The sequence below is a fragment of the Epinephelus lanceolatus genome, chromosome 8 (assembly GCF_041903045.1).
Source record: "Epinephelus lanceolatus isolate andai-2023 chromosome 8, ASM4190304v1, whole genome shotgun sequence".
Taxonomy (NCBI): domain Eukaryota; kingdom Metazoa; phylum Chordata; class Actinopteri; order Perciformes; family Serranidae; genus Epinephelus; species Epinephelus lanceolatus.
The window spans coordinates 1,868,242-1,973,970 of record NC_135741.1 but is presented as its reverse complement, the minus strand read 5'-3'; the positions used below and the strand labels follow the sequence as shown (position 1 = coordinate 1,973,970).

Below are 105,729 nucleotides of genomic sequence, written 5' to 3'. Positions count from 1 at the left end.
TCCTTTGATATGTTTGAGCAGCACAGAGTCTGTGATCATATTAATGTGGTGTGTGTGTGTGTGTGTGTGTGAAGATCAAAGTGAGTTTACACATGAGGAGGTAAACACTGAACACCTGTCTGACATCTGAACAGGTGAACAGTCATGACTCAAAGTCACCAGCAGAGGTCACTATCGGATTGCTATACTCTGAGATCACACACACACACACACGCAGCAACATGTCCATGTGCATGTCTTAATTAGACACACCGACAGACAGACAGACAGACAGACAGGTCCTCAGTCCTCCTCTGACCGGAGGAGCAGCAGGAGGTGAACCCAAACTTTCCCCGGGAGCAGCAGCGGAGAGTTTGACCGGAGCAGACCGGCGGCCGTGAGGAGCTGAGCGGGTCCAGGAGTGAGCTCGGACCGGGAGGAGACGGGACTCCGCTCCGGTGAGTTTCACACACAACTGAACTGGTTTATATTCAGCTGCTGTTTGAAACCAGTGACTTCAAACTGGACTGATGTCACACGCTGATCCAAATTTTAATTGCTGATGTGACGTCACATTTAATAATAAAAAAAAAACATTCTGAGTAATTTAAACAAACTGATGAGTTTATTGATTATATCGATCCGATATTCACTGAGCTGGACTCTGTGTCAGTTTTGATTTATTACACATCAACAGGAAATCAATCCACAGCTGATTTTAGATTTAATATCAATCATTCGTACACATTTCCATCCTCTGTTGTGTCAGAGTTTAATTGATTATTGATTAACAGAAAATCAATTAACAGCTGATGTCTTAATCATCGATTGAGTTTTACATCACAGTAAACTGAAGACATTTAAAAACGTCACTTTGGACATTTTTTTATTCTAAAATATGTTTTACAAACCAAAACATTCATCGATCAATCTGCAGATCAGTCACTAATAAAACTGCTATATTTCTTATTTATTAGATCAATGAATAATAGATATATATTCATTTTTTAAATTTAATATATATGAAGAAGTAAATAAATACAGACAAAAACACAACAAATATTAAATATATGATAAATATATCTTTAATAAATATATATACATATTAATATTATATATTGATATTACTTATTATTTATCACAACGATTAATATAAATACATATTTATTGAAAATATAAAATATATATGAATAAATAAATAAACAAATACACACACAGAGAGAGACAATAAACATATATTTAATATATAATAAATCTATGTCTATATTTTAATATATATATTCAAAATACATATATAAGTATTAATGTTAAATATATTTTTATTACTTGTTATTTATTACATTACTATGACATTGTGCATGTTGTTGTTCTTTTACTGATTCTCCTCATGTTTCTATATTTTCTAGATTATTTTTCATGGTTTGTTCAGAAATAATAATTTAAAATTTAAAAAACACCTCTGATTCACTGTGACTTTACAGAGAGCGGCTGTGACAGAAAATAACAGCTACTTAGAGAAAATGTAACTTTTCAATAATCATTCAGCTCTTACTGATTTATCTTTCACAGTGTTTTATTACTATTATTATTATTATTGTTAGTATTAGTATTAGTATTATTATAACTAACATGCATTCATAAAAACAGTTGACACAGTCATAGAAGCAGAAGTCGACCAAACTGTGAATCATATTTCATTACTTTCCCACAAAATCCATGGACTCTTCTCTGATTCATCCTCCACCTCCTGTAAAACACTGTGTAAAACACACTGTGTATCTGCAGCACAGTTTTAATGGTAACGCTTTAAAAACCCTTAAAAAATTCAAGACAGAGTGACGGTAAATTCTGTGCACTTCTGCAGGACACATATTGAAATATATTAAAAATCCCAGCATATTTTCTTTTACAATAAATTGAATATTAATAATTCCAAACTGGAATCCCACCAAGGTGTCCTGTTTTTAGTTTCAGTTTGTAACATGAATCATATATAACGTAACTGAGATGTGACCCTGTCGTTCCTTCAGTGTAATAATGAGTATATGTGAAACACTGGGCAGCGTCTTCTGTGCTGAGCCTCAGTGTTCACCTGCTGTGTGGTTTTTACAGTGTGATGATGAGATTACAGTTTTCTCATTTGAACACATTTGTCCCTTCAGATGGTTTGTACGTTTTAAAAACCGTTCACACACAAACTGAACACAGGTTGCCGTCATTCTGTCTTCAAAGTGTCTCCAACAGTTTCAAAAACAGCGTGTCAGCATTTTAGAAACTGTGCTGCAGATCAGTGTTTTACAGGAGGTGGAGGATGAACGAGAGAAGAGTTCGTGGATATTGGAAAATGCATTTTGTGTATAAGTAATGAAACATGATTCACAGTTTGGTCGGCTTTAGTTTCACTGTCTGTATGAAAAGTTTAGTCCAATAAATGTTGGTAATGATGATTTTTTAAAAAAAACACACGATCACATTCACAAATGACTAGAAATAATTTTAAAGTCTGTCTGCCTTTGAATTCAGAACCTCCATCCAATAACTGCTTGTCCCATAGTTCTCTAATCTGAAATACTCTACAGGCTTTAAGTGTAATTCCACATTTACTGGTGAGGGCCAGAGCACCACGCCGTGCGAGGACCCTCTTGAAATTGAAGGACTTATTATTATCAATATTCCTAGAAATAAATCTCTCGTTTGAGGGTCTAGAGACGCTCAAAAATTCATGAAATTTTGCGCACTTATCAGAAGTGGTGGAAATTCTGATATTATATGGGTCTTGCACTCTGGTTTCAAAAAATGTCTCAGTAACGCCCCCTACAAACTTTCAACGATGCACCTTCTGCTGTATGTTTAATTTACTGTTGTTTTTATTTTCAGTTGCCATCAAACATCCATCAATCCTGAGGCCAATAAAGTCAAAAGTCAATAAAGAGAGCAGATAATTAGATCTGAAATTAAACAAAAGAAACTGTTTTCTGTATTTCTGTGTTTAATATATGAACATGACAAGTTTTAATTAACCCTTTTAATCCCAGTTTTTTTTTTCCCAGACATAAAACTGTCCAAATCATCTGTCATCTGACTCTTTTGACATAATCAGTTATTATTCTTTAAAATGTTCGTGGAACAGGTGAAAAAGTGTTTTATGATTGGTCACAATGATCGGTGGGATACTGCGTTGTATCTTCCATTTATTGACCGAATTAACGTAATCTCCTCCGCAGTCATCAAAATACTGATCTATCCCACCACAGTTATTAACACATTTGAAACTCTGTCACTGGCAGTTCCACAGCTTTACCACTTGAATGCTCTATCATAATCAGACTACTTTACATATCAAAAACCCTTCTACATACATATATCACCACTTTGTCAGTGGCCTTTTATGTTAATATATGACGTGCTGCATTCTGTGTCTGCTGTTGACATTCCAGGACGCACTACCAACACCAGGACATCAACAAAACCATGTGGTTAGCTTTACAATAAAACATCTTGGTTTGGCATTCAGGAAGGAAACACTCAGCTCCTGGGTGAAAGTCCAGGGTTTGTTGGACCCATCCACCACTCCTGCCCTCCTTATATGGACTTTCCTGCTCCTTAAGCGGGAGCGGTTGTTAGCATTTATACTTGTGCGGTGGTGTGTCTGTGTCACTCTGCAGTTACACCTCCAAAACACTAGTTGGCAGCTGTGAAGTGCTGTAACGTTTAGTTGATTCAAAACACATGTTAAACACACATTAAACACACATCAAACACACATTAAACACACGTTAAACACACGTTAAACACACGTTAAACACATTAAACACACATCAAACACACATTAAACACACATCAAACACACATCAAACACACATTAAACACACGTTAAACACACATTAAACACACATCAAACACGTTAAACACACGTTAAACACACATTAAACACACGTTAAACACACATTAAACACACATCAAACACACATTAAACACACGTTAAACACACGTTAAACACACGTTAAACACATTAAACACACATCAAACACACATTAAACACACATCAAACACACATTAAACACATGTTAAACACACATTAAACACACGTTAAACACACATTAAACACACATCAAACACACATTAAACACACGTTAAACACACGTTAAACACACGTTAAACACATTAAACACACATCAAACACACATTAAACACACATCAAACACACATCAAACACACATTAAACACACGTTAAACACACATTAAACACACATCAAACACGTTAAACACACGTTAAACACACATTAAACACACATCAAACACACATTAAACACACATCAAACACACATTAAACACACATTAAACACACGTTAAACACACATTAAACACACGTTAAACACACGTTAAACACACATTAAACACACATCAAACACACATTAAACACACATTAAACACATGTTAAACACACGTTAAACACACGTTAAACACATTAAACACACATCAAACACACATTAAACACACATCAAACACACATCAAACACACATTAAACACACGTTAAACACACATTAAACACACATCAAACACGTTAAACACACGTTAAACACACATTAAACACACATCAAACACACATTAAACACACATCAAACACACATTAAACACACATTAAACACACGTTAAACACACATTAAACACACGTTAATCACACATTAAACACACATTAAACACACGTTAAACACACATTAAACACACATCAAACACACATTAAACACACATTAAACACACATCAAACACACATTAAACACACGTTAAACACACAAACACACGTTAAACACACATCAAACACACATCAAACACACGTTAAACACACATTAAACACACGTTAAACACACATCAAACACACATCAAACACACGTTAAACACACATCAAACACATGTTAAACACACATTAAACACACATTAAACACACATTGAATACACATCATACGCACATTAAACACACATCAAACACACATTAAACGCACATCAAATGCACATTAAACACACATTAAACACACATCAAACACACATTAAACGCACATCAAACGCACATTAAACACACATTAAACACACATCAAACACACATCAAACGCACATTAAACACACATTGAACACACATCAAACACACGTTAAACACATGTTAAACACACATTAAACACACATTGAATACACATCATACGCACATTAAACACACATCAAACACACATTAAACGCACATCAAACGCACATCAAACGCACATTAAACACACATTGAACACACATCAAACACACATGAAACACATATTAAACACACATCAAACGCACATCAAACACACATCAAACACGCATTAAACACACATTAAACACACATGAAACACACATTAAACACACATCAAACACACATCAAACACGCATTAAACACACATTAAACATGGCACAAATCAGCTTCACTATAACTCACAGCATTCACAGACGAACACTTGTCTTTATCTGGACACATTTTCCCCGCAAATACAACATGCTAATGTTATTAGCACAAGCCTATGGCATTTTACATTGTATAAATTAGCCTGGTGATGAGCAGAGATTTCCTCTGCTCATATGAAGCCAGGATAAATCACACACAAGACTTAAAATTATATTTTGTGGAGGCTTTATTGTCTTCGCAATTAATTGTTTCTTATATGTGAAATTAAAGTAAATACAAGCTTCGTTTCCACTGAGGGAAATGGTGTCAGCTTACAGAAATAGACAGGAGGTCTGTGAATGACGTGTAGTTACATTTCTGGGGAGGTGCACGTCAGGCTATGGCATCAATTCAAAGCAGAAGTATAAATACAGCCTTATGTATTGTGTAGCAAAGCTGAGTAATTGCACACGCACATATCAACATCAGACACCTTTAAGATAATGTGTACCAAAAATCTCTTTCCTGTCTTGAAGTTAACACTCTACTAACCTTTTGTTTGGCTTTGATCCTCGTCTCATGGTACAACCAGGAAGTAAACAGCTCTGGTCATGTGACAGTTTACACTAAACATGTGACACTACACATGTTTCATTAAGACTCTTTATTATTTCAATATTTGCTGGAAATGCATTAATGTATCATTCGGTAAAAAAAAATGAGCCTTTTAACTGATGGATGGATGGATGGATGGATGTCTCCCTCCTCAGGTGTAAGCAGCAGGATGCACAGTCTCCCCTGAACGTCACCTCAGTATGACATCATCAGGCCCCACATCCCCCCCCCTCCATCTCCACCACTGTCATCATCACATCTTCTTCTGGACTGGATGGGCACCTCATCAGTCCTCACTATGGTCCCGCCTCCTGCTGTCTCTCTGGCTCTGGATTGGTGGACAGGTGGTACAGGTGAGCGCCTCCCACCAGCACTTCCACCCCCACTCCATAAAGATACCTGGTGACATCACTCTGGGTGGGCTGTTCCCCATCCACGCCCGCGGCCCCCACGGTCTGCCCTGTGGAGAGCTGAAGAAGGAGAAGGGGATCCACCGTATGGAGGCCATGTTGTACGCTCTGGACCAGATCAACAGCGACCCTGACCTGCTGCCCAACATCACCCTGGGGGCCCGCATCCTCGACACCTGCTCCAGAGATACCTACGCTTTGGAGCAGTCGCTCACCTTCGTCCAGGCGCTGATCCAGAAAGACACGTCCGACATCCGCTGCTCCAACGGAGAGCCGCCCATCATCCGTAAACCAGAGAGGGTGGTGGGAGTGATCGGAGCGTCAGCCAGCTCCGTGTCCATCATGGTGGCCAACATCCTGCGACTGTTTGAGGTAAATGATATACATGTAACACACAGGTAATACACCTGATAACATACAACATGTAGTTAATACACCTGGTAATATACAGGTAATATACTTGGTAACATACAGGTGACATGCAGGTAATACACCTGGTAATATACCATATGTTCAGTCCATCGATCCATCTGATGTGTGGCGATATAAAAGGTTGGAGTGGAACAGAACATCCAGCAGGTTGAAGCTTCTGCTGTTTATTGTTTTCACAGCAGAGCTCAGGTTTCTGGTCTGATGTGGTCCCTGGAGGATGTGAACTCTTCAAACAGAACAATGTGTCATCATGTATGTTAGTTGTCTCTGTTTGTGCGGGATTAATGTCCTAAATTCAGCCTCTCAGGCAGAACTGGAGTCGGCCTCCGGCTGACAGTCTGAACCGGGGCAGAGGACAAAAGTGAACAGTGCAACATGTCAACATTTCCACATGCTGGTTGGTTAACAGAGAAGTATGGAGGGACAGACAGATGGACAGAGAGACAGGTGAACAGACAGACGGAGGGTGGATGAAGTAGTCTGGTTTGTGGATTAATGTTTTAAACAGACAGTTAGTGTCTGGATGACTGACCGTCTCTAATGACAGCCTTTAATGACTGCGTGTGTGTGTGTGTGTGTGTGTGTGTGTGTGTGCGCGTGTGCGTGCGTGTTTCAGCAGATTATTATAACTGAAACAGCAGAAACACTCGGCCACAGAGGTGCATCATGGGAATATTTTACCATTGTTATTATGGATCGTTCCTCTTTCCATCAGTTATTTTAGCGGATGCAGATATGGATCTGAGAGACGTTCCTGGTTCCTGGTGGTCTGAAATCTCAGCTGGAACAGAAACAGGTGTCTCTCGTTGGAAGCAGACCGAGTTTAGTCGAGCCAGTTTGATCAATATAGCCAAATATGATTTATTATAATTTTGCCTCAAAGATCTTTACGATCTGTGCCGGATACGACACCTCTGTCCTTTTCCGATGGTTCAAAATTCCTTCTTGCAGAACCTGCAGAGAACGGTGCTCCTATCAACAGCTCCATCTGGGGGATTTTTTAAAATGTAAATGTTCCATTCATGGGGCCGAGCAGCATCGTCTCATCTGCCTCCATCATGTGACAAGGACACCGTGGCCTTCAATGACACACAGGGTCAAAGGGCACCAGGGAAAGCATTAATCTGCGCTAATTTTTAATGCATTATTTTTAATTCATTCATTTTATCATTTGTTTATCCATCGCTTATCCTGTTTGGGGTTGCAGAAGGGGTGGAGCCTATCCCAGCTGACATTGGGCGAGAGGCGGGGTTCACCCTTGACATCACCAATTAACCTGCATGTCTTTGGACTGTGGGAGGAAACCAGAGCACTGTGAGGAAACCCACGCTGACACAGGGAGAACATGCAAACTAAGCACTAACTGCTACAACTGTGCCGCTATTATTTTCAGTTTGATTATTAATTGAAATTAACACGTCATTTTGACAGCATTAATAATAACAATAACTTTATTTATTTATATAGCACCTTTCAAAACACTGTTTCAAAGTGCTTCACCAATTATACAAAGTGATACATCTCCTCGTCTATTTAGGGTCTATTTAAAATGGGTCTCGCTGCAATTTGAAGGCATGAGCCTGCTTTAGTTTTTATGCAGGTAAAGAGTGAATTTCAATAGTCAACTTTTTTTAGTCAGTGAAGAATAAAAATGACATTACTGACATGATTGGTCAAAGGTAAATTGAAATCAAAAACCTCGTCTCCACCAAACCCTTTCAGTCCAGTCCCTGTGGAACCAGCAGTAACCCTTCAGACATGGTACCTAGACCCTCGGTGTGTTCAGACAGTCCTCTTAAATGTGGGCGGGGTTGTTGTCACTCACTGCTCCGTCCAGCACTCGCTGTATTTCCTCATCAGCGGTGACACAGATGGAAGTCTGCACCTGGTTTATCGTCCACAGAACGAGGCTGCACGCCCACATTTTCACAACAAAATAGAACAGGCTGCAGTGAGAGTCTCTCTCCATGGGATATTTAAAAATAGCAGCTTTGTGCATTTAGTCCTTCTCAGGCAAGCTCAGGGGTTTAGTGTTGCTGTAGCCCACAGGAAGTGAGGATTAGAATATTAATCTATTAATCTATTAATTAATCTATATTTTTAAAGTCATTACTAAAAGTGTGTGTCATATAAAAACTAAAGTGATGCTCAAAGTTGTCACAGTGAAATTTAAGGTGTGCTGATGGATTCACGTCATCAACTCATGCATTGAGTAACATTACAAGTTAACGTTCCACCTTAAAAGTTGCCGGCAGTCGGCCCAGTGAATGAAGTTATTTTTTTCTCTTTCATTTTATAGTTGTAGTTTACTGATGTATGAACAGAGGTTACATAAAACCAGAGTGAGCGTCCTCTACTGACCAATCAGACTGCAGGGTTTCTAGCTCCACCTTTTAGTACCAGATCTGTGTGCTAGGTACCCCAACAGAGGGGGGACCAAACATGGGGACGCTAAGGAACGCTTCTGTTGGGACCATCCACAACTTTACACTGTGGAAATGGAAACAGTGCGTTCCAAACCGAACTGAACCGTAACATACTGCTCGGCTCCTTAGAGAGTTGTCCACTAGCTCACCTAGTGGAGCAGACATCCCATGTACAAAGGCTGTGTCTTCGCCGCAGCAGCCGGGGGTTCAGTTCCAACCTGCGGCCCTTTGCTGCATGTCAACCCCCAGCCTGTTTGGGGAATCTTGGTTTTATAGACACAGAGGTGAGTGTCATTGGCATAACAATGGAAGTTGAGTTCTTGATTGAATATTAATCTGCCCAAAAGAAGCATGTAAATACAGATTAAAAGAGGACCTAGTGTAACCGAACTCAGTTATGCTTCGCTGTACCTGCTGGTAAGCAACCCTCGGAATCTGTGTCGTGTATTCAATAATGAGGAGGCTCGTCGTCCCTTTTACACCGCCCTTTATTCTCTGAACAGGAACAGGATATGTACTGGTCAGTCATGCCGTAGGCTCAACACAGGCACCTCACACACAGCACGCTACAAAAGAACAGCATGTTAATTTTAGCATAAAAGCTAGCTGTTTCACAAAGTGCATTAATTAACCCACTTGTAACTCATCCCAGTTACATTTCCATAACACACAGTGAATATATGTTCATATGGTGAACATACAGACACAATATTTGCACACAGTGCTATGATCAACAACTCACCTCAGGCACGTCTCTCATTAAGTGGCAATGTTGTAATGCCTGCAGTGGCATTTACCTGCTACCTCTGAGAGAGGGTGCCCTTGAGCCAATTACCCCGGTATGACCACATAACTACATATTGCATGTCTTACACATTATAGCAATAACAGGAAGTAGAATTACATGCAATAAAAACTCTGGTACACTAGGACAGGAGCTGCGGTGCCAAATTGCAAGACATAGGGACAGAGAGTGGTGACAGATAAATAACTCCAGTGGACAGTAGCAGGAGAGGAAATGTGTATTTTCATTTTTGTCCCTTACTGCGAATTTTTGCAACACATAGAATAAAAAAAATGCATCAGACTCAGTGTGCAAGGTTTGTGTGTGTTACAGTTTGTTTCACAATCGATAAAATGGACTCAGTGTGCAAAGGTCTTAAATATGGAGACAAGTTGTCACATGTTCAGTGTTTCATGAAGACACAGTGTCAACCTGTTCATATGAAAAGTGACAGAGACATATCTGAGGGGAGAAATTCAAACCCCGCCCACTTTCTCACCTCTACACACCCGACCAATCACAGTGTGAGTTGGCTGTGATGTCAGAAAGGTTTCTGACTTCAGCTTCATGTGTGTCTGTGAAAACGACAAACTGACCTGAACACAGAGATCGAGCTCCACTGAAGCGTCTGATGATGATGATGATGATGATGATGATGACTGTCATAACGAGGTCTGCTTTTAGGAGCTCGTTAATGTAAAGTCCTTCATTAATCTGCACACACACACACACACACACACACACACACACACTCAGTGTTTTGTGTTAATGTGATTGTTCTTTGACACACATTCAGCTGCTGTTACACAACACTAATCCTCTGTGTGTGTGTGTGTGTGTGTGTGTGTGTGCGTGTGCATGTGCGTGTGTAGCTCTGCTCTGTTTAAGTCCACCAGTGTTCCCAGTTTGACCAGAGGTATGCATGTGTTTAATCTGACCCTGAGTTTTGAGTGAAGGAGCAGAAAGATCTCAGTTCAGTTCAAAGTGAACTTTGTAGTGTGAAAGCAGTCACATGATTTATGACATCAGATCTGTGACTGTAACACCAGTTAAAGTCAGTTTTTATTAATAAAGCACCAAATCATAACAGAAGTTATCTCAAGACATTTTTTATTCAGAGCAGGTTCTACATCATCAAACTCTGATTCAACAGAGAGATGCACAGTAACGAAACTGTGAGGTGTGGGAGCACAAAAGCTCATGGGAGGAGGCAGAGTCAGTAACGTGCATTAATGAGACGTGACTGTATACAGATGGAGAGAGGAGCTCAGTGTATCACAGGAAGTCCTCGGGCAGACTAGCAGTGCTCCTTAAAGTAAAAGATGCTTCCTTGGTAGAGCAGGTTCTCCTACAGAGGCTTGGGAAGACTCTTTCCTAGCATTCGGTGAACACACATTGGAGCAGGCTGGCTGGTGAAGAGGACACCTTTAATTCCGGCAAATCATACAGGAAGAATTGTGGGTACTCTGTGCCCGCTGAGTACACATACATACACGCTTGATAATTCAGTAGAATCGTAGAATCGTTCCTCGGTAGAAGGATCCTTGACATTGGAACAGATTCGATGACAAAACCACCTTAAAATTCAGCCGTGTAAGGATCCTTCCTTGACTTTGAGAGGCATCGTAGGCCTACATCAGCCTAACTAGGGGCTGGTCCAAGGCAAGCCTGAGCCAGCCCTAAGTGTATGTGTCATGAACTGTTAGGAAAGTGAGCTCATGATCCCGAGAGAGCCCAAGAGAGTAGTTACAGATTCCGAATGATACCGTAGAAATGGAACCCAACCTGAGCCCAAGACAATAGTAACCAACCCTGATCCAAGCCAGAGACAGTAGTAACCAAACCCAACCCTGGCCCAAGGCTGAGGCAGTAGCTGGGGCATCGGTGGCTTAGTGGATAGAGCAGGCACCCCATGTACAAGGCCGCAGCGCCCCGGGTTCAACTCCAGCCTGTGGCCCTTTGCTGCATGTCATTACCTCTCTCTCTCTCCCCCCTTCACCCTTAACTGTCCTATCTATAAAGGCAAAAAAATGCCCAAAAAATATCTTTTAAAAAAAAAAAAAAACCCAAGACAGTAGTAACCAACTCTGACCTGAGCCAAAGACAGTAGTAACCAAACCCTACCCTAGCCTGAGCTTGAGAGAGTAGTAACCAACTCCAAGACCGAGCCTAAAAGAGTAGTGACCGAATCCGACTGATACAGTAGTAACCAAACTGGACCCGGGCCCAAGACGGTAGTAACTGAACCCAACCTAAGCCTGAAATCAAAAAGACTGAGACAGTAGTACCCAACCCCAACAAGAGCCCAAAACAGTAGCAACCCAACCCAACCCGAGTCTGAGAGAGTAGTAACCCAACCCAACCCAAGCCTGAGAGTAGTAACCGAAAAGGCGGATACAGTAATAACCACACCGGAGCCCGAACCCAAACCCAAGAGAATACTAACCAACCCTGACCGCTACAGTAGTAACCAACCCCAACTCGAGCCTGAGACAGTCGTAACCAAACTCAAGCCCGAGCCCAAGAGAGTAGCAACTGAACCTAAACTTAGCCTGAGAGATTAGTAACCAAACCCAAGCCCGAGCCAAGAGAGTAGCAACCGAACCTAAACTTAGCCTGAGACAGTAGTAACCAAACCCAAGCCCGAGCCCAAAACAAAAGTAACCAGACCTGACCCTAGCCTAAGCCTGAAAATGTAATAAACAAATCCAGCCAATACAGTAGTAACCAAATCGCATCCGAGCCCGAGAGAGTAGTTGCCAAACTCAATCTAGCCTGATGAAGGGAATGTAATGTTACTGAAACACTGAGTTTGTCCCTGTCACTTTGTTGTTACCATGGTTACAGCTAGCCAGTGTACCAAACCTAATTACACATGTGACACCTTGTAAATGACCATCAAAAGGTACACACACATTACACAAAGTCATCAGCAGTTATAAATAATACATTTTGAGTCTTACCTTTGGCATATGTCAAATTTTAATGTATGCTGTTAACTGAGCTGTTTACATAATCCAGCCATCGCCGTTTAGTTAACATTATGGTGGAGGAAGATGACAACAACCGTAGTGGGTGTCGTCAGTGCCATCCTCCTCTGTTCCATCAGTCTTTCAGAGACACTAAAGTTCTGTCCAAGTACACCAAGCTTCAGGTAACAATAGGAGATATTTTGTTTGACGTCCTCCATCATTAGCCAGATAACGTTAACTAAGATGAACATTTACCACCTGAAATAACCAGTGTGATAATAAATACTGATTATTGATTATTGGTCCGTGTGTTAGATCCCTCAGGTGAGCTATGCATCGACGGCTCCGGAGCTCAGCGATAATAACCGGTACGACTTCTTCTCTCGAGTGGTTCCTCCGGACTCGTACCAGGCTCAGGCCATGCTGGACATCGTCAAAGCTCTGGGCTGGAACTACGTCTCCACGCTGGCCTCTGAGGGAAACTACGGAGAGAGCGGAGTCGACGCCTTCATGCAGATCTCCAGAGAGGCTGGTACGTCAGGGTTCTACTTTCTGATTTTTTCTGTTTTGAAAAAAATAGGTGTTACCTCTCTGGAGTTCTAGAATGAACCACCAAACGTTGTTCAGGGCTTAGGGTAAATATTTAGCTTCTGCGGTATGACAACAGCAGCCCCTCTTATATTAACATGTATGAGTCGTGACAGTGTGTGATCATCAGAACCAGAAGGTTGTGGACAGTGTGCTCCCAAACTTGGACATGGTTTATGCTCATCATCTACACAAGTGCTCATTCACATGCTGCGTCATTTTTTGTGCCAAAGGGCGAGAAGGCAGGTTGAGCCTGGTGTTGCTAAGTGAACCTAACCTACTTACCAGAAACCCTCAGAGCTGATTATCTTCCAGACGTTGTTTTTTTAAGTAGGGCTGTCAGCATTAATGCTTTGTGTTGCAATTAATGTCCAAATAGTTTTTTCTTTTTAACCTCTCTAACTCCGCCAGGACGCCGGCGTCCGCGCTCCCCCCCTCCTCAGTTAAATGGTATCTCCCAGGCGCACTACAACATCAAACCATGTGATGTTTGGTATCACCAGATTCAGGAAGCTCTCGGCTTCCAGAATCTGGCATCGTTTTTCTTTTATTTCTTATGGGTTTTGCACCAGAGCAGCCTAAACACACAAAGTCCAAAATCGCGATGACAAGCCATGTCATGCCGTTTTTCGACGGGAAAAGTTAAAGGATTACTCACGATCTTATGTGGAGCAGCAAGTGGGGACTTAGCTGGTTTATAAAAGGTAAGAGTCTCACTCCTACCACTATTTTTGGCTGAGATATACCGTCTAGAAAGGGGGATCATAACTTTCACGTTTCATATGGCTTTATTTGGTGATATTTTCTGGTGTTTCTGTGTCATAAACAACATCAGCTATCATAATCACACCTGATTTCAATAAGGTACAATGTTTGAAGCTGGCTGAGTGTTGTTTGATCACTGATAGTACTGTTTTGAAGCAGAGTGACTGACTTGTCATTTGGAGCTCCGCCTGGATCTTTTCATGGTAAAAACACTGTAGAATGGTCATACTTCGAGCAGTCTTCTTCAAATTTGAAACAAGTGTTCATTGATAGTGTGCCTACAGCCCCACAGTGTCATTTACCTGCTCAGATGAAGCCACAGACAGTTATTCATCCTGAAACACGTTTTTTATTTTATCTTAGGCAAAATCTTCAATTTTTTACTGACTTCAGAGGCCCATTACTCTGTCTCTGTATCACCTAGAGTGTTTCTGACACTTTCACAAGAAACTTCAGGGAGTTTTCTTTCTGGCAAGACCTCATGCATGCATGTAGTCAGAGCGGTTTAATTTGGGTATGTCATCTTCGACGCACCCTTACTTTGTCTCTTTAATGCACCACTGCACTTTTGAATGGCTCCTTCTACTTAAAAAAAAAACCTCCCAGACAGTTCAGTTGCTTACTCAAAAGTAACCTGCACCTTGAGTCAAATGGAATTAAAATATCACCGAAGTACTTCAAGTTTGAGCTACACCTACGAGCTGAGCCAACAGGCGCAGCTAATCAGACTTATGTCAGCAGGAAATCGCATTGTCAAAGGCGGCACAGCACCATTTTGGAGTGAACAAAACGTCACAGACCTGTGGATGAAACTAAGTCCTATGTGTGATTCTTCCTAGAAAACTCTGCTAGCTGCTAGGCTAATTTATACAATGTAAAATAGCATAGGCTTGTGCTAATAATGCTAGCATGTTGTATTTGTGGGGAAAATGTGTCCAGATAAAGACAAGTGTTTGTCTGTGAATGCTGCGAGTTATAGTGAAGCTGATTTGTGTACTTGTGTTTGAAATTATCTCTGTTAAGCCATGTTTAATGTGTGTTTGTGTGTTTTGAATCAACTAAACTTTACAGCACTTCACAGAAACCCTGTCGCCGACTAGTGTTTTGAGGGTGTAACTGCAGAGTGACACAGACACAACACTGCACAAGTATATCATATATTAAGGGGACATCCTCAGGTTGGCATGTTGTGACCAGTTATATGTCGTACCGTTAGGGGGGAACAATAGTTTGACACATACAGGACCTTTATGAATCAGAGAAAGACAGTAAACTGGAACTCCTGAAAAGTGCAAATGCTGTCACATTAACCACAGATCACTGGACGTCAGTGAGTGACTTCAAAACGGTTCTGAAATGCAAAATATTGGAATTTTAAATATGCGATTAAAGATGCACTTTATCTCAATTTACTTCTGAAATTCAGCGATTAATCATGATTGAAAATAATAATCATTTGACAGCCCTAATTTTAAGTGTAAAGTAAAATATTGTCTGTGGGACAGATGTAAATCTTTCTAAAGCTCTGCACTAAAATGATCAACCTCTCAGACTGATCTTTACAGAACAAAGGCTGTGATTGGTTGCTCCTCATCACATGACATGCGGTGCATGTTGCTGTATTCCAAAAGTTGAACGTTGGTTTTCCTGGAAAATAGGGAGCTTGGGCGTCACATTTCAGTCTGTTTCATGTATTTATGTGAGGAAGGGTACAGTCTCCTCATCATGTTTTCAGCTCCTCATGTTCATCATCATTTATTCACTCAGTCTCTTTCTGCTTTTATCCACAAAGCTTCTGTCACACCTCCCACAGGAAACAGTTCATACACTGCGGCGCCCCAAAATGTAACCATGTCTGAAAATGTCATCATATTTACATTCAACCTCATTAAAAATGTAATAAAACCCAATAATGCTAGAACTCTACCAATAATAAAGTAAAATGTCCTCACTGATATCGTAATAACATTTTTACAGATGATGTAATACCTTTTGTAATAATGTAAAAAAGTATGCTTTTTTCTGGAAATGTAAAGTTTGGAAGTAAACAACATTTGTAATTCTGTCAGTGTCACGTCAGCCTCCTGAAAACATTCAGAACTGATGTAAAGTTTTAAAACGTCAACTCTAGGTTTTAGGTAGAATTTAAATTTACAACAGATGGCAGGTGGTGTGTTGTTATCAGGCAAATGTTCATTACACTTAAATCCCTTTCCACTCCCAGAGTGCATCTGAGATCAGACACCATCAAAAAATCACAACAGCTGGAAAAGATGGCGAACATTACACGGTCTCTCTCCCTCACGCTGACTCTGTCTGTCTCTCTGTGTACCTGTCTGTCTGTCTGTCTGTCTGTCTGTCTGTCTGTCAGGTGGGGTGTGTATTGCTCAGTCGGTAAAGATTCCTCGTGAGCCAACAGCCGGAGAATTTGACAAGATCATCAAACGTCTGATGGAGACGAGTAACGCCAGAGGAGTCATCATCTTCGCCAACGAGGATGACATCAAGTAAAATCACAAACAACATCAGTTCATATAAACAACAACAAAACAAACCGATCACGTTCACAAACTGTGGTCACATGACTCCACTCTGACCACTCCCCTGTCCTCCTGGTAGGCGTGTCCTCGAGGCGGCAAAGCGTGCTAATATGACCGGTCACTTCCTGTTTGTGGGGTCGGACAGCTGGGGAGCAAAGAGCTCACCAATCGCAGAGCTGGAGGACGTCGCCGAGGGCGCCGTGACCATTCTGCCCAAACGGGCTTCAATAGACGGTAAAAATAAAAACCATTACCATCACACTTACATAACAACATACAAAACATAACATGACGTAACATAACATGACATAACATGACATGACATGACAAGACATGGCATAACATACATAACATATATGACATGACATGACATAACACACAGCATACCATACAAAACATAACAACATACAAAACATATAACATAACATATGGGACATGACATGACATTAACATGGCATAACATACATAACATAACATACATGACATGACATAACCTGACATAAGATAACATAACGTACATAACAATATAACGTGATATAACATAGCATAACATCTGTCACATGACATGACATTAACATGGCATCACATACATGGCATACATGGCATGACATGACATAACCTGACATAAGATAACATAACATACATGACATGACATGACATAATATAACATGACATGACATAACAACCATAACATAGCATGCATAACTTAATATAAGTTACATAACATTTGTGTGTGTGTGTGTGTGTGTGTGTGTGTGTGTTGAACAGGCTTCGATCAGTACTTCATGTCTCGTTCCCTGGAGAACAACCGCAGGAACATCTGGTTCAATGAGTTCTGGGAGGACGACTTCAGGTGTAAACTGACCCGACCTGGGATCAAACTGGACCCTGACAAGAAGAAATGTACAGGTACACACAGCTGAGGGGGTGGGGCCTACCTGGTGGTGAAACACCTTTCAATCAACACAAACAGCCCCCCATGTCATGTGACCATGTGTCTGTCCCTACAGGCGAGGAGAGGATTGGCCGGGACTCATCCTACGAGCAGGAGGGGAAGGTTCAGTTTGTGATCGATGCAGTTTACGCCGTCGCTTATGCTCTACACAGCATGCACCTGGATCTGTGTCCCAGCAGCCCTGGAGTCTGCAGCAACATGGACCCTGTGGAGGGACGCCTGTTTCTCGACTACATCAGAGCTGTCAACTTCAACGGTAAGAACACACACTGAAAATATAAATCTCCATCAAAGCAACATTACAACATCAGATCTGCAGCACCTCACGTGGAAGACAGACTGGACCTCACCTGTGAGCATCTGGTAGCCAGAGTTACTGCAGAAGGTGGACTCATACCAACTAGATATAGTTGGACTTGGCTCTACACACAGAACCAGGTCTGGACTCTTTGCTGGAACTGCTGTATCCAGAGAACCAGATGGTTCTTTGTTCGAAGGGAAACATCTGACTGAGGCCTTAAATTCAATCCAGAGGACTATCTCTTGCACCTTAAGGAAGGCTGGGGACCTGCATTCACACAGTTGTGGTTACATGTTGTGAAAGCCCTTCAGAACCTGCTGGTGAACGCTGGCGGTGAAGGAGGCCATGAAGCTGATGAAGTCTTTTCAGGCTGATTGGCCCAGAGGACTCCTGAAGCAGCATTTGTAGGCCAGATGGATTGCAGCTTCTGTGGTTGCCAAAGTGATGTAGGAGTTCAGGGACAAGGACTTTTGTTGGTGTCAAGGTTTTAGTTGAAAGTCTTGGCTCCATCAGATGACTGGCTCCATCATTCCCCAGGCCATAGGGAGCAGGGAGGAGAACTGATGAATGGGGCTAACTGGGGAAATAGCTCTTTTAGGAACTCCTAAACCTGACTAAAGCATCCTCCATGGAAGGAGTAGATCTGGAAGTCTTGTGGAAAGCCTTACCTTTATCCCTGGCAGAGGATTCTGAATTAGTATGAGGCTCTGCGGTAACAAGGCACCAGGTTTGTATGAGATTCAGTATGAGATGTTGAAGGCTCTGGACACTGCGGATCTGTCTAGGTTGATTCTTCAAAGTCTCGTGGAGGTTCCCAGGTAGTCAAAATGACCTGGCCCAGCATCAGCCCAAACTCAGCATGCCAGATTAAATTAGCTGGGCCACATCCAGTTGCCCAACTCGGCTGAGACTTGGCATAAATGACACCCCAGAATCTGGCAAAATGGGCTGGCCCAATTCCAACGGCCGACACTGCCATTACTGGGCCGTTATCAGAAATGACCTGGCCCAGTATTGGCCTGAACCCAGCATGCCGGATGAAATTAGCTAGGCCACGTCGCGTTGTCCAACTCAGCTGACACTCGGCATGAATGACGCCCCAGAATTAGGCCAAATCCGCTGGCCAAACGCATGTGGTTACATTTGGCTAATGTACACATGTGGCTGAGTTTAGGTAACAAGAGGTGGTTGGGTTTAGGAAAAAAGAACAGGGTTTGGCTTTACAATCTTACAGGAAGTGAACACCAGCATCCTGGGTGAGAGTCCGGGGTTGTTGGACCCATTCACCACCCCTCCCCCCGTCCTACTTGGACTTTCACCCCCTTAACTCACATTGTTGGCCTGCCACATTTCCCCTGATGCCACTGGGTACCATTACACAATAACAGCGACCGGCGGGTATCATGCTGACATTAAAGTACGGCTTTTTTTTGTCAGTGTCTGACACTGGAAGTCACTGCCTATGTGCTGGTGCTTGACGAATTTGGAGTGAGACTAGGTTGGCTAGGTACCCCAACAGAGGGGTGATGAAAAATGGAGACTTTCTGTCGGTACATCCACAACTTTTCACAATGGAAATGGAAAAATAACCTTTCTAATGAATACTGAACTGAACTGGATTGCTCGGTGGAGACAAGGCTTGAGTGTCTAATCAGTGGTGTAGTTGACCTCCTGTTGTAGTTTGACATAGATGTGCTCCTTTACTCCTCTTTCAAACATCTGTCTTCTCTGTCTAACATGAGGACACTGAATATCCTGTCCATCAGATGGAGCTGACCTAAGGAGTTACTGGAGGACCGACTGACCTGATGACTGAGTCTTCAGTCACTTTGAAGTCCACCATGACAGAAAGAAACTGTTTTCAGAGCAGCACAACAAACTGCAGCAGCTTCATTCTGTGAGACATCAAATCCATATTTTATAAAGGTGAGAAGCTGCGGCAGCTGGAAGACTGAGAGGATTTCATCTCTAAGAGCCGGAGCTGCACGCCATGAAACCGGTCTGTCTCACTGCCTGTCTCCCTCTCCTCATGAATCTTCATTTTCTCTGTCATCTGAATATTTAATCTGTTCACCAGAAGTGTGTTCTCACTGAGGAGGTTGACGAGCTCCATGTTTGGTTCAAAGAGATCAGAAGATTAGACAGAAACCAGAACAGGGACACAGAGGCTGATACCTGCTGACCTCAGGTGACCCCTGAGGGAACCAATTTTAAGTTAATAAAATGCTGGTCAGATCATCTGAAGGCCCTGACACATCAAGCTCCGCAAGGTTGGCCCTTGTCTACCTCCATTGTCTTTTTTTTTGGTCAATTCAGCATGTTGAATCTGTGTCAGCAATGATGGAGCCAGTTGGTGAATAAAATCCTTCTGATTGTCAGTTCAGCTCAGCGCACAAGAAGAGAAACGTCAGTGAGTTGAGTAAACAAAGCGTTTAAGTCCAGAGGGAGTGAGACCAAAACAAACGTGTTCCATCAGGACAGATTATTTTTCTCTTTAACAGAAACATTTCCTGATGGTTTGTGTTATTGTTCACTGGCGCACGGTATATATGCTCTGATTGTGTTGTTAATGTACTAACTGGCTAACTAGCATCAAGACGCTCTTCCTGTTTCCCTTTTTGAATGATGTTTACAAACGACTGCCATCTGCTGCTGTGGAGAGTTATTCCCTCTCGGCAGGAGCAGAATGTACGTGCTGGTTGATCATCAGCTGTAGTCTCTGCAGTGTGCTCATGTGCATGTCACGCATTTGGTAGGTACCCAATTGCAGGATCAAAGGCAGATCAGACAGTTTGTAATGATCTTTAATATATCGCTTGTCAAACACAGAAGGAGCGGGCAGGTGAAACAACAGTGAGAGTCAGTGTCATGGCTCAGAACCTTCCAAGACACAGGTTAAGTCCAAAGTACTTGATGTGGCACGCCAAAGCAGAGCTGGTGAGTCAGTGGCATCGGCTGGATGCACACAAACAGCAAACAGTTCAAACGTGTGCAGTGGTACCGTGACGGAGAAGACGAGAGGTGATGTCAGGTGAGCAGAGCGTCTGATTCTAGATGAACACATGTGACTGAAGCCAACACACCTTTGAGGAGCCTGCTGTAGGTAGGTCAGAATTGGTGAGGAGTCGAGGAGCCAGCGGTGGCAATTAGTGGATGCTGCAGCGTGGACACAGAGGCAGAATGTGCAGCCACACAGTGAGGTATTCCACAGCACAGGAAATCACATGCAGCAGAACAGGTAAACTCATAATGTAGAGCTGACTGGTAGTCCCTCTACTCAGCCACAGGAAACGGATGAACACAAATCGGGAAGGCGGAAACAGAGCGCTTGGTCAGGGACATAAGGCTGAGTGGTTTACCAGGGAGCAGACGAAGCAAGAGAGCCGAGAGACAGGCGAGGTCGGCAACAAGGAAGCAGACCAGGAGCACATGCTTAAAAGTCTTGCATTGAATGACAAAGAACAATGAGAGTCTGTGAAGCTGGGGTCTTTATAGTGGCAGGAGGTAATGAGGCACAGGTGAGCAGACTTGGCTTGATGAGGTGGGTGTGGTCGACTAACAAGAGCAGAAGATGTGTGGACAGATGATTTGCTGGCAGGTAAGTGTGGAGGAGAGGCGAGGTGGAAGTTTACGTGGTGAGCTGAATAAATGGCATGTATGGCAGGTTAGAGGTGCGTGCTGTGACAATGCTACTCTGTGGCTGAGAAACAGTGACGTCAGCAGGGGGGCTTTCATCTCCACTAGTCCTCTGAGGTCAGTTTTCTGTGCCTGGGCCTTAAAGGGATAGTGCACCCAAAAATGAAAATTCAGCCATTATCTACTCACCCATATGCCGATGGAGGCTCAGGTGAAGTTTTAGAGTCCTCACATCCCTTGCGGAGATCGGCGGGGGGAGCGGCAAGCACACCTAATGGCTGACGGCGCCCCAGACTAACGTCCAAGAACACAAAATTGAAACCACAAAATATCTCCAACATGCTGATCCGTAGTGATCCAAGTGTCCTGACATAAAAAGTTGTGTGGAAAAACGTCATATGAACTCTGTTTTTAGCCTCACTGTAGCCTGTAGCTCTGACTGCCTCTCTGTGCTCCGCGCTCACGTGTGCGCGCTCAGGGTGATCGGTGATGCACGGTCTCTGAAGAGCAGCAGTCTCGTCAGTACTGATGTCCAGATTCTCAAGTGCAGGCATCGCCAATTCCCAGTCTGAGCAGCAAAGACTTTCCTCATCTGTTGGCAGTGCTTTGCATTTGAAACAACTACACCACCAGGTTTCCAGTGCTCGACTCCGGTATTCTGCAGCTGGCTGAGGGTTAGGCTCATGAGCTGTGGCGGCTGCTTCGTCCAGTAGCCTGAGTTCCGTCCGTATACTCAGGCTCAAACAAATATGGCTCAACAAAGAAATGCTGTTCCTCCTCAATTTCAAAGTCTTCAGACATGTTGGGCTGTCCTTTGCTAAAAGACCGTAGTGCAAATTATCTTTTAGCTCTCTCTTACTATTGTCTCCCCCTGTGGTGCACGTGTCACGTGATGTAAACACGGGTAAGCAAAGCTCATGCTTTCGCTGGTCTCGCGCAAGCGCGGTGCCCAGAGAGGCAGTCAGAGCTACAGGCTACAATGAGGCTAAAAACAGAGTTCAAATGAGGTTTTTCGAAACAGCTTTTTATGTCGGGGCTTCAGGACACTTGGATCACTACGGATGAGCAGTATGGAGATATTTTGTGGTTTCAATTTTGTGTTCTTGGACGTTAGTCTGGGGCGCCATCAGCCATTAGGTGTGCTAGCTGCTCCCCCCACCGATCTCCGCAAGGGATGTGAGGACTCTAAAACTTCACCTGAGCCTCCGTCGGCATATGGGCGAGTAGATAATGGCTGAATTTTCATTTCTGGGTGCACTATCCCTTTAACAGCATCTGATTCTGTAGCTGTAATAACAGACATTGTCACCCTACCTTAGTTTCAGGTTGATTGTCTCACTGAAGCCTCTCTGATTGTCCTCCGACTGTGTGGCTGCGAAAAGATTAGAAAATGAGCATTGGTACAAGTATTGATACACTTCTCTGAGTCTCAGTTATCACTTTGTGCTCAAAGCACTTAACATGTTTAAACTTTCTGACATCATACCCATGGGACTCAGTGATTGGTCAGCTGAGTGGAGGTCAGAAAGCAGGCAGGGTTTGAACTTCTGTCTTCAGCCTGTCAGCAGCATGTTGCTGGAACATCTCAACAACTGTTGATTGGATTGTTCACACAAAACTCTGTTTTTCAGTTGGTCTACTTGCTGTTGTGAAACAAAGGTAACTCACCCTTCACAAAATGTAGTGTAAAATAACATGACCCCCACCCTCCGCCCCCTGTCAGCAGCTTCTTCTTTATTCAGAGATAATACGTTAAAAATAAGTTAATGCACTTTACATGTTCCCTCTGAGGACTCACTGTCTTACTGTGTGTGTGTGTGTTACTGTGTGTTAATAATTGAAGTGAGCAGCTGCTGAAAACACTGCAGGAGGAAAAAGAAGATTGTGTTTCTATCCAGCTGTTTTTATTCACATCTTTTTTTTCTGCACAAAGAAAATAAAAACATAAACGTTCAAACTGAAAAGTGATGAACTGACAGATAAAATCTGGTGAAGTGTCGTCACAGAGCAGAAGCAGAATCACTTGGATTTCAGAGTGTTCTCGACAGTGTGTTTGGTGGTTATAACAAGTAAAAACTGTCTCAGCTGCTTCACTGTGAGATGTTATGGAACACACTGTTCTGTGTGTGGTTCCTCATAGTTCATATCATCAATCACATGAGGGGTTTTCAGTGAGTTTAATCTCTTTGTCATGATCACGTCAGATGTGTGAACTGTGTCAGGTGTGAACTGTTTCAGGTGTGAACTGTGTCAGGTGTGAACTGTTCAGGTGTGAATTGTGTCAGGTGTGAACTGTTTCAGGTGTGAACTGTATCAGGTGTGAACTGTATCAGGTGTGAACTGTATCAGGTGTGAACTGTTCAGGTGTGAACTGTTCAGGTGTGAACTGTTTCAGGTGTGAATTGTGTCAGGTGTGAACTGTTTCAGGTGTGAACTGTTCAGGTGTGAACTGTATCAGGTGTGACCTGTATCAGGTGTGAACTGTTCAGGTGTGAACTGTTCAGGTGTGAACTGTATCAGGTGTGACCTGTATCAGGTGTGAACTGTTCAGGTGTGAACTGTATCAGGTGTGACCTGTATCAGGTGTGAACTGTTCAGGTGTGAACTGTTTCAGGTGTGAACTGTGTCAGGTGTGAACTGTTCAGGTGTGAACTGTTTCAGGTGTGACCTGTATCAGGTGTGAACTGTTCAGGTGTGAACTGTATCAGGTGTGACCTGTATCAGGTGTGAACTGTTCAGGTGTGAACTGTTTCAGGTGTGAACTGTGTCAGGTGTGAACTGTTTCAGGTGTGAACTGTGTCAGGTGTGAACTGTGTCAGGTGTGAACTGTTTCAGGTGTGAACTGTGTCAGGTGTGAACTGTATCAGGTGTGAACTGTTTCAGGTGTGAACTGTGTCAGGTGTGAACTGTTTCAGGTGTGAACTGTTTCAGGTGTGAACTGTGTCAGGTGTGAACTGTGTCAGGTGTGAACTGTTTCAGGTGTGAACTGTGTCAGGTGTGAACTGTTTCAGGTGTGAACTGTTTCAGGTGTGAACTGTGTCAGGTGTGAACTGTATCAGGTGTGAACTGTTCAGGTGTGAACTGTATCAGGTGTGAACTGTTCAGGTGTGAACTGTTCAGGTGTGAACTGTATCAGGTGTGAACTGTTCAGGTGTGAACTGTTCAGGTGTGAACTGTTCAGGTGTGAACTGTTCAGGTGTCAGGTGACAGGTGTGTGACAACTGATGTTGTGACTGTTTCAGTTCGTGTCTCTGACTCATCCATTTCTGTTTGTCTCCAACAGGAAGTGCAGGTACGACTGTCTTGTTCAATGAGAATGGAGACGCTCCCGGTCGTTATGACATCTTCCAATTCCAGATGACCAATCACAGCCATCCTGGTTACCATGTGATTGGCCAGTGGACCAATAACCTGAAACTCAACGTAAGAAGCTGATTGGATTGAACAGAAATGAAACTGAGGAAAGCATCTGATGATATAAAATCTTACTGTCTCACTTTGGACCTGTCTCTCCACCTGTCTGTCCCTCCACCTGTCTGTCCCTCCACCTGTCTGTCCCGCCACCTGTCTGTCTGTCAGCTGGAGGAGATGCAGTGGTCAGGAGGAGATAAATCAGTCCCAGACTCCATCTGTAGTTTCCCCTGTAAACCAGGAGAGAGGAAGAAGATGGTGAAAGGAGTTCCCTGCTGCTGGCACTGTGAGGTAAAACCGTCACCACTCTGTGACACGGAGAATCTGAACTGTCATAATAATCACGTGTTTCATAGACAGCATTAAAATCTGGGGCTCCTTGGACCTTCTTGTTTTGGGCAGATATCGGGCCATCAGCTGATGGATGGTCTTAGTTTGGGTTTGTTGTTGTTGTGTTACTGGTGTCTGGCAGTAGGTCAGGTTGGAGCTGTTTGATGGAGCTGCATTAATGATGCCTGAGGTTTTATTGTTTTTCCAGCTCACCAGTTTGTATTGAAATAAATTATGTCTGTGTTTATAAATAAAGTTGTGTTAAAATCTGTCTTTGACTCATCTGCAGCTCTGTGATGGTTATCAGTACCAGCTGGATGAATTCACCTGTGAGACCTGTCCGTCAGACATGCGCCCCACCCCCAACAGAACTGCCTGTCGCCCAACTCCGATCATCAAATTGGAGTGGAACTCCCCCTTTGCCCTAGTGCCCGCCTCCCTTGCCATGCTTGGTATCATAGCAACCAGCGTCGTGGTGATCACCTTCATCCGCTTCAATGACACACCCATTGTCAGGGCAGCAGGGAGGGAGCTCAGCTATGTCCTACTGACAGGTGGGTGCTGCAGACAGGTAAATATTACAGTAGAAGAAGAAAAAAGAAGAAGAAATGCCAGAGAAATTCTTTTGAAATCTAGTGACACGTACTGCTGATAGATGAGCACTACTACCCATGATGCCGCACCAACCTGCCTATCCATCTCTTGCTCCGTTTTACCCTCACTTGTGAACAAGACCGTGAGATACTTGAGCTCCTATGCTTGAGGCAGTGGCAAAGGCAGGTAAAGTCAGTAATTGGCAGGTGGAGGAACCCGGGTTAACCAATCCAGAAGAGGCACAGGCAGATGAGAAGACCAAAATAAACAGGCTGGGATTCATAACTAGTAGTAGCTTCTAAGATGGGTGATCTGGTAGGGAATGTGGGGGAATGGCTCAGTATTAATACTACTGACCTGACAACGGAGTGGGGAACAGGTGTGCATGTGGGTGTGGGTCAGGTGATAGGAAATGGTGTGAACATTGAAGTTAGAGAGAGTTAGTTAGTTAGAGAGTTAGTGCCACAAGGCTGAAAGTAGCACCAAGGGAACTGCAAGGCTGCCAAGGATGGTTCCTTCCAAGTGGGGCCCTAGAGAGGCTGGTAACAGGCAGACACATGCAAAGAGACAAATGATTGAAAAATGGTGCCTATTTTTGATGATGATGTCATTAAGGCCCCAGTAGTAGATGCAGGGACAAGAAGTCTATCCATAAAGATGAAGTCTTCCTCTTGAGACTAGGAGGGGTCAGACGATGCTGGCTGCCACAGAGCGGTGCCCTGAACTGAAGGAGGTCTGTGGGTAATTGGTGAAGACAGGTGTGTCTTGCGCCTTGTTGAAAATCCTCTTGAATTACAGGTATTCAGGCAGCCCCCAAAAGATCTGGGACCTCAGATGCAAAGGATTTACAAGGGGTAGGAGACAGACCCAGACCATGGCAGTGTTGTCCTCTGAGGGCCAATCACACCCCTTGTCGACCGCAGTTTCCGCATCTAATTTTGAACCTTTCAGAGCATTTCAACAAAAAACAAATTGATTTAGAAGGTTAGAAAGTTAGTTCTTCACTGGAACCAAAAAATATCAGGTTTTCCTTGACCTGAAGTGCAAACCGTGACGACATCAGTGAGCACATCATATTCTACAGGTTGGAAAGAGAGGGTGGAGAAGTCAAGTGAGAAATCTTCAAAGAGCGTGCAGTGTTCTTATAACAGTTGGTCCATGTCTCTTTTTTGTGTAAAAACAAATATCTGTACTAACAGAGCAAAAGTTAGCAGGTAATCCAAGTAATGTGCAATGTTGCTACTTCCACTGTGCAAACACCTTCCATTGATGACACGTCCTCATTTACAATGGCTCTGCTCAAAAGTGGTTTTTCGATGGGTCATAATCTACATGCTTCAGTATATCCTGTAGGAGTTGACTACAACAGGTGCAAAAGTTAACACAGGACAGAATGAGGCCATGATAAAAGTTCCTGATGTCATCAGCAGTGAGGATGATGTCATCAGCAGCGAGGATGACATCACTTGTCCCTCTCTCTCTGCAGGTATCTTCCTGATCTACCTGATAACCTTCCTAATGATCGCAGAGCCAGGTGTGGTGGCTTGTGCGTTCCGGCGCCTCCTGCTGGGCCTCGGCATGGCCATCACCTACTCCGCCATGTTGACCAAAACCAACCGCATCTACCGCATCTTCGAACAGGGCAAGAGGTCGGTGACCCCGCCCAAATTCATCAGCCCCGCCTCCCAGCTCATCATCACCTTCATCCTCATCTCCGTCCAGGTGAGACCACAGGTATCAGACCGCTGCCTGTTTCCGTCACATGATTCAGGATGATCTTCACGTGTGTGTGTGTGTGTGTGTGTGTGTGTGTTTCAGGTCCTCGGAGTGTTTGTGTGGTTCGCTGTCGTCCCTCCTCACACCATCATCGACTATGAGGAGCTCCGCCCCCCGAACCCTGACCTGGCCCGAGGCATCCTAAAATGTGACATGTCTGACCTGTCAATCATCTGCTGCCTCAGCTACAGCATCGTACTCATGGTAACGAGGGCTGTTGATCCAGTATTGATCCTTCATTGATCTGTGATTGATCATCTGATGTTGCAGCTGAACTTCCCGTCTCATGTCACATTAATCTTTGACAGAGAATATGTATGAGATTGTTGTAGAGGGCTGCACTGCCCTTGTTGCTAGGTAACCTGTATCATTCTGTGGCTAGGTAACGTGTACGGTGTACGCAGTGAAGAGTCGCGGCGTCCCAGAGACTTTTAACGAAGCAAAGCCGATTGGTTTCACCATGTACACCACCTGCATCATCTGGCTCGCCTTCGTACCAATTTTCTTTGGTACCGCCCAGTCCACAGAGAAGGTAAGACCCAAACCAGGCCAAACCAGGATAGACTCAAATACAGGGAGAGACACCAAAAATGTAATTCAAGAAATCAAGGTGATTATGATATGTAAAACAGCAGCTGTATTTGTTGTTGTTTAAGAGGTTCAGTAATTCTTTTTGTGAGAACAATGTGTATTCGTTGTTTTTTATTTGCACAGACAAACGTATCACTAAACTTAGTTACACAAAAGTGTGATAACAGAGTAGTGGCTGATAAAAAGTATGAGCGGCTTGTAGAATTTAAAATCCTTCAGCCAAAGTGGCTGATTTATTTCTAACATTTTTCACAGTTTTCTGAAACACTGAAATAAAAACCTGTAGTCTAACGTCTAGCTTTGTGAGTTTTTTACTGAAACTTTGAACTGAGAGAAAAAGATTGTTTGTGAATTTAACCGGCTGAATGAGGACATACTTTCAGTAGAAATCTCCAGAAAAACAACTGAACGATGAAAAGTTAATTCTTTGTTGCAGCCACATTTATACAGAGAGGTGTTTTCAGTGTTTGTGGTTCAGAGTGAGTTCAGGGAGGGACGAGTCTTTAATGCAGCGGACAGATAAATGAGTGGAGTCGTTTCCAGGCAGACGGGAACAGCTGGATTAAACAGATTATAAACCAACACAGGAAGTAAGAATAGAATAATAACTAAAGTTACAAAGAGCTTCAACAAACAGATAAAGAGACAATAAAATCCAGAAATAACATGAAGGCAAACAGCAGCGTCAGACAGAAACACATCCAGAGGATTAATGTGAACACAGAGGACACAAAAGAAAAGGAGAGATTGGACAGATTCAGAGCTCATCGTCTTCACACGTGTCGTCCTGTTTCTCCTCTTTAGATTTAGATCCTCTCACCAAAATCTGCTCCCGTTTCCTGTGAAAGGAGCTGCAGGACGCTGAGACTGTGTTTCTTTATTATACAGATGTGTTTGTGTGTTAAAGTACACACCTGAGTACCTAACAGAAAAGTGAGTCATATTCTAAGGCTGCTTTCACACCTGCCCTGTTTGGTTCGGTTCAGTCGAACTCAAGTTTGTTTGTCCCCTCAGTGCGGTTAGTCTGGGCAGGTGTGAACACAGCAATCACACTCAGGAGGCACCAAAACATGCCTTCCAACCCTGCGGGCGGTTCTAGTGGACCATGAGGAAGTTGTCTCTTAGTAAACATCTCTCTGTGTCTCTACAGATGTTTATCCAGACCGCCACTCTGACCGTCTCCATGTCTCTTAGCGCCTTCGTCTCTCTCGGGATGCTCTACATGCCCAAGGTTTACGTCATCCTGTTTCACCCCGAGCAGAATGTCCAGAAGAGGAAGAGGAGCTTCAAGGTGCAAACGCAACTTCACTCTGTCTGCTGCCTGTTGTGATGGTTCTGAATCTCCTGATAGTTGCTGTGTTGCTGTGTTGACTGTTCTGATGGTTGCTGTGTTGCCTGACAGTTGCTGTGTTGCTGTGTTGCAGGCTGTTGTCCAAGCTGCCAAACTGTCTCAGAAATCTCCAAGTGAGAAACAGAACGGAGAGACGAAGATTGAACCCGACAGGTCGCAGTGATAGCACAGAGTGCAGGTACTACAGCAACACACACTGAAGTTACAGGTCAACAAGCTGAAGTGAAAATATTCATCAACACAAACAGGTTTTTTTATTTAATGTTTCTCAGCATGTGTAGCCACATTTGCAGCCTGTCTCTTTGGATGTTAATGTCCATCTGTCTGTCTGAACATGTATGTGGTGTACTGTGATGATCTGTAATCACTCTCCATCATCAGGTCAACATGTTAATGTGTCCAACACTTTGGTTTGTGACCAAATACCTGCGGGACTGCAGTCATTCAGCCTCAGCTGGACTCTGCTAATGTTAGCATGCTAATATGATGACGATGATGATGATGATGATGATGATGATGATAAGGCCCTGACACACTAAGCCAGCAGACAGCCTTCGGTCCATGTTGGGCCGTCAGTGAGATATTTTTCTTTACCCAATGAGCTCTTTAGCAGAAATGTCTCCTGATGGTTTGTGTTATTGTTCACTGGCGCTGTTCTTTAACACTGGGTTGTGTTGTTCATGTGCTAACTGGCTAACTAGCATCAAGACGCTCTTCCTGTTTCCCTTTTTGAACGATGATTACAGATGACCGCTGTCTGCTGGTGTGGAGACTTATTTCCTCTCACACAGGCGCAGAACATACCTGCTCATTGGCTGTTGGCTGTAGTCTCTGCTGTGTGTTCAGGTGCAACTTTTTGGCTGAGACACGGTGATGTAAGGCGACGCAGCAGGGGGCCTTCGTCACCGCTAGTTCTCTGAAGGTGGTTTGGTGTGTCTGGACCCTTAAGACATGAGGAGTGTGTCTCACATCGCATGTTAGTACATTAATATGTAGAACACTACGAACTTCTTGCATGGTGCACTTTTTTCAACAGATTAGTGTCGTCTCAAATCACGCACTGCAGTTTTTCACTTACCAGAAGTGAGGATCTCTTTTCCTTCGTCCTCCTTTTGAACGACAAATTGCAAACAGACAGTGGAGCATCATGACCAACATTTGACCGCTATCCCTGCCCGCACATAAACCAAACTTATGTCACAACGACAATGCTGATTAAAATGTGTCACTGTAGCTAGGCGCAAGTTAGCTAGCAAGTGAACGCACTCACATTATTGTTGGTGGTACCAAATCATCACAGACCCAACAAACATTACTGATGGCTTCTATTCGATGACAGTTTTCAAGCTTATTGCAAACACATATAGAACTTACAACGCAGCGGTGACAGACATCTTTGTGGCGTAGCTTTAGCTACATCACAAAGATGGCGACCATTGAGGGTGAGAGGTGTCCGTCATTCCACACTCAACTTTTGGAGCTTTTTGAGAACGCCAGTAGTACACTGTATTTTCCCGTACTGTGCAGTGTGAACACACGTAGCACATTCAACATATGAAGTGTTTAGTACAGACGTATGTGATCTGAGACACAGTGGAGGAGACAGTAGAGACAGACACATCAGTGTCAGTGGACAGAAACAAGGAGCTAATGTGTCTTTAAATTTTTTCTCATTTTGCGAATTTTCACAACAAGGTTTGTGTGTGCAACCTTTTTTTTTTTCGGATGACGGATTAAAAAACAAAACAAAAAATGGATTCAGTGCTCAGAGGCCTTCAGACAGAAACATCTTCAACACATCCGTGCTCCAGCCGTCAGTGATGCAGGTTCAGTCATCAGAACTCGTTAAGTGAGAGGAGCAGAACCAGACTCAGGACACACTGCAGGAGGAACCACATCTCCCAGCATGCCTCTCTGTGTCTCAGCAGTATGAAATATATGTCTCTGTTTCTTTCTACTCAGTCTGATGATTGACAGGCAGGGGGCGGGCTGTGTCCTTATATGGTCAGTGGGTGGAGCTAGTGTGTGCGTTGAAGAGGAAGGTGATGATTCCTGACGTCTGGAAACTGCTGCAGATATTTGTGGAGGCACTGCTGAATATTTCAGCTGCTGCTTAAAGATTCATGTGAACAGCTGAGCTGCTCCGGAGCAAGGCATCGACGCTGCAGGGTGACGGCTCGTTAATATTTCTGCTTCTTCTTCTGTTTCCTCTGCGGAGTCCTCGTCAGTGTCATCACACTCCTGTCTGATCAATACAGCCTGTCAGCCAATCAGAGCTCAGCGCTCAGACAGAAGGAAGTGACCATCAGAGGAAACAGATCACCATCATCGCCTGTCACGCCGTCATCACAGCTCTGTGAACCTGCTGTGAGGACGTCACAGGAGCGGTGAAGCTGTGGAGGATCTCCAGGTGGAGAGTGCAGACTGAGATGTTTCAGGACGCTACCAACAGTCTGGATGACACACAGAGGCTGTGATGTCATACACCAGCTTCTGTGGAGACAGCAGGTTAAGTTATCAAAGTAAGATATCAAACTCTGGTTCAGCGCTAAACTCAGCCGAGGTCGGACAAAGAAGAGGCGTACAGGAGCGGGGACAGGGACAGGTTTAACAAGACGCTGAGAGACGCTCAAAGACTGAACTGTGACGTCCAGCTCAGACCAAAGATTCATGATGAGATGAAACAGTTTTAGAACGTCACAGAGAAAAGTGTCAGCGGTGTGAACTGGCCGGTCTGAGCTCGACTCAAGCCGGCTGATGGTGTCACCTGACACTCAGCTGGTCAAATGGCCGGCGGCTGGTTTTAAAGCACATTCACCTGTTTCAACAGCCAATCAGGTTGTAGTGAAGTCTGCTGGTCAAGTCAAAATGGCAGCGCCGCACATAGAATTTGATCAGATTTTGGACATTGTCCACTTTTTTGTGTCGGGATCGGCCGTAGACTGACTTGGCAGAGATCACCGCCATCTTGTTTTTATATAGATTTCTGTTGCCACTAGATGGCGACAGAAGAAGTGTCCATAGCGAGGACAGCAGGTCTGATCTCAGCAGAATGAAGTATAAGGTGCAGCAAACCCAAAGTGTGATGTCCTCATGAGGACACAGGAGGTTGATTTTAATTTCTCTTGATATATTTGTAATGTTATTATTATTGCACCAAAACAGCGTCCTCTGCAATAAACCTGACTCAGACTCTGGAGGTTCTTGAGGAGGTTTCTGAGGTTGTTACAGAGGTTCCACTGGTCCAGTATGTTCCCAGAGTCCTCACAGAGGTTCAGGTTTCCCAGAGTCCATTAACACGTCTGACTGAACGCAGCTCTGTCTCTGTGGTTTAATTAATGATCAGAGGACAATCCACCCGCAGCTCAGCGTTAATGTTATCACACTGAAGCAGATTAAAGTGCAGCCGAGGGGTTCACACCCTCACACAGGATGACCTCACCACACCTCATCCAATCAGCATCATTACATCACAGATGACTGACAGACGGGGGCGGGGCCAGTGTGTGATCAGCTTCTCCTCACTGTGTTTTTTCTTCTCCTCGCTCAGGTAGATGCTGACCAATCCCTGTCCAGAGCCTGATGACATCATCATCATCATGAAGATCACATGGTCCTACACACACACACATACACACACACACACACACACTGACCAACAACACACTCACACACATGTAGAGTCAAAATAAAACTATCCCATGGGCTTTTATTGTGAAAATCATGACTTTTTGTATTTCAGACTGGAAGTCCTCAGCAGGAAGTGTTGTCTTGACGACAGAATGAAACTTCCTTCTCAGAGTGGTGCGTTCAGGTGTCACTTTGAAGCTTCAGTCCGTTCTCATTCTGAACTACTCAAATATCACCGCTTTGTCAGTGATTCGGTGTCAGACACCGACGCCAAAAGCCTCCGTTTGTGGAGTTTGTAACGCAGCCGGATGGCACCTTTCACATTGGTATGATACGCCACCCGTCGGCCAGACAGCGTCTGTCACAGCAGTATATGTGTACGGGCAGCATCAGTTGATAACGCAGCCGGACAGCATGTCACAGCGGTATGATACAGTGCTGGACAGCATCGGTTTAAAACACTGCCAGTAACAACGTAATATAAGGAGCTGGAGAGTCTCTGGACCTTCACTCAGGAGCCTGACGTTCACTTTCCGTTTGAATTTGGAGCCAAACCACGTGCTTTTGTTGCACAAGGAAATAAACGTAAACACATGGTGTTTTACCGACGTAAGTTTAGATTGAAAAAGACTGATTGACGCGGTGTCCCTGAACGTCAACAGCTACACAGGAGGATCCCTAGTGTGTCATATGAAGACGTGAACACAGACAAAGTGGTGATAATTGATGAGTTGGGATGAGAACGCGTTTTGAAGTTTAGTGCTAACAACAAGCTAAAGACATGAGTCAAATGAGTGACTTTATATTTGATAAGGAGTGCGGACACAAACATCACTGTGACAGTTGCACGGTCAGTCTGATGAGCGAACAGCTGACCAGCAGCACAGATCTGAAAGAATCAGCTGAGGACTTCCTGTCTGTCTTTAATTCATTAAATATGAACACAGAACACGTTTGATTCTGATCTGACATCAACTTTAACTGGTTGAACTGGTGGAGTGCAGTTTGTTGGACAGGAGACGTCCCCTCCTGTGGACAGTCAGACTCACCTGAAGGACTCACCTGTTCATCCTGAGGTTCTCCATCACAGAAACATGGACGCCTGACGGAGCAGGACTCACCTGGACAGACAGGTGAACCATCAGAAGACCCTTTAAACAAACAAAGAGGCAGCTGACTGTTAAAGGATCATTACGTAGATTTTATATTGGTAGTTGTGTCATGTGACACAGCAGCTTCTCTGCCCAGCATCGGCCCAGCATCGGCCCAGCATCGGCCCAGTGTCAGTGAATAAAAATTTGCAACAATAATTCGTCCCACTGGGGCCCTGGGTGATCAGTCCCACTTTCCCCCACTGAGATATTAGGCACAGAGCTGTGTCCCTGGTCAGAGTCACACTTGACACAGGTAGCCAATCAAATCGAGTTAGAGGCGGGCTTTACTACTTTACTACGTCCTTCCTGTTATAATGCGTGTAGATGTAGGTACAGTGGGACAGAAAGGTCAATGTTAGTGATATTTATTTACGATGAAAGTCACCACGTCATTTAAACACTGATCAGTGAACACGTGTGGAGTCAGTGAGCAGCTGAATCTCTGTGGTGAGTTCATGTTTGCTGATAAAAAGGCGAGCTAACGTCAGCTGTCGGACTCTTTTTCACTGCACAAAAACCCGCTAACATCTGGCTTCTGTGTGTAATGGAAAAAGTTATAATCGTCATTCACACCTGCGTCACATGACTCTGCAGTAGTCATCAGCTCTGGCTCTGATCAACTTCAAACATCGATCCGAATGAGTGTGCACAGAGTTTTAAAGATAGACTGAACAAAAAAGAGATATAAGAACAAGTAACCATGGTAACGTTTTCACAGGCCTCCGTGCTGCTTTCTGCTGTTTACTAACCTGTTCTCCAGCCTGTCTGTGACACCGCCTCTCTTTGCCAAAGCGGCCATACCCGTAGCGACGTGTCTGGGTGAGAGTGCAGCCTCCCTGTGGAGCCTGCTGAGGAAGTGATCAAACAGAACTACCAGAATAAGAGCAGAGTTTTCTTTGAACAAGCTACAGGGTTTTTGTTGCTCACCTGCGTCTCACCTGACGACTCGTGACTTCTCTGTCCACCTGTTTACACGTCCTCTCCTCAGGACTCGTCCTGATTGGCTCTGCGTCACCTGCAGGGTTGACTCAGGTAATCTCAGGTGATGTCGTCCACCTGACTTTTCCAATGACATTTGAGCGCAGGATTCATCAACATGGTCACGACTGTTAAAACTCACAGCTGAGGACCAATCAGCAGACAGATGATGATGTCATCAACTGAAGGAGATTTAAATGTCCTTTAAACTTTATTGGATCCAGTATAAAAGCAGGAGTCATTGATTTTCACCTGTTTTATACTCTGAGTATGAACTGACTGAAGAACATCTGAAGGTTTGTACAATCTGCTGTTTGTGTTTATTACATTTACACTTTAATTCATCACAAACAGTCTGCAGGAGCAGCCATGTTTGTTCAAACAGAGACTTTTATTCTGAAAGTGTTATTCTGTATGTGTGTGTGTGCGTGTGCGTGCGTGCATGTGTGTCGTACACTCTATTCTGGTGATATTTATACTGATACTGTAAAAGAATGAAACTGAATATCTGTAAATATATTTATACTGTAAATCTGTAGAAAACACCTGGGAGCTGTTTTTTAATAGGATTTATTGTTTTTTTTATTATAAGTCAGTAAGTTGTTGTTGTTTTTTTCTCACTGAGAAACACTGGAAACAGTCTGAAACACTGTTTAACTGTGTTTACTCCAAACAGTGTGAAACAGAAACGGTGTGAAACGGTTAAAACAGTAGCTGTGTTCGAAATCGCTCCCTATCACGGATATAGTGCACTATATAGTGTGTTCGCCATTTTGTAGTGTTGTTCGAATTCTCCGCGGTTAATTTCATTCACTATATAGTGGACTATAAAATACCCACAATGCACAGCAAATGTGAGTGAACAAACGATGTTCCCTACATTTTACTCCCGTACACCACAATGCAATGCGGTCGTCTTTTGCCAGAGAAGAAGAAGAAGAACCGCAAAGATGGCACAAAAAGAAACGAATAGGATGCTAGCCGGTAACGTTAGCTCACGAGCTAACAATACCCACTTAGCTGGCACGAGCCAGGTAGCTTGTAGCTCGTGCACTATCGTGGGCTATTACAGCTCACAATGCAGACACACAACCGTAGCTGACAAAACCAAACGTCCACACCGTTGACATTTCAACAGTTTATTGACAAAAAGTACAACCACCATACAGTTCGATCATCCTCAAAGTGCCTGGTTTGTTTACATGATGCTCGGCGCGTCCACTTGCGTCACAGGAGTATGCGACGCAGCTACTCACGCAATGACGTTCAGAAAATTTCAGTTAGTGTCCGAAATCTCTTTCAGTCGTTCCACATGTAGTGCACTATATAGTAAACACGAAATAGGGAATAGTGAGTGAGTGAGTCGACAGTTTCGAACACAGCTTGTGTGTAGCGGTGTGAAATTGTGTCAAATGGTGTAAAACGACCCGAAACAGTTTGAAATGATGTGAAATGATTTAACAGTGTAGAACTGTGTAAAACAGCCTGAAACAGTGTGAAACGGTGTGCAATGGTGAAACACTGGGAAATGGTGTAACGGCGTGAAACAGGCTTTGACGTACATCTTCCCTTGTGTGGTGGGCGTGTCACAGGTGTTAGCCAATCAGCAGTGACCTGTATATAAACCAGATTCTAGTTGATCTTTATTTATTGTACAGCTCTTGTTTTATTTTACACTTGCATTGTAATGTAACGTCTGTTTCCTATGATGCCAATAAAGCTTCTTTGAACTGAACTGAATTAAAGCCCTCAGTGTTAACAGGTGGTTCACCTGCAGGGCGTCGTCATGCTGCTGGGTCTGCTTGAATAAATGTTCTGTGACCGTTTGTTGGGCTGAACTTCCTTTATGATGGTCTCAGACACTGAAGAGTTAAAACCAGCAGTTCATGTTTTTCACCTCCTCACTCACTCCTTCATTTATTCATTTGTTCATGTTAAAACGTCAGGATTTAATATTTCAGATCGAGGAGGAGATGAATTCTCCACTGATGGATCCTGAAGATCCTGAAGAGCAGCTGCACTCCAGGATCAGGTTTTAGTTTAAAGGACTCGTTCAGACTGTGTGGAGACGATAAGATTAAACTTTAGCCCCAAAATCAAATAGTTTTCAATCAAGATCAGAAATTCTCACATGAACACACAGGCTAACAGATGATCCGACTTCTGACCAATCAGGTTACACTTTATCAGTCACATGATCATCTGAACTACAAGAGGAAGTATCCTCGCTCCATAAAACCAAACTTCAAAACAAGGCGTTGAAAAGTTAAAGAGGAAAATTCAGATCACATAAATCCACACAGACACTTTTCAAAGGCAAATATTTCACTGTCAATTTAAACTTTTACATATCCCAGTACAATGTTCAGTTGTTAAAACTTATTATTATTATTAAAACCAAAATGATTCCAACTACAAATAAAGATTCTGATCCTCTGAGCAGCCATCAGTGAAAATACTGTTTCTGTTTCAGTCTCACCTTCAGTAAATAAACTCTCCAGTCTCACTGAGAACAAACACTTTAACATGAAAACAGTAAAAAAAATTAAAGATTAAAAAAGGGCTTTATTATCAGACTGATGTGAGATCAGCTGCTGCCTCCTGCTGGACACTCCTGACCTCACACCTGGGCTGTTCATTACAAGATATATTATTTCAGGTTTTAATGAAAGAAATCCGGATTTTAGAATTATTAAAAATAACGAAAACAAAATAGGTCCATTTATTATTATAATTAAACATTTGCACTTTTATACTGTTTAATACTGAAAAGTTAACCACCTTAACTGTGACTTGTATCATTTGTTTTGAGTTTGATAATAAATAAATAAATAAATGAAATCATTACAAAATAATTTGATTATAAAGCAGTTAAAGATTCACAGAATTCAACGGCTCAGCTTCACAATTACAGTTTGTCACTAATAAACTAATTAATCCACATCAGACTGTCTGATCGACTGTTTCTGTCTGATCGACTGTTTCTGTCTGATCGACTCTCTCTTCACTCGACTGCTTCTGTCCATCACATCCAACATGGCGGCCTCCGCAGCTTCACGTGAGCTCTTTAAAGAGGGAGTAAGAGCGGTTCTTCACACCTGGCCGGTTCTACAGGTAAATATGATCCGTAACGAGACACCGGACCGACATAGGACACACCGGACCGACTGTTACCGACTGACTCACTGCGGAACACACGGGGCCATGCTAACAGGCTAATGCTAACAACGCTAATCATGGAAGTCTTTTCTCTTTGTCAAAGTAAACACACGTTTGAAACACAGATGTAACTTCTGTTTTAAGGTCGTCACACACAGCCCTTCATAATGTAGTTTTTACACCAGTAAACACATCCGGGACACATTCAGCACACATTCACAACACGTCCTGAGATAGAAGTTTGTAGAAAAAGGAGCGGAGATGTGTGCACAGGTGAGTTTGTCCGTCCGGTTGCATCTTTTTCTCAGTACCGTAAATAAGCAATTGTTCACAGTGCCTGTCAGTGTCGTGCCACAGCATACAGTGTCATGATATATCACTGCAACCCTGATGGTGACAGAGCTGGTGATGCAGTTAGTGATGTAGCTGTGTGTCACCTCTCATATTTAGTTTGCATATCTTTAAAGTGAAACTCTGAAGCATGGATGTCTGTTGCCTCAGAGGTCACAGACTACAGAGGTCAAAGGTCACAGACTCACTCCTGTGTCTTCATTTCCTCAGATCGCGGTGGACAACGGGTTTGGAGGCGTGTACGGGCAGCAGAAAGCTGATTGGATGGTGGATGTAGTCCAGCAGTTTTTCCACGACAATGGTACGTAACCATGGTAACCTGTCAAGTGACAGCAAAGGTTTCTTTTGTATGGTTATACGTGGGTAGTGTTTACATTGTACTCTACCTGCTCAGGTACTCTGTACTCTACCTGTTCAGGTACTGTGTCCTCTACCTGCTCAGGTACTCTGTCCTTTACCTGCTCAGGTACTGTGTCCTCTACCTGCTCAGGTACACTGTCCTCTACCTGCTCAGGTACACTGTTCTCTACCTGCTCAGGTACTCTGTCCTCTACCTGCTCAGGTACTCTGTCCTCTACCTGCTCAGGTACTCTGTACTTTACCTGCTCAGGTACACTGTCCTCTACCTGCTCAGGTACACTGTCCTCTACCTGCTCGGGTACACTGTCCTCTACCTGCTCAGGTACTCTGTCCTCTACCTGCTCAGGTACACTGTACTCTACCTGCTCAGGTACTGTGTCCTCTACCTGCTCAGGTACACTGTCCTCTACCTGCTCAGGTACACTGTACTCTACCTGCTCAGGTACTCTGTTCTCTACCTGCTCAGGTACTCTGTCCTCTACCTGCTCAGGTACTGTGTCCTCTACCTGCTCAGGTACTCTGTCCTCTACCTGCTCAGGTACACTGTCCTCTACCTGCTCAGGTACACTGTACTCTACCTGCTCAGGTACTCTGTTCTCTACCTGCTCAGGTACTCTGTCCTCTACCTGCTCAGGTACACTGTCCTCTACCTGCTCAGGTACTGTGTCCTCTACCTGCTCAGGTACACTGTCCTCTACCTGCTCAGGTACACTGTCCTCTACCTGCTCAGGTACACTGTCCTCTACCTGCTCAGGTACTCTGTCCTCTACCTGCTCAGGTACTCTGTCCTCTACCTGCTCAGGTACTCTGTCCTCTACCTGCTCAGGTACTGTGTCCTCTACCTGCTCAGGTACTGTGTCCTCTACCTGCTCAGGTACACTGTCCTCTACCTGCTCAGGTACTGTGTCCTCTACCTGCTCAGGTACTCTGTCCTCTACCTGCTCAGGTACTGTGTCCTCTACCTGCTCAGGTACTGTGTCCTCTACCTGCTCAGGTACTCTGTCCTCTACCTGCTCAGGTACTCTGTACTTTACCTGCTCAGGTACACTGTCCTCTACCTGCTCAGGTACTCTGTACTTTACCTGCTCAGGTACACTGTCCTCTACCTGCTCAGGTACTGTGTCCTCTACCTGCTCAGGTACACTGTCCTCTACCTGCTCAGGTACTCTGTACTTTACCTGCTCAGGTACACTGTCCTCTACCTGCTCAGGTACTCTGTACTTTACCTGCTCAGGTACACTATCCTCTACCTGCTCAGGTACTCTGTACTTTACCTGCTCAGGTACACTGTCCTCTACCTGCTCAGGTACTCTGTACTTAACCTGCTCAGGTACACTGTCCTCTACCTGCTCAGGTACTCTGTCCTCTACCTGCTCAGGTACTCTGTCCTCTACCTGCTCAGGTACTGTGTCCTCTACCTGCTCAGGTACACTGTCCTCTACCTGCTCAGGTACTCTGTCCTCTACCTGCTCAGGTACTCTGTACTTTACCTGCTCAGGTACACTGTCCTCTACCTGCTCGGGTACACTGTCCTCTACCTGCTCAGGTACTCTGTCCTCTACCTGCTCAGGTACACTGTACTCTACCTGCTCAGGTACTGTGTCCTCTACCTGCTCAGGTACACTGTCCTCTACCTGCTCAGGTACACTGTCCTCTACCTGCTCAGGTACTCTGTCCTCTACCTGCTCAGGTACTCTGTCCTCTACCTGCTCAGGTACACTGTCCTCTACCTGCTCAGGTACTCTGTCCTCTACCTGCTCAGGTACTGTGTCCTCTACCTGCTCAGGTACACTGTCCTCTACCTGCTCAGGTACTGTGTCCTCTACCTGCTCAGGTACTCTGTCCTCTACCTGCTCAGGTACTCTGTCCTCTACCTGCTCAGGTACTGTGTCCTCTACCTGCTCAGGTACTCTGTCCTCTACCTGCTCAGGTACACTGTCCTCTACCTGCTCAGGTACTCTGTCCTCTACCTGCTCAGGTACTCTGTACTTTACCTGCTCAGGTACACTGTCCTCTACCTGCTCAGGTACTGTGTCCTCTACCTGCTCAGGTACACTGTCCTCTACCTGCTCAGGTACTGTGTCCTCTACCTGCTCAGGTACTCTGTACTTTACCTGCTCAGGTACACTGTCCTCTACCTGCTCAGGTACTCTGTACTTTACCTGCTCAGGTACACTGTCCTCTACCTGCTCAGGTACTCTGTACTTTACCTGCTCAGGTACACTGTCCTCTACCTGCTCAGGTACTGTGTCCTCTACCTGCTCAGGTACACTGTCCTCTACCTGCTCAGGTACTCTGTACTTTACCTGCTCAGGTACACTGTCCTCTACCTGCTCAGGTACTCTGTACTTTACCTGCTCAGGTACACTGTCCTCTACCTGCTCAGGTACTCTGTCCTCTACCTGCTCAGGTACTCTGTCCTCTACCTGCTCAGGTACTGTGTCCTCTACCTGCTCAGGTACACTGTCCTCTACCTGCTCAGGTACACTGTACTTTACCTGCTCAGGTACTGTGTCCTCTACCTGCTCAGGTACTCTGTCCTCTACCTGCTCAGGTACTCTGTACTTTACCTGCTCAGGTACACTGTCCTCTACCTGCTCAGGTACTCTGTACTTTACCTGCTCAGGTACACTGTCCTCTACCTGCTCAGGTACACTGTCCTCTACCTGCTCAGGTACTCTGTCCTCTACCTGCTCAGGTACTCTGTACTTTACCTGCTCAGGTACACTGTCCTCTACCTGCTCAGGTACACTGTCCTCTACCTGCTCAGGTACTCTGTCCTCTACCTGCTCAGGTACACTGTCCTCTACCTGCTCAGGTACTGTGTCTTCTACCTGCTCAGGTACACTGTCCTCTACCTGCTCAGGTACTCTGTACTTTACCTGCTCAGGTACTGTGTCCTCTACCTGCTCAGGTACTGTGTCCTCTACCTGCTCAGGTACACTGTCCTCTACCTGCTCAGGTACTGTGTCCTCTACCTGCTCAGGTACACTGTCCTCTACCTGCTCAGGTACACTGTCCTCTACCTGCTCAGGTACTGTGTCCTCTACCTGCTCAGGTACTGTGTCCTCTACCTGCTCAGGTACTGTGTCCTCTACCTGCTCAGGTACACTGTCCTCTACCTGCTCAGGTACTGTGTCCTCTACCTGCTCAGGTACTGTGTCCTCTACCTGCTCAGGTACTCTGTACTTTACCTGCTCAGGTACTCTGTTCTCTACCTGCTCAGGTACGCTGTACTTTACCTGCTCAGGTACTCTGTCCTCTACCTGCTCAGGTACGCTGTCCTCTACCTGCTCAAGTACTCTGTCCTCTACCTGCTCAGGTACTCTGTACTTTACCTGCTCAGGTACTCTGTACTCTACCTGCTCAGGTACTGTGTCCTCTACCTGCTCAGGTACACTGTCCTCCAAGTACAAGTATTTTCTCTCATGCGGAGGCGGAGCTTGTGATGGTGAACCAGTAGTGAAGCCGTTAGAGGGCGGAGCACATTTAAACAGAGCTGTGATTTTACTAATGACAGGACCTTTATTCTGGTAGTAATCTGCACCTGTGGGTAGAATCTATGTGTGGTCTTATATTCTGTATGTGTGTGTGTGTGTGTGTGTGTGTGTGTGTGTGTGTGTGTGTGTGATCAGCTGACCTGCAGCGGTGTGAGGTCGAGGACTTCATCGCTGAACTGATGGATCAGGAGTTTGACACAGTGGTGGATGATGGGAGTTTACCTCAGGTACACACACACACACACACACACACACAGATAAATATAGAACAATAAAATGTGTATATGGGATAGAAGAGGTGTTGTAAAGGTCAGAGGTCATATGTTCTACCTGTGTCTCCAGCTGTGTGACAGTCTGATGCAGGTGTTCAGTCAGTGGCAGCAGGGGGCGCTGCAGCAGCTCAAACACACCATCGACACTTTCACACAGAAGAAGAGTCAGAGGGCAAAGGTCACCGCTGCGCCCACACAGTGTGATGACGACAGCGATGATGAAACACAGGTATGTCTCACCTGACACACGGGTCTTCAGTCTGCCTGGTGTCACATTGTGATGTCATCGTATCATGTGATGTCAGTAACGACGTGTTTCTATGTCCAGGTGATGGAGTGTGAATCCTCCGAGCAGTCGTCAGTCAGCAGGAAAGATCCTCCTCCTCCTCCTCCTCCTGGTGAAGAAGAGGACGGGTGGACGATGGTGCGTAAGAAGAAGTGAGCAGGAAGATGAGGACCAGTATGAACTGTTGACCTCAGACGCAGCTGACCTTTGACCTTTGGGAAAAGACTGCGTGTAACACTGATAAAGACGGAGCGCGTCTTTAACGGGAGTTGATGTTCTGCGCTGTCATGGCGTCTGTGAGCGGCCTCATCGTGCCGCCGTGTGAGCAGAGAGGCGTCATTAAACCAGAGTGAGTCTGGTTTCTGTGTTTTTATATTAAACATGTTGAAAGTGCTGCTGAGTGTCTGTGTGATGTCATCAGAGGATACTGTCATACTTTTATTGTAGCTACGCTCGCCAGTGCTGGCAACCAGAAACAGACGACCATGATTCATTCAGTCATCAAGTCAGTTAATTGTCTGATAATTAAAACAAACACGCCATCTTGCGGTGGTCCTTCTAAAATGAGCAGTGGTTGAAGTTACTATGTTCTAGAGGTGGGGGATTCGAGTCACATGACTTGACCTGACTTGCTTGATTTTCACTACAATGACTTGGGACTTGCCTGAGACTTGAAGATCATGACTTGAAACTTGCCTATGACTTGCACATGTGACTTCCTCCCACCTCCTCTATATTCTATTACGATCAGGGCGTTGATACGCGGACGCTAGCTAGCTAAAATGGCGGCTCTCCAGTTCTGCGGGAGGACGTTTTTTGTAGGAGCAGATCAGCGAGTTCTGTGTAACCCAGCGACAGACCAGCAGTCAGAAACTGACCCTTGAGGAGTCTCTCTGCTGTCCGGCCCAACAGAGGTTCAGCTCCATACTGTGATCATCAGGAGAAATCAACCAGCGACTGGACCGCTGAGAGTCAGCTGATGTTTGATCTGTTGTGAGCCGGGGTGGTAGAAGGCAGAAGAGACGGTGAAGGATGGGAGCGGCCCTTCAGCGGGGGAAACTCCTGCATGCCCGGGATGTCATACCTGTCAGCCAGTGGGATGTCCCAAGGGGGAGGAGGGGGAGGAGGGGGAGACGGGCGCTTCACATCATGTTTTCTCCTGCAGGCAACAGCTCAGTTTTCCTGCTGATGTCGAGTCCAGCTCACCGGAGCCTTATTTACCCTGTCGACATGCGACCGTGCCGTGACTGTAACATGACATTAGGCTTGTTTGGGATGAGCCAGGCCTTCGCAGAATCAATCACTAGTGATCACTGCACAATGCATGCTGGTAAAATTTGTGTACGACTTCATTCCACCTTGCTCAAGTGGACAACGATAATCTCACGAGACGGAGGCGTGTCTGACTGATGTGTAATAAAAGCAGTTGTGTTGTATAAAATATGAAGCTTATAGTGTCAGCTGGGATAGGCTCCAGCCCCCCGCAACCCTCAAGAGGATGAAGCGGTTAGAAGATGAATGAATGAATGAATGAAGCTTACAGTCACAGTGTATTCAGCCTGTGTAGTTGAGGCGACAGGTCACACTGATCTGATGCTGACTGAGTTCATGAACATAAATTACAGATCACCTGTAAAACATTTTAATAAATAAATCAATAAAACAATTGGAGACTGAGAACAAACTGATAAATGGGTCTGATAACATTTTAAGAAATCGACATCAGCTCTGACAGGATGTGAGTGTTCCTGTGACTTCCTGTACGGGCTGAGAAAACTGGCGGGAAACTGTCTCCGCCCCCTGCTGCAGTTGCCCCCCTTTCGTCCACCTGCCAGATGAGGCGCAGTCCGCACCGTCCGCTGCTCTGGACTCAGCCCCCAGGAGAGACCACCGATCCCCGGTGTTAAAGCCCTGCTCAGAGACTCCTGTGATGACGGCGCAGGTGCAGGACAGAGCTGGAGCTTTATCCGTTCTTGGAGTGGACCAGTCGGGGTCACTGTGTTTCCTGCTGCCGCAGCCGGAGGAACTCCGGGCGGGAAGGTGTTAAGCCTCAGCAGCCAGAGCTCGTCTTTCTCATAGACATATATACATGACGGTAAGCGGATATGACGACTCTCAGGTGAAACACACACACACACACACACACACACACACACCAATGTTAGCGTAGCAGGAGCCAGGCTAAAATCAAAGCTAACAAGCTAGCAGCAGTGAGACTAAAAACTAATAATTTCAATAACAAAAAGTTCTACATACTGCGCTATAAATTTATAATGAATTTTTATGTATAGTTTTTGACACTATACTCAACATCAATGAATTTGAAAGAAAAACTTTTATACATACTATATCATCAATTTTCAAAAAAAAAAATGGCACACTGTACTTTGACTTCATAATGAAATATACTATATAATTGCTTTTTAGTGATTTAAAAAAAATAACTTACTACAATGACTTTTTAATGAATTTTTCTTACATTTAGACTCTACTGATTTTTGATGAAATATATGACTTTACATACAATATTTTGTCTTGACTCAAACTATTACAAAAAAGTATATAGTATAAAATATATAGGCTACATTACATTGTCGCACTGAAACACAACATCCCCTCACCAAAACACAAATGAAATGATGGGGGGGGGATTACAAGAAAGACACCGGCTGCAGCAGTGAAAAGAAAACATAGTAGGCTAGGCTGAATAAAAAGCACATTCAGGCTTAATTGTTCAATTTTTATCCCCACTAAATATAAGGAAACATTGCTTGCTTTGTAGCTTACAGAGAAGTCCTGATGTGTCGAGCAGTCGGAGCTGTTAGTGCTGAAATCTGACCTCGTTTAGTCCAGCCATAGACAATGCAGGCATTTTGTTTACATCTGAGATGATGCTGCGCCATCTAGTGGCCATAAACCCTTTGATTTAGGCAATGTTGAAAAAAGTGGAAAAGTAAATTATACAAAAATAATGAATGAATGAAAAATGTAAGGTATTTGGTATTCGGCCTAATGTTTCATTATTGTTCAGCTTCGGCCAAGAAATTTCATTTTGGTGCATCCCTACATAACAGTTAGCCCTATCCGCACAGTAGCCTATTACATGGGGACCTCAGGTGATTTAATTTTGGAGGTCGTCTGTGCTCTTAGTCCCAGTGAGTCGGCCATGTCCAGTTCGCAGTTACAACTATACTGTGAAGTAGTGAAATAAAAGACAAGCAATTATGTTCAAAACGTACACAGACCCATCATGATTTATTATGCAGTTATTGTTTTATTGCTATGAATTTATAATTACATTATTTTGTATAACTAACTATAATTATGTTTAAGTTGATCAGCATACCATACTAAGACTTTATAATACATTTTGAATTCATTTAATTTATTAAGCATACTTTAAATGAACACAGAATGACTTTTAATGATCATTTCTGACATTCTTGACTATGATTCTTTAATGAAATTTTCATGACATACATTATTGTCTTTTTGATTTAATTTCTACAAAATATTATTAGTATACTAGTATACTTTTTTTTAAAAAATAAAAAATTCTGACATACCATACTATACAGAAGAAAGAGCAATTAGGAGGGTCGATGAAAAATCCTCTGTTGCCCGACACGTCAGAGATGCTAACCATCCTGTTTCCTCTCTCCTCTTCTGTGTTTTTCAGCAGATTAAAACACCGCGTAGGGGAGGTGATATGGAACGTCCTCTTCTACAGGCAGAGTGTTAACGGATATTCTATCTCCAAACTCAGTGTGTGTGTGTGTGTGTGTGTGGGAAATGTTTCTTTCTGTATTCTATACATTTTGAAATTGCTAGTGTTAATCTAGAGATAATCTAAAATCAGGCTTCTTCTTCTCTTAGTAATCTGCTGTGCTGTGTTTTTGCAACAATAGCTTTAGATATCACACATCCTTTGAGTATCTGGACTTGTGGCCCTGTAACATGGATGGGTCCATTCACTGATTGACTCTGCCTCTAATCTACAAATAGAGCACAGGTGTGTGATTTGCCCTTTAGGCAGACTGAGGATGGCTGTGTAGCTGAAACGTTTTCACCTGTTATCTTTTCTGTATATTTTTGATGGACCATTAAACATGGAACTTAGACATCCATCAACCTCTGGAGTGGACGTTCCATTTACCTGATCAGTGTGCGAACTTTTCTTGGTTTCTTCTTGACATACCATACTATGACATTTTTACAGTATACATTTTTTGACACACTATACACTTTTCAATTTGATTTTTTATGACAAAAAAATTAACGTGACTTTTTTTCTGAACTTTTTCCAATGAACATGAGAAATACTATACAAAAACCTTTTCTTAATTTTTAAATATACTAATCTATAATTTTTTTGTATTGAAATTTACATACTGTATTTATGTATTTTTTTTCCTGACATACTATACTATGACTGATTGAATTTTTTTTTTTACAACATACTAGAATATGACTTAAGTTTTTGGCACACTAAGACTTTTTCATTAATTATTTATTAATTTTTTTAGATGGTAAAATATGACTTATTTATACTATGACTTTTTATAACAGATCTTATAACAATTTTCCATGTACTATACTGGGTTTTTTAATGACATTTTTTGACATACTATACTATGATTTTATAATTAAATTTTGACTTTTTGATTACATTTTTTCAACTTTCTACAGCACAACTGTGGTAATGAAACTTTTGACATCCCGTACTGTAACTTTATATAGTGTTTGGCACACTATACTTAAATAGACTTAAATTAAAAATATTTAATGACATTTTATATTGATTTTATAATGACATGTGTATAATTGTATAATTGTTGACGCTATACTGAGTTTACAAAGAAACTTTTACAACATGCCATACCTTTGTAAACAAAATTTTTTACAACCAATTTTTTTTTTTTTATTTACTACTTCCTATGCTGTGACTTTGTAATTTTTTTAATGACAAACTATGGTATGACTTTTATTTAAAAAAAAATTACACTGGCTTTATGCCATTTTTACAACATACTATTGTGTGACTTTTTATTAATGTTTTTGACATACACTATGATTTGACATTTTATAAAATTCTTACATAAAACATACTATATTATGACTCTTTAAACAAAACCTATTATACTATGTTTAATAACGCCACAGACAAACTTTCATTCATCTTTATTTTCACCGAAGAGAAAACATGCCACACAAACGGACACATGTAAAAAAAAAAAAAAAAACCTCTTCACATCGGGTGATGTCATTGTGACAGGGAGGGGGGGCGGGGTCAAGGGTCATTTCAAGGCACTATTTATTATATGAACATAGAAACAGGTGAGAGGTCAGAGTTCACTTTGAGCTACAGAGATCAATACTGTCAATACGATCAATAATGTCATCAGAGTCAGTGAGAGGGTTGGCTGCTGTCAGAAAGCCACAGTGTGCTCGTCTAAACCAAAACTCATCATCATCATCATCATCATCATCATCAAGGAGGTTCAGGAGTCTTAGAAGTCTCTGATCAATTATCAGTAAGGGACAGGAAGTGAAGCAGGAAGTGAGGAAACAGTCTGTTAAATAGAAACTCGGCAAAAGTCAACAGAATCTGTAAAAACAGAAAATCTGTAAAAAACAAACAAAAAATCACAGAAACAAACACAAAGAAAGAAACAACAGAGAAACAAAAATCAGTGAAGATAATTATCAGAAATAAATCAGCAGTTACAACAGAAACAGTTTGAGAAGAGTTTGGAGGGAAATTACAGCTCGACTGAACCTCTGACTGCTGGGTGCTGAATCCAGACCGACCAACATGACATTTTACAGAGAACACGTATGTGTGAATGTGTCGGACAGACGTGTTTGTGTGGACAGAGTTCTTTGATTATTGATAATCATTAGACAGACAGAGCAGACGGCAGCAGGGCTGTCACTGCGACACGCAGCACTGATCGTACTCAGAAAACCTTCTGATTCAGACAGAATCAGTCGAGATGATAATTTCCAACATGAAGTCAACGCAGAGAAATCTAACACTCCTCAACATGATGTGTGTTTCTAAGTGTGTACATCTGTGTGTGTTTATGTGTGCAGCCATGCGTGCTGCAGACACTGCGCTGCCGTCGCTCTGCGGTCAGGCTGCAGCTCCAACATGGTCAACAGGAAGTCACTGAACTGAGCCGCCTGATCCAGCGGCCACTCGTACTTCTCCAACAGCACCTCGAACAGACCCCACGGCTTCAGGCTGGAGATGTGACGCAGCTCACCTGAGACAGGTACACAGACAGGTGATACAGGTACACAGAGAGGGAGAGAAGAGCAGACAGACAGATGGACACACAGCCTGTCTTACCTCTCCTGTTGAAGTACTCTCTCGAGTACCTTCCAGACAAAGCAAAGGGCAGAGGAATCGGTCCGAGCAGCTCGATGACGTGAGCGATGTGATCTGAACACAGAGAACAAACGCACACTGAGTTCCTCTCTGATACCCTGCAGCAGTGTGTCTGTGCTGTCAGACGGCAGTGGTGTGTGTAGTATGCTGTGTGTTATGATGTGTAGTACCTTCGTCTCTGGTGTAGTCTTCTCCTGAATGAGGTTCAAACAGATAATCTCCTGTCGCCAACTCGAACGCCTGAAACATCATTACATCAATGATCAATACAGTTTTTACAACATGCTATAGGATTACTGATTTTTTTACGTCTTTTATGAAAAATCTGACACACTATACCGTGACTTTTTAGCAGTTTATTTCGACATACTATACTATGACTTTTTTAGCAGTTTTTTCGACATACTATACTATGACTTTTTAGCAGTTTATTTCGACATACTATACTATGACTTTTTAGCAGTTTATTTTGATATACTATACTATGACTTTTTTTCGACATACTATACTATGATTTTTTAGCAGTTTATTTCGACATACTATACTATGACTTTTTAGCAGTTTATTTTGATATACTATACTATGACTTTTTTCGACATACTATACTATGACTTTTTTTAGCAGTTTTTTCGACATACTATACTATGACTTTTTAGCAGTTTATTTCGACATACTATACTATGACTTTTTAGCAGTTTATTTCGACATACTATACTATGACTTTTTTTCGACATACTATACTATGACTTTTTAGCAGTTTTTTTGACATGCTATACTATGACTTGTTTCGACATACTATACTATGACTTTTTAGCAGTTTTTTCGACATGCTATACTATGACTTTTGCGACATACTATACGTTGACTTTTGCGACATACTATACTATGACTTTTTTTCGACATACTATACTGTGACTTTTTTAGCAGTTTTTTCGACATACTACACTATGACTTTTTTGTGCCGTTTTTTTGACATACGATACTATGACTTTTTTCGACATACTATACTATGACTTTTTTTGTGCCGTTTTTTCGACATACTATACTATGACTGTTTTCGACACACTATACTATGACATTTTCGACACACTATACTATGACTTTTTTCGACATACTATACTATGACATGTTCGACACACTATACTATGACTGTTTTCGACATACTACACTATGACTTTTTTTGTGCCGTTTTTTCGACATACTATACTATGACTTTTTTCGACACACTATACTATGACATTTTCGACACACTATACTATGACTGTTTTCGACATACTACACTGACTTTTTTCGACACACTATACTATGACTTTTTTCGACATACTATACTGTGACTTTTTCGACACACTATACTGTGACTGTTTTCGACATACTACACTATGACTTTTTTTGTGCCGTTTTTTCGACATACTATACTATGACATTTTCGACACACTATACTATGACTGTTTTCGACATACTACACTGACTTTTTTCGACACACTATACTATGACTTTTTTCGACATACTATACTGTGACTTTTTCGACACACTATACTGTGACTTTTTCAACATACTATACTATGACTTTTTTCGACATACTATAATATGACTTTTTTTGTGCAGTTTTTTCAACATACTATACTATGACTTTTTTCGACATACTATAATATGACTTTTTCGACACACTATACTATGACTTTTTTTGACATACTATACTGTGACTTTTTCGACACACTATACTGTGACTTTTTCAACATACTATACTATGACTTTTTTCGACATACTATAATATGACTTTTGTCGACATACTACACTATGACTTTTTTCGACACACTATACTATGACTTTTTTTGTGCAGTTTTTTCGACATACTATACTATGACTTTTTTCGACACACTATACTATGACATTTTTGACACACTATACTATGACTGTTTTCGACATACTACACTATGACTTTTTTTGACAAATTATATTATGACTTTTTTTGACATACTATAACTATGATTTTTTAAGCAATTTTTTCAACATACTATACTATGACTTTTTTCGACATACTACAATACAACTTTTTAAGCATTTTTTTGACAAACTATATTATGACTTTGTTCGACATACCATACTATGACTTTTTAAGCAATGTTTTCAACATACTATATGATGACTTTTTTCGAAATAGTATAATATGACTTTTTAAGCTTTTTTTTGACAAACTATAGTATGACTTTGTTCGACATACTATAAGACGACTTTTTAAGAATTTTTTTGACAAACTATTAAGACTTTCTTGGACATACTATACTATGACTTTTTTCGACGTACTATACTATGACTTTCTTCGACATACTATACTATGACTTTTTTTCGACATACTATACTATGACTTTTTTTTTTTCATTTTTTCGAGATATTATACCATGACTTTTTTTCGACATGCTATACTATGACTTTTTTCGACATGCTATACTATGACTTTTCTTTTAGCAGTTTTTTTGACATACTATGACTTTTTAAGCAATGTTTTCAACATACTATACTATGACTTTCTTCAACATGCTATATTATGACTTTTTTCGACATATTATTCTATGACTTTTTTTTTTTTTCATTCTTTCGAGATATTATACCATGACTTTTTTTCGACATGCTAGACTGACTTTTTTTAAGCAGTTTTTCGACATGCTATACTATGACTTTTTTTTTCTTTCATTTTTTCGAGATATTATACCATGACTTTTTTCGACATGCTATACTATGACTTTTTTCGACATGCTATACTATGACTTTTCTTTTAGCAGTTTTTTGACATACTATGACTTTTTAAGCAATGTTTTCAACATACTATACTATGACTTTCTTCGACATGCTATACTATGACTTTTTTCAACATACTATACTATGACTTTCTTCGACATGCTATACTATGACTTTTCTTTTAGCAGTTTTTTGACATACTATACTGACTTTTTAAGCAGTTTTTTGACATGCTATGACTTTTTTCGACGTACTATACTATGACTTTCTTCGACATGCTATATTATGACTTTTTCGACATACTATACTATGACTTTCTTCGAAACGCTATACTATGACTTTTCTTTTAGCAGTTTTTTGACATACTATACTGACTTTTTAAGCAGTTGTTTGACATGCTATGACTTTTTAAGCAATGTTTTCAACATACTATACTATGACTTTCTTCGACATGCTATACTATGACTTTCTTCGACATGCTATACTATGACTTTTTTCAACATACTATACTATGACTTTCATCGACATGCTATACTATGACTTTTTTCAACATACTATACTATGACTTTCTTCGACATGCTATACTATGACTTTTTTTCGACATACTATACTATGACTTTTTTTTTCCATTTTTTCGAGATATTATACCATGACTTTTTTTCGACATGCTAGACTATGACTTTTTTTAAGCAGTTTTTCGACATGCTATACTATGACTTTTTTCGACATGCTATACTATGACTTTTCTTTTAGCAGTTTTTTGACATACTATACTGACTTTTTAAGCAGTTTTTTGACATGCTATGACTTTTTTCGACATGCTATACTATGACTTTTTTTAGCAGTTTTTTGACATACTATACTATGACTTTATTTGCAGTTTTTCGACATACTATACTATGACTTTTTTCAACATGCTATACTATGACTTTTTAAGCAGTTTTTTCGACGTACTACACTATGACTTTATTCGACATACTATACTGTGACTTTATAAGCAGTTTTTTCGACGTACTACACTATAACTTCATTCGACATACTATACTGTGACTTTTTAAGCAGTTTTTTTTTGACATACTATACTATGACTTTTTTAGCAGTTTTTTTGACATACTATAATATGACTTATTGACATACTATAATATGACTTTTTTCGACACACTATACTATGACTTTTTTCGACATACTATGACTTTTTCGACATACTATACTATGACTTTTTTCGACATACTATACTATGACTTTTTCGACATATTATACTATGACTTTTTTCGACATACTATACTATGACTTTTTCAACATACTATACAATGACTTTTTTCGACACGCTGTACTATGACTTTTTAAGCAGTTTTTTTTTTCGACATTCTAGACTATGACTTTTTGAAATGCTTTACTATGACTTTTTAAGCAGTTTTTTCGACATACTACACTATGACTTTTTTCGACATAATATACTGTGACTTTTTAAGCCTTTTTTTGACATACTATACTATGACTTTTTTCGACATGCTATACTATGACTTTTTTCGACATACTATACTATGACTTTTTAAGCCGTTTTTTTGACATACTATACTATGACTTTTTTCGACATGCTATACTGTGACTTTTTAAGCAATGTTTTCAACATACTATACTATGACTTTTTTCAACATACTATACTGTGACTTTTTAAGCAATGTTTTCAACATACTATACTATGACATTTTTCAACATACTATACTATGACTTTTTTCAACATACTATATTATGACTTTTTTCGACATACTATACTATGACTTTTTTCGACATGCTAGACTATGACTTTTTTAGCAGTTTTTCGACATGCTATACTATGACATTTTTCAACATACTATACTATGACTTTTTTCAACATACTATATTATGACTTTTTTCGACATACTACTATGACTTTTTAAGCAATGTTTTCAACATACTATACTATGACTTTTTTCGACATACTATACTATGACTTTTTTCAACATACTATACTATGACTTTTTTAGCAGTTTTTTGACATGCTATACTATGACATTTTTCAACATACTATACTATGACTTTTTTCAACATACTATATTATGACTTTTTTCGACATATTATACTATGACTTTTTTCAACATACTATATTATGACTTTTTTCGACATACTATACTATGACTTTTTTCGACATGCTAGACTATGACTTTTTTAGCAGTTTTTCGACATGCTATACTATGACATTTTTCAACATACTATACTATGACTTTTTTCAACATACTATATTATGACTTTTTTCGACATACTACTATGACTTTTTAAGCAATGTTTTCAACATACTATACTATGACTTTTTTCGACATACTATACTATGACTTTTTTCAACATACTATACTATGACTTTTTTAGCAGTTTTTTGACATGCTATACTATGACATTTTTCAACATACTATACTATGACTTTTTTCAACATACTATATTATGACTTTTTTCGACATATTATACTATGACTTTTTTCAACATACTATATTATGACTTTTTTCGACATACTATACTATGACTTTTTTCCACATACTATACAATGACTTTTTAAGCAGTTTTTTCGACATACTATACGATGACTTTTTCGACATACTATACTATGACTTTTTTTTTTAGCAGTTTTTTCGACATAGTACACTATGACTTTTTTCAACATGCTATACTATGACTTTTTTTAGCAGTTTTTTCGACATAGTCTACTATGACTTTTTTTGACATGCTATACTATGACTTTTTGAGCAGTTTTTTGACATACTTTAATATGACTTTTTAAGCAGTTTTTTCTACATACTATACTATGGCTATTTTGGACATACGATAATGACTTTTTAAGCAGTTTTTTTGACATACTATAATATGACTTTTTTCGACATACTATACTATGACTTCTTAAGCAGTTTTTTCGTTATACTATACTATGACTTTTTTAGCAGTTTTTTCGACATACTATACTACGACTTTTTTCGACATACAATACTATGACTTTTTTTTTGCAGTTTTTCAACATACTATAATATGACTTTTTTTTGACATACTATACTATGACTTTATTTGCAGTTTATTCGACATACTATACGACTTTTTTCGACATACTATACTATGACTTTTTTTGACATACCATACTATGACTTTTCATCGAGTTTTTTCAACATACTATATGATGACTTTTTTGACATACTATACTATGACTTTTTTCGACATACTATACTATGACTTTTTTTGCAGTTTTTCAACATACTATAATATGACTTTTTTTGACATACCATACTATGACTTTATTTGCAGTTTTTTCGACATACTATACTGTAATTTTTTTCGACATATTATACTATGACTGTTTTCGACGTACTATACTATGACTTTTTTGCAGTTTTTTCGACATACTATAATATGACTTTTTTTTGACATACTATGACTTTTTTTTGCAGTTTTTCGACATACTATACTATGACTTTTTTTGACATAGTATAATATGACTTTTTTCGACATACTATAATTTTATTTTTATTTTTTTATAAAATAGTATACCATGGCTTTTTTAAGGATTTTTTTTCCTGCAATAAAATACAATACCTTACTAAACTAACTTTTCGATTGAATTTTTATGACAACCAATATATGACACTTGAATCACATTTGTTTCAAAACTTAGACTTTTTTTACAACCTACAATGCTATGAATTCTTTAATGAAATTTTCTGAAGATTTTTTCACATACTGAACTAAGACTTTTTAATACTTTTTTTTTTAAATAAAATATTTTATATATACTGTACTATGAGTTTTCAATGAACTTTTTAAATTAAATTTTATGATATATATACGACATCACGTTTTATTGAAAATTGTTATGCTCTACTTTGACTTTGATATGAAATTTTTATGAAAAATTTGTGACATAGTGACATGTCAGGCTGAGGCTCGTTCATGTTAGCCATCACTTTTAGAAAAAAATTAAAATACACTTTTACTTTTTTTTACCCTTTAATTTACACTCAACTCCCAAACTTCTTTCCACACTAAAGAAGTCTCTGACAGCATTTATCATGTGTGAGGGGAGTCATGTCTGCAAGTGTGGGTTTCATAGTGAGTTTCAGTGTGTGCGTGAGTGTGTGTACCATGCAGGCGGTGCTCCAGATGTCAGCAGGCGGCCCATACTCTGCTCCAATCAGAACCTCCAGAGCTCGGTACTGTCGGGTCTGAATGTCCTCTGTGAAGTGTTTGTGCTGGATGAGACACACACAGGGAGACAGAGAGGAGCCATCTGATTGGTCCAATGTTCATACTGACACTACAGAGAGGACGAGGAGAAGATGAAGATGTCTCACCACCCAGCATGCATTTCCCAGGTCAGCGATCTTCACTCTGAGTTTGTGGGCATTCTGAGGATCCAGAGGACTGAGGATAAAATCTGACGCACTGAACACTGAAACACACAAACAACACATGAAATCACGTTTATTACATTATCATTAATTATGGATCAATACTGCTGCCTACAGTTAATCTGTATGTGTGTGTGCTCTCACCGTCTCTTCCACTCGAGTATCCTGACTGAGTAGAAAGTGCTGACTCGGATGTCGCTGACATCACAGAGCCTGAGAAGCCTGATAGGCCTGAGGCGGGGCTGGAGAACCGTCCAGGGGCGTGGCCATTACACCTGTCCTCCAACCAGGAGCAGGTGGACTCTGGGCTTGCTTTGCTGTTGGCTGTGGAGCAGGAAGTGTTGCCGTTGACAACCAGAGAGCCTGAGAGGAAAGGAGTGCATTTACAGTTTATTTAACTTAACACACACACACACACACACACACACAAACCTGACAGTGGGTAAAAAATATTCTATCAAAGTAAATGTTGTATACGAACATGCAATGACAATAAAGGCATTAATTCATTGATGATGTTGTATTATCTACGCAACAGTGTGTGTAACATTGTGTGTAAGAGTGTGTACTCACAGTTGCTGTCAGTGTCGTCAGGTTGGATCACACCGTCCTCCTCCTCCATCCTCTGAACACACAGACAGAAGGAAATGAAACCTTTACTTTGAAGGGATGAATTTGTCAGGGGCGTAACAATATGTGTACTCGTCCTGAATCATTCAGATCAGCACATTCAAACATTTCATTTCTGACGGCGTCACCTCAACGTTTTATTTTTTATTATTCATTCTGTCTTATTGAAAATATTCTGGTATCTGACTTCCTTAAGTATGACCCCAAAACCAAGACAGGAACTGAACTGTGAATGCTGTGTACTGTGACACCTCTCATTTTATCACTTCCTGTTTTAATCTGATTGGCTGCTTGTTAATAGCAGTTGTAGTGAAACATACTCACAGTGCTCACATTTGATCATTCAAATAAAATAAATAATAAAATAAAATACACAAAGAAAGAAAAATAATAAATGTTCACTGTTTCATTCTCACTACGCTCTGTTCACTTTAACGTCTCAGCTCATGATGCCCCACTCACCACCTGATCACATGACATCATCAGTGTTACAGTACCTGTATATCCACCAGTCTCTCCTCCAACAGTCTCTGCTGACGCTTGGCTTTCCTCTTCAACTTCTTCTTCTTGTTCTTAGACAGCTTACCGACCTACACACACACGTGTATACACAACAATACACACACACACACACGCACAGAATGAGAGAGAGACAGCAGAACACAGTGAAGTTTCTACACACCGATGTGAATGTGCTCTAACACACACACACTCTGTGTTACCTACACTACACACTGGTGAAAACACTATTTGTTTTTATTTCATGGAAACATGCAACAAATGTCCCAAACTGGAATCAAACCAGTGACATCACCATCACAGGAAACTGTGGGTGTGTGTGTGTGTGTGTGTGTGTGTGTGTGTGTCCTACTGAAATCAAACTGGTGACACCACTGGGGTCGCAGCGATATACCGGTTTTAAGGTATACTGTGATATAAAAGTTGACAGTTATTGTACCGTTACATTTGTTTATCTACGATATGAAAAAAAATGCAACTGGACGGAAAATCTCAATTTTATGTATTTTCAATTTATATATACACATATATTCATATATTTTTTTCTTCCAATTTATTATCAACGGGGAGACTTTTTACACTAACTTCCATTTTAAAACAATGGTTTAAGTTTCAATCATAGAAATAAAACGTTTGTTCAACCAAAAATAATTTTGTTTTCATTCCTTTAGGCTCATTTCAACTGATGATAATAATAACTGTGATACCGTGAAACCGAGATATTTTCGGAGAGGCTTATCATAACGTGAAACTCTTAGACCACTGCGGCCTTGGACGCCACCATCACAGGACACAGTAGGTAGGGCTGGCTGAAAATAATCAATTCATCTAATTCAAATCGATTTTCATTTGAATCAGATCAACCTTTTAATAAAGGCTTTTCCCACGGATGTGTGGAGCTTTAAGCCTGTTAATCTCTCCAGTAGAAAACAGGCCACGGCGCTGAACTATTGACGACCATAGTCTTGAAAAGCTTCAGCGTTACTGGCTCTTTTAATCTGTATATTGATCTTTTGGTGTAATATATTATCGTGCTGCAGCAGCCGCTCCTCCTGCCGTCTGTGTGTCGGGCCAGCCAAAGTAATATATTTAGTTTTAATTTTGCTCTGAATTTATTCTAATTTAAAATAATTCCTTACAAAATTTACAGTAATAGCTCTCTGAGAATCTCTTTCACAGTATAGCAAAAACCACCACAGGATAGTGTGTGTGTGTGTCTCACTTCCTGTTTTTACATTCAACAAGCTGGATTGTTTGATCAGGTTTTATTAGCAGGAAGCTATTTCCGGCAGGTCAACACCAGAGACAAGTTCTCACTCTGACATGGCCGTGACCAATGAGAACATAGCAGGCATCACACCTGGACACTTACCTGTAGATCCCTGGGAGCCATGCTAACTAGAGGGACACGTGGAGGCAGACAGACAGGGAGAGAAGAGACAGGAAGATAACATCAGAAACAGGAAGTAAAGATGGAAACAGACAGACAGACAGACAGACAGGTCAGAACTATGTGGAAAGAGAAAAGAAGGAGACAGCTTAACGAGCAGACAGACAGACAGACAGACAGACAGAAAGTTGCTGTGTGTCTGAACAAAGTGGAAACCACAGCTCCCAGTAACACTGCTGTTTGACTCCAGTGGAGAAACATTAAACTGCCATTCTGACCAATCACGTGGCTGCTCCTCACCTGATGACCCAGAAGGGGGCGGGGCTCCAGCTCTCTGCCAGAAGGTTGCCTCAGCTGCCAGTCTCCTGATGTAAACCTCATCTACGTCCAACAAGATGTTCTCTGGTTTGATGTCGGTGTGGATGATCTTACACTTGGTGTGGAGGTAGTCCAGCCCCTGCAGCACCTGCAGCCACACAGCCGAGTCACTCAACAGGTCAACGTGTCACTGATGTCATGTCCTGAGTCATTGTGTGCACATTGTAGGTGTGTGTGTTACCTGTCTGATGATGGTCTTGACACACACCAGAGGAAGTCCCATGTAGTTCGACTTAATGATCCATTTTAACAGCTGATGACCCAAAACTTCCAGAACCATACAGACATCTGAGAAAAGCTGAGGAAACTACTGACTGATGAAGACAGGCAGGTATACAGGTACAGGTGAGTATACAGACAGGTAGACAGGTACAGGTGATGAGGAAGGATACGCACTCCGTTGACTCCTGATATCTTGAAGTCATCAATCAGCTGGACGATGGTTTCTCTGTAGGGGTCAGAGGGGTCACTGTCTCTCACCTGTACACAGAAACACTTGTCACCTGTGTACTGCAGAACGCTGTGTTCCAAAATCATCATGTTACTGTGGGAGTAACGAGGAATGGACGCAGCACAGACTGCACAGACTTTAATGTCATGACCAGCCTTTCATGATTATCACTCACTATCACTTCTCATCCAAATCATAATTTCCTTGCAGCTGTAGAGTCTCTGCTGCAGATATAACCTGTGCGTGTGTGTGTGTGTGTGTGTGTACTCACACATCTCAGCAGTTTGATCTCGTCCAGAGCCGTCTCAGTGTAATGTGGAGCGCTCTTCACCACCTTCAACGCCACAAAGCGCTTCTTCCTAAACACACAGATTCACGACGTGACAGAATCGATGCAAAGACCTCAGAATTACAATGATAAATGTGTGTGTGCGTGTGTGTCTTACTGCAGGTCCCAGCAGAGCCACACTGTAGAAAAATGTCCCCAGCCCAGTTTCCTGACCACGTGGTACCTCCCGTTAAACAGATCACCGATCTTCACGGGGTAGTAACCACCTGGAACACAAACAGAACGAAACAAACTGGAGACTCAGCACGGACACAGTGACGAGAGCCTCTGTGTTGGGTCATTTCTCTGGTCCTGTTTACACCTGGTATCGTCAGGCCTCCTGGGTGATCTGATCACAAGTGGACAGCTCTGAGCCTGTCTCTTTACACCTGCCATCATAACGCATGTCGAGTAACAACTTGTGATCAGATCTCTTTTCCTGCTCTTTATACAAATTAACACGAGCATCATTTCCACCTGCAGAGATTGGTCTGCTGGAAATTTAATGCAGCAAAAGAAGAAGACAAAGGCTGGAAATACTCCAGACACAAACAGGACCATCGTCAGCTTTCAGATGGGACGAACGGACAGAGACTTCAGATGGGACGGACAGACAGAGACCTAACGAAAGGAGGAGGGGTTGTGGTTTGCTGTTGGTACACGAATGAGCTCATACTTCTGCCTATACAGATGATGTCACCTGAGCAGGCATTCCTTCAGTGTGGCCCAGGAAACATTAGCTCACACACTGCTGACAGAACGCAGCCACATGCAGCACAGACCATCTCTGAATCTGGTCTGAGTGATCAGATCTCAAGACACATTGAGGATGCAATGGGTGCATTCACACTTGGGGCTTTCCACTGTCAGACTGATCACCCAGGATGCATGTTACCCCCGGCCCCTGAGGAGGAAATTTCATTGGTATAGTAGTGTGTGCTGATTGCGTGCATACTGCAGTTGGAAAAAAAGGTAATAAATCACAATATATTTTATCAAAATACTCAGCATATCGCAGTAATGTATTGTGATCTAAGTATTGTGATAATATCATATGGTGATTCCCACCCCTAGTTGATTCTGAAGCTGACGGAGGAGAACCGTACTCAGTCTGCTGTCAGCGCAGCCTGGACCCAGACAGGAGACAGACATTGGTTGGATCAAATATCAGCCAAGTTTATCAATCCTTTATCGTCATTTATTTTTAATTGACTGTAAATACATAATGCAGCAGGTGGAGCTGTTTGATTCCTTTATTATTCATGTTTTCACTGCGTCAGAAAATCAGAGGACGAATCATCGTCAGTCATTTCGGTTCTCTTCGCTGAATCAGGAAATAAACTCTCACCTTTGCAGTAATCTGACGGGTCTTCCTGCTCCTCATCGTCAGAGCCCAGCAGCTGGACAGGAGGTGGAGTTAACTCAGGAGGGGGTGGACTTAGAGTCAAAGGGGGTGTGGTCATATGTGGGGTGGCTGATGACATCATGGGAGGCAGACCGGTGTGGGGGCCGAGGGTGTCAAAGGAACGGAGGAAGGAGGTGGACGAGGAGCTGGGGGAGTATAGGTGGGAGGAGACGCTGGAGGTGAAGGTCACTGAGTTCAGCAGGAAGGGGTCAGGGTGGGAGGGGCTTAATGGAGGTGTGGGAGGAGCTTTGGTAGGCTGCTGGGCAGAAACTGATGGTGATTCTGAGGCATTGTGGGTAATAATGTGTGGTGACGCTGGAGGCAATTTGAAAGCATCTGTTCGGCCATCAGGCGGACTCTGAGTTCTGTGAGGTGATCTGGAGGAATTCTGGGTAATATTTTGGTTGACAGGGGGCGGTGAGTGGCTAGGACTGTGCTCAGGACTTTGAGACGTGGCAGGAGGGGATTGGCTGAATATCTCAGGCGTCACTGGGGATGTCAGGGAGGTGTTTAGACTCGCAGGAGGTTCCAGGTGTGCTACAGGTGTGTCTGTTGGATCCAGAGGGGGAGGGGGTGTCTGGGGAGGTGGTGAGACAGGTTGGGGAGGCGGCGGGGTGGCGGCGGTGGGTGGGGGGGTCTGTGGGGGCGCTGTGATGGGCTCATGGAGATCTTCAGTACATGTTGGCGTGTTCTGTGGTGATGTGGTTGTATCTGGAGCACTTTGGGGGCGGGGCTGGGCAGGTTGGGAGTGACTCTGCTGGGGTGTCGGGTCAAGGCTGCTGTTGGTATCTGGACTCTGAAGATTACAGAAGTCATCAGGCCTGAAACAGAGGAAAACAACGTATTACACCACGGCTCCACAGGAAGGGCCTCAAACTAGTGCTTGTCTGAAAAATGTGACATCACAGCCACCACGCACTGTGGTTGGTCAGCTGTGTGGTGATGAGAAAGTGGGCGGGGTTTGAACTTTTCTTTCTGTCACTTTTCATGTGAACAGGTCTAAACTATGAACATCTTGAGACTGAAGATGTGAAAAACTGAAGACAACCACCAGCATGGACATTCACAAAGAATGAAAACGCTTTCGATGTTGACGTCAGACAGATTATCTGATCGCGTTAACCCAACCCTAAATGGCGGTGTTACTATGGATGTCCGAGTTGACTCTAAACAAGGTTTGGGATTCAGTGAGCTAACGTAAGTGTTGTTATTCTTCTCCTCCGCCTTTGTGCATTCATCTTCATTCATTCATCTAACTGCTTATCCTGTTGGGGGTCACAGGGGGTGGAGCCTATCCCAGCTGACACTGGGTGAGAGGCAGGGTTCACCCTGGACAGGTCACCAGACTATCACAGGACTGACACATAGAGACAGACAACCATTCACACTCACATTCACACCTATGGACAATTTAGAGTCACCAATTAACCTGCATGTCTTTGGACTGCTGGCTGCTCTTAGTTTAGAAAGCACTTGCTTTGATGTGCAGCTAAGTTTTCTATGAGCGGATCATTTTAAACATCGATATTGTAGCCGATCAGGTTTATTTAATTTTGGGAATCGTGTTTTTTTTTAATTAAAATTCAATTAATCGTGCGGCCATGAATCAGATACGATACCTGTACATGTACAGGGAGGATGTTTTCGGCCTGGAAACATTGGATGATGATGTCATTCTAATCACATACACAGAGTCAGACGGATCATATATCTGCGTCACACACAGCTGCTCCCCTCTCCATGACTTCTCTGAGTCATGGACATTGTTGAGGTTCGGCGTACTAAAATAGACTCTGTGTGTGTGTGTGTGTGTGTGTGTGTGTGTGTGTGCGCACGTGTTGTGGGATCACGATTCAGTCTCTGGTTCTATTATTGGAGCCGAGTCTCTGCAGACGGAGCACCAAACCTGTTTCTGTCAGTAGGCCACCCGTTAGCTTAGCACAAAGACTGGAAGCACGGGGCAACTGTTAGCCTAGCTTAGCCTAGCCTGTTAGCCTAGCTTAGCACAAGGACTGGAAGCAAGGGGGAATTGTTAGCCTAGCAACTAAGACACAGATATATATGTGGTATCTTCTGTATCACGCATCTTTTTCCTGTGCAGACCTCCTTGTGCGTCGAACTGTGTTCAACAGTTTAAATGGATCCACAAGGTCTGTTCAGGTTTATACGCTACATTCATCAGTTATGATGAAGAGTCCCCCACTTCCCTTCAGCGATGCACAGTCATGATCCAGGTTTTGAATTACCGTGTAAAATGTGCGGTTGCTTTGTTTGAGTTCATGACCTTCATTTGTCCCCAGTTCGGCGGCAGCAGCAGTGACACACAGAATATAAAAATCCCACACACATAAACACACATAATAAAAACAAATAAACACAGGAGTGAAGAGGCAAAAACATGACGTACACAAGTTCAAATATAATGAAGAAAAAGAAAAGAAGAAGAAAGTGTTGTGGTTGAAGACGAGCTGAGCAGTGAGAGTTTATATCTGGTAGATTTGACCATCGTCTGAACCACAGAGCAGAACCCTTAAGTCTGAGTGTTTGAAGAGGTGACTGTCAGTAGATGATTCCTCTTTGTTGTTTAGGTCAGAAAACACTTCTGCTGAGTGACAATATTTTAACTGCTGACTTTCATCACTGATGAGATCACAGTTCAGACCAAAGATTCTTGACGAGATGATGTTTTTAGAACGTCATAGAGAAAAGTGTCAGCAGAGTGAACTGGCCGGTCTGAGCTCGTCTGAGTTGACTAGAGATGATACACCGTCTCATGGTGGTCACTTCCTGTCAACGTTACAGATCAGAAGTACAGAGAGTTGTCACTTAGGCTTGCGGACGACCTGTTGTCCTTCCTGAGCCGCAGCCGCCTTTTGGCTTAATAGCGACAATTTCATACAAGTACACAAATCAGCTTCATTATAAGTCACAAGATTCACAGACAAAACACTGAACTCTGGACACGTTTTCCCCACAAATACAACATGCCAATGTTATTAGCACAAGCCTATGGTATTTTACAACATATAAATTAGCCTAGCAATTAGCAGAGTTTTTCTTTACTCATGTGAAGTCAGGATAAATCACACACAGGACTTAAAATGCAGGTCTGTAGTCAGCTTCCACCTGTTTAGCAGTGCTTAACTTCTTTGATTTAGTTTTATCCACAGGTCTGTGGTGATTCACACACTTCAAGATAATGCTTTGTCAGCTCTGGTGATGTGGTTGTCTGCTGACATCAGTCTGATTAACTACACCTGTGTGCTCAGCTCGTAGGTGGAGCTCAAACTCAAAGTAAATGCACACAATCTTACCGATTCTCGTCTGTTCGGACTCTCCGGTGTTTTTTGCCTCTCCGCCGGTGTTTCTTGCCGGTGGTGGCAGCATTTCCAGTTCCTGCACCGACTGCTGCTGAGAGGAGGAACATCAGAGTCAGCGCTACATTTAGTCACACCTCCACAACTCAAGGTTCAGTCACACACCAACCTCCATTAACCTCCATTAATACCGTACACCAAACTCTGATTCAAAAGCTTCAAATTTAACACCTGCTTAAACTATAGAAATATATTATGGTCTATGGTTGGAACATGTGAACCCCTAAAGGACTGTTTGTTATTTATGAAGGGGGAGGGGTGGTGTGAAAAGAAGCAGGCATGTTAAATATTTTGAGGGACTTATGTTTTTCATTTTGGCTAAGGGGAGGGGCGCACAGATTTAAATGGTTTTATTTTGTATTTATTTTACTGCTGATTTTTAAAGAAAACATGCCCAAATGACACCATGTATCACAGCCAGAAACTGCAAAAACAGAAATTATTGTAGTATTTTCAAATTTCCAACAGTCCTTGGACACATCCTGTCCCACAAACACGCCTCTCCCTATTTGTAAAGCCTTACATGTACATACATGTACAGCTGTGCATCATTAAAAACGGGAAGGCTACTAAAAACAGTATAACAAAATAAAACAATGATGGTCAACAATAAACAGACAAATCAAGACTTATACACAACAGTGAACAAATGGGTCTTCAGCTTTGCTTTAAAAATATCAACTGAACATACCTGCCTAATACCAATAGGTAGACTGTTCCACAAGCTTGGTGCACAAAATGTAAAAGCACGCTCACCAACCGTCTTTCTACGGGACACTCAGAAGATGAGTCCCCTGGGAGCGCAGTTCACATGCAAGTGTGTATGGTTTAAACACGAGTACTGTGGTGCAATGCCATTTACAATTTTATAAGTAAGCAAAAGCACTTTAAAGTCTGCTCTAACCTCTGCCTGAAGCCAGCGGAGCGAGGCCAACACGGGAGTAATATGCTCATATTTATCCGCTCCGGTCAAAACACAAGCTGCTGCGTTCTGTACCATCTGAAGACCCCGAAAACTCTTCTTAGGCAAACCTGACAGAAGGACATTGCAATAATCTAGCCTTGATGTGGCAAAAGCATGAATAAGGATCTCAGCATCCTTAAATGAAAGGATAGGTCGAATCTTGGTAATGTTCCATATGTGAAAAAAGGCCATTCTGGTCCTTTATATGAAAATCAAACGAGAGGGTCTGATCCAAGAGCACACCAAGACTCTTAACTCTGTCACTGCAATGAATCACAAAATCATCCAGAGACAAAGTAATACGTTCATAGAAATGCCTTAATTTTGCAGGACCTGTCTTAGTCTAGTTAAGTAACAGGAAATTTCTAGATGACCATCCCCTAACTGCAGCTACACAGGTCTCAAGTTTAGTTATCTCGGAACCATTTTGCAGGATATTAGGCATACAACTGTAAATCGTTGGCAAAACAATGAAAAGAGATCCCAAATGAACGTAAAACCTGACCCAAGGGTGCCAAGTACAGAGAAAATAGCAGTGGACCAAGTACAGACCCCTGTGGAACCCCATGACTAATGGCATGCATTTCGGAGAATGTGTTATTATATAAGACACGTTGAGATCTGTCTGACAAGTAAGATCTCAACCAAAGGAGCACCTGACCTGAGATGTCAAAGTCATTTTCAAGTCTGTCCAATAAAATAGAATGATCCACTGTGTCAAATGTCGCACTTAGATCAAGCAACAGTAGCACAGATGCTGACTCTGAATCTACAGCCAATAATAAATCATTTACATTTGCGTTTCAGTTGAATGATTTACTCTGAAAGCAGACAGAAAGAGGTCATTTAATGTCAAGTATTTCAAGATCTGATTTAAGACAATTTGTTCAAAGACTTGAACAAAGACTGACAAAAACACAAGATTGGAGACAGGTCTATAATGTTTCAAGGAGTTGGCGTCCAAGCCAGGCTTCTTTAATTAGGGCTTAACCACAGCAGATTTAATACAACCTGGGAAAACACCAGTGGAAAATGATAAGTTTAAAATGTATAAAACATAATGACCTAGGGTAGACCATAGCTCCTTGACCATCCAAGATGGCAGAGGATCTAAAGAACAAGTTGCACATCACGCTGCCATGACTACCTTTGTTAGACTGGGCAAAGATGTCGGCTCAAAGACAGAAAAGCCTTAACCTTTATTTATTTATGTGTCAAAAACAAAGTCATCATTTATATACTGAGGTATTCTGATGTCATCCACCCTGTCATTAAAATATGCTAAAAAATGTTCCAACATTCATTAGCAGAGTTACTAAAATCATTTGATCAGGTATTGTCGAACCGCAGACAGGGCTGAACAGTTTAGACACAACCAGGACGTGTCAGGACGTGACGGAGACGACCAGCCAGGAGTGACAATCAGAGTTCACATGGAAATAAAATGTCACCTGGAGGATCAGTGAGAGCTCAGTTTACCAGCAGACAGTGAACACATCATCCTATCATATCTGTGCACGTGTGTCTCTGTGTCTCTGAGTGTGTGATACATAGTGAGGACTACAAAATGTATTAAAGCAACAGAGTAAAAACATTTTTTAAGAGCGGGGACATTTGGGCCGGTCCTCACTTTGTCACAAGCCTGTTTGAGGGTTAGGACTGTCAGTGTGTCTCAAATCTAATCCTTCTGTACTAAACACAAGTGCACTAAGCGCGTCCACACTGAATAGTACAGGAAAATGCTAGGGCTAACCCAAAAAATTCGAAGCTTCGTTCGATGGCACGGGATTTGATTGTGAAGAAAAAAATTCGAAGCTTCAGCGCTTTTTTTCCGTTTTTTGGGGGAGGCCTTAAACGCAACACTAACACCGTCAACGAGCCACGAGCGCACTCAGAGCTGCTCTGAGTCTGGTGTCAGAGACACTTCTGATCCTCTGAGTTGCGCATCTGTTTGGTTGTGTTGCAGTGTGTGCCGAGAGTTTTAATTTAAAGTGCTCACAGACTCGGGCGCACTATAAGCGGAGCGTTGAGCGCACTTCCGCGTTGTAGTTTCCAATAAAAATGTCCATGAAACACTACATTACCCCCAATTCTTGCACGTTTCTGTCATGGCCCCCCCCCCAAAATGCAGTGTACTACTGGTGCACTCAAAACGGTCCAAACGTTGACTGTGAAATGACGGAAACTTCTCACCCTCAGCGGTCGCCCTCTTTGTGACATGGCGGCTGAGGACAACAAGGAGCAGAGCTGGCTACAGTGAACATGGCCATGTTCTACAAATGGAAGTTCTACATGTTTTTTGCACTAAGGACTAGAGTTGTACCGATACCAATTAGGGCTGTAGTCAACCAAAGAAAATCTTGGTCGACTAAAGTCACACATAATCTTCAACTAATCGATTAGTCGTAGAAAAAACAATCTGCACGTTATTTTTACTTGTGCGGTGGTGTGTCTGTGTCACTCTGCAGTTACACCTCCAAAACACTAGTCGGCGGTGGAGGACTGTGTTAAGTGCTGTAAAGTTTAGTTCGAATCAAACTTTATTTATATAGTTGATTCAAAACTCTCATTAAACACACATTAAACACACATTAAACACACATTAAACATGGCTTAATAAGGACAGTTTCAGACACAACTGGCTTCACTATAAATCGCAGAACTGACAGACAAACACTTGTCTTTATCTGGACACATTTCCCCCACCAATACAACATGCTAACGTTATTAGCACAAGTCTATGGCATTTTACATTGTATAAATTAGCCTAGCGTCTAGCGATCTTTCCCCCTTCTCATATAAAACCAGGGACAACAGCAACATGTAACAAAGGTATGGTACACAATGTGGCTCCATTACAACTCACAACATTCACTGACAAAACAACTGTCTGATACTAAACACGTTTTCCAAGCAATTACAACATGCTAACGTTTTAGCGCCAGCCTATGGCATTTGAGATTGTATAAATTAGCCTAGCGACAAGCGGAAATTTCCTCTGCTCATATAAGGCCAGCATGAATCACACACACGACTTAAAATGCTATTTTAGTGGAGGCTTTGCTGTTTTCACAATTTATTGTTTCTTATCTGTGAAATACACAAGTAAATACAAGCTTCGTTTCCACTGAGGGAAATGGTGTCAGCTTACAGAGACAGACAGGAGGTCTGCGTCACCGCGACGCTGAGCGTGAGGGTGGGCGAATTCAACTTTCTGTCAACAACGAGGGTGTTTTGAAAACACCCCCATTTTCACAGGTAACTTAGCCTGTCCCCCCACCGCAGGAAATAATGGATTAATCCTGGAAAGCTGTTGATGTAGCACTTTTCTCCTTATGAAAGTAACATGGCAACTATTCGACTAATGAGAATTTGGTCGGACGAGAGCATAGCGACCAAATAATCGACTAGTCGACCAGGAGACTACAGCCCTAATACCAATACCAGTATCGGAAATGCCTCTGATACTGCCTAAAACGAGGTATCGGCGAGTACAGCCTATGACCAATCCGATACCACGTAATACCTCATGTCATTACGCATATGCACGCTACAGGCAAATGAAACGGAAATGGAGTGGAGTTTAAAAAGCATTCTACTGTAGCCTTTAAAATGTCTTTTTTACCAAATTGTGTGGCTGCACTTTAACCTGTGTCTTGATCCGTGTCAACACTAGATAATAATAATAATAAAAAAAGTGTTATGGCATTCATTCTACTATTATGTATTTATTTCTTAATATTTTACAGAGTTCTAGGAGTTGAGATATACAACAATTCATAGCCCATCCATTTTTATTGTACGCACTGGTATTGGATCAGAATCGGTATCTTCCATCAGTTTAGATGGAAAAATGCACATCCAGAAGTATCACATCGGAAAATTATGATGGAAACGCCAAAATTTGAAATAAAATCCACTGATTCGCACAAACTAAAATACGCCCGCTTTAGCCGGGTTTTGGTTGATTCGAAAAAATGTTGATTGGCAAAACAGGGGATGGAAACAGTTATGTTCGAATTAAGTCTGACGTAGCGCACCTCTCTCCATGGTGATATCCACACTCCGGGTCGGGAAGGCGGTAATGCATTTACAAGCTGGTTGCCAACCGACAGAAAACGTAGAAGAAGAAGAAGAAGAATGCGAGACTTGTTTTTTTTCCGGTTCTGCGGAAAACTCGCGCGAGTTTGTAGTTTTCACCAAAGTCCGTACATTTAATGTAAACACACAGGATTCGTATTTTAATGTGCATTTCCCAATGATTTGAATCACTTTTGGATGGAAACATGGCTAATAATGTTTGTTGGGTCTGAAATACTATCAACAATAATGCGTGTGCTGACGTTAGCTTGCTAGCTAACTTGCTCCTGGCTACAGTGGCACATTTTAATCAGCACTGAAGTTGAGACGTAAGTTTGGTTTGTGTGTGGGCGGAGACAGTGGCGATAATTCTCCACCGTCTGCAATTTGCCGTTTAAAAAGAAGAGAGAGGAAAAGAAGAAGAAGCTCAGATTTGATTATGGGGTTTTTCCTGATTAAAGTGTTCATGATGCGTCAAAGGACAGTCGGAAATTTACAGTCTAACTATAATTTCTATTTTTACAGTTTCTGGTTGTGATAAATGGTTTATTTTTGACTTTTTTAAAAGAAAACATGGCGTCCAAACTCGCAGCATGTTCCATCTACAATTCTGCAGTAAAGTAAAAACAAACTAAAACATTCAAACGTGCGTGCCCCTCCCCTGAGCCAAATTAAACACGAGTCCCTCCCCAGTGCTTAAAAATTATATGACATGTCTCCTCCTTTTGTCCCACCACCTCCCCCCCTCACATGAGTACGGAACAGTCCCTTACAGTGAGGGGACAGACACTGTGTTAAGTCAATGAGGGTCCTCACAAGGCCAGAGGAACCAGAATGTGTGTGCTGTGTGTGTCACGGGCTGGTACCGTTAGCTAACGGCAGTTAGCTTAGCATGTTAGCTTCGCTCTCTGGAGTTCAGCGTGTTGATTTAACGGTCACTGAATTCGACACAAACTGTACCGACAACACCGACAGCTGTGCCGGGACACCGACCTGGGTCACAAGTACTTTACCTATCAGCATCCTGGCTCCCGGTCCTCAAACCGAACCGGGTCGGAGCGCTGTGTCCCGGCCGGGCTGACGGTTCTCTGACAGGTAGTTAGCCTCCGTGAAGCGGCTGGACGTCCCCACCAACCGGCGCTGAGACCCGCAGACAGTCCGACCGGACGAACTAACCCGGGTCAGAACGGCTCAGTGCGGTGACGCGTGCTGAACGTGGCCTGTCCGTTAGTCAGAAAACAGCTGACGGTCTGCCGTCACTTAGCTCCGTTAGCTCCGTTAGCTCCAGCTGCAGATCGGCGGATCTTCCTGCAGACCGGCCCGGTCAGTCCCGGGTCAGCACCGGATCTGTACCCTTCAGTAGTACCGGAGCACTGCCGGCTCAGTACCGGGTCCACTCTTTTATTCTGGGTGTGTTTTCTCTGCTGCCTCGGTCCTACCGTTCATGGTCTCAACAGCTGCTGTCAGTCCGACACCGGACACCGGTCTTTGCGCATGCGCAGTGAACGGCCACGCTTAGACTGGACCCAAACTGGGACCAGTGGCGGATCTAGAAGACTTTAAACACGGGCCGGTCTGTGGGTGTCCCCCACGTTAAAGTACTGAACACTTCTACAGGTGAAATGTGCAGAAACCAGCGGAGGATCAAGTAACTGAAAAATACACCTGAGTACAGGAACAGATATCTGAGCTGGAGATGAGTTTGGTCACAGAATCAGAGTCCGAAAAACTTTGCTGATCTCTGAGGATGAAACTGATCTGATCTGAGCAGAGAATTATGATGACGTAAGAATAAGAGTATGAAATAGCAGCATGTTATTATAAAGCAATAAAATAAAACAAAATAGAAATGAAAATGTGCACTGAAATAAAAAAAAAATAATGTGTATATTATGCTACAGTGTTTAACACTGGAACTTAAGATATTGAAAATATTGCAGATAAAATACATATCATCACTGTTCTGAGGCTGTAAGTGTGTTAATTACAATGAAATATATAATCACTGGAGTAACACAAGAATATAAAATAAATAAAAAAAATAAGGAATATGTGCAGATATGTGCGCTGAATGTTGAATAAATATAGATATTCAAGAGGTGAATATTAGAATATTACTTCAGTAAAGTCTTAAAGTACCTGATATTTTAATTATCAACAATAATTGTATTATATTAAATGTATTTAAGTATTGAAAGTAAAACTACAAGTAAATGCTGGTAATAAAAAAGTGAGCAGTCAGAATTCTGAGGATTATGAAGTTTTTACACCCCCTTAAACATGAAGTGTGTAAAGGCAGATTTAAACGTGTATGTCAGCTCTATGCATAGCGTACACCATTGTGAGCATTTATACTTGTGCGGTGGTGTGTCTGCAGTTACACCTCCAAAACACTAGTCAGCAGTGGATGTTTCTGTGAAGTGCTGTAAAGTTTAGTTGATTCAAAACACACATTAATTAAACACACATTAAACACACACTAAACATGGCTTAATAGAGACAGTTTCACACACAAATCAGCTTCACTATAACTCGCAGCATTCACAGACAAACACTTGTCTTTATCTGGACACATTTTCTAAACAAATACAACATGCTAACGTTATTAGCACAAGCCTATGGCATTTTACATTGTATAAATTGGCCTAGCAGCTAGTGTATATTTTCCCTACTCATATGAAGCCAGGATAAATCACACACAAGACTTAAAATGCTATTGTTTCTTATCTGTGAAATTAAAGTAAATCAAAGTTTCATTTCCACTGAGTGAAATGGTTTCAACTTCAGCTATATATGTATATATGCATATATATGTGTGTATATATATATATATATATATATATATATATATATATACATGTATAATAAAATATATCTGCCAATATATCCTCCTAAATCCTGGGTGCCCCCCAAAACACTTTCTATAAATTGATTCACACTGGGATTTTACTTTTTTTTCTACTTTTAATATACATTAAGCTGCCTTCACAGTGCCTCACCACAACTGCCCTGACAACCACCAATCACAAAAGCATTCCCCAAAAAACGCAGAGCATCCTTAAGAGCAGCTGCCACAGCTCTTCCACCAGCTCCTACCATGAGGCGGAGGCGGAGTTACAGGTACAGGCGGAGTTACAAACACACACACACACACACACACACACATCGCAGTTATAGTGCCCACTAAACTTTGGGATATTTTTCAGACATTTTATTAACATTGTTTTCTGACATTTTATCAACATTTTATTAACTTATAATGTCATTAATATGATCCCCCACAGTTGGAGCAGATCTGTTGTGTAGGACTAGATGTTAATATCCCTTATTGCACACTTGAGACACTGCTGGACTCTGTGGGATGGTCAAGTGAGAGATGGCATCCTCTAGGTTATCAAGTCGGCGCCCTCCTTCCTTGCTGTTTCTCTGATTGGCCCACAACACCTCCAGAAGGTTCAGCAGTGAATCCCAGCGTCCCAGGTTCATCCCCTAGATGCCATCTACTTATTTGAGGGCCCAGGTGGAGTCCTTCCTCTTTATCCAAAGACAATGACTCCCCTTTTCAGCGGCTCTGGAGAGGTCCTTGATTGCCTGCCTGTGGGCCTTCCCTCGCACTCCCATCTCCTGGAGTAGCTTGGATGTTGAGGTGGTTACGAACCCTCTGCAGCCGACTTCTACTGACCAGTACCTCCGCTGTCCAGCCTTGTTGTTGTACATCGGCTGCAAACTCAGCGTACCTCAGCTTCTTGCGCTCGTTGGCCTCCTCCACTGCACTCTCCCAGGGCACTGTCAGCTCGATGATATACACGTGCCTGAGCGAGGCTGACCATAGCAGGTCTGGTCGCAGGTTGGTGGACGTGATCTCAGCTGGAAAGCAGAGCTTCTGGCCCAAGTCTGCCAGCAGCTTCCAATCCTGTGCCCTGCCTAGCTGCCCAGTGTCTGGTCTTGAGGTGGCGAGACTGGCTTGACCCTCGTCCTCCCGGACAAATGTTGTTACCTGCCAGCAGGATGACGGGGGAGGAAGGGCGTTGACACTTGTCCGTCGAATTTCCAACACTGCTGCAAGACACTTTAACACCTGGTTGTGCCGCCAGGTGTAACGGCCTTGGGTGAGGCTGGTCTTGCAGCCCACCAAGATGTGCTTCAGTGTTGCTGGATTTGGACAGAATGGGCATGTGGGGTCTTCACACAGCCCTGATGGTAAAGCTTGCCCTGAATGCCTCCATTTCCCACAGCTCTTGCCAGGAGATCTTCCTCTTCTCCACTCCTTCCCATGTCATCCACTGCCCTTGCTTTGCCTGTGCCACGGCCTTTGCACACCTTCCTGCTTCCTCTTCCCGACACACCTCCTGAACCACAAGCTTGTATCTCTGGGACGGAGTGGCCTTGTTCCAGGCTGGTGTGTTGTCCCCAAGACCAAGACCACTCCTCCCATGCTGCATTCAGCCAATGATGTCTTTGTGTTTTTGTGCTGCCTTTGCCTGCTCAGTTGCAGCCAGTGGAGTCCACTTCCTCCCAGTAGCCAGGATGGGGGCAGCTTGGGCTACAAATGGATCACTTGAATCCTGTAGCATCATCTCCAGTCATACTTTGGTGCACTTGTACTCCTCTGATAGACTGGAAATGGGCAGGTCTAACACTCCCTTGCCATAGAGCCCAGTACTGCTGAGGCACCTGGGAAGGCCAAGCCACTTCCTTGCATATGAGCTGACCAGTCTCTCAAGCTTTTCCACCTTTGAGATCGGAACTTCATAAAGGGTTAGTGGCCACGAGGTGTGGAAGTAGTCCGAACTGCATGCACCAGAGCTTCAGCTTGCCAGGAAGCGTGGTTTTGTCGATGTTCTCCAGGTCGCTGGCTACGTCCTTCCTGAGCTGATCTACTTGCTCTTTGTCTTTGAGTAATAACCCTGCAGCATCACTCAGTATGTGAAGCTGTGACATCGTACCTCGTAGCCTGTGATTCAGTAGGCGCTGTCATCGTACAGTCTGCAAACATCAAACCTGATGTCGTACCCAAGTTTATTAGATCCATGTCACACAGTGTAGCCGCACTAAACTTATAAGACTGATCAAATCTCACAGTCTGTATGAGGGTTAAAATCCACTCCTTCATTACATTTAATGCTTTTGTTTTGTTTTGTATTTCTAACATTACGATCAGACGAAACTGGTGAAAAAATATTTTATATGTGGGAACTCTATGTCTTGTCTCTGGCCATACTTCAGTCAGAGACACTCAAGTATTCACATCCTCCATTCAAGAAAAATTACCGTCATGTAAAAATACTTTAGTGTGAGTGAACTTCCTGCGTTCGCATGACATCACATGACAACAGTGTAAAAGCATTTAAAGATGACAACAGGCTCCAGGATCAACTGTTAAAATTATAACTTTATTTTTACATGATACAAATTGTGTTTGGCCTCCTGCCTCTTCACAATAAAAACACATTTCCATTGCAGACTGACTCGTCTTCATCATCATCATCATCATCATCATCATCATCATCCTCAGACAGGTATTTACAGGCACATTTACACACTGTTAGCAAACTGTACACAATCAGTAGAAAAGCAGTCTGTGCTTCTTTACAACTGATTCTGGATTCATTTTATACAAACCCTTTAAAGTTTTTATTCCCTTGTAGAAAAAACGTTTCAGTAACAAACAGAGCTCGACCAATCAGAGCTGAGGATCTGTTTCATCCTGTCCCAGAAGATTAGAAAACTGTACAGAGATCAGGAGGTCAAAGGTCAAACTTGACCTTCGTCATCCATCTACATAAATCATCAGTGACACTGACGTGTGTCTTTATTTGAAAAGAAATTAGCTTAAAGAAGCACCGTAAATCTTCATCTTCATCATCATCATCATCACACGCATGCAGAATTCTAATATGATCAGAGAACTACAACTACGGGTCAAACACAGGCTCAAAAAACACACCAGGCAAAAACACAGAGGAGAGATGTTCAGATTAAACAGCGATAATCATCAGAAATATTAGAAGAAGAAAAGTAGAGAAGCTGGGACCAGAAGGAGGAAGATCATTCCACAAACACCTCGTTTATAACAACATCTGGTTCTGGTTCAGTTCAGCAGCAGAAAAGAGTCCAGTTATTTATTGGCCGATGGGTTCGGTTTCAGCTGGAGTCCATTTACACCGAAAACATACAACGGGGGTCCAGGAAGTGCCCTGTCAGGAAAGTCCAGAAGTATCCTGTCAGGAGAGTCCAGGAAGTATCCTGTAGGCAGAGTCCAGGAAGTATCCTGTCAGGAAAGTCCAGGAAGTATACTGTAGGCAGAGTCCAGTAAGTATCCCGTCAGGAGAGTCCAGGATGTAAGCCGTGTTTACACAGAATGCGAAACGAATTTTTGCGTGTGTTAGCCACGCAAAAATGGCCACTGTGGTGATTTTTGGAGTATTTCCCAACTGGCGAATATTCGCCCTTAACAGCATTGTAACTGACTGGAAGGCAACTAACAGCTAACTTGGTTTACAGCAAAGTACACCCGACAGAACGTGTTCTGAATCAAGATGTCAACACTTACTTTTCATACTGCCACAGCAGCGTGTTACTTCCCCCTTCTGTTGCCTTCCGCAATAAAAGACCAGCTTTAATTTCTCAGAACATTTTGCTAAGAAGCAACTTGACAAAACAGCGTTACACAAAACACAGATACACATCTTCAGAACTCAGTATGAAGTTCTATGGCTTCGCTCACATATCTCAGAGCCCTCTCCTGTTTTGTTCCGTCTCTGTACATCACTGACTTTGTGCGTAAACTCGCCATGCAAAATGTTCGCTTCACGTTCAGTGTGAACACACCTTTAGGAGAGTCCAGGAAGTATCCTGTCCCACAGAGTTGCACATGAAAACTAAATAAAACTCCACACCAGCTGAATCATCACTTTGTGAAAAAACAAAAAACAAAAACAAAACAAAACACAACAACAACAACCAATAGCTAAAACAACAAACTGTTGCCATGGAGACACAGACGATGATCTCAAGGCTGAATCCAAACCTCTAACTGGACCTGCAGGTAGACGTCATCACATCAATAAACGGCACTCTGAGATGTTTCCAGCTTTTTGACCTGAAACCTCAAAGTTTGTTGCTTTATACAGTTATTTGTGCTGCTCTACATCGAGCCAGAGACAGGTGGACATGTGGTCTACAGTAAACCTACAGATGATATCTTCAGATCAAACTCTCACATCACATGTGGCCCAACAGTTTTTGTCTTGGTTCAATAAAAAACATTTCCAATAATTAGTACTGATTTTTTTATACAAGATAACGTCTGAGTCCGTCAGATATTTGGATTCAGCCTGTCTGACAGTACAACTCCTTAATATCAGAAACAACGTAACATGTAGCTGTCAGCCAAGTAAAAATAGATAAAATCATATGCTAGCTGTCGACAGTCAAAAGGTTTGTAGCTGTTGTAACATCAGCGGGCTAAAAACAGCATCTTCACAGAGAGAAGACACACTGAGGAGTCTTGATTCAATATCTGATACATGGGTGTCTGGTGGCGTGGCGGCTGTAGCTGTTTGTTCACTGATGTCACCGTTTGATTCCCCTGACGACAACAATTCACACTGTTTATACAAGATTAACATAAGAGCATATAGGACCAAACAGTGCGTTACAAACTCAGAGCATCGTTTAACTAGACACTTAATAGAGCCTATTACTGTTAGTAAACAGAATTATGTTTTTGGTGGGCGGGGCTTAGCTGGAGGCAAAACGGTTCTCCACAGACATTAGCTAGCGCTAGCTAACAAGTTGTGTTGTCTTGTTTTAGACGATGGAGGAAGATGATGTGAGTGGTGCGTTCACAAACACTCATTGTGAGTGTGGGAGCGCACTCTGACACAAACTGGAGCGTTGATAAATTGGGAGCGCTGTCTGAATGTAGCGTTGGGTTATCCAGAGCAGCGCACTCTCAGAGTGGCAGAGCGCACTCTGGACACTCTGTCTGTGGAGACGGAGCAGCAGAGCGCCGAGCGGAGTGAATGTGTGATTAACTTAACCGTTGGTTCATTCATGTAGAAATATAACGTTGCGTTTCTTCCACCAACAGGGCTCTCATTTTAGTGTAGAGCGTCAGACTGAATTTACCAACGCACCATGTCAGGTCACTCACTCTCCGGGACCGCCAGTGTTACTGGAATAAGTAAACACTGACCAACATTGTTTTGCTGTGGAAGCTAACATTAGCTAATGTGCTAAAAGTAAGCGTTCCAGAGAAATCCACTATTTGCTTTGCTATGGAAGCTAACGTTAGCTAATGTGCTAAAAAGTTAGCGTTGCAGAGAAATCCAATATTCCTCTTAATCCCTCCCCAGTTTCTGATGAGGTGGACATGATAACCCTTAATACACATAACCTTATTCATCCCTACAACAGGAAATACTTTTTCCCTAACCTGATATGAAGTGTGCGCTGCACATGTGAGCATTTTTGATGATGGCCTCCGTCCAGTCCTTTGGTCTTATCACATTTAACCATAGTTGTCTTTGTTTTTGTTGACGGGCAGTGGCGACTGGTTTTGAGCCATGACTCCTTCTATTCTGGCTCCCAATAACACAACAAGACAAACACATTTTAACACTCCTGTGTAGCCTACAGCCCTGTGGGGGAGAGGCAGCTGCACCTCCAGAGAGTCTATTCTTGACGTTGGAAAACAATTCCGGCTCAGTCCAGTGAGTGATGCTATGCTATCTGTGTGTCCAGTGATACTCTGGCTGTTTGGGGTTTCTGTACATGATGAGTCTGTTGTTGTTTTTCCTCCCTGCTTCAATAAGATATAACATTAAAATGCATTTATCTTCCCATGATGCACTGGGACACATGATCAATAAGGCTGCTGTAAGAACAGACAGCGCCACCTAGCTGCAAGAGTGAAGGCACAGCTGGGATAAATAGGTATAAATAGGACTTACAGTATGTACATGTAATAAGTTAGTAACTAGCTAACACACACACACACACACACACGCACATACACACGAACACACCGTTTAAACTCCTCCCCCCCAGATTTCAGATTGTTTTTATCGTCTGTCAGCTCTTTGTTTGTTCAGCAACTTTAATGTTTCAGTTTATTTTCAGTGTGACTCGAGTTTCACGTTAGTCATTATTGTTTTTCATTCTCATAAAAAATGCACAGATTCCTTCGTCTGCTCTTGAGGAAGCTAGCTAACAACTTAGCTACATCATTAGCTTGTAAACTACATGTTGAGGCAGCTGGTGAGGTGGCTCTCCAGGTAAAATCCCACCTGCATCGAGGTAATTGTTAAAGTCCAGTTCAGACCAAAGATTGGTGACAAGACGAAACCATTTAAGAACGTCACAGAGAAAAGTGTCAGCAGTGTGAACTGGTCGGTCTGAGCTCAACTCAAGCCGGCTGATGGTGTCACCTGACACTCAGCTGGTCAAATGGCCAGTGACTGGTTTTAAAGCATGTCATCTGTTTCGGCAGCCAATCAGCTTGTAGTGAAGTCTGCTGGTCAAGTCAAAATGACCACAGACGGCGTGTTGGCTTGCTGCAGCAGGTGCTCCGTCCCCACAGAGCCCTCTGTTTCTGTCCTCACGGTGTGCCGGTGTCAGACGGTGGGTCGATGCTGTCAACGTTACAGATCAGAAGCACAGAAAGTTGTTGACTAGAGATGATACGCCGTCTCATGGTGGTCACTTCCTGTCAACGTTACAGATCAGAAGTACAGAGAGTTGTTGACTAGAGATGATACGCCGTCTCATGGTGGTCACTTCCTGTCGACGTTACAGATCAGAAGTACATGATACTTCCTGTCAATGTTACAGATCAGAAGTACAGAGAGTCGTTGACTAGAGATGATACGCCGTCTCATGGTGGTCACTTCCTGTCAACGTTACAGATCAGAAGTACATGATACTTCCTGTCAATGTTACAGATCAGAAGTACAGAGAGTCGTTGACTAGAGATGATACGCCGTCTCATGGCGGTCACTTCCTGTCGACGTTACAGATCAGAAGCACAGAGAGTCGTTGACTAGAGATGATACGCCGTCTCATGGCGGTCACTTCCTGTCAACGTTACAGATCAGAAGCACAGAGAGTCGTTGACTAGAGATGATACGCCGTCTCATGGTGGTCACTTCCTGTCAGCGTTACAGATCAGAAGCACAGAGAGTCGTTGACTAGAGATGATACGCCATCTCATGGTGGTCACTTCCTGTGAACCAGCAGGTTCTTACAACATTGCAGAACGGAGCCTTGACAGTACTCGCCTGTTTCAACTTGTCCTGTTGTGAATCTTTGGTCTGAACTGGGCTTTAGAAACCGAGTCTATATGTGAAGTCGGTCTTACAATCCTTTCCTGTCTGAACTGTCAATTACTTAATTTCCCATCAAACACATCGTTGTCGAATCAGAAGATGGACGTGACCTCTGTAGCTCTATGGTAGCACAACTGTCTCCGTAGCATCACTGGGCTAAACTCCATCCTTCTTCACGCCAAGACTCTGTTGTGTGCTGATTGGCTGATAAATGAAACTTCAGCACTTGTCAGGTCTGATCAAAATGTACTCTTAAACCTGAGAACCCTGGTGAGTCAATCTGGACTGAGGAAGACTGGGAAGAATGGGAACCAGTGCGGGTCTGGTCCTGAGGTCGTCAGGGGTTGAGGTCACCAGAGAAGCTCCAGGCTGAGGGTTTAGTTTGAGATGTTAGCTTTACAAACTGGAGTCACACTGAAAATGTGATTTGAGAAACACTCCCTGATTCACTTATTGCGTTAATATAAACTGGTTAAAGCTCCTGATGCAGAGTCGTGCTGGTTTCAGTCGTACAAGCAAAAAATATCGTGGATAAAAAATGTCCAGCATGTCTGAGATCAGCAGGTCGATAATCGATACACATGATCAGTATAGAAACTATTACAATTGTGCTTTTGGGCTCCACAGACAGCCGGACAGCAGGGAATCCTGGGAAATGTAGTGCAAGGCAGCAGGTCTTGATGATGCTCTTTGATCTGATTGGTTAGATTGTCGTTTTTTTCACTGCCGGCAGGTGTGAGGTCATCCACCGCCAGGTTCAGGTTTAGTTCAGGTTTACTCTGAGTGCTGCTGTGGAGCGTAGGAATCTAAAGAACTGGGATCTCCTGAGTCTGACTATAAAAACCTCGTATATCCCCGATACACATACACACACGCACGCACGCACGCACGCACACACACACACACACACACACAGCAGGAAGACACAGTGTTAACAAGAGTCCATGAATTCCAGAATTTCAGTCTCTCATTATCCTCCTCTTCCTCAGTGGGAGCTCCGAGTGTCTTCAGGGTCACTGGGTTGGAGGTCATCAGAGGTCATCAGAGGTCAGTGACCTTGTTCTCCACCAGGGCGGCGACCTGCTGCAGCCGATAGGCCAACTGCATCTTCTGACCTGAACTGTCCTCCTCCAGAGACATGATGATCTGAGAGACAGGTGAGACAGGTGAGACAGAGACAGGTACAGAGGGAGACAGGTGGATTCAGGTGTTGAATGTTTGTAGTTTTTCTACAGTTTGAGATGTTTTTCTTTTCTCTCAGACTTGTTACTGTGTTCGGCCTTCGATCACACAGAAAGAGTTTTGCAGGTTACAAAACGTGAGGCGCACTGCACTGCCTTATTTAAAAAAATCGAATGTCACTGGTGAAAAAAACGTTTGCTGCACCTGTTTATTGTTGCCAGGCAACCACCCATCACCTCCTCACCCTAACCTTCCTGTGTGATCAGTCTACAGTTTGTGTATCCTGCAGTAATCAGTGTGTAGCTGCTGCCATGTTGAGGCAGAGGGTGCTGTGTGTAGCTCTGGTTGAGGGTGAGAGGCTGTCAGCAGATAAACAGAGATCTGTGTGGGTACATGAGACCCTAAAAAAGAGGCTGGATCATGGGGAGTACCACCAGTTGGTCCAGGAGCTTCTCCTCCATCATGGACGTTTACAGTACTGCACTTATCTGCTGTTTTCTATTCAGATGGTGCTAACTGTGCTTTGTAAAGTCGTATAGCTCTGGGTATCCAGCAACCACTACCACCAGTTTCTCCTCCATTGGTAACCAACTGTAAACTTGTCATGACCACCACAGAAGCCCCGCCTCTCACATCATCCCATTGGACAATGAGGAAAAAGCTGAGATGATGTGTGGCCTTTTTACTGCTCTGACTTGAAGTTCAGAGTTCTGCAGCAGAAACGCCAGGCGCCTAGAGCGCATAAACACGAGGCATGTAGCAACGCAAAAACAGCAAGCAAAAAGTTTAATTCTCATTAAAAACTGTTACAAAAAGCCGCCTCCAGCTGCTGAAATGCTTTGTGGGTGATCTGCCTGTCTGCCTGAAAACTCCTCCTCTCTCTCCGAACAGTATTTTACCTTGGGAGCTCTCTTAAGGGCTGAGACGCTCTGTGAATAACTTTTATCTTGACCAACAACTAGTCTTAACTTTAAGATTAAATTCGACTTTTCTACTAGGACTAGGAGCAACTCTGTGTACTGTGAAGCTTTAATACGGCCCCAGAAGTTAAGAGACAACACAGGAAGTGGAACTAACGAAATAAGTGACATCAAACGTGTGTGTGTGTGTGTGTGTGTGTGTGTGTTACCTGGTCGTAATATTTGTTGATGTACTTGTAGAGTTCATGAAGAGCAACAAGACTGTTCATCTCTGAGGCAAAACTCTGCAGACAGACAGACAGACAGACAGACAGACAGTATGAAGTTTAACTTCAGTTGTTTCCTTCTGTGTGTACTGTACATGTGTATTTCGGTCAAACCAGTAGTTTAGTTGTGTTCACTGACCCCGGACAATTCAGTCAGAGTGGAGTTCATCTCCTGATAACAGCCTGATGCAGCACTGTGGATATCACTGTAATACCTGCACACACACACACACACACATTAGGATGCGTTTACAATAACAGTGTTGCTAAAGTTTGTGTGTTTCAGTGGTGACCGTAACTGTACATTATCTCTGACAGGAAGTTGTCTCACCTCTCCACCAGCTGTTTGTAGCGGGGGATCTCTCTGGCGTACAGCAGCTTGTTGACAGGAGAGTCCTGGTTGGACAGAAAGTTACCATGAGGTCACATGACTAAACCGCACAGCGCTGATGATAGTAAACACAGAGACAGACAGAGAGGCAGAGAGACAGACAGGTCATACCCGTCCCACTTTGTGCTCGGAGGTGGTGCAGGAGTCGATGAAGGTCTGAGCGATGACGGATAGAACGGCGTCGATGCTGTCGGTTACCTGGACATCCAAAACAAATTGAGGGTTCTTCAAGATGTTCACCCAGAACCTGAGAGGGAGACTGCAGAGACAGAGACGGGTTAGAGGGACAGGTCAGAGAGACAGACGGGTGTCCATGTGTGTCTTTGTACCTGTTAGTCTTCCAGATGTGGACAGTCTCTGGGTCGTCGATGCCGTGTTTTTCAGCCATGTCGTCCAGGAAGTCAAAGAAGAATCTGACGGCGATTGGAGGAGGACGCTTCGTACTGAGGATCGCCACGAAGACATCGTCCACAAACTTTTGCAGCGTCCCCTACAGAGAGACGGACAGGTACAGAGACAGAGACTGGTCAGGTTAATCTCAGGTGTGTTTATGTGTGTGTGTGTGTGTGTGTGTGTGTGTGTGTGTGTTACCTTCATGGACAACAGTCTGGTCAGGTAAATCTCAGGTGTGTTTATGTGTGTGTGTGTGTGTGTGTGTGTGTGTGTGTGTTACCTTCATGGACAACAGTCTGGTCAGGTAAATCTCAGGTATGGCCTTGGCCCTCTCCCGCTCCCTCATGCTGCTCTTTCTGTGTTTTGGGATCTCCGGATCTTCACTGCTCTTCACCAGGTGCCACAGACGCAGACCCTCCTCCTCCTCGCCCTCTAGCATTGGCGTTTCTATGGCAACCACACACAGAATGTTACCAGGACGACGACCAACACAGGGGAACCCTGGTATCTGACAAAACTACAGAGGTGTTGGTTCTACATGGTTGTCTTTGTGTTGGTTCTGGCTTCTAGATGTTCTTGGGCCTGGTGTCTTGGTGTTGTAAAGGTTCTATAAGGTTATGTTTGTGCTGGTTTGGGCTCTAGACGTACTAGATGGTTCTCCTAACACTGATTGTGGGTTCTAAACAAATTCTAGATATTCTAAATGTTACATACAGTTTAGATACTCCTTCGGGATTCTAAATGTGCTTGATGGTTCTCTTTGAGTTGGTACTGGGTTGTGGACGCTCTATGTGTTGGTTCGCAATTTTAAAAGTTCTAGGTGACACTTTTTGTGTTGGGTCTAGGTTCTATGTGTTGTTACTATCCTAAATGTTCTACATGGTCATATGGTTTATTTGTTAAAGGATCTATGTGGTATAAATTGTTCTCTGTGTTTTCATCACACAATGTATATGCAAGTTGGTTCTGGGTTCCAGATGTTCAAGATGGTTCTTTTTGTGTTGGGTTCTGGATATTCTACATGTTGTAGATGTTCCAGAGGTTCTAGATGTTTTGTTTGTTTTGGGTCCAGGTGTTCTAGATGACCCTCTGTGAGTATGACCAGGTCCCACATGGTCTAGTTTGTGTTTTGTCTGGGTTCTAGATGGTCTAGATGATTCTCTATTAGTATGACCAGGTTCTATGTGGTTTTCTTTGTGTTGTGTCTGGGTTCTAGATATTCTAGATGATTCTCTATGGGTATGGCCAGGTTCTAAGTAGTCTTTTTTGTGTTGGGTCTAGGTTCTAGATGTTCTAGATGACCCTCTGTGAGTATGACCAGGTTCCACCTGGTCTAGTTTGTGTTTTGTCTGGGTTCTACGTGACTCTCCATGTTTTATTCCAGGGTTCTATTTGGTCTTTTTTGCTTTGGTTCTGGATCATAGATGTTGTTTTTTGTGTTCTCTTCATGTTCTACATGGTTCTCTCTGAGCTGACTCTGGGTTTCAGATGTTCTTGATATATTAGATGTTCTACATATTCTAGATGTTTGACATGGTTCTCTAAGTGTTGTCTATGGATGCAGAGATAGTTCTCTTTGTGTTGATCAGTTCTAGATTCTATATGATTTTCTTTCTGTAGTTTTAGTTTGTAGATGTTCTTCATGAGAGTCCTTGAATTGGATCTGGGTTCTAGATGATCTCCATAATTCTCCATGTCTTTTCTGGGTTCTTTAAAATCATCTTTGTTTTGGTACTGGGTTCTACATTTTCTCGGATGTTCTTTTTGTTTGGTTTTGGATCTAGATTTTTCTCCCTATGATTCTCTCTGCACTGGCTCTGGGTTTCAGATGTTCTAGATTCCTGATATTTTCTCCAAATGTTATAGATATTTTATATGGTTCTGTTTGTGTTGTGGATGTTCCACATGTTCTTAAAATTCTGTTGCTGTTCTTGATGTTTGATATGATTCTCTGCGTGTTATTTCTGGATTTTCTACATGTTCTATATACTATAGTGTTGGTTCTCAGTTCAAAATGACCTCTTTCTGCTACCTCCGGTTTGTTGGTGTCCTAAATGTTCTAGATGTTTTATATGGTTCTGTTTGTGTTGTGCTGGACTGCAGATATACCACATGTTCTATGTGTTCTAGATTGTTTAGATGCTTTGGGTTCTTACTCTCTCCAGTCTGGAAAACCTGGTTGACTCCAACTCCACCTGAACTCTGAGAGCGAGGAATCAGAGCGACTGTTGCTCCATCTGGAACCTGAAGAACCACAGAGTTTAATCTTTAACAGACAGGTTCTACACATGTACAGAGGAAACGTGAAAGAGAACAACAAGAGGAGAAACATAAGATGCCCTGTGATTGGTCGGTTGTTACCTTGTAGTGCTGCAGAGTGTTGAGTCGTTTCCAGCGACCTTGAACCACCGCTGTGACATCATCATCCGACAGGGTCAGGTGACCCGCCTGACCTGAACGCCATTCTGTCAATCAAACACAGAAACACAGGTTAGTGTGAGCTGTCCATCAAACCAGAGACAGGTAAGACAGGTGAGACAGGTGAGACAGGTGTGAGTGTACCTAGGTCCAGACTGTCTGCTGATGGTCTCTGAGAGAACGGAGCTCCTCTGTACACCTGATCCAGGATCTTATCCTTCACCTGCACACAGACACGGGGTTAGAGACAGACGGACACACAGTCAGACAGACAGGCAGACAGACAGATGGACAGACAGGTACCTACCTGTGTAATAGTGTCGGTATCGAGCACTTTAACAGGACAAGGCTGAACCTCGACTCCGTTCTTCACCAACACTGTCAGAGTCTGAGGGACAGAGACAGGTACAGAGACAGAGAGACAGTTACTAGGACAGTGGACAGTACATGTCTCACAGCATATATTTTCATCTGTTGTCCCTGAGTGTTGTTGGACAGACAGACAGACAGACAGGTGTCCATGTCCAGATGAAAATGTTAAAGAACACAGCAGCGAGCTTCTGTTGCTGTTGCACAATACATCACGTTGCCTTGTTGTCCGTTATGACTGACTTGTATTGCCAGGTGTGCCCAGGTATGCCTATTTGTGTGTGTTGCCATGGTTACCACTGAGCAGTAGTCGATGTCCTCTCGCAGCAGGTGGCTGTCATTCAGCGTTCGTTTGGCTTTACCGGTCACCGTGTCAACGGGTCCTTTATCCACCTGATACTTTATGGCTCTGTAGAGCATGTAGAGAGGCTCCCCCGCCACCTCCTGACAGACAGACAGACGGACGGACAGACAGAGTGACAGACAGGTGAGGGTGAGACGAGTGTGTGTGTGTGTGTGTGTGTGTGGGGGGGGGGGGGGCAGACAGATTTACCTTGAGGAAGGAGTAGAGACAGATGGACATCCAGTTGGTCAGCATCTTCTCTACAACTGTCTCTGTCCTGCGACACAGACGGACAGACAGACGGACAGAGAGTGGTGCAGGGGTAGGTTCTTAGTACCAATGTTTGTTATATGCAAATCTACTCACAGTTCAATGACATTTCCTGAATGAGAACTGCTGTCTGCAGTTCACACATTTAACAGATGAAGGTGAGTTTGTTTTACATACCGGCGTAGCATGAGTTTGGGGTTCTTGGCAACGTACTGCTGGACCAGGTCCTGCAGCAGACTCTTCATGACCTCGGTGAAATACTCCAGCTTATCGTGCAGGGCCATAGTGAGCAGACTGGCAACGTAACCTCGGTCTCTCTGAGAGAAACCCTGCTGGGCCTCCAGAGTGTGGATGAACTGAGAGACAGAGACAGAACAGACCGTCACCTGCAGGTCCACCTGGTTACATCAGCATCACATGACCCTCGTCTCGCCCCCCCCCACACCCACCCTGGTGAGGAAGAGTCGGTTGTTGAGCAGGTTGTTGAGCTGTTGGAGGCCCTGCTCCACAGTCTGCCTCCTGGACTCCGGGAGGTCCAGCTGGCGGCTCAGCGGCGCCACCTGCTGGCCAGGGAAGAAGACTCTCTCTGCATACGTCCTGTAGTCCAGCAGGGGGAGTCCTGGTCCTCCTACATCACTGCTCAGGTCCATCATCTCAGTCATCAGGTCTGAACACAGACAAGACGAACACCAAGAGGAGGATGTTACAGCTGGAGGCAGCGCCTGGCCTCCAGGCTCAAAGAAACTAGAATTACCGCCTTGTGTACATGCATGTCTGTGAAAACATGGACGCCTCATACACATCACGCTACTCCTGAATGAAACACCTGCTGAGACTGAACCATCTGTAGCTTTTTGGTGCATCTGAATTAAAACCACGTACCAGTGAACTCTTTGCGACACTGGTCTCCCACGTTGATCTCCAGAGTTTCCAGCTGCAGTAAAACCTTCTTATAATCTCTGAGAGCCTGTTTACTCTTCCTCCTGCAGACACAAACACACAAACAGGAAGTCATGTGGATCATAACGAACTCTTCCTGTTGTGGCCGCTCATCACAAACTCACACTGTACCTGTACATGAGGATGACGACCAGCACTGACAGGATGATGACGGCTGCTCCCGCCCCCAGACCAATCTGAGCAGCCAATGGGACGACAGGCAGAGAATCACTGTCGTACTGAACCAAGCCCAGGTCCACCTCCAGGTTCCCCATGAACACCTGACAGACAGACAGACAGACAGACAGAAAGAGAGACAGACAGAGAATATTTTAATGAGCTTTGATGGGTTCACACAAAACATAAACCTCACGGGTGAATTTATGCTAAATTTGTGCTTAATTTGGGGCTATAATTGTGCAAAATTTGATGCTATAGTTTGCGGTAAATTTGGGCAAAATTTGGAGCTACGTTTATGCTAAATGTGGGGAAAATTTTGGGCTAAAATTGTGCAAACTTTGGAGCTATATTTGTGTCACATTTGGGCAACATTTGTGCTAACTTTTGCTCGAGTTGAGTATTACCTTGAGGCTGGGCAGCTGGTTGCTGTCATCCACACTCATTGGTTGGGTCTCTGGAGGTTCACAGTACAGGTGAGTGTTGTCCAGAGTTTTCACTTCACACTCCTGATCTCCGAGTCGAGCTGTCACTTCCTGTCTGGATATGGCTCTGGTCAGGTCCTGACCCTGAAGGTCGCCATGGAAACACAGACATGTTTTATTGTGTCAGTCAGTCAGGGAACAGAGAGGGTGGCGGTCAGTGGATAAGTTACCTCCACAGCGATCACTCCTCCTGGTTTGAAGCGATATGGAGCGTCTGGATCGTCTTTGTTCAGAGGGAAGAACTCCGGGTTTGGATAATACGTGAAGCTTTTACCCTGAGAGACAGACAGGGAGACAGACAGACAGGTGGAGACAGACAGGTGTTTCAATCAGACCCTTATCATCACTGTGAAGCATCTTAAAGACTGTGTGTCTGCAGTTGATTTTAACACCATGTCGCAGACAGACAGACAGACAGACAGGTACCTTGATGGTCTCATAGTGGACTCGGACATTGTCCAGCTGGAACCAGACACCCTTCACTTTGACATCTTGGGACACCGAGGGGGTCAGACAGGTCATCTGAGAGGACGACTGGACGGCGCAGCGCTCTGACACCTGAGAGACAGACAGACAGACAGACAGACAGACAGACAGGTGGAGGGACAGAGACAGGATCATTATTCAGGATGACCTTTGACCCTGTCTGTCTTGTCTCTGGCTCCAGCTAATCTCTGATTGGCTGGTTGATCTTACGGTTGTCATGGTGCTGTTGAAGACCAGCTGCTGCTTGGCGGTGAGCAGAGCCAATCGTTTCCTCCGTTTCACCCTCTGGATCTCCACAGGCTCCACCCACACCGATATGACTGGCTGCTGCACGACGCCCAGGTTCCTGCCGGTCACCATGACGACACGCCCGCCTCTGAGGACAGGAAGTCGTCACCTTGTTAGGACATTGATTTGAGTCATAAGATAATTGATTATTGATCAGTGATCAGGTTCTTACGCATAGAAGCTCTCTGCAGGTGTGGCGTCAGTGATGACGGGGTCGTCAAGGTAACGGAAGGTGACGTTGGGAACGGTTCTCTCCGCTTTACCAAACAGAACCCGAAGTGGAACCTCACTGGTCTGAGAACTGGAACCAGTCTGACACACCAACTGGGTGTCAGTCACCTCCTCCACACTGAGGAGACAAGGACGTTTCCAGCAGGTGGAGCCAGAGATTAATGAATAAGCTCTGTTACACTGAACTGTGGATGGTAGTAGTGCTGACATGAAGCCATGGCAGTAGCAGTATCAGTAGTAGTAATATTAGCAGTGCTAACAGTAGTAGTATTACTCACATGTAGCAGGGTTGGGGTCCCAGGAAGGCGCTCAGGTCGGACTTCTGTCCCGTCAGCAGCTGTCGTCCTCTAATTGTAAGTCTTGTTCCTCCAGAGACCGGACCTTTATCAGGAACCAGATCCAGGAGCTGAGGGTCCTGAAGACACACAGAGGAGACGTATATTTAAAAACACTGTGATGGGTGAAAGCTCAACTTCAGGACCCTTAACACACTCCTGAAAGGAGCCACCTGACTCTGGGGGGGTTGCAGGTCCTGGAGACTTGGGGGGCAGTAACTCCTGGTTGATCCCAGGTGCTGGGCCGGACTAAGAATGGGACCCAAGCAGACTGTGTCCAAAGAAGCAACACAGAACTACCACTGTGTGGGCTCAATGAAGACCAAAGGCACTGCTGATCAGGTCTCAGTATGCTGGACTCTGGGTTGATAAACTCGCTGTGGGGACAGGAACCATCAGCTCTGTGATGGGAGGAGCTGGACAGACTGACGCAGGAACTAAACATATATGTAGTCACTTGGTAATAACACACAGTGTGAGTATAGAGCACCAGAGTCACAGTGAAGTTGACTTTTTTTTAAGACTTTTATTTATTTGCATATATAAATATAAAACAAAACAAATACATATCTCTCTTGGTAGGGAGGAAGATAAGGAAATGTGCAGGTGAAGTCAGAAACCCGAAAGGCTTATAGAGTGACCTCACTTTGACCTAATAATAATTTAAGCAAAGAAAATAAATAATATTGGCAAACCTTGTGTGAGGTAGAGAGAGAGAATAGAAAAAAACCCAAAACCTAATAATAATAGTAATAATAGTAATAATAGTGGTAACACTAAATAAATAAAGGGAAAAAATCATATTAAAAAAAAGTGATACAGAAAAATTAAGTTACAGTGTGGTACTAGGGAAGACAAAATTGGACAGTCAAACCAACAACTGTGAAGCTCCCAGTTGACCTTTGACCTGATAAAAATGTCAACATTTTATCCTGTTGCTTGTGTGAAATTTTGTTATAATCAGTGTATGAATTCTTGAGAAAGGCCAAAAACATGTTTTGTGAATCTCCCAGTGACCTCTGAGGTCGGTTCATTTTTGAGTCAAAGTGGATGTTTGTGTCAAATTTGGAAAAACAAAACAAAAAAACAATCCCTCAAGGTGTTCTTGAGATATTGTGTTAACAAGAATGAGATGAATGCCAGGTCACAGTGATCTTGACCTTTGGCCACCAAAATCTAAACAGTTAATTGTTGAGTCCAAGTAAACGTTTGTGTCAAATTTGGAAAAAACATTCTCTTCAGGTGTCCTTGAGATGTCACACTCACAAGAATGAAACAGACAAGGTCACTGTGACCTTGACCTTTGACCTATGAACACTGATATCTCGTCAGTTCATTGTTAAGTCAAAGTGGATGTTTGTGCCAAATTTGAAGAAATTTCCCCCAGGTGTTTTTGAGATAGTGTTCACAAGGATGAGATGAATGCACGGTCACAGTCATCTTGACCCTAACCAAAGTCTAATCAGACCAACACTGAGTCCAAGTGAACGTTTGTGCCAAAAAAAAAAAAAAAAAAAAAATGCTCAAGGTGTTCTTGAGATATCACGTTCACAAGAATGAGACAGATGAATGTCACAGTGACCTTTGACTACCAAATTCTAATCAGTTCATTGTTGAGCCCAATGTTTGTGCCAAATATTAAGATTCTCTCATTCTCTCATGGCGTTCTTGAGATATTGATGTTTACAGGACGGACAGACGGCCGGCCGGATGGATGGACAACCCGAAAACATAATGCCTCCGACCTCAGCTATCACCGGCGGGGAGTCATAGAAACCCGTGTACGTGTGGACGAGGCCTCAGAGAACAGGTTCAAAGGACTCACCTGAGGTCACAGTGAGAACGGCCAGGACACCTGTCACGCACCTGATAGGTGAAGATCTGTGTTGACCTTCCAGGTGGAGTTGTTCCCACGGTAACCAGCACAGGCCCCTCCCTCGGCTTCCCACTGGACTGCAGCTCACACACAACCCTGAACACACACACACACACACACACACAGGTCAACGCAGGTTATTCAGAATCGTGTGTGTGTGTGTGTGTGTGTGTGTGTGTGTGTGTGCGTTTTACCTGGTAGAAATCTGGTATCCTTCAGGTTGGGGCGTACACTGAACACCTGCCACTGTGACTCCGCCCAACACATCCTGGTACTTCATGCCCAGGTTGGACCCTGTGATGGTCACCATGACTCCGCCCTCCAGAGGACCAGAGATGGGAAGCACCTGCAGACAGACAGATTGAAGGTTTCCATGGCAACAAACGAGACCTCTACAAACGGACTGAGCCATCATTAGACGCACCTGTGTGATCAGAGGAGGCGGGCAGGTGTCTGCAGGTCCACTGGTACAGGACTGGTTGTAGACGCAGCTGGGGGCGGGGCTTCCTGAGCACCAAACGCAGCCGTACTCCTCCGGCACCGCCCTGCACTGTGAGCAATCTGATTGGCCGGCTGAGCAGTCGTACAGCTGGACTGAAGAAGCCAGAAAACAAAAATCAGCCAATGAAATTTACACACACACACACACACACACACACACACACTCTCTCTCTCTCTCTCAGGTGAGGTTCTTACGTTGGAGGCCAGGTGAGGTGTCGATGCGTCTCTCTCCTCTACGCAGGTAGACAGCAGTGGAGTACTGAAGCTGACTGACAGCATACTGAAACTACAGAGAGAAGGGCAGGTGGAGACAGGTGGAGACAGACAGGTGGAGACAGACAGGTGGAGACAGGTGGAGACAGACAGGTGGAGACAGGTAGAGACAGAGGGACAGACAGGTGGAGACAGGTAGAGACAGACAGGTGGAGACAGAGGGACAGACAGGTGGAGACAAAGGGACAGACAGGTAGAGACAGACAGGTGGAGACAGAGGGACAGACAGGTGGAGACAGGCAGAGACAGACAGGTGGAGACAGAGGGACAGACAGGTGGAGACAGGCAGAGACAGACAGGTGGAGACAGAGGGACAGACAGGTAGAGACAGACAGGTGGAGACAGAGGGACAGACAGGTGGAGACAGGTAGAGACAGACAGGAGGAGACAGATAGAGACAGACAGGTGGAGACAGGTAGAGACAGACAGGTGGAGACAGAGGGACAGACAGGTAGAGACAGACAGGTGGAGACAGAGGGACAGACAGGTAGAGACAGACAGGTGGAGACAGACAGGTGGAGACAGAGGGACAGACAGGTAGAGACAGACAGGTGGAGACAGAGGGACAGACAGGTAGAGACAGACAGGTGGAGACAGAGGGACAGACAGGTGGAGACAGAGGGACAGACAGGTAGAGACAGACAGGTGGAGACAGAGGGACAGACAGGTAGAGACAGACAGGTGGAGACAGGTAGAGACAGACAGGTGGAGACAGAGGGACAGACAGGTGGAGACAGACAGGTGGAGACAGAGGGACAGACAGGTAGAGACAGACAGGTGGAGACAGAGGGACAGACAGGTAGAGACAGACAGGTAGAGACAGACAGGTGGAGACAGAGGGACAGACAGGTAGAGACAGACAGGTAGAGACAGACAGGTGGAGACAGAGGGACAGACAGGTGGAGTCAGACAGGTGGAGACAGAGGGACAGACAGGTAGAGACAGACAGGTAGAGACAGACAGGTGGAGACAGAGGGACAGACAGGTGGAGACAGACAGGTGGAGACAGAGGGACAGACAGGTAGAGACAGACAGGTGGAGACAGAGGGACAGACAGGTAGAGACAGACAGGTGGAGACAGACAGGTGGAGACAGAGGGACAGACAGGTAGAGACAGACAGGTGGAGACAGAGGGACAGACAGGTAGAGACAGACAGGTGGAGACAGAGAGACAGACAGGTAGAGACAGACAGGTAGAGACAGACAGGTGGAGACAGAGGGACAGACAGGTAGAGACAGACAGGTGGAGACAGAGGGACAGACAGGTAGAGACAGACAGGTAGAGACAGACAGGTGGAGACAGAGGGACAGCAGCATTAATACAGAGACGTGTCCTGTTCAGACTCACAGGTGGAGATCTGCAACAGTTTGGATCAACATGAAACAAATGATTTCTGATTCAGCGTTAACACTTTGTGCTATGTAGCATTAGCATTAGCATTAGCATTATGTTACCTGGTGTGGGCTGCAGGTGAAGGTGTGTGTGTTGTCATGTGTTTTCTCTACAGCTGCCGTCAGATTAAACTGAACTCCTTCGATTTCCACCACACACACATACTGAGCTTCATCCTGCACACAGACACATTATACAGATTATTATACGTCACAAAGAGATCGTGGCGATACACACAGATTATAAAGACTGTAGTGTTTTTCCTGAGTGCTGCCATCGTGTGTTTAACTGTTGTTGATGAGCAGAGGTCGCACACAGCTGTTCAGTGTGTCTGCGCTGAGCTTCACAGCTACACTGCTGTGTCTCTGTGGCGCCCCCCACAGGACAGGACACTCTCCTGCCCCCTGTGTGACACGCACTCAAACAGCCCATCATTAACAGCAGCTGGTCTCACCGTGTACACGTCCAGGTTTCGTCCCCGCAGCACCACAGTGGTGCTCAGACCCAACGGCACCAAGGCAGAACTCTGCAGGGCGAAGACCAGAGGACAGGACGTGGGACCAGGAGAGTCCTGCAGACAGACAGGGGACAGAGTGAGACACAGAGACAGACAGACAGACAGACAGACAGGCTGTCTCTTACCCTCTGGTTGAGGATGATGTGTTGATTGGGACAGCTGTGGTTGTGAGTACAGAGCTGATCCAGAGGACACCAGTTACACCTCCACACACTGTTGACACAGGCCAGACACCTGCAACACACCATCATCATCATCATCATCATCAGTAACATGTATCATAATTATGGTGTACTGGTTAAACAGAGTGTGTGATGGTGTCTTACTGGGAGCTCTGGTTCAGGCGGCTCACAGCTCCACAGTCGTAGAAGGTCAGGTTTCCCGTGGTAATGGTCACATGACCAAACATCAGTGACACAGGCAGGATCATGTGATCTGCAGAGAAACAGGAACAGGAAGTGAGAGACCCTCAGCGGTCGACCCTGAGACTGGACTGATCAGCTGTTTACTCACCACTTCCTGTCAGCATGGGTGGGAGGAGCTCTGGGGCAGGTGATTGACAGGTGATGCTGGTGCCTGTGACAATGGCGGGCTGGGGTGGGAGGAGGCCGAAGACACAGGACAGAGACTCCGCCTCTGTGAGGGCAGGAAGCTGGACGACTGACAGGGTTACCTTGGAGACAAACATGTAAACAAAGAGATGGATGTGATTATTGATTACTGATTGGCTGACAGGTTCAGGTGTGACTGATCTGAGCACAAGTCAATACTTAACAACATACCTGTGTCTGCTCGTCTTTGCTCTGATTGGCTGGCTGCAGGCTCTGCACCGTCACACACTGATTGGTTGGTTCAAAGCTCCAGAGCCAATGGTTGGGCTGCGCGTGGCGCTGACACTGATGTTTACGGGAACATCTGTACAAAACAATAACTCGGTCAGTGAGACAAACACGTAACTCCGCCCACAAACTCCAGGCTCAGAATGATGTCACAGAGCTAAGTGACATCACCTGTGGGTCGCCACAGATCAGACAGACGGACAGGTGGACCTACCTCCCCTCCAGGACACACCAGCCACAGTACGGGTCTCTGACAGCGAGACAGGACTGACAGTCTGTCTGTCTCTCACATGATGAGACGGGAACCTTTGTCAGCTGAGACACAGACAGGAACAGATCAGAGGTCAGTGTTCATGTTTACTTTTAAATAAAGTACAGACAGACAGACAGACAGACAGACAGGTCTCACCCTGCTGCTGGTTAAAACATAAACATGCTGCTGGCTGTCGTCCAATAGGAGGTCAGCGCTGACGGCACTGCTGCTGTCCACTAACACACTGCCGTACAGGTCACCTGACCCATCAGAGTGCACCAACACCTGCAACACACACACACACACACACAGGTTAACAACAGACCTGTTTGTATGGGAGAATATTAAACATCATCAGTCTAGAGAGAAGACCAATCTGTGCACAGATGGTTGGCGTTAGACCTCGCAGGGTCATCGTCATCATCATCATCATCATCATCATCATCAGTGCACACAGTGTTCGGTGTGCTCACACTCAGCTCGTGTCGTTCAGACAGGACCTAACAGATCAGGTGTGGATCAGGTAGTGACCATGGATGTATTGAGAGACCTGGATACAGTTGGTCAGTGGTGGATGAAGACTCTTGAAAGCTGGCACATGACAGGCACACCAGTAGTGCCCAGCTACCCTGGAAACTGCAGTGCGACTGTTTGTCACTATGAAAACTGACTTCAAAATCCAGCGCTCCTGCTGACAGCCTGACAGCGACACTTACCACACCTTCACAAACACCGCCAAAGAAGAACCTGACACAGTCTGCTGTTGCAGCAACAAGCTGCCACCAGGTGGAGCTGCATCTCCCAACAACTCCACCTGTATAACCAAACTGTGGAGGAACATCATGACCAGTGTGTGTGTGTGTGTGTGTGTGTGTGTGTGTGTATGTTTGTGTCAGCTGGGATCTGATTCATACTCTGTAAACGGTGGCGGAGTCAGACTCAACTCACCACGGTGTTACTCTGTGTGTGTGTGTGTTAATGAGGTCTAATCCTGCCTTAGAGCCTCAGCGAGGTAAACAGCAGAGCTTTGATTCTTCCTGTTAATATTTAATATCTCACACACACACACACACACACACACACTGTATGTGTGTTGTTTTGTTGATGAAGAGCTGCAGGCAACAAGCTGCTCACTGTTCACCGTGTGTGTGTGTGTGTGTGTGTGTGTGTGTGTGTGTGTGTGTGTGTGTTGATGTGTGTCCTGACAAACAGGCGTTTAGCTTGGGGCGGTAGTGGGGCGGGGGGGGGGGTCTCACAGGGGAGCGTGCTCAGACTCTTGTTGTTGATTGGTTATTGGTCCCCCAGGTGCACTCTGTGTAAGGATCCAGGAGAAAGTCCCTGAAACATTCACTGTGTGTGTGTTGTTGTTGTTGTTGTTGTTGTTCTCTTCACAGACAAACACAAACAGGAAACAGCTGATTCCTTCCTTCAGGCTCAGAGAAACATTCACTACTGAGGCTGCCCAGTGAAACCAGTCCAACCACAGTCTGGTCTGATGGTGTCTGGGCAGCAGGTGGGGGGGTCGGGGCCTCGCTCAGGGGCCCCTCAGAGGGACATGGGGGGGGGGGGGGGCTAACAGACCCCTGAAATATTGATAACACAATGTCGATGCCTGATTTAATGAGGCATTCTGTTTCACTGCAGCAGCCGTGTGTTTAATCTTTGAGACAAACGAGCTGCCTGCAGGAACGACCAGTGTGTGCGCATGTTTACAGCTGAAACTACAAAGCATTAATGAAAACACAGGAATCTTAAAGTGCTCTGCTGAAAAACCTGAAAACTGAGATGTCAAACTGTCAAAGTTATAAGCTGAACTGTGTTTTCTAAAGCCGCTCAGAGCTAAAATATACTGCAGGAAACACATGGGAAATGGGGAAATAGTTAGCTTAAAGACTGGAAACAGGGTGAAACCGTTAGCTTAGCTTAGCATAAAGACCACATGCAGGGGCAAACAATTAGCTTAGACTGGAAACGGGGAAACGTAGCTTAGCTCTGCATAAAAACTAGAAACTCGGAAACAGTTAGCTTAGCACAAAATGGGGGAAACATTTAGCTTAGCATTAAGACTGGATATGGGCAGCCAGTTAGTTTAGCATAAATTCTAAAAATGGGCAAACAGTGACCTTAGCATAAAAACAGGAAAGGGGGAAATAGTTAGCTTAGCTTAAAGACTAGAAATGGAGGAAACAGTCAGCATTGGATAGCATAAAGATTGAACACAGGGGGAAACAGTTAGCTTAGCATAAAGGCTGCAAAGGTGTGTCCAGTGGAGCTGCTGTGTGTGTGTCACACTGACAGGTTATAAAGATGATATATCAGATATTATATTACACTCAGTGAGGTCATCACCTTGTGCAGTCGTCCCTCTCGGTCTCCCAGGAAGGCGATGGTGTGCCCTGCCTCTGTTGCCGTGGTGACAGCAGTCAGCTGGGTGGTGGCGGTGAAGGTAGGTATGGCCGGGAGTGGCACAGTGCTGGCGATGGGGTTCGGCGTGTGTTCTCCCCCACAGGGGTACTCTTTCACAGATTCCTGAGAGAGGTGATGAAGCTACGTTAGCATTTTCCATCTCTGCATGTTTAATGGAGATAGTAACAGCAATCATATCATAATGATAATAATACTAATAATAATGAACTTTGTTTATTCAGCAGAAGCTCAATGTGTTTATAAAATAAAAAGTTTAAAATAGAATACATTTAAAAACAGGAAGTAAACTAATAAATAGTTAAACAAGTTAAACATAAAGCATCATCTGAACCGTGACTGAAGTAAAACACACTACATGTCCAAAAGTGTGTAGTGTGTACATATATATGTATATGTATATATGTATACTGTATGTAAACCTATACACAGTCTCTCGTGAGCACGCTCTGTGGGCCCAGAAACAGCCAGCAGCACTCAGTTACAGCGTTCAGCAGGTCTTTACTCTTTAAACGACAGACCAGGACCAACAGACCAAAGTAAACTGCTGCGTGAGGACGAGACTGTCCACATACTTTTGGACACATAGAGTGAAGTCATGTTACAGATCTGATCAGGTTCATTATATCAAAGACGTCAGAGTTTGTTTCTATTCGTCTGTTTGATTCATTTTCTGCACGAACATTTCCACTGTTTAATCTGTGTGTGTGTGTGTGTGTGTGTCATATGTGGGTCAGATCAGTTTTACCAGCTGTGTTTGAGTGACAGCTGTCTCATGATAAATCCAGCTGCTGAAGATAACAGCTCTAATCCCCCCACCACACACACACACACACACACACACAGTATTAAGGTCAGCAGTGAGTTCTTACCAAACCATCTGCTAATCTGTGATGTCATTATAGTCACCTGCCTCCTTACATACACACGTACCTATCATCCACCTGTTTACGTGAGACAGGAAACTCTGTGTGTGTGTGTGTGTGTGTGTGTGTGTGTGTGTGTGTTTACCTTTGGTAGTTTGAGACATTTTGATGACACAGCGTATTCGATGTAGGCCTCTTCCTGTCCGCTGCTGCCTCGCCCTCCCTCTGTGTAACACACCTTCTGTGCTCTCTGCAGCATGGCGTCCAGCTCCGCCATCCCATAAACACACAGTGCTGAGCGACCTGTGGCTACAGGTGTGGACGCCTGTCCAGCTGCCATGACGACAAACAGGGCAGGCTCACCTGAGTGGTTCCCTAACCACGCTCCCTGAGCCAGATTGTACCCGTTGCACTGCAGCGGCACCTCCACGTATGAGTAGAAGCTTCGGTCGGCGATGCAGAGCCGTGAGGCGTACGTCCGGTACTCCTTCTTGTGCCACATGTCCCGCCGAGAGAACAGGAAGTACACGTGGGTGCCGTGGGCGACAGCCTTCACAAAGTGGTTGTTATACTCAGAGTAACTCCCTACAACGAGTTTTCCAAGTTCCTCCTCCTGAGAGAACGCACGGCGAGGTGGCACCACTGGGAACAGACGCCGCGTTGTGATTGGTGGGATATCACCAGGACCTTTACTGGTGTAGCCTCGACCAACCAGCATCAAACGCAGGACACCACCAGCCCCACCCCCTTCCTGTTTGGTCTCTGTTGTTATCACCACGGCCACGGTGGAGACTCGAGGGTCGTTGGCAGCAACGTACTGAGTGTCGACGGGGTTGGAGGTCTGATAGATGAGCTGAGAGATGTTGGAAAGACTCCTGCAGGACCAGAGAAGAAGAAATTACTCTGTTGTTTCAGCTAGTCCAAGCTAGCATGATGTTAACATGGTGATAACATGAAGTGAACATGATGTTAACATGGTGATAACATGAAGTGAACATGATGCTAACATGGTGATCACGTGATGATGACATGGTGCTAACATAGTGATACCCTAATGCTAAAGTGGTGATAACATGATGATAACATGAAGCGAACATGATGCTAAAATGGTGTTAGCATAATGCTAACGTGGCGATAACATGATGCTGACGTGGCGATAACATGAAGCTAACATGGCGGTAACATGATGCCAACATGGTGATAACATGAATTTAAGTTAAAGTTACGACCACGCCTCCATCACGTTAACTTCATGTCAGCATCACGTTAACCTGGATCACATCATCTGAAGTGCAGATGTTAATCTGACTGAACAAGTCACAGGTTCAAACACTGACATCATCACAAAGAGCCGTTACCTCTTATCACAGATCCCCTGGTAGAGTGAACCACACACGATGAGGCTCCCTGGCTCCGCCCCCGCCTCCATCAGCAGCAGTTTGTTGTGGTTGTGAGTGGGCGTGGCCGAGGGGCAGTCCTGTGGGTTGATCGGGGGGAGGCAGTCCGGGGAGTCCATTTGAGGACCAGTCCTCACGTGGGACATCACCTCCAGGTCAGAGGTCAGCTGGTACAAGTGGTCGACCCCGCCCACGTAGAGCCGCCCCGCCCCCGGGTCCAGCACCAGATGAGAGAGGGGGGCGCCGTGTAGCTTGATGACATCAGCAGGGTGGGAGGGAGGGGGGAGGAGGAGGAGGAGGAGGAGGAGTGACGGGGGGATGGAGGAGGCCAACATGGCAGCTCCTCTTTACCTGCAACAGGTGAGACGGAGAGGCGTTAAATCTATTGATTGAATCCTTGTCACGATCTGGATCAGGAGACTGAGCGAGAACGTTCATTCATTAAACACTGACAGTAACATCAGAATATAAACACACATCGCTCAGCCAACATGACAGCAGAGTCAGAGTCTGATCCAGTTTAGACCACGCAGGGACTGAGACCAGGAAACGCTGTGGCATGGTCATTAATGACATGTATATCATCAGTGACACTTTGAGACCAACTCTCCAGCTGAAAAGCTTCAACAGGTCCAGGACCTCCTGCCCACTGATCAGATCCACAACTGACCTGACGGTGCAGGTTCTCATGGTGTGTGCTGACCAGCTGGCAGACATCTTCACAAATATTTTCACCCCCTCATTGCTCCAGTCTGAAGTCCACACATTTTAAAAAGACCACCATCGTCCCAGTCCCCCAAAACACCAGAGCCCTCTGCCTGAACGACGACCACCAAACCACCACCCAGCGGTTGGTTAGATCCTTCATCACCTCCTCCTTCCTGATCCCTCATGTTATTGCAGCGGTAGAGTTTACAGTCGTTCACTGAATAAAGAACCTGCCACATGTTTAAATACTGACACAGTTACATGTTGCTTCTGAAAATCTTCCTCAGGTTTTTAATCGACAAATTATTTTTACAGTCAATCAAATGAACATATCTAAAACACGCTCTCAGTCCCACAGAGACATGTCAAACGTCTTTTATAATCGGTTAACTCATTTATGGTTAGGGACTGTCCGTTATTTATGAGGGTGGAGGGGGTGGAGCCAAAAGTCAAATGATGTTTTCAAGCACAGGGAGGGACTTATGTCTTTTATTTTATCTTAGGGAGGGAGCATGGTTGTGTTTTGTATTTATTTCACCACCGATTTTTAAGGAAAATGCACAAAAACATGCCCTCCAAAATAAAGAAAAATAAATGAAATATAGAAAAAAAGGAAGAAAGGTATGGAAGCCATGTTTTCTTTAAAAATCATAAAGAAGAAGAAATACTTTAGTAGGGAGTTCACCATCTTTCTCAAGGACGCCTCAGCGGTGCCCAGGATGCACGCTGGCACCTCTCAGCCGCCAGATCACACTCAATGTGGGGACTTGAGCTGCTGACCCTCCGGTTCCCAACTCAGGTCCCTATGGACTGATCTACTGCCGCCCCAAAGTGATCTAACTCCACATCTTTCAACTCTTCAGTCAATGTGATGCCGATAAAGTTCGACTCTGGTGGGACTCGAACCCACAACCTTTGAATCACTTCTCTTGTGTTCAACTAGAAGTCCAACGCGCTATCCATTGCGCCACAGAGCCACACAGCTCATTTGAGGATAAAAAAGAAAACATGCAGAAACAATTAAGAAAATGACCAAAAAAAAAATACAAATACAGAAAACATGTTTTGAAAGCATGTTTCTGTCAAGATGACACTGCATATCATCCATTTTTGTGGATCACCAGACTATCACAGGGCTGACACACAGAGACAGACAACCATTCACACCTACGGACAGTTTAGAGTCACCAATTAACCTGCATGTCTTTGGACTGTGGGAGGAAGCTGGAGCACCTGGAGGAAACCCACGCTGACACAGGGAGAACATGCAAACTCCACACAAAAGGGCTCCCTCTTGGGATTGAACCAGCAACCCTCTTGCTGTGAGGCAACAGTGTTAACCACTACACCACTGTGTATATCAACCAAACAGAAATGATTGTTAGATTTTCACATTTCTGACGGTCATTGGACACATCATGTGCGAGGAACGCTTCCATCAGAAAAAAACCCATAAACACGTCTGATCTTAAAACTGATATTTCATCAAAATCACTTTATTCTACGTTTCATTTAAAATTTGGCCAAAAATAAACTGTTTGCACGACAAGAGTGAAAAATGGAGGCTTTTTTCAGCTCCAGGATTTCATCTTCAACTTTTCACTTTCAAACATCAAAGGGTAAGTTTTGAAAAATCTAATAACTCATTTATGGCGGAGGGAGGGTCATGGGTTTCCCTCCAGTCACTCGGGAGGGTCAAGGAAAAAAAACATCTCAGCCATCCTGCTTCTCTGATAAATAAAGAACCATCCCTAACAAAAACCAAATCTTCCCATCTAAGAGGCTGAAACTGGAGAATGTTTGGAGGAATAACTGGACCTCTCTGACAGTGATGAAGGATTTAACTCTGACAGGACAGAAACTGATGTGAGGTGAAAACTTTGATTCACACCTGAGCAGGTGAAGCCCGGCCCTGCGGATGCCCTGCAGCCCGTCTGCTACTGCTTCTCTGTCAAGTTATTAATAAAATATTTCCCTCTGATGGTCAAACTGTGGTTGCCTGTAGTAACGTTACCATGGCAACACACCCGTAGCCATGGCAACGCAGTGAAACTCAAACTCAAACCTCCGGTGGGTTGGTTCCTGACAGAGTGGAGACTGACTGGGTTTTTAAACTGGTGTCACACTGGTTTCAGTATATTCTCCATCTCATTTCCTGAAGCCTCTGTTAACCCCCCCACCCCCCGCAGGGTTAGGGTTAGGGTTAGGGTTAACCCAACCTGCCTTGGGGGGTGTGACGCAGCTGATTGCTGTGTCGGCCTCTAACCTGCGGAGTGCCCCAGGGTTCAGCTCTGGGACCGGTTCTTTTTCCTTTATACAGCCAAAGGTTCTTTTACTACAGTCATCTTATAATGGTTTTAAACCAGGAATCAGTCAACAGGCTGCAGTGAGGACAAAGAGCTGCTGATCGATCACCTGATCACATTTATTTATCACTTTCTTTCCCTGGAGCTTCACAGACATCACCTGACATCATGTGACTCAGCTGAGATGACGTGGATTATTGACACTGCTTTGTATGTATCTCATTGTGTCTCATTTACATCATCTGCATGTAAGGTGGTGCAGTGATGGATGCAGTGGTGGGTGGAGCCTCTGGGGGGCGCTGACGGCTCTGTGCGCACACACACTCGTCTCTTACTAAACACTATTCATCTCTCTCTCTCCTGTTTGACTCCTGCTTACTCGACCGTCCCTCCCTCCTGCTGTGTGTTGGTTCAGACTGAAACTCGCTGTTTAACTCGCCCCAGTGCATGCTGGGAAACACCCAGAGAGGCCTCAGGACACACACACACGCACACACACACACACACACACACAGTCAGTGTGTCCGTATGGTAATAACTTCCTCCTTCAGCCTGACGGAGACACAGAGGGTCATCTATTATTCATTGAGCAGAAGAGACGGACGGACAGAGAGAGACAGACAGAGAGACAGACAGAGAGACAGACAGAGAGAGAGAGAGACAGGCAGCTGTAGGGTGTCAGTAAGTAAAGACAGTTTAAACAATAAGAGACAATGAGATTAGGGACTGTTCTTTATTTATCAGAGGAGGAGGGGCGGCTGAATGTGACTCTCTGAAGCTACAGATATAAAATGCACGACCCTCCAGCCTGTTATAATTCCAAACTCGTCAAATATCGCTGCTCAATGACTTTGGAGACACCAACACCAAAAGCCACCTTCTGTGGCAGTATGACACATCACTGGGTGGCGTCAGTTTACCCTTAGGGGCCGTACACATGCCACATTTTTTACGCCCTCAAATTCATGGGTTTCAATGTAGACGTTTGGCAGGCACACTCACCACCAGTGCGATGTCGTCACGACGTGCACGCGTTCCTGAGCGCCCATTTTTCAGGGTGCGACGGCTGCACCTTGAGATAAACCTCGAGGTAAGTTCAACTTTTGGAACGCAGCTGTGTGTATCACATGTCACATGATGAGGACCAACCAATCACAGCTGACAGACATCTTTTCTTCTTCAGTAAATACCAGTCTATGATAAATATGGAGGAGAAGGTGACCATGTTGGTGCAGAGCTGTCAGAGCGTCACATCTGTTCCACAGACAGTTTGTGTGTTAAGGTTTCTTAGCAACCTCAGACGCAACGCGCTGCTCTTAAAAGCTGGCACAGAAACGGCAAGAGGATCGACCAGCGCCCGACCTCCTGTTTACCAGGCGGTTAAAAACACAGCATGTGTACGGCCCCTTTTGCAGCGTTATGATAACCCTCTGCTGAACTGGACGGCACCTGTTGTGGTGGTAGGACACACCACTGGATGGCATCAGTTTGAAACACCACCGGTAACGATGTAATATAAGCAGCTGGAAAGTTCCTTCAGGCGAGCAGAGGAACGGCCGCTGATGGGTTCAACAAACCCTGGACTTCCACCCGGGAGGCTGCTGTTCACTTCCTGTGTGACTGTTTACAATAAATTACATTATTATCACCTCACAGACCTTTATTGTCATTCATTCATTCATCTTCTAACCGCTTCATCCACTTGAGGGTCGCGGGGGGCTGGAGCCTATCCCAGCTGACATCGGGCGAGAGGCAGGGTTCACCCTGGACAGGTCGCCAGACTATCGCAGGGCTGACACATAGAGACAGACAACCATTCACACTCACATTCACACCTACGGACAATTTAGAGACGGGGAGAACATGCAAACTCCGCACAGAAGGGCTACCACACCCGGGATCGAACCGGCAACCCTCTTGCTGTGAGGTGACGGAGCTAACCACCA

At 43.7% G+C, this 105,729-nt stretch overlaps 4 protein-coding genes and 1 non-coding gene across 7 annotated transcripts in view; 2 read left to right on the top strand and 3 right to left on the bottom strand.

The window, feature by feature from the left end:
• Positions 1-6,185: 6,185 nt before the first annotated feature.
• On the top strand, positions 6,186-37,411 carry grm6a (glutamate receptor, metabotropic 6a). Its single transcript, XM_078169705.1, has 15 exons — positions 6,186-6,778; positions 13,336-13,552; positions 16,745-16,880; positions 16,993-17,147; positions 17,682-17,822; positions 17,924-18,124; positions 25,089-25,228; positions 25,385-25,507; positions 25,836-26,100; positions 27,627-27,862; positions 27,959-28,120; positions 28,299-28,448; positions 29,658-29,798; positions 29,932-30,036; positions 33,409-37,411. Exons 1-14 carry the CDS (start codon positions 6,197-6,199, stop codon positions 30,019-30,021), a joined length of 2,739 nt encoding a protein of 912 aa, XP_078025831.1. The 5' UTR covers positions 6,186-6,196; the 3' UTR covers positions 30,022-30,036; positions 33,409-37,411.
• A 1,206-nt stretch (positions 37,412-38,617) lies between these two features.
• tsr2 (TSR2 ribosome maturation factor) lies at positions 38,618-43,941 on the top strand. Its single transcript, XM_033629721.2, has 5 exons — positions 38,618-38,734; positions 39,341-39,431; positions 43,126-43,217; positions 43,333-43,491; positions 43,591-43,941. Exons 1-5 carry the CDS (start codon positions 38,657-38,659, stop codon positions 43,702-43,704), a joined length of 534 nt encoding a protein of 177 aa, XP_033485612.1. The 5' UTR covers positions 38,618-38,656; the 3' UTR covers positions 43,705-43,941.
• Positions 43,942-48,845: 4,904 nt separating this feature from the next.
• srpk3 (SRSF protein kinase 3) lies at positions 48,846-72,276 on the bottom strand. The gene is made up of 17 exons (XM_033629846.2): positions 71,620-72,276; positions 65,500-65,596; positions 62,129-63,006; positions 60,899-61,007; positions 60,724-60,811; positions 60,394-60,481; positions 60,183-60,289; positions 59,924-60,089; positions 59,606-59,631; positions 58,212-58,304; positions 57,658-57,709; positions 57,229-57,447; positions 57,028-57,125; positions 56,818-56,925; positions 50,113-50,182; positions 49,904-49,996; positions 48,846-49,817 (listed from the first exon to the last, which is right to left on the bottom strand). The coding sequence occupies exons 1-17, from the start codon at positions 71,627-71,629 to the stop codon at positions 49,633-49,635; spliced, it is 2,487 nt and encodes an 828-aa protein (XP_033485737.1). The 5' UTR covers positions 71,630-72,276; the 3' UTR covers positions 48,846-49,632.
• A 3,704-nt stretch (positions 72,277-75,980) lies between these two features.
• plxnb3 (plexin B3) overlaps positions 75,981-105,729 on the bottom strand; it is an 84,814-nt gene continuing 55,065 nt past the window's right edge. For all 3 annotated transcript variants that reach the window (XM_078169702.1, XM_033629003.2, XM_078169704.1), the window contains 38 exons: positions 100,731-101,120; positions 99,518-100,247; positions 98,432-98,611; positions 96,239-96,367; positions 96,044-96,144; positions 95,773-95,905; positions 95,504-95,663; positions 95,317-95,425; positions 95,116-95,224; positions 94,928-95,044; positions 94,536-94,649; positions 93,003-93,093; positions 92,731-92,900; positions 92,501-92,652; positions 92,297-92,402; positions 90,374-90,510; positions 90,037-90,213; positions 89,787-89,952; positions 89,517-89,648; positions 89,261-89,365; positions 89,013-89,174; positions 88,561-88,709; positions 88,372-88,472; positions 87,939-88,156; positions 87,667-87,845; positions 87,430-87,496; positions 87,174-87,320; positions 86,815-86,895; positions 86,652-86,730; positions 86,451-86,554; positions 86,246-86,333; positions 84,370-84,536; positions 84,026-84,186; positions 83,808-83,955; positions 83,637-83,701; positions 83,445-83,520; positions 83,249-83,323; positions 75,981-82,083 (listed from right to left, as the gene is read on the bottom strand). In XM_078169702.1, the coding sequence (XP_078025828.1) occupies positions 81,979-82,083; positions 83,249-83,323; positions 83,445-83,520; positions 83,637-83,701; positions 83,808-83,955; positions 84,026-84,186; positions 84,370-84,536; positions 86,246-86,333; positions 86,451-86,554; positions 86,652-86,730; positions 86,815-86,895; positions 87,174-87,320; positions 87,430-87,496; positions 87,667-87,845; positions 87,939-88,156; positions 88,372-88,472; positions 88,561-88,709; positions 89,013-89,174; positions 89,261-89,365; positions 89,517-89,648; positions 89,787-89,952; positions 90,037-90,213; positions 90,374-90,510; positions 92,297-92,402; positions 92,501-92,652; positions 92,731-92,900; positions 93,003-93,093; positions 94,536-94,649; positions 94,928-95,044; positions 95,116-95,224; positions 95,317-95,425; positions 95,504-95,663; positions 95,773-95,905; positions 96,044-96,144; positions 96,239-96,367; positions 98,432-98,611; positions 99,518-100,247; positions 100,731-101,104 (5,664 nt within the window). In that variant the 5' untranslated portion in view covers positions 101,105-101,120 and the 3' untranslated portion in view covers positions 75,981-81,978. The remainder of the gene's footprint in view (positions 82,084-83,248; positions 83,324-83,444; positions 83,521-83,636; positions 83,702-83,807; positions 83,956-84,025; positions 84,187-84,369; positions 84,537-86,245; positions 86,334-86,450; positions 86,555-86,651; positions 86,731-86,814; positions 86,896-87,173; positions 87,321-87,429; positions 87,497-87,666; positions 87,846-87,938; positions 88,157-88,371; positions 88,473-88,560; positions 88,710-89,012; positions 89,175-89,260; positions 89,366-89,516; positions 89,649-89,786; positions 89,953-90,036; positions 90,214-90,373; positions 90,511-92,296; positions 92,403-92,500; positions 92,653-92,730; positions 92,901-93,002; positions 93,094-94,535; positions 94,650-94,927; positions 95,045-95,115; positions 95,225-95,316; positions 95,426-95,503; positions 95,664-95,772; positions 95,906-96,043; positions 96,145-96,238; positions 96,368-98,431; positions 98,612-99,517; positions 100,248-100,730; positions 101,121-105,729) is intronic.
• trnar-ucu (transfer RNA arginine (anticodon UCU)) lies at positions 102,363-102,454 on the bottom strand. The gene is given in 2 exon segments: positions 102,363-102,398; positions 102,418-102,454. It is a non-coding gene; the product is annotated as a tRNA-Arg (tRNA).

Coding starts and splice junctions, on each gene's coding strand:
- grm6a (XM_078169705.1), top strand. CDS start 6,197: ATGACATCATCAGGCCCCACATCCCCCCCCCTCCATCTCCACCACTGT. Junction 25,508..25,835: donor CCTGCTGCTGGCACTGTGAG/GTAAAACCGTCA, acceptor ACTCATCTGCAG/CTCTGTGATGGTTATCAGTA. Junction 26,101..27,626: donor CAGCTATGTCCTACTGACAG/GTGGGTGCTGCA, acceptor CTCTCTCTGCAG/GTATCTTCCTGATCTACCTG.
- tsr2 (XM_033629721.2), top strand. CDS start 38,657: ATGGCGGCCTCCGCAGCTTCACGTGAGCTCTTTAAAGAGGGAGTAAGA. Junction 39,432..43,125: donor GCAGTTTTTCCACGACAATG/GTACGTAACCAT, acceptor GTGTGTGATCAG/CTGACCTGCAGCGGTGTGAG. Junction 43,492..43,590: donor ACAGCGATGATGAAACACAG/GTATGTCTCACC, acceptor TTCTATGTCCAG/GTGATGGAGTGTGAATCCTC.
- srpk3 (XM_033629846.2), bottom strand. Junction 63,007..65,499: donor GTCCGAACAGACGAGAATCG/GTAAGATTGTGT, acceptor CCTCTGTTTCAG/GCCTGATGACTTCTGTAATC. Junction 57,126..57,228: donor ATACTCGAGTGGAAGAGACG/GTGAGAGCACAC, acceptor TGTGTGTTTCAG/TGTTCAGTGCGTCAGATTTT.